This window comes from Triplophysa dalaica, chromosome 6 (assembly GCF_015846415.1).
Source record: "Triplophysa dalaica isolate WHDGS20190420 chromosome 6, ASM1584641v1, whole genome shotgun sequence".
NCBI lineage: Eukaryota > Metazoa > Chordata > Actinopteri > Cypriniformes > Nemacheilidae > Triplophysa > Triplophysa dalaica.
This window is the reverse complement of record NC_079547.1, coordinates 14,623,466-14,733,648: the sequence shown is the minus strand read 5'-3', so window position 1 is coordinate 14,733,648 and position 110,183 is coordinate 14,623,466. Positions and strand designations below refer to the sequence as shown.

Below are 110,183 nucleotides of genomic sequence, written 5' to 3'. Positions count from 1 at the left end.
AAAACGTCTCTCAATTAGGATTTCAAACGATTAATCGCAATTAATCCAGAATTCAAATGTGTGTACCTGTTATTGTTTAGTGTACATTATCTGTATGTGTTTATAAATATAAAATAAATATATATGGTACACAGACATATTTTCTGTAAACTAATTTGTATATGGAACGCGATTAATTGCGATTAATCTTTTGACAGCCCTACTCTCAAGCTAAATGAGGATGAGTCGGTTATGACATCATATTCACTTTTAGCTGAATTATCCCTTTAGGTGTGCAGTGATACCCGCTGAAGCTATAGATGCTAACAAACATATTGCCATTTCAGAAGATGGGGAAACACTTGCCGGATGCTAGTTAGAATAATAAATGTGATCTCTGGAAAAGACGCTGAGGGGCTTGTGGAACTGTAAAATGTGTCGGTTTTAATACTTGGTCTAAGCCATGTAGGCTTAAATAGTAAATATAATTCAGATTTGGGCCGGACTGAGAATATTACAACCCATTCTATGCATGCAACTAATGCTAAGAGATTTAAGCTGTTTAAAACAAATAGTATAATTCATTTATATATTCAATTATTAAACAAAAATAATTTGATTTACAAAATATGAATATAATTTTTTATAGATCCATTTGATATTTAATTTACTGTTATGTTTTGTGTGGAAAAATTATGCTATAAAATCTAGAAATATAGGCAAACCTTTGCAATCTACGTACTAATTTATATTCCAAAAGGATCTATTCTCATTCATTTAAGTATTGTGCTGATTCAGGGTAGAGCTTAATTCTATCATGGAACATGCAGTGACAATGGATTTCGAAATGTCGAATGCATTAAGATAACGTGTGACTGTGTTTACAACCAAAGTTCAAGTAAACTCAAATAAAACCATCAGCGGTCAGTCAACACCAGATACTGCTCCTGCCATCATGTGTTAGATTTCTCTGCCTGATGGCTTCTCCTCCAGCGGAAGGCACTATAGATGGCTCTGAAAGCTTTGCTTACATAAAAGCTGTCTGGTTTTGACTGACGGCTAGATGACAGATTTCCGCTCATGTGAACGTTCGACCAGGATCGTATGAGACACCAAAAGTCAGAGGGTCACATGCTTCGCATGGCATTTCGTTCACACGTCGTCTTGGCCTAAGGATTTTTTGCACCTTGACTTCTAACAGCTGCTTTCTCACCCATAAAAAGATGAGATCGTGTGTGAGGAACACGGTGAAACATTTATCCTTGTACCTGAAGAACAAAAGGCAAATATTCCTGCCAGAAAAATGCAACCAGATAGAGAGCCTGTGGTGATTTACTTCCTGACAATGTAGAAAAAGTCTGGCTTTAAGGGATACACCTGTTGTAGCTTTCGGCTGTAGCGTGGTCTCATTTTTCGTGACAAACTAGAGAAGTCCTCTTACCACAGCTCTGCTCTGGTAACAAATGTCCGTTCTTTTTTAAAGTACCTCGAAGAAGGTTCAGTCTCCTCGGACAAAGTTAAGGTCTTTGCGTTGTGAGTTGTGTAGGGTCGCTAAAGATACAAGTAGCCTACCCAGTAGACGATATTGAACAATATGAAAGAGGTGGGAAAGAAGACGCGTGAGTATGCATCGAGTTCCAAAATGTCTAGATGCAGACGGCCCTTTCTCCATCCTCCGTCTTTGCACTCTTCGTAGCAACAGAAAAAACTCTGGCAGTCTTTTCCGTCCAAGCACTCGTACACGCAGGCGTCATCAAACTCCTGCCAGTACATGGAGTTGTTGAGGGTTATCACGGTGGGAGGGGGACACACATCCAGCACCGAGTAGTTCTGTTGGGCATAAACAACACCCCGTTACAAATTGAAGGGCTCTTGTTTGCGATGCGCGTCCCGCAAACACATCCTGAATAAATGTAAATAGAGTCATTCATTCGGATGGGGCTGTAGAACAACAGTTCAAGAGAACAACTAAATTGAGATGAAGTGTAGGCTCATCCAATCTATGCTGTGAGCAAAACAAATTCTTCAGAGTGGGTTGTCAATCAAACCATAAGATCATGGTGGCTTTCTGGAGATTCCCACCCACTTGAACTAACAGTGTTTTATCCATTGGGCAAATCAAGTGAAGCATCAATCTCACTGAGGCAGGTAAAATGCCCTCTAATACCAGCGTGGTTGTCCATCCTTACAGCCCTTCCTCTGAATCCTTTCAGAGCCCACAATGCAAAACTCTCCGACAGTATTCTCTCTTTATTACCAGTTACTCATCTCATTATTGAGACATAACTAGAAAAGCATGGTAATTACAGCACTGAAAGATAATCTATGCGAGATCACCTATAGGGTAATATTTGTTTTGTGTAAAATTGCTATGCTAATTATCTTCGCTTCTCAGCAGAGATACGATCTAATCAAAATGAGTTATCGGGAAAGGGAGCGAGAAAATTTAACCTGCCGCTTGAGAAGCACATGGAATAAAATGAGAGATGTGCTTGCTCGACCGTAATCTAGTGTCATATAACCCAAACAGAGAAAGACTAACAACACAAACCTAATGAAATCTTAGTTTCATACTGTACTATCCTGTGTGGTCCACCTCTATCAAATACATAGGGGAGAGGAGCCTGGGAAAGCTCTTTCAACGTTCCCTGGGGTGGTAATGATACACATCACTATACTGTTATGAAACTAATAAAGAGTTGAGCAGAGTTACAATTGGGTACAATTAGCAAAATTATTCGTTTCTGAGTGGTGGGATAGTGGCAGGTTTCGTTGGTTTTGAAATGTTATTTTTTCAGGTGCCTTTGACATGCTACGCTGTCATATTTTCCACAACATTCAAGCAATCCAATTTTATTTTAATAAGTTAAATTAGAAACGGAGACATTTCATACGGATCTTTTCATTGAATTTGTCAAACAGTACAGAAAGAGTGAATACTTAATTACATTCAATTGAAACCAAACCTGCCAAAAAGTCCTGTGGTTTGCCAACCAGGAAGAAAGTCCTAATTAAACTTTGACTTTCTTTAACTAAATTAACACCTTCACCTGATTTTTTGAAAAGGGATATCTAACATTAATAATGAAAGAAAGCACTTTAAATGCCACAAAGGACCATTCTTTACTGTAGCCATGGTCCCATGGTATATAAATGGAGTAATTATTTATCCAGGTTACAGCCTACAAAGCACCATGATCTTACAGTCTTATACTTTATATTTATGATACCAATACACTAGGCTACTTTTAAAAGGCAATTTGAATTAATTAGGTTATACATTAAAATCCAATCCAACACAAGATAGTGTTATGCTTATTTCAAGTTCAAATGTGTTATGTTTTAGTTCTTTAAATGAACATTTTGATTGGATTTCAATGTTTTATAGTTCATCAGCTGAAAAAATTCCTGTGATTCCAACAATATCATTCCTCTCTATCGTTATGGTTATAGTTGTGATATGAACTCTTCTATTATTTAAGGATCTTATTTGAATTAAGTATACATTTTTTATAGTTATAGCTATTGTCCTTGGTGTGATTAGTCTTGTATAAATACTTTTTATACGTATTTATAACTTAACTTTTATCATTCAATAATAATATTAATGAAAAAATACAATAATAATTATAATAATAACAGCAAATTTCTTAAAGGGGAAGATGTTTGATTATTATAATGATTATGATAAACAGCTGATTATAATAATCATTCTTAATATTATTATTAATAATAATGCTAAAATTAATTCTAATAAAATAATGCAAATAAAAAAGAAACAACAATAATAATAGCACATTTCTTAATATGCACAATTATTATGATTATGATAAATAGCTGCTTATAATAATGAAACTTATTATTGTTTTTTTAACAATAATAATAATACAAATAATGCACAATAAATAATTAATATTCTATGACTACGACTACTACTACGAATACTACTAATACATTACTTAAGAGAGAAAACGACTGACCATGCTGAAATTTCTAGCATAATATCAGAATCAGAATATGATGATCACCTGTCTTTTCGTCTTGTTGCAGGTTGGTTTTCTAGAGCTGTAGGAGTAATAATTGAGAGTGGCATACTCCATGAGTGCCGCGAAAACAAACAGGAAACAGACGGTGACAAAAAGGTCCATCGCCGTGACGTACGAGACCCTGGGTAGTGATGTCCTTGCCACTGTGCTGAGTGTTGTCATGGTTAAAACCGTTGTTATTCCTGCACAACAAAAAGAGAATATTAGATGCTGGTACCACAGGAAATGTCCTCTAATGGAAAATATTAGCTAAATCATCGGAAGTGTATGTCCATGTTGTAAGTGTGTGTAAAATACAGTTTGATATCTGTGCTGAATATAAAACACCTTTGTTCATCTCGGAGCAAATTATGCGCTGTTATTCCATACGCAAACTTGATTTAAGGCATGTCCAAAAAAAACCCTTCCGATATTTTTTTTTTTTGACACTTCCTTACATTTTGACACCTGTCCAGTTGATGTCATTCTGTTGCATTCGACAAGAACAGACAAACCTGGGAGGTAAAAAAATCCACCCACACAAACACCGCATCGTAACATGCAGACAATCTTAGCTGTACTCTTGCATGGATATTTAGAGTTGCTTCAGAGAACCAGTGACAGTGCCCCTGTTTTGCAAGGGTTTCTATGGAAACAAGAAAGCTTCATCTATTTTCAACACATATTTTGCACTTCATTCCTTTTTGCTTCATTCTTTATGGGCACAGTGATTACCCCTACATGTAAGATTGACTTCTTTTGATACAGTACCACTTAGATGAACGACTGCCTGTCAGATTTCGAAAAAAAACTTTAAATGAAATACATCTATTAAATATGCACTTTCATTAAACTGCATTGCTTTCTTTTTAACCTCGTGAGTTCAATCATCTGTTTTAAAATGGGAATGTATGGCATAAAAACTGAATGGATGTTTGCTCTCTTGGATGAGTATGTTTCTCCCATAATCCCATCTCCAGTACTCTCAGAAGTAAAAATTCCTTATTCGGGGTTTGACTATTGACAACATAGACATAAATACCTAGACACACCATAGGCCGCTCTTCTCCGCTGCGATATGTCAACAGCGCCGCCATATTGGGTAGAGCAAAAGCCCACTTAACTCATAGAAGTGAACGGGAGAGCTGAGCTTTTCGGCATTAAAAGCCCAATCATGTTTACATTTCTTAACACATTTCAGTGGTTTACTATAACGCAAATGTATCATGTTCCTAGGGACTTAATATCTCTATAGATATACATAAAAAATCTTTATAAATAATAAATTATTGGAATTAGTTGAGACATGAAGCCGTTAATGTGTTTATATGCAGAAAACCACAGCACCACCATTCACTTGTGTTTATAGTCTGCTTTTGCCCTGACCAATATGGCAGCGGCGTTGACGTACAATCCAGCAGACAGTGGCGCGTTTAGGTATTATATATGTCTACGAGTCCACTGGTTCTTTTTTAAGGAACTCCACCCTTTTTCTAATGATTCAAGTGGTCTTTAAAGACTGAATGGCCCCTAAACTTGACCTCTATCTATTCTTCTGAGATCTCTCTTGGTCATGTCATTCTCTAACTTGACATTTCCGCAGCTGTGAGCGCAAGGTCTTTCCTTCTCTCATGTTTTATCTTGTCTGCCTTTCTCTCTGGACTCCATCGATCAACTGGACACATGTAAAGCAAATCTCGACTTTTTCTTCTGCTTCCTTTCTTTCTGCTAAAGCTATAATGACTTCTTTTGTCAGACAGATTAATTGCATTCATCCTTCTTTTCCTTCTGAGAGTATGTTGCCAGTTTATTTCTTCCAAACAAAGACTTGAAAACATTTCTTCCTGCCTCTCATTTTTCTTAGCATCTAGCAGCAGGATGTTTGTGGATAACCAACTGATGTCAATCTGTGATTCTGCTTTTCCGATCCTCTGTGATCAGGCTTGTTAAATAGGGAATACTCAGTTGGAACAATATCTCTGCCACATGGATGTGTGGTCTTCTCAGAGGTAATGGAACACAACAGTGTAAGAGTATGTAAATAATAAAGGCATAGTTAACAGTCTGTCTGCATTTGCTTTGATTATTTTGTAGTTTAAAGTTTTATAATGCAAGTAAAAGACGAGTCCCAAAATGCGTTTTTTCTTAGAATCTTTTCTTGAATAACATGAAGCAAGTTAAAGAAAATTAAAATCATGAAATCTAAACAAACACCCTCTTTTAGAAAATAGACACAAGAAAGCAATAAAAACAGAAATATTGATGGAAAAAAGAACAATTACCTTGACAAACGGACAAACCAGGACAGGACATGGATGTAATCAAACCAGTAAACTAAAAAGAAATGTGTAAAGCAAACAAAAATAATGAAGGCCTTTCATGAAATGAGAATAAATGTGTTTGTTTAAAAAGCGCTTAAAAATCAAACCACAAACATAAAAAGCATGTGTATACAAATAATCATACTGAATAGACGCTGTCTATCTCTGCTGTATTTCTTGGGATTTAGGAGAAATTGTAGTTCTATAAAGTATAAGTGGATTTATAAATAATAACTTACAGAGATGAATTGTCATAATCTGAAAGGCTACGTACACACTGTAGTTGAATATAATTTTACTCTCCTGCATTTTTTCAACAGCTGATTTTAGTCCCGACAAGTATCACAACTTCAAGAGTGACTCATGTATTCAGTACACACTCCTGCATTTAATATGACTGTCAGTCACAAAACTTTGCAGTGTGTACAAAGCCAAAATAGCTTCAAACTTACCGTATATCAAAGTGACAAGGACTTTATTACTGTTGGTTAAGAAAAACAAAACAAAACAAAAAACACAAAAACATCAAGTCACACATGGATGAATCGCACACGGTTCAGGTGTCTGTATTCACTGTATGTACCTAGGGCTGTTCTGGCTGGAGTTGCATCTTTTTTGATCCAAAAGGAGACCCAGGACAAGACCACGGTAAGGATGCAGGGGATGTAAGTTTGAATTGTGAAGTATCCCATTCTTCTCTTCAGGTCAAAATTTACAGTCATAACAACGTAATCACCTGGAAAAAATGATGGTAACACTTAACAAAAAGGTTGTACAAGGAGTATTACAGTTTTTCTGCATTTATTTTTCTTTGATATCGAAGGTCAATACAAGTGTTCATGTTAGTCCATTGTGGATTAAATATGTTACAATGCTTTATCTAAAAAAATGTGTTAACAAATACTTAAATGAACATGAATAAAGATGAATAAATGCTGTAAAAGTATTGTTTATTGTTAGTTCATGTTAGCTAATGCATTAACTAATGTTAACAAGTGTAACCAAAATGACAAATTTGAGGCACATAAATGGACCATTACAAACACTGATTGTTGTATAGCTGAACATATAACAAATGTTATGCTCATGCTATAGCTTAATGTCAACCAAACCTTTAAAAATACTTTATTAATTTACAGTCAACATCTATTTGTTGGAACATATGAAGGCCTTTTCTGTGTTCAGATAGTCTGAGAGCATGAAAAGACCTTAGTGAAGTAATTCCAGCACAGTACATGCTTTTTCTGGTTTTGGAACTCATGACCTTGGTGTTGATAGCACTGTTCTCGATACCAGCTGAGCTACAGGAAAGCAAACAAACAATCTTTACAGCTGATAGTGAGCTTGTTGTGTTCACAAACAAACAGGCAGATGCACATCCTTACAAGGATGAGATTTGCTTTTTAGGAGCTAAACAATCTACCAAAATTCTGAACAATAGACAGCAAATGGATCTGTTTTATAATACATAATTATAAATAACATATATATTTACATTTATGCATTTGGCAGACGATTTTATCCAAAGCAACTTACATTGCAATGTCCTTTGCATTTATACATAGGTGTGTGCTATCCCCTGGGATCGAACACACAACCTTGCGATGTTGACACAATGCTCTTACCACTGAGCTACAGGAAACCTATATATATATATACATATCTAGTTACTCTGTAAATCTGTCTTAGAAGTTCAATGTGATGCTAGACCAGTCTTATGAGTATATGCTTCGAAATTCAGATTTATTCATAACAAAATATCTAAGTATTGAGAAAAGTGCTGTTGCTAAGAAGAAACAGGTTTGTTTTGATGCTCTCTATTGGCTAACCGCTGTAATGATATTGTGGAGAGTAGATGAACCTGAAAGCAGAAATTCTAAGCTTTACATAGATACCAAGCTTGAGGGGGTAATTCCCAAATAGCAGGCAGCAGCGAGTGAAGTATGCAATTTTCCTGCATCTACTGACAAAAATAAAGTTTTGATATATTTACAGTAGTTAATGTACTAAATATCTACTTGTAACATAATCTTTGCTTAATATCCTAATGTTTTTGGCATAAAAGAAAAATCGATAGTTTTGACCCATACAATGTTTTGTTGGCTATTGCTACATATATTCGCCTGCTACTTAGGGCGATTTTTTTGGTCCAGGGTCAAAAATAATTCCAATGTTAAGATTGTATTTGGCTGCTTTGAAATGTGTTCAATTATTTGAAATCATGTTTTTGATTCATCTAGTTTTGACACTGTGAACTTTGGTCTTTCACTCATCATTACCGATTTGTCTAGAGACCTAAACAAAGCCTTATCACTTGACCCTTAAAAACATATGTGTCAAGTTGTATTATTCATACAGTGCTAAAGGTTCACAGGCTGAGAATAAACAGTATTTGAAATGATCAAGTAATAAACACTATGTAATTCAACTCAGCAGCCTTTTTTCAAACCATTTAGAAAATCTCACTTTCTACTACACCTTTCTTTTTACTTTACTACTAAATTGAAGGCATGAATTGTGCATTGGAAACTCTGTGAGGACATCATGTGCATTAAGTATGGCATGTTACAACAGCTTTCACAAAGGATCTGCTGTAGGTCACATCATCATTGGAATGCCATTCTAATGGATTTACTGTAAATATGGAATTGTTTTAAATGTATTTTTTAGATTATTTACTAAAGAGCAGGGCTGCCAAACAAATAATCACGACTAATCGTATGCAAAATAATTTCTGATTTATTTATATGTATATGTGTATATAATAATTATGGATAAATAAATACACACACACACACACACACACACACACACATACTTGTATATATTTAGGAAATATTAACATGTGTAGACACATTTTTATATTTATATAATTTATAAATATTCAATATACTTATATAATTCTTCTTATATATTTACACTTATGTGTATATATATATATATATATATATATACAGTACATAATTATTATACAATACGCATATATTGTGTAAACAAAAACTTTTATTTTGCATACTATTAGTATACTATGCATACTATCATTTGACAGCCCTACTAAAGAGTTCATGGAGCTTTAAAACATGTTTTTAACTAGTCATAATTGATAACAGTGCTAAAGTTCTTCCAATAATACAGGAGAGGCTTAAATTGAAGTGCCATTCCTGCTACTTATACTAATATATTGAGTAAATACGCATTGTGATAAAAAAGAAAAATAATGAAAGAAGACATATTCTGAAAAAATTCCCTTTAAAAAGGTTTTTGAACACTAATATGAGTCTGTAGTGTGTTTAAAAACCAGCATATGATAGTAAAAATCCACTCGCTTGGTTTTTATAATCCACATAAACCAGAAGTCTCTTCCAACGAGCGGTTTCTGATTATTCCCTACCATGACGTCAAAACTCTGCCCAAAACAGGCAACGACCTGCCCTATTAGAAAAGACATACCCCAAAGTTAGAAGCACAGGTTCCGTCATTGCTGTATCCTCGCTGTACAATGTCTGTGCCAAAGAGGCATTACAAATGTATTTGGTAAATGTATCATGTACAAATGAGCATAAAAGTCTTCATAGATTTCCAACATTTGACAAAACCAAGAGCAGCAATACAACAAACAAAAATTATAGAATTAAGAATGATCAGGAAAAGCTCATGTAAACAAATATGTTTTAAAACGTGTTTTAAAAGTGGTGAACAGTCACTTTCTTGTACAGATTGAGGAATAGACTTCAGAACCCCATTGTGATATATGTTCTTATAGAGCCTGCCAGACTCTTCAAACGTGGTAACTCACAAGTTTCTACGATATCCTTACTTTGAGTAATGAGCCGTCAAAGTTTGTCCAAATGTTAAGTCTATGGGAAATTTGGTGGTTTTGAGAGTCTGGTTTTCAAAAACCCGAACCAGGATCAGTTTTAAAAGATGTAACAACTCAAATCAGACCAGTTTGAAGGTTTGTGGAAAGTTTGGTGGATGTAACTTGAAAGCTTTAGGAGGAGTAGCAGTCAGAAAGTTTGGGGACGACAAGAATAATAATAAGCTTAGAACAAAGAACAGTAAGTTGGCTTTGTCAGGCCAACATAATAATAATAATAATAATAATAATAATAAAAAGCTTAGAACAAAGAACAGCATGTTGGCTTTGTCAGGCCAACATAATAATAATAATAATAATAATAAGCTTAGAACAAAGAACAGCATGTTGGCTTTGTCAAGCCAACATAATAATAATAATAATAATAAGCTTAGAACCAAGAAAAGTAAGTTGTCTTTGTCAGGCCAACAAAATAATAATAATAAGCTTAGAACAAAGAACAGTATGATGGCTTTGTCAGGCCAACATAATAATAATAATAATAAGCTTAGAACAAAGAACAGTATGTTGGCTTTGTCAAGCCAACATAATAATAATAATAATAATAATAATAAGCTTAGAACAAAGAACAGCATGTTGGCTTTGTCAAGCCAACATAATAATAATAATAATAATAATAAGCTTAGAACAAAGAACAGCATGTTGGCTTTGTCAAGCCAACATAATAATAATAATAATAATAATAATAAGCTTAGAACAAAGAACAGCATGTTGGCTTTGTCAAGCCAACATAATAATAATAATAATAATAATAAGCTTAGAACAAAGAACAGCATGTTGGCTTTGTCAAGCCAACATAATAATAATAATAATAATAATAATAAGCTTAGAACAAAGAACAGCATGTTGGCTTTGTCAAGCCAACATAATAATAATAATAATAATAATAATAATAAGCTTAGAACAAAGAACAGCATGTTGGCTTTGTCAAGCCAACATAATAATAATAATAATAATAAGCTTAGAACCAAGAAAAGTAAGTTGTCTTTGTCAGGCCAACAAAATAATAATAATAAGCTTAGAACAAAGAACAGTATGATGGCTTTGTCAGGCCAACATAATAATAATAATAATAATAATAATAATAATAATAAGCTTAGAACAAAGAACAGCATGTTGGCTTTGTCAAGCCAACATAATAATAATAATAATAATAAGCTTAGAACCAAGAAAAGTAAGTTGTCTTTGTCAGGCCAACAAAATAATAATAATAAGCTTAGAACAAAGAACAGTATGATGGCTTTGTCAGGCCAACATAATAATAATAATAATAAGCTTAGAACAAAGAACAGTATGTTGGCTTTGTCAAGCCAACATAATAATAATAATAATAATAATAATAAGCTTAGAACAAAGAACAGCATGTTGGCTTTGTCAAGCCAACATAATAATAATAATAATAATAATAAGCTTAGAACAAAGAACAGCATGTTGGCTTTGTCAAGCCAACATAATAATAATAATAATAATAATAAGCTTAGAACAAAGAACAGCATGTTGGCTTTGTCAAGCCAACATAATAATAATAATAATAATAATAAGCTTAGAACAAAGAACAGCATGTTGGCTTTGTCAAGCCAACATAATAATAATAATAATAATAATAAGCTTAGAACAAAGAACAGCATGTTGGCTTTGTCAAGCCAACATAATAATAATAATAATAATAAGCTTAGAGCAAAGAACAGCATGTTGGCTTTGTCAAGCCAACATAATAATAATAATAATAATAAGCTTAGAACAAAGAACAGCATGTTGGCTTTGTCAAGCCAACATAATAATAATAATAATAATAATAATAAGCTTAGAACAAAGAACAGTATATTGGCTCTGTTAAGCCAACATAATTACCTGCTGTTGTCGTAACAATTTCTGTGGTGTTCCTCAGGCCCATGAAGTCGAACTGATACAGTCTCCATGACTTCTGATCGGAGGCCTGCACCGAGTTCCTTCTCCACTTGTAAATCATTTCATCTTGCGGGTATCCATCTGTAATTACACAGAGCATAAGCCAGTAACCCCTAGCTCCCCCTTCACATGTGATGGATGCCTGAGTTCAGTTTGGTATCATTCATTGAACTGCGGCATTTGTCTCTCTAGCCCAGAGCATGCTAATAAAACGCGGATCACTAGTACAAAGAAAGACAGAGGCAGAAAGGGAATACAAGTAAATGAGAAGTTAGAGTTGGATTATAGACAGCATCTATCTTGGTATCAACACCCAACCTTGCAATATCTTTGAAAAAGAAGTTTCCTGAGGTTAGTGAATACCAATCTTAAATCTGATCTCTGTTTCTGCTCTAACACTGATTATTTAGATTTTATATAAATAATTATTATACTACATATGTATACGATATGATTCACTTTTTTGTTTTAAACTGCAGTTAAACAGTGTTGTTCATGAAACCCCCAAAATAATATATTCTGTACTTATTTGTTCACCCTCCTTGCATTCCAGACCTCTCTATACATAGTTTTTCTATAGAACACAACAGTCGTTTTTTTTGGACACATGCAATGACAGTTCATAGTGACCATGAATGTTAAGCACCGAAAAGAACACAATGCATAATGGCTACATGTAAATGCAGGAATAGAGTGACACATTTTATCAGGGATTTTTTGTTTCTATAATAAAGTGCATTTTTACAGGCCTAGGTTGCTGTCACAAGTATTTTCCCCATTTACTTAGTGTAGACATTCAGAAATTTCTACAATAATGATTTCAAGACTTTAAACCAAACCAACGGCAAGATCCAAAAATGCAGTTTAAAGTACAAACAGAAAGTTACAGTACAAGACTGTATGCTTATGAGTGAATAAATAAACTAAGATGAAATTAAGATCCAATCACACTGAATTACAGCTTTTACACAAGCACATTGAGAACCTCAGAGCTCCAGCTGTTGCAATTTATTCATCACAATGGAGTTGTCACAGGAAATAAATGTGGATTTCCATGCAGATTCAAAGAAAATGAAATTATGGTCACACTACAATACATCCTGTATTATAAAAACAATCTGCTCGTCCTCTATTGTGCCTCTGTCTAAGATCTTGCTGCAGCATTTTATTTATAATGTATGCGCTTGTGTTCACCACACCCTTGCCTCTGCCAAAACTCATGTTTACATACTGTTTAAAATAAAGTTAATTGGGTTCCTTTACTACACATAAAGTAAATGTACATACAAAAATTATTTAACACATTTCAGTTCGTCCATTGGAGAAAAACAAGATTCCCTTTAAACTCCTTATTTTAAAGGGTTTCCATTATTTGGCACATTCGTTGATAACGGAGTGGAAATTCAAATGATCCACTTTACCCAGACCTTGATTAATAAAACAGAATGATTAGGTTTCTAACAAATACATATTCATTCTTTAAATGGTGATTTTGTCTAATGGCCATCTGCAGTAATTGTCATTCTCTTAACAGAAGTGCACTAAATGCAAAAGAGGCAACTCCTTTTAATTGCTAATTATTTGTTATTTGAACAAAATTCTATTATAATTCTTCTTGGACTATGATAAGAGACACTCAAGTCGCACTGAAACTGGTCATGAGCACATGTGGACAGATTTGTGAAATTGAATTAATATAAGAGTAATATAATGACCATTGCATATGGCTGACTTGGCACAGTAAGGGCCCTATTTTAACAATCCAAGCACATGAACTTAAGTGCTCATGCACTAAGGGCGTGTCCAAATCCACTTTTGTATAAGAACGGGCAAAATGGTCGGCATGCCAGGTGCATGGTCAAAAAGGTCATGTCCCTATTCTCTTAAGGAGTCATGGGTTGCGCTCGCGACATGGCGGACTCGCTATTTACACGGCGGAATTTGCAAGAGTAAAGACTACTTTTCCAGAGAGGAAAGCATCTGCTCGTGCGTGAGGTTAATCATTTATAGGACAAGCTGGATTTTTTTATTTATTAAAATCAAAAATTAGTTAGATAATTTTTTACATTAATATCTAAACAAATGTGCTCTATAACCTGACCGAGTTAAATTTACTGATTTATGTTTAAATAAACATATTTTGCAGAAGGCATGACTTTTTGGTGCGTGATAAGAATACTAGACAAATAGCCGTTTGATCACGCATTGCTAGTGTTGACAGGTAGGCCTTTGTTTGTTGTTGTTTATCCCTGATTTCAAATAGGAATCCTCCAATGGCTTTTTAGTGCAAGCTATTTGCCCAACTTTCACAAATTAACTACTTGAGTTGAAATCATTCGTGGACAGCTTGGTCCCCCTAGTTAAAAAATGGGCCAACTGTGAACATTCATGTTTCTTAGTCAGTCAAGAAAGAATGTTTTTCGAATTTTAAGGAAAAAAAGGGGCAGCATTGTTATCATACAGAATAGATCTAGATTAATTTACTGTGTATGCAGAGTTGATTGAGTCAGATCACAATTAGAACCACAAAATGAACCAAATCTACATTTGCAAACATTGTCTTTAATTTCTTATTTATTTATTGTATCTATGTGCTATTTATTTTGCTTTCAACAAGCTCAGAGCTGGCTTCATTGTTTGCTTAAATACAACTGTGTATTTGGAGGAAATACCAAGGGCTAATTTAGCCCCAGCTGGTGTGTGTCACAATAAACATCTGTTGGACATCCATTAAATTCAAAATCACATTTAATGGAACGAGTAAGAATATCGGGGGGCTGTAACCATGTGATCTGCAGGGGTAAGATTAAATTAAAAAAGTAATCGGCACAATTAATAATCTGAGAAATCCTCTTTTTCACTCAGGGTGAATCCCCTAAGGATAGTTACATAGGCATCATCGTAATAGTTTTAGTTAAAAAGCTATAGGATGGTAGACTTTATACACTCAAAGGGAAAGTTCACCCAAAAATGAAAATTCTGTCTTTATTAACTCACCCTCAAATTATTTCAAATCTGTATAAGCTTCTTTGTTCTGATGAACATAGAAAAAGATTTTTGGAAGAACGTTAGCAATTTTTAATTCTTGGACATCATTGACTACCATAGTAGGAAAAATTACTATGGTAGTCAAAAGTGCCATAGAATTGTGTGCTTTCCTAAATTCTTCAAAATATTACATTTTTTGTTCAACATTACAAAAAAAATACGATATTTATTTTCTACTATGGTAGTGAATAATGTCCCAGAACTGAAATTGCTAAAATGATTCCACATGTCTTTCTCTGTGTTCAATAGAAAAAATACATTTATACAGATTTGGAACAACTCGAGGGTGAGTAAATGATGACAGAATTTTCACCCATGGTTGGGTTAAAAATGGACGAAACAAAAAACCCAAAATTTAACCCAACAGTTAGGTTCGTTTGGTTTTAACCTAACCATTTTTAGAGTATAGCCATAGATAACCAAACCATTTGTGTACAGTACAGGTTTAAGCAGCGTTTTAGTTCTACTGTGTACATGCTGATAGATCCCTAAAACAATGTTCTTTAAACATTAAATATGATCCAACGTCCAGCTGACCGGCATCGCTGTCTGACTTGCATCGCAATCACTTCATTAGGTCCATGTGGAAATGAGATCTCTTTTTGATCCTTTTGATAATTGTCCACGGTCGATGTTAAAGATACGTTCCGCTTCATTTCGTCACAACACCTGCCCTCCCTGCCCATGTTACTGTCTCCCACATTTGCATTGTCCTCGGCTCATTATTGTATAGCCCTCAGGTCATGATGGGCTAAAAGATACAAGCAAATTCTACTTAATCGGAGGAGAAAATAGCCATCGCCATGGGAACCCGAACACCATGCAATGGCTTCGGTGGGTAAAGAAATGGGCACTGATGAATCACACCGTGCGACTGCTTCCTGCGATGGCAAGAACATCAAGTGGCAGGAGGAAGAGTATGTGACTTAAACCAAATAGGCTGCGTGGAGAATGCAACACACAACTTTGTAATTTTGTCATTTATCAACAAAAAAGGCAATTATGGATTTGTGGAGGAGCCACACATTTAATTTACACATCCTGCCGATGTCCTGTTGGCCTTTGAATGTCACGGGCAGGTGTGGAGAAAATATGTATGGGTCATCTTTCAATAGGCTTAAACACCATGAGATAACAGAAAATTGCACAAATTGATCTCAGGTAAAATTTTCAATTCTATGAAAAAGGACCTTCTGACCCCTTTCAACACACAAGGAGCCATTGATCAGGTTTGATCAGCGCAAGACAAGACTACTAATATTCTCAAACCAGAGCAGATATGGATGCAGCCAGAATGTACATTGTTAGAGCCAGGGGAGGTTCTAGGGTTTTGGTCCTAGGGGGCTCAGCCCATTACCTGAGCGGAAACAGATGCTCCACAGAGGAAAAGTTTCACCTCAAGTGTGAGATCATCAGGTCAAATCTTACACGACTGACACCTGAAAAAGACTGAAAAAGTTAAAATAATTGACTCTTTAAGTGCTGTTCAGTTTTAATATGACAGAATATTTCCATTTTATTTCTCAACAATAGTTTACTGTATATAAACAGTAAATTAAGTTATTATGTTTCATTGCTATTATCTTTGCTCATATTTGAGGTAGATATTAATCATTTTGACACAAAAAAATGGTGCTTTATCAGACTCGGCTCCAATTACAAACTAAAAGTATTTTAGTGTGAGCGACATCTCTTGTTTTCTGATGAGTAAATCGCAAAAAGGAAACGAATTGAAGCAAAGAATAAGTGACACCACTGATAGAGAGATGTGGGAAATGGTGTAGCAGAATGGAGCTTTATATCTTGCAGACAAAAGCAGAGCGGGTAAATTCTTTAGTCACACATTTTTACACAAGATTGCGAAATCACCTCCTCCACACTAAATAATCAGGACAGCTAGCACACAGCATTAGCATGAATATGCACAGAGACAAACTCATAGGTTTAGTCAGGGTTAGTGTGACAGATTTGGCTTTAACAACTAAGGAAGAAAAGGAATATGATGCAAATTGAGCCAGAATGATGGAATGCTTTAGGCCTGGACAGTATTCGAGCCAGTTTCAGTCTTTGGGCCATGTAGAGTATGCTACGATAAGAATGAGGCACCAGAAGTCATTGGTTGTTGTTTTGTTTGCCTGTTTTCATAAAATGTGAAAAAGAAACCGTCTGCAAGATTCGATTCAATTCGGTATGTCAGCACATGCATTCTTTTTTTCATTCAAAGGGTTGTATGCACTCAACAAACTACACCAGTTCAAACTACTCAGATTTGATCTTCACAGCTGGCTCTCCACGTTGTAATTTAAGTATTCTTGGAGATTTATTGAACCCAGGTGAAAAATCAGATCCACTGATAAACCCAGGGGGTCCAAAAAGCAGCCGAGTTCCATGATCCAGTTCCCATTGTCTATGCAAAATTAAATGCTTCCATCCCTTTTTGATTCTAGACCACTGAATTGTGCAATTCCTTTTTGGTGGATTCAATAATTCTTAGAAGCATCGTCACATTAAAAATACCACTTTAAGCACTAGGGACATCCCTGTGATTTTAACTAAAAGCAAAGAACAGTTCTCCACTAGCAGACTTTGGGACATTTCAACACTCTGACAGCAAAAATGTTACTATTTTGCAATGTGGCTATTTTTGGCTAATTCGTAAGAACTCGTATGATCTCAATAATACGTTTGACTACGATTTGCTTTCGCACCAGTGACTTCATGTTTAGGGGTGGGACTTCAATGTAATTTTTTTTCTAGTTATCATACAGTTTTGTACGATTCACAATGTATGAATTCATACGACTTACCCACCTTGTAAAATAGTTACGAATTTATGCGAGATCAGGATGGATATCTTAACTTTATACAGGGCCGAAGTTGGGCTTATAAAACCAAGGTTATAAAACCAGCAAATTGTGCTGCATTATGATGTAGTGACGAACAGAACTGATGCATCTTACAAACATTGGAAAAACTTATATATTCCTACTATGCCATATTTTTTAAGGAAAGTCCACATATTCACCTTTACGAAACAAAAATACATTGGAATACACAGGAAATTATAAGGCAATATGTTACATAATATTAATATTTATGTTTAAATTGATATTAAATTTCCAAATATTGCCACCAAAGGTTTACATTTTTTGATATATGAAAAGGGGCAATTCCATATGTAGTTTCAACATTTTGCAATATTGTACAATATTAACAATGTACTGTTGTACACTGGATAAAAGCGTCTGCCAAATGCATAAATGTATAAATGTACATACTTATCTAATATATTTGCAGAAAATAGTAGAAAAATAATATTTCTTTTGCGCTTTTACTTATTTACATTACCAAGAGTTAACATGAATGTCGAGACATTTTTCAATCATTTTACGTTAAATTATATTCTATTTTAGGCATAACTAGTTATGGGTTTATATCTACTGTAGGGAACTGTAATTGAGATATTTGCATCACTGTCTCAAGAATCAGGTGTAGATAAAGAGCAAGATCAAGAAACAACAATAACACAGTTAAATCATCTCAAATATGGAAAATCTTAATATTCATTAAAATATTAATTATTAAATCCTATCTAATAAATAATAAAATAAAGTCAAATACTAAAGGTAATTACATTAAAGCTAACACTAACTTTGAACTAATGTAAACAAAGATGCGCACGTCCTTGTTAAGTTTATAAGGCTAAAGATTTAAAATAAGATTAATTATAAAGGAAATAATAATTAATAATTAAATAATTCATATTGTCATAATCAATAGACCAAAGCCATTGACATTTTTCAAATCAGGTAATTCGCCATTGTGCAATGTTCCAATGTATGATCTTAGACCTGCATGAGTCCGGAACTGTTCTTTTATTCCCATTATGAGCAATCCATTATCACAAATCCAAATTCTGTGCCATCAAAGTACAAAAAGGTCTCAGTGTGCTCATTTTGCGCTTTAAAGAAAAACAGAATGATCAAAGGTAATCATAGCTCTCCATGATTTTAACATTCCTACCTTATTTAATGAACTTTATCCAATTCAATCCATCCTAGATCAACATTATAATTAAGGTATGAAAATCGCCTTGCTCAAAACATTAACATCCTCCTATTGTTAGTCACAATATACTTTTTCATTAAACCTTACTTTTAGGGAAATCAAGGCAGGTTCGTTTCATTTTTAGTCACAAAGTATAAACCATTTCCAGCTTTCATCTACATACTGTAATCTTTTTATTTTATTTCTGTTTGCCTACCTTTGATGATGCTATAACAGGTACCTACCCACTGAGTTCACAGACGTTTTGAGTGTTGTACTATGCCAAAGATTTAAATCCTGTAAATTGCTTGAGAGAACATTAAAGAGAATGGGAAACTAGGCTTCGAAGTTCTGTAATAGAATCTTATTACAACATTTGAAACATTGCGATGATAGAGATGTAACCACAAGGGTGTTTCAATTCATAACAGATTGGAGGGGGCACAACACTAATTAACAGAGGAATGAAAACAAGCTTCCCCTTCTGACACCGAAGACTTGGAGATAAATAACTCTAAATCTTTAATTCTCTTGTTCAAACTATTAAGTCACTTTCTAATTCTTTTCCTTATTTTGCATCACCTATCATTGTTTTAGTCTTACACGCTGTAATAAAAAAATCTGTAAAAAAACGGATAAAGTACTGGCAGAAAAATGACCAGTGAATTTTCCTTTATTTTACGGACATTTCCATTAAGGCTAAAATGTATCTTAAATTAGTGCAAAATGTAAAATACAGCTAAAACAACTGTAAAAATGAATACGGAAAAAATCATTCATATTAATACTACTAACACTGATATTAATAATAATTGACATATTTTGACAGATTTTGTTAGAGTGCATTTACTAACTGTAATATTGCAAACTTTAGCAAGAGCAAAATAGTCCCAGGAAGCGTCTGCATGAACCACAGACGTTCCTACAGCTTTTTATAATGACCACTAGATAATCGGAGTGCCATCAGTGGATGAGAGTATTCAAGACCGCCTCTATGCAGAGTAAAAAGGCTTTGATTGAAATTATATTCTCGACCGCTGCAAGCAGATCTATGAAGAGAGGGTCAAAGCAATTTCGAGTTAATATCGCAGAGGTGATTCTATGCGGCAGGAAAGCAGTTCTCGTCAGTTAGTGCCACTACAGGTGGTTTCTGCAGGATTTGCAGGCACATCCAGCCCTTTTCCCCCCTTTTTTAAATGACTCTGAACTCTCCATCAATCTTCACGAGTATCCGCACAGCGTTTCGTGAGCAATGACTTATCCTCGGGTCTCCAAACACTATTTCGATTATATTGCCTGATGGATGTGAAGTGACAAAAAAGTTCACTTAATGATGCATGTTGTCACAACAGGGTATTACTTTATCTGAATAATGTGACTCTAAAGTGTCTATAACAGTGTGGAGTCAGTGTTTGTTCTGGAGGCTGATGTTTGTTTTCCGATGTGGGAAAACAGTAACTAAAGGTCAGAAATGCATAACAATGCGTATTGCACATCTTTTGAACATACAGGTTGGACAAAATAATATGCATTTAGTAGGAGCACTTGTAACTTAAACACCAGACTGTTTGGTGTTTCAAGATCAACAATCTCCACAATTAAAAGATGATTTAGAAACAGGTTCCCTGCTTCAACCTCTCTAGTCAACTGGAAGATGTTCTGATAGATATATGGTGCAACCTTCAGCTGGAGACTTTTCTGTTATGAGTTGTATGTGTTGTATGAATTTATTGTGTGAGGGTTTGATGCTGCATTAAAGGCACATGGTGTCTTTTTATTGATTCTTTTCTCCTTGCCAATGAGTTTGGGCCACATACTGTTGGCTTATCTAGTTACACCTGGAAATTCTTTGTTGATGAATGCAGGTAGAAAGTAGCAGCATTTTTGATCGGTGCAGAAGTAACTGGTGACTGGTGTCAGGTGTACTGTACACCACAATGCACCACATGTCCTTCAGGACAGATATCCACAAACACACACCAGCTTGGGAGCATTTCATATATCAATTTGTTTATGTTGTTGGTCAATGTAGCTCTTTATGTTTGAATCTGTTCAATATGCTTTGGTGGACAGACTGCTCTACTGGGCAGTGAGGTGTAAAATATTCAAATAATCTTTCTGCCAAATGTCTTCTATCGGGGTACATATGTGGGACCATTTTCTTTGTGAAGGATAAGTGGACATTGCTTCAGTCCAAGTTTGTACACTCCTATGTGACCACTAACATGAGAAAGGTCCGCGAGGTCTTGTCTAATGGGCACTAACCTTAATTTGCATATCAATTGGATTTAAAATGGAGGGCTTGGAACCCAGCGCTTGTTTTTCAAAAACAAACAGAGAAGACAGCCGGGAAATAGAAGACAGTAGCTTTGAGGTGAATAAAAGTAATAAGGGAAAAAAGCAAAAGCAAAAGCTTGAGGGATTATTTAATATGGCTCATCCCAACAATGATTTTGGACCTTTATTGCATTTTAAAGACAGTGCAGACATGGTCCTCAATTAACTTGGCCGTAAATACCCTGAATTGTGTTCTAGATAACACAGTGAGCAATTTCCAAAGGTAAGTAAACTCAATTGCAGAAGGTCAGATAGACAGGATGCTTGAGTTATCCAGCATCAATCTTTACTTAAAAGGTAAAACAAAGTACAAAATAATATGGAGAGCCGTGCTTCCAAAACTGAGTAAAATAAAGTAGACACGAGGATCTAAAACCAAAACATAAACAAGACTTAACTTAAGAACAACAGCTTGGATTACAGGAATATTGGCTCAAGACTGAATGGGAACAAACAGACTAATAAAGGGTGAGAGAGATGTGTGGACGATCGACATGGATTAGTGACAGCAGCGACTCCTGCAGTCTCGGAGCAACCAGAACTGTAATGAGGGTCCTTTGGTGACGCCTGACAGGAAGCTCCCGAAGGCACCCCCTGCTGGCCGGGGTGAGACAAAATCCTTATCAGGAGCAGGATCGTTATCATTTATTTTTAAGTATTTCTGCGATCAATTTTAAGGTACATAACGAACACTGTGTCTCAGACAATATTAAAAATATTTAGGATTAAATTTAGAGTTAATAATTTCCAACCCTAGAAAATAGCATTTTATTACAAAGCTCTATTAAAAACTTGATTCTAGCTGATCAATATATTTCTAAAATGACTGTATATTCTAAAACTACTGCTAGTTTTGTCTCTTGTAGCACTCTGGAGTTTCTTGTTTCTCCCAAAACAATATCATTTAAACTCAAATCAATATTTTATGTCCATTTACTTTTTTTAGTAAGGAGCCATGGAATAAATGGCAAAATGCTAAGTCAGTTAGGCATTTACACAAATTTAACCCCTGTGGAAACATTGAAGATGACTCTGTCGGGGTGTATCTTGCGAAAATGATAGACTGACAGTACATTACCCATTACTTATTTTCTCACCAAAGGCTGTTTTCATTTGAAATCAGTGAGAGTTAAATTGGGACACTGACTATACTGAACTATAAGATTATCCTGAAATAAATCATTGGACCCCCATCCTAGTGTGTGACACACACACTACATCACATGCAGATTTATTACATACAGAACAGTAGGCAGTTAAAGTAAGACTACAGAAGATTTTTTGTTTGCTTCATTAGAAAAGAGCAAAACACCATTATTGAGAGAGCATCCTAGATTAAAATGTTAAAAACTGTGTTCTTGGCCTGCGTTACTATGGTAACCCAGAAGACTTCACAGTCAATCATTGTTGTGTTTACATCATGTTCGTAAATGACGAAAAAAAAAAGAAGTAGTGATGCACAATTGGGAAATAAAAACAGTTCTTTGCAAGTAACTTGCAATGTGTTAACCAAAGGTGTCATTACAAAAATAAAGGAGCAAAACAGGTTGTTTGCAGCAAAATTTAGTTCCCTAAATAATTTTTCAGTGATTTTATCTTATCTGTAGATTTTTTTACTTCACTACAGCAAATCTGGTTCTGTGGATGTTAAAGTTTCTTAATGGAACCATACATCCAAACAAAGAACCCAATAGGAAACATTATGTAGAAAAACCTGGAATTCTATTTCCATAGTTTATCCTTTAACAGAACCAAATTTGACCTGGACTGGGTCAAGCTTTTTTTCTACACTTCAGGGATGCAACACTCAAACAAATATAAATCAATAAAATATGTGTAGTTCAGTGTAAAGATTCATAGCCATTACATATCAGGGAAATAAAACAACTGTTTAATATGCTCACTGCCTGAACAAGACTAAAGAGGACTAAACCTTCAGTCTGCTGTGGACTTGCATCCTAGGAAGGACAACAGTGTAAAGGTGTTGATTTCTGAAATAAAGACTTTCATATAGCTGGCTAAGCCAGATTCACATTTCGCGTGTATAACCGCATAGAAAATGTGTGCCACTATTTCTATCTCGATGCGGCATCGACGTGCCTAGAAAAATGTGTGCGCCACACTGTATGTCGCTCCCTATTTGCGCTCGGCTGCCATGTGTCTACATTCAAAATAACGAAATTGCGCGCGCAAAAGGCGCTAAATGTGAATTGCCACCTTTAAACTTAACACATATTACATTATGGTTCATTTTGAGCTTTTGTATGTTGCATATGGTTGAGCACTTGAGCACTGGAATGAACATGTGTTTTCAGAGATTTAATAATGGCTAATTTTGTTAATGAAAGAAGACGTCAATCTAATTAAAGGTTTATAAAAAAGTGAGTGGAGGGACTAAACGGTTCATGGTAGCCAGCGTGTGTGTTTTGTCCTTCTGGTTGAATATGTCAAATAAACTATAAAAAAGAGTAACAAAATGTTTTCTGTAAGGGCTGTTTCATTGTGACATCATGGATCCACACATAACTGTTTTGAGAAAGAGCAGAATGCCCTGATCTGTATATGAGAGGGTACAAACAGAAGGGTGTGAGAAACAAAAAAGGTGCAAAAACGTATTACAAAGAGAAAATTACTTTTCCAATTTATTTCTTGCTAAGACTCTTAACACCTCAGCTGCATCTCCTATTCCCCATCACCCTTGAGTAATGTCAGTCATGACAACCTACTAATGAAGGCGGCCTTCAAGAGTCCAGTGGACGAGTCAAGTAATTACAAAGTCTACAAGTGCCCTTGGATATACATGTAATGAAATCCACGGCCTAGTTTTCAGCATGTATATATTGTTTTCATACCGTTCAATATAATTCAAAACACTTTACTTGTCGGGTTTGAAATTTGCAGGTCACATTGAGAAATCATCTGAATTTAAAATGTGTCACAATTTGCGTTTGGTATCGTTTTAATTTCAGCGATTCCAGTTCCGATTGCGATTCTGCTTATCGAATCCGGTTCTTATAGATTCTCTGTTCCGATTCCAATATTTTTTGGGGGAGAGAAAGTTTTACCTTTTATTCTTGCCACATTTAGGTTATAACCAGTAGGCTGAAACTGTGACAATTCGTCAAATAATGAAATAAACAACACTTGCATTAAGGAATAATCAGAAGCAATTACAAACCCAAAATCTTTGAGTATAATACAAAAATACAACATCAAAAATTTAACATGCAGCTGCTTGATCGTCCATTAGATAAACAATTAATTGAGAATAAAAAACTGAATTGATTCATTTTTAGGTGATTGAATTAATAATTCAGATTAATTTAATTTAAAATAAACTACAACATGTTCTCCTGTAGCTTCCTGGATGTATTTAATTATGATCACTGAAAAAACTAAAGTAACAAACAAACTGATTGTCTTTTCATCTCTATCTGTATTTTGTAAATTATCTGGTGCGTTGTAGCAGGAGGACTCGAGGCTGAAAGACTTCAACTCGATGCATTTTTCTTTCAGATTAATGACGTGTAACATCATATACTGTAAGAGGTACTTCCTCCCTTTCACAAAATATCTTTACAACACGTATTGCATGTGGCAATGCTATCATCTTTTAATATGAAGTTTAACCAAACTTTTGAACGTTTGCTGCGTTCATAGTCCCGATATCCCATGGTAATGAACCGTGTGCGTAAGGAGATAAGATCGCAGGTCCTAGCAGATACAACGGTAAAATACTCACTGTTGTTCGCGAGTGATTAAAAAAGTCAGGAATCGATAAACAGAACCGAAATGCGCGCGCCCTATCGAATACCTGGTTCTTTGAAATTTAGAACTGGTTCTAAAATTGAACCGGTTCTTGATACCTAACCCTAGTCACAATCCAGTATATGCAAACAACATGATAACTGACCGTAAAACAGCTATGATATTTGCTATTACAATGTAATGACATCGTCAATAAATGTCACACATAAACTACACAGACATCAGCCCTGAAAATATCTGTGCATTGTCTGGCAATAAATTTGATTCCTGATTCTTGTAGTCATTATTATTTACTGTACTCTTATAATGTTACTAAAGTTTTACGTGCCAGTCATCATTGGACCATTTACAAAATTACAGTTAGTTAAGCAACACAGTATTTATGCTTTAAATTAAGCATATCATGGTGCACAATGATATTTCTGTACTTGAATGCTTAAGGTCGATATATCAATATGTCATTATATAAGACAAAACAAATAGTCACAACCCAGGAAGCAGAGAGAGAAAAAGACAAGAGGAGAATAAATTGAAGTACTTACAACTAGAGAAGACGAGTGGGCAGGAATGTTTATCCATAGGAAAGTAATGAAGTTGAAGCTGGCATTCTGCATTAATGGTCAATCTGGAATCAGAGGACAAAACATAGTTACATTGTAAACATAGACCACATTTTCATGGATATCAGTAATCAAATTATTTGCCTTATTCTGGGTAGGCTAATATTACGATTAAGGTGTTTATATACCTTTCATGTTCCCGTTTTACATGTAACACTACATAGTTCGATTAATGGCATACGTCATTACATCCCTGAGCGACGCCGTTCGACGTACCCTCCATAATTTAATGTATCAACAAACAGTTCTTCATTGCACCGCATACAGTTTTTGGTGTTTCATTTATTTTCTAGAATTGTTGGCATCTTTCTTGTTTCCCGTTCGGACCAAAAATTTGCTTTCTTGCTTGAAGCCATGTTGTTCGCTGTAAAATGAAACGACTGCCCACTGCCGTGCGTGTGTGTAACCTGTCTCAAAGTGCTGCGAAAGTTCCTACCCGCTGGTAATACTGCGATCAAGATCACTTATAACCGATAGTGCGACTAAAATAGGAGTACTCCACCCGTCTTGATTCGATTTGTGTTAACTACGATTATGAGTTTAGACGGATTAAGGTAATCATAAAGCTTTGTTGACATGGTCCATTCTTAATCAATGTATTTTATTAATCGTGTTATATCGTATTATTTTTCTTGATGTAAACGTGGTAATAGAGAAGGTCACAATTAAATATGATTAGTCTGAGGGATATGGTTTAAAAGAAATATCATTTTTTTACCAGTCTGATCTTATGGGTATTCGTGACAATTTTACAAGGTGGCTAATTTGTGTGAATTTGTACAAAATTAATTTAAAGCCCAACCCAAACGTAACACTGTATCTACACCGGACACGACACACCACTTGTTCTGATGGGATTGATGTGCAGCGCCGCATCCAGTATGGCCGGTGAAGACATGGTGTGAGCCACTGGTGCAAAAGAAGATCTGTGTACCATATAACTGAAATTATGTTATGAATTCATATAAATTTGCAACCTTTTTATATAGTAACAAATTGCCATGAGATGGGGGTGATTTTAACCTGTTCTATTTTAGAGAAAGAATAAAAATGGATTACATTTTGATCTGTTATATATCTGCTCTTTAACCCAGCTACCTCAAATACAGTCAACAAAATAATAAGTGCGATTCATCTTTAATATGATTTCAGAAATGCAACACTGTCTCATTTTATATCATACTCAACTTCACTTTTGATTTTCAAGATGAGAGAGAAGAAAGACAGATTTGTTTGACAGATGTTCACATGGAAACATGTTTAATTTTCAATTCTTCGACACAAAACAGTGACGCGCTGTGCTGATTATTCATACAATAGTTCAGGATTTCAAATAAATGTATTATTATTATCTTTATAATGAATAAAACCTGTGGGTACGGAGTGCTTATTAACCTGGGAGAATACTGTTAATATAACACTGAAATATTAATCCACTTTTGCCATCTCATTTGTAGATTTGTGTCAAAAAGTGGCTCTTCAAATACGAGTACATTGGTGTTATAAGGAACAGCAATATAATATATAAGATTCACTTAAAAATAAGAAAGTATGACCATTGAACTGTTAAAATCAAACTAATGAACATGAACATTAAAAAATCCAACACAAATGTCTTTTAAAACTTTTACCTCCTTGGAGCATTTGCCATCAGTTGTTGATCTAAAGGCTATCTTTTGGCCTTTAGTGAAATATGTATTCGAGTTGTTCCAAATCTTAATAAATTTCTTTGTTCTGATGCTCAAAGAGAAAGATATTTGGAATATTGTTTATAACCAAACAGTTATTGGTCCCCATTGACTACCATAGTAGGAAAAATTACTTTGTTGAACACAAAAGAAGATATTTTGAAGAATGTAGGAGAGCAAAAGTTCTGGGGCACAAGAACGGTTTTATTAAAAGCATTCATCCAAAAATCGTTCTCTTTGTTCAACCAAGCAAAGAAATGTATACAGGTTTGGAACAACGATCCCTTTAAACCCCCACAATGAAAATATCAAGAACAAAATATAAAGCTTATCTGCATAAGTATATAACAGGTGCTGTGTTATCGAGAAACAGGCAGCTTGTATGCTGTATGAAGCTGTAGGCACTGACAGTTACTGTCATAAACAGAAAAAAAAACACTTCAATATGCAGTAATAAATATTTATGACTGATATAAATTTTCTCATTTCTTTCATCATTAGAGTTTTGCCTGAACCTTATTCCACATGTTCTGAGTCTGTAAGCAGTAATCTGATAAATAAATGAAAAGTAGATTACAGGTAAATTCCATCTCCTGCATGAAAAATTGGCAGATTTCTACGAGAGTATTTGAATAGACAAGTAGATCAACAGTTCTCGGTCGGCTGCGTACACTCAATCCGTACCCCAGCGAGAAAAATAGTGCCATAAATGGCTTACTGTTCAAACATGGTATATACTGATGTGTCGTTACACTGTGACCAATAAAAATGACCCAATACCACATTTACCACAATTATGAAGACATGTTTCAAATCATTTTAAAGAGATAATTCACCCAAAAATGAAAATTCTATCTTCTATTGTATAGATACAAAAACCAATGCAAGTTGATGGGTACCGCCATTGTTTATTTAGCAATTATTACCAATTCTGCATGTTAATGCTCATACAACCCACATACTATACAGAAAATTCCAATACTGTTTACCTCAAAGCCCCTATGTGTACATTTAGAATAGAGAGTGACATTTTGTAGCCCCAGCTATATCCCTTTTTATGGTTTTTAAATACCACCAGCGTATCTCTGAGGCGTCACTGAATATCGATCATGAACAGAGCTCCATATGGGAGGACCCAGTTAGCCTTTGTTCCACGATGGCTCCATCCGCAGATTTCCCCCCTTAGCATCTGCACTGTTTCTCCCGTTGCCAAGGAAATATTCATGGAGTAATGGAGACGGCATGATGTTAGTCTCTCCACTGGCCTGTAAAATTTCCTCAGGTCTAAATAAATGCTCAGAACAGCTCGTCTGTTCAGAGAACTGAGAGAAACCTGAAGGCCGTTCACAAAGGTATGAGAGAGTTATATTATCCAAATACTAAAAATACTACTCTGAATCCCGCAGAATACCATTTGGTCTTGGCTTATCTGTTGTTGTGTTGTGTTTTAAACGTAATCTTCATTAGTGGATGTCTGAATCTAAAAGTATATTTGTCATTGGACTCGAGATTTGTTAACATGTAGGCAACTAATATGTAAAAAACAAAACATCAGAGCAGCATTCAGCAATAAGGAATGCCTAATAGCTACTGTAAAACGTTTTGGGAGGTTTCAGGCCAGTGGACAGAATTGTAACCACCCTATTGATCCAGAGCTACAGAGTCAGTTTGTATTTATCATGTGTTGAATGCAAATTAACTACTGTATCGAACATGTTGAATTATTGTGACGTAAGGAACACTGTCTATGTGTATTCTGCTGATAAAATGTCATCAATGTAATGTTATATTTTACTAACATAGATAAAAAATTGAATAGAATATAAAAAAGAAATGACTTGTGAATAGGGCTGTCAAACAATTAACTGTGATTTATCACATCCAAAAGTTTGTGTTAACATATTTAAAGGCTGTGCACTATTCATATTCATATTTTGTATTCATAAACACATACATGTACATATTTAAGAACAATATTAAAATGAATAACTGTTCACATACAATTGTGATTAATCACGATTATTTGTTTGACAGCCCTTATTGTAGTAGTCTTAAATGTATCTGTGGAAATGTATAAACATATTTATTTTGTTCAACATCTTACAGCAGAAGTGTGGTTAAGACACTACAGCATTAAAAGTAACCCACCGTTTAACTTTTATTGAATAAACTTCTGTCACTTAAAACTCATACTATTAAACCGCCCTGTAATGCTTTATTCTGATTGGTCATTTGTGACATTACGAGGCACAGTGCTTCATAAATTAACTGGACCACCTGTCATAATAAGAGAACAAACTAATATTTTATCCGGCAAATAACAAACTGCAAGAACTAAAGTGTCTTTGTTCACAAATGACAAAAAAATATTATTTTTTACGAACCTGATAACATCTTGCATTGTTATTGGCTACTGTGTGTACTTACACTGTCTTTTTTGGCATTGTCTGTAATTGATCGTCTGAATAATAAATAAATAAAGTGCTTTACTATTTGTTCTGCCTTTTTTTAAAACAGCAAAAGAAAATTTATGGATTAAAAACAATTATTCTATTTAAGCATTAGAAATACTTTAACTACTGAGTTCACACATAATGGTGGATTAGCCATTTTAGAAACATACAAAATACTATATGTTTAGGGCAGCTGTGTAAATAAAACCTTACATATAACAACACCCATAAAATCATCTTGATCTTACAAATAATTTACTTTAAAATAAATTAACTACAAAAAAGTCACGAAATCACATCCTAAGGCCATCATTTGCTTTGTTAGTTAATACCCACTTTTTAGCACATTTCTATGAACACATTGTCTTTGAGACATGATGCTATCAAACCAGACAAGGTCTTGAGCTTGCCTGCTCAAACCATTGTTCTCATTAAGGTGAGCCTTTCTGATGGGATAGTTCAAAAAGTACATGACAAGTTACTCGGCAGTGTGTGTTTGAATGCCCTGATTTGAATAACTAGGGCAGATTCAACTTCAGTGGACACCCACTCATCTAACTATATTTGGAAAACTGCAGCACAACATTCAGACTAATAAACATACTATAGTAGATAAGCATGAATTATAAACCCATATATTTCACATTTAGCTTGACAGTGCAATTAAAACAACAAAAACAAGTAAAACACGAGAGAAAGTTTTTTAGCAGCTTTGGACTCTATTGGTTAAGGACTATGACAAGATGTGATAATTTCCCTAGGGTCTAAGAGAGAAAGTGGGCACCCATGGCTGAGGAGAATGTGGAAACCAATTGCTTGCATCCTCAATTATGTTAGTTTTCTATGAGCGGACGAATCTTTCCAAGGTGAACTCCAGTCTACTTTAATGATACATAATGTATTATGACGAGAACGGCCAGAAGCGTGTACTGTAATTCATATTACATCTGCTGTTACTCGTAATGTCAACAGTGGTGTTTCTCGCAGTAAAACTTAAAAATATGTTTCCCTGGCACATGTATTTCGTTTTCTTTTGACAAGTGTTGGAGTTTGTTCTTAAATCAGGTCCAAAGTATTTTCTTTTATCAAAAGTCAAGACATCGCAAGTAAAAGAGCTAGTTCTGTAGTTTGTTCACAGTGGTTTACCCCATAAAATATTAACAAGAGCACTGTGTTTAGGAAGCTGTGTTTACGGACCCATTTGCAGAATACTGATAAATAATATAAGACATCACATCCATTTCTACAGCTTCCTGGCCTAAATTTGACCGAACCTAGCCTAGATTCTTATTGAATAAATCTGTCACGAACACCGAGCACTGGACCAAACGGGGCCAGTTGGATATGATCGGGCGTCATCACCTCTCAGCATCACAGACACTGGAGTCACACCACACCAGATACTCTGTCTCGAAGCAGAGCTCAAACTCGAATGGGGCTCATGACAATGGAAGAGTTAGATTAAATAAAACTTTAGTAATACCCAGTAGGAGCTAGCTAGGTTGGGAACAAAAGTTGGTTTGTAGTCACTTGTGAACTTATTTAATTCATAAATTAGAGAAACTTTGATAATCCCTTACAATAAAATCATATTTTTAACAATGACAAACCATTCAATACCTCTGCTTCATAATATCTCAGTAACATATTTTTACTTTTACAATGCTTATGCACAATGAACTGACACTGAACAAATACATAATGTGAACTAACATGTAAACTTGTTGCATACACGGGACATAGAATATTTAATGTTTAAAATAAGCAACTCTTCTGATTTTTTCCTTAACACATACCTAAATTCAGAAAAATTGAAAAAGATTAAAAGAGTGGTGTGTTCATTTTCCGCAGCTGCATAATAGAAAACATTTCTCAAAACCTTATTTGTTCTTTATGCTTTAAAAGAAATTGAATCTGAATCTGAGTTGACTATTTTTGGCTTCTTACCCCAACTAAGTACTTTTTAATTTGTCTGACTGTGGATGCGATATCATGTCAGAAGATTTCTTCTCACAAAGGGTTTTAGAACTTCTTTGATCTCAAAAGGAACAAAAAACATGAAATGAGATCATTAACATTTGAGTAGACTACCCCTATTATGAACACAGTCCTGTATAATAATTATGTATCACTGTACAGTATTTTTGCACCTTTTTTACAGTCCAGCTATCGCCTTGTCAAACCTGGTGTGTTTTAGAGATGTTCTTCTGTTTTTTTGGCCTTATCAGGGTGAATGAAATATAAATATAGGGATATAATGAATAAAATACATTTTTAAGTTCAACAGAATGGCCAAAGTCGACTGGTTATGCAAACAGGAAGTTATAGTTCTAACCACAGGTGGTGCAAACCACACAACTTTAACTATGATTTCAGAAAACAACAGAACTTGCAACACCTGGTTAGTTTAGAGGACACAAAAAACACTTAATCATATCCATACATAATATTTTGTTCATATTCTCTTTCAGCTTCTTCAGGCTGTTTTGCTTTGATATATAATGACTTGGACAGGCTTACCTTAGAGTGTAAAGTATTTTTCCATCATTCCATATTCTAAGTAGCTGATTGGGTGTAGTAATCCAATGTGAATCAGCGCTCTTGGAATTTCTGAAGATTGTATCAGGTAGCCAAATGAGTCCAACCATATTACTGTTCAAAGTCAATATTTTCATGGTGCTGTTGTATCTGAGGCGGCTATCTGTCCACGTCTGGGCAAAAATTATATCAATCTGGTACTCCTGTGGAAAAACAAAGAAAAATAAAACATGAGAAAATTTCAGCTCAACTTCTGTTTATTTCACCTTTGAAAAGAAAGTATTTCATTAACACATTTTACTTTAATAAAAATGACATTTGTATATACATTTTCTTCTAATATATCTATACTGTAAAAAAATATTTTAAAGTTATTTTTTTACAGTTTTTCCATGTATAATGTAAAAGATGTTTTTTTTTAAAAAAGATTTCGCATGTATACTTTAAAATGCAGTCAAGAAACTTAAAATAACAGGAAAGACCACAAATTCTGGTGCCCCAGCTGCCATAAGCTTTACCATCCCCTTTTTCCTAACAGCAATTCTATTAGGTACGATTTACATAAGCTCTAATTTGTGCCACTCACACATCGCCATACAATACAGCTTATAACATTCACATTCGTAGCCTTTTATTATTGTGAGCAGTATTCAGTATTCAAGTAATCCCATAACCATGGCCTACAAATAATAAAAACCTATTTTTATAGCCTGGCGTTTTCATTTTATTTTATTCTATTTTACTCTTATCCTACTTACAACTCTTTAATCATTCGTCTTTTTGATTTAGTTATATTGTATTGCTTATACTTGGACAGCACTTTGGCAGACACAATTGTTCTGAAAAGTGCTTTATAAATAAAGCTTGACTTGAGTTCAGCCAACTTTAATGTGGCTTAGATGGAGGTCAAAGTCAGCTTAAAGTTACTTTAAACAGAATTATGAGCTTCTGTCACTGTAGAGACTGGCATGAGGAACATTGAACATGGTGAGAGAAACACACTCATGGCCTATAAACAATAAGTACTAGTGTATAATTCAGGGATTTCTTTGGCTTTATTCCATAAACCATCTTTACAGTTTTACAGATGTCCTGTTCCTGTGGACATGGCTGAACATTGCAACTGGCCCATACAGCCTATAATGCATAATCACATTTAGATTTCGTCTGGTTAAACCACAAAGGGAATATCTGATGTTTACATTATATTCTGTAGCTTTTATATGAATGTCAGAGGTCTTTTGTTATTACAGGAGAGATCTTTAGAGATTGGATAATTTAAACTAAGCTAAAAGGGTTAAGGCAACAATAATTAAGCAAAAACAGGCAAGGCCAGGGTTTATTGAAAGCCCAACAACTGTTTTGTGACTGTTCGTCATCATTACAGTAGGAATTAGTCTCCAAAAAGGGGTAATTTTGAAATCCGATTATCCCATTAATACATTAATTATGGTACAATGAGTCTTATGCATGGAAGACCGTTCCCAGGAGGTACATTTTTATTTTCAGTGACAGAGTGAATGCTACAAAATAAATGAGTGTTCCCTTTCTGTCGGTCTCTCGACGTTGTGTCGAGAACGACAGATGGGGTTCGCCCTTGAGAACCAATCAACTCTGACTACTATAGAAAAGGCCAATGAAATTTGGCGAATGCAATTTGCATGCCGGGCTCCGCCCCCGGAAATCCGGTATAAAAGGAGGCCGGCGTGCAGCATTCACTTACCTTTTGTTCTTCAGAGCCATCGCTCATGAGTACAACTCAGGATTCAATCCTCTACAACTACACGCTGGTGATACGACGTGTTACAGCGGATCGTCCCTTCCTGCAGCGACCTTCCCCTGGGCGTCTCGGCGGTTCCGGAGGTGTTAGAGATTTTTTCTAAAAGTCCTTTTCAGGACTGACTGAGCATTCTCCAGCGCGGCATGTCCCGCTGTTCTCTTGGGTGCGGCACCCTCATCGAGGAGGGGGATGGACACGATCGCTGCATTAGGTGTCTGGGCGTCCAGCACACTGAAGCAGCGTTCGTTGACACATCTGCCTGCACTGCGGGCAGATTGTCATTCAGAAGTTGCGGTCACGGGTGGCTGTCTTCCTACGGGAACCAGCCACCATTTCGTCTGCTACCCGGGCTGTGACATCTGTGGCTACGGCCCCGATGACCACCCACGTTAGCAGCGTTAGTGATACGGGGAACTCTGCGAACGTAAACCCGCCAGCCAAGTGCTCACGGGCCGATCGCACCCCGATTCGCTCTTCTGAACGTTCCCCAACCGGCGGTGGCATACCGTCCGGATCCTCACGCACACACTCGGAAACGATGTGTGACGTAGATGAGATGTCGCTCGCAGCATCGGAGGGAGACTGGCATCCGACTCTGCCGAATCCAAACTCCACCCCCAGCGGTCGAGTTCAGGAGGAAGCAGAAGTGATGTCATCCGTGCTAACCCGGGGATACGTGGTTCCCGAGGTCGGTGCGCGGTGCAAACCGCGCCCACCCCGGGTGCCATGTTTTTCCCGGAGGTGCATGAGGAGCTGTGTAAAACTTGGAACGCTCCACTCACGGACCGTTCCAGTGAAACCAGCTCCGGCTCCCTTACTTCCCTCGATGGTGAGGCAGCCAAGGACTGCGTCGAGATCCCCCGGGTGGATCGTCCGCCTGCGGTGCACCTGTGCCGCGGACGGCTACCACCTGGGGGGGGATCGACCACTCCTACCGTCCAAAGCACGTAAGACTTCGGCATCACTGGTGTCGAAAGCTTGCGATGTTGCGGGCCAGGCTGCCTCCTCTCTCTATGCCTTGGCCATCCTGCAGGTCCGCCAGGCCAGGGCGTTGAGAGGGCTCCACGAGGGTAAGGCCGACCCGGGTATAATGCAGGATCTCCGTGCCACCGCTGACAGCGCTCTACGGGCGACTAAGGCGGCGGCACGGGCCCTGGGTCGGACGATGTCCACGGTAGTGGTCCAGGAGAGACACCCCCGGCTATACCTTGTGCAGAAGAGTGACAGCAAGGAAGTCCGCTTTCTTGATGCACTCATCTCGCAGGGTGGGTTGTTGGTAACACTGTCGAGGACTGCGCTCAGCAGTTTTTTGACGGCGAAGCAGACAGTGGCAATTAACCACATTTTTTTCACGCCGCGACTCGGCCGCCTACAGGCCTCCGAGATCTCACGTGACGTCTGCTTCCCTGCAACCCAGGACCCTTTCGACATCGGCTCCGGTTCCTGTGCCCCCACAGGCGGCACCCCGGAAGCAGAGGTCGAGGGGGAAACCTCCACCCCGTCAGCAACCTCCTCGCGAGAAGGGACACTGACGGGAAGACCCCAGGGAGAACAACATCGGGCCCGAACCTTCACAGCCACGGCTCTGATCGGTCGGTACGGGACGACTCCTGCCTCGTCACCAAAGCCGGGCCCTTGTTAGGGCTTGGCGCCCACTTACTCACTGAGTTTTCTGTTCTCCCCGGGTTTACTTGCAGCCGATCGCACACTCCACTGGACTGTGCTCGGCGAACCGACCTCACACCCTGGCGAGGCGTGAGGTCGTACACATACGACAGCCGTCACCACTCTCAAACCGACAGTGCGTGCCGTTGTCCCGCCAGGCAGGTAAGCAGGCGGAGCAAAAACCTTCCCTCCGGGGACTCCCCGCGACATGGTTAGCTCCGCCAGCCGACGAACCACCCCCCGTGGGAATGATGAAGCAGACCGTCCCCTTGGTCACCCTGTCACAGTCCCTGGGAGCTCGAGAGCTGCCCACACTGTCTCGCTGGCTAATGAGGGCGGTCCGTCTTGGTTACTCGATCCAGTTCGCCAGAGACTCACCCAAGTTTCGGGGCATCATCTCTCCCTCTGTCAGAGGCAGGGACGCCTCCATACTTCGGGTAGAGGTCACCACCCTTCTGGCAAAACAGGCATCGAGTTCGTCCCTCAAAACCAAGATGTTCAGTGGGTCACCACCCGCACTTCATCGTTCCCAAGAAAGACGGCGGGTTGCCCCCAAAGGCTGCGTACCCTGAACAGAGCACCTTCACAAGCTGCCATTCAGGGTGCTCACACAGAGGCGCGTCCTGACATCTATGAGGTGTCAGGATTGGTTCGTGGCAATCGACCTGAAGGACGCTTACTTTCATGTCTCGATCCTCCTCGACACCGGCCGTTCCCACGGTTCGCGTGCGAGAGGCGGGCATATCAGTACAGAGTCCTCCCTTTCGGTCTGTCCCTGACCGCCCTTTCTCCCTGAGAGGAGGAAGGCGAGCGGGTACTAAACTATCTCAGCGACTGGCCTATCTTGGCACACTCGCGAGATCTGTTATGTACACAAAGGGACCTGGTGCTCCGGCACCTAGGTCGATTGGGACTCCAGGTCAACCAAGAGAGGGGCAAGCTCTCCCCAGTGCAGAGCATCCTCTTTCTCGGTATGGAACTCAACTCTGTCACCATGTCGGCACACCTGTCCGCAGTTGTGCCCAACCAGTGTTGAACTGTCTGAAATGAACATTTTAGGCAGACAGCGGTCCCCCTGAAACAATTCAGAGGCTCCTGGGACACATGGCGTCCTCGCGGGCTAATACCCCTCGAGTTGATGCACATGACACCGCTCCAACACTGGTTTCAGAGTCGAGTTCCGAGGAGAGCGTGGCACACCGGCAGCAGGCGCATGGTGATGCCGCCCTGCTGCCGACGCACCATAACCCCTAGTCTTTGTGACTTTTTCGACGGACTCAGGTCCCTCTGAGCAGGTTATGAGGCAGGTCGTGGTGACGACTGAAGTCTCCCTGCAGGGGTGCGGTGTAGTGTGCAACGGGCACGCAGGTGGGGTGTTGGACGAACCCCCGCCTGCGCTGGCATATCAATTGCCAAGAGTTGTGGGCTATGCTACTTGCACTGAGCAGGCTACGGCCTCTCGTGCGAGACATACACGTGCTGTTCCGAGGACAGCACTATAGCTGTAGCGAATACAGATCGTCAGGGTGGCGTTCGCACACAGCAGCTAAACACAACTTGCTCGACGCCTCCTCCGGTGGAGTCAACAGGTGACTCGTTCCCTGCAGGCCACACACCCCGGGCAAACTGAACTAGACAGCCGACGTGCTTTCTCGCCAGTTTATGCCTCGTGGAGAGTGGCGACTCCACCCCCGTGCAGTCCAGCTCATTTGGAGGCTGTTCGGGTAGGCCCAGGTAAAACCTGTTCACCTCCCGTAACACCACCATTTGCCCGCTTGATAGTCCCTGCCCTCGGCACGGATATCCTTGCGCACAGCTGGCCGCGGGATGGGCGGAAGCACACCTTCCCCCCCCCAGGAGCCTTCTTGTACAGACTCTGTGCAAGGTCAGGGAGCAGGAGCACCAAGTGTTATTGGTTACACCACACCGGTCTAACCACACTTGGCCTCAGAGCCGATGCTCTGGACAGCGACTCCCCCTGAACCATTCCCCTGACAGAGGACCTGCTCTCTCAGGGGAAGGACACGTTCTGGCATCCCAGATCAGACCTCTGGAACACCCATGTCTGGTCTCTAGACGGGACGAGAAGATCCTAAGATGGCTACTCCCCCTATACGGCTGAGACCATCACCCAGGCTAGGGCCCCATCTACTAGGCGGTTACACGCCTCTAGACGGTGCCTCTTCTCGTCCTGGTGTCTTTCTCAACGAGAAAGACCCACTGAGGTGCTTGATCAGGATTGTGTTCCCCTCCTCACGAGACTGGAGACTAACATCTCCCATCCACACTGAAAGTGTATGTAGTCGCTATTGCCACTCATCACGACTCAGTCGGTGGAAAGTTTCTAGGGCAACACGACCTGGTCACCAGGTTCCTAAGCAGCGAGAGGGCGGAATCCGCCTCATCTCCGCTCCATACCCTCTTGGGACCCTAAGTGGTCCTGGGGAGCCTCAGGGCCCCCCAAAGAGCCCCTCGGAGGTTCCGATCTTCCTCATAGAGTAAGACGGCCCTCCTGACGGCGCTCACTTCCTTCAAGAGGGTAGGGGACCACCGAGCATCCTCCGTGTCCCTGGATTGCCTTAAACTCGGCCCTGGAAACTCTCACGTTATCTTGAGACCCAGGCCCGGATGCGTGCCCAAGAAGTTCCCACTACTCCCTCCGGGGCCAAGTGGTGAACTTGCAGGCGCTCCCCATAGGGGAGGAAGACCCAACCCGATTAGTGTTGTGTCCAGTACGTACTGGACCGCACGCAGAGCTCTGAAGCTCTGACCAGCTCCGTGTCTGTTGGAGGACAGCAGAAGGGGAAGGCTGTCTCCAAACAGAGGCTGGCGCACTGGGTCGTGGACGCCGTTACGACGGCATTCCGATCTCAGAAACTCCCATGCCCATTGGCAGTGAGGGCTCACTCCACACGGAGTTTAGCCACCTCCTGGACACTGGCAGAAGCGCCTCTCTAGCAGACATCTGTAGAGCTGCGGGTTGGGCTATGCCCAAACACCTTCGCAAGGGTTAACAACCTTCGCGTAAACCCGGTGTCAGCCCACGTCCTGCGTGGCGACATGTAGGACTGGCATCCGGGGGGGCGTATGCCTGCGAAAGCACCTTTCCACCCTCTAACAGGTTGGGTCAGTGTGCTATTTACCTTTTCTTCTTACCCGAACACATCGCTAAGAAACTGGTACCTCACCAGCCTCCCTTCTTACCCAGACACTGGTTAAGAATAGGCATTCCATCTATCACCAAACAAGCACCCCCTGGGGGCTGGCTGGGCAGAGCAGCCTTCCCCCTTAGGCCGGGATACCATGTGAGCTATCACAGATAGCTCTAACCGGACCTAGTGCTACCGGACGTCTGTAACACCCCCTCCGTGGGCTGTTCCGTCTGATGTATCCTCATGAGAATGGTTCCCACTCCTGGTAACCCATGAGCTTCCCCAGGTGGGCCTCCACCTCGCGGTTAACTACTCAGTCCGCACATTCCATGCGTTCTCCTCCAAGGACGAGACCATACCTATATCCACCATATTCCTCCCCACGGGTAGGAGGTGGCCTCTGTAGCGCTTCTCTGATTAAGAGTCACGCTTACCCGGTGTAAACTGATCTGGACGGCCTCTCGCCTATAGAGAGCTAAGGCCCCGTCCGTGAAAGTTACCGGTCAGGGCTGTACCCATCTTTCTCCAAGAAAGCTCTGGAACCCCCCGACCACCACACTGGAAGGTTACAGTCTCACGAAAGCTTCGAGATGACACGCCCAGGCTTGTTACCGTCGCTTCGCTAGAGATTGTGACGCGATACAGCGTTGTGGCGTTTTCCATAGGCAACCCCATCTGTCGTTCTCGACACAACGTCGAGAGACCGACAGAAAGGGAACGTCTTGGTTACGTATGTAACCTCGGTTCCCTGATGGAGGGAACGAGACGTTGTGTCCCTTATGCCACGAACACGTATCGTATTCTGCTGCAGTTTGAGAGGTCTCAGGCTCTTCAGAACAAAGGTAAGTGAATGCTGCACGCCGGCCTCCTTTTATACCGGATTTCCGGGGGCGGAGCCCGGCATGCAAATTGCATTCGCCAAATTTCATTGGCCTTTTCTATAGAAGTCAGAGTTGATTGGTTCTCAAGGGCGAACCCCATCTGTCGTTCTCGACACAACGTCTCGTTCCCTCCATCAGGGAACCGAGGTTACATACGTAACCAAGACGGTTTCACGAGAGACATTATGGAGAAAATGTTTTGACAATATTATTGTGTAACAATATACCAGTATTGGCATGAATTATAATATTGGTAATCGTGATTATTGTTATAATACACATAAAATCACATTGGTAAAAATTTTACTTAAAGGGATACATCACCTCAAAATAAAACAAAATGTATTTTTATTCACGCTCATCAAAACCAGTATGACTCTTTCATCTATTGAACACAAAGATTTTTGGGGGAAATGTCTCACTGGTTTTGTGTCCAAAGACAATGAGGACCCAATTATTTTCCCTTTTTGGGTTAACTATCCCTTTCATTTACAAACTCTCTCTCCCTCCCACACTACATATATCATATTATGAGTGTGATTTACGCATTTGCACAAAAAGAAAGAAAAAACGTTAAAGAAACATTTGTAAGCATTAATTAATACATTTTTATTTTGATTCCAATAGATATTGTTATAATACCACAACCGTGAATTATTTTGGCCACATACAATGTTCTACATTAGACTTACAGCAAAAATATGTAGATGTTATCCATGATGTTCTGTCATTATAGACAGAATGTCCAAACAAGAAATAGAAAAAAGATATACATTTGTGTATAGACCTGATTGAAAATCAATAATATACAGTCCTTGACAACTGTGTCAACTTTTCCAACAGTTCGTCTCAGTCTATAAATGCCATAATAAAACAAACACATAACTGAGACTAAAATGACGGTAAGTTTAAAAAGTCAGAACTGAATGCAGATGATGTCTTTTTGAAAGGGTGTCCTTGCAGAAAGACTCGGTATATCTGAAATGGTGCATAAATAGCACCGAATCAATTTCCATTTCAAACATTTGCCATGATTAGAACCATTCTGTGAGAGCGGTCCAATCAAAACATGTGCGTGTGTGGGTGTGTGAAAGTGTATTCGAGAAAGACCTAGAGTGATCTGAGGTAGAAAGACTAATGGTCTCATTATCTATTTCAGCTTTGATGTTTGAATACAGCCCAACAAAAGTCCAGCTAATTTACTCTAGCCATTTCAACCGGACCGTGTTTAAGAGCACTGACCCCAACTGGATCATTGTGACCCCCGGTAACTCTGTAAATGGTTCATTCACGAGACTAGTGGCATCTGTGCGCCACGTGATGCACTATTTGAAAAAATGTCACCGTGGTTCTGTACAGTACAGAGTCACTTTGAAGCCCAGTGACTTCATATTCAAAAAGAGCTCATAGTTCCTCAGCGGCCCTTTTTTCTTTACCATATAACCTTAAACTCACATTGTCCCGTTTCATAATTAATGGTGTTCACCTATCAACACCGTCACCAACATACCACCTGACAGCCGTTTGACCTTTTGCTATCTTTCCCAAAGGTGGGGATCTTCCTTATAATACCAGTCTCATTTATCACCAGTCAGCGGACAGGAGAACATCACACCATAATTGTGACCTTTTGTTCTAGATGCTAAAGAGAGTTCAGAGGGAACCACAACAGAGTACTTCAACTCTCATCACCATCCATGTCAAAATATGTGGAGTGTTAGATTAAACAGAACTAATGTGAGATGATTTCATTACGTTGAGATGAAACCAAAAGACAGATGGAGTGGGAACATAACATTTGACCAAAAGATGCCTCAAGCAAAGCTAAGTCTTTGCCACTTTGGAGCTACAAAGTAAAATTAACAACTATTGTTTCTTTGGAGAAAAAGATTATGAATGATCCCATATATCAGGCTGAGTGTATATTTGTTGTCGTTGTTGTTAGTGTTGCTGCTTGAGAATCCCAGATTGTCACAGTCTGTGGACTGGTTAGACAATCTGTTATATTAATTAGATTTCAGAGCGCTGCTTCACTTCAGTGCTGTGGACCAGTTTCAGCTTAAAGAAAAACTCTCAATGAGCATGAAAGAATCTTTTCTTGTCTTGATAAACAAGGATTTTCATTACTAAAACAATTACACACATAATAAACACATCAAAGATATTTGCTTGGAATATTAAGTGTGTTCTATGTGGTTCCTCCAAACAGTGTTGGGTAAGTTACTCTGAAAAAGTAATTAATTACTAGTTACTCATTACATATTCAATAGTGTAATTAGATTACTGTCCAAATTACTCTGTCCAAAAAGTATTTAGTTACTCATTACAAATTACTTTCTATATCCTACATCAACCTTGATTAGTTAAGTGATTCAAGGATAGACATGAACCTATTTAATACATTCAAATAAATCATATTACTAACTGACCAAAGTATTACAAATGTGAGAATTATACATTAAAGCACAGATTTTAAAGTGAGACTTTGAATTTTGATGTCACTTACACCATTGCACACGCATATATTTCATAAAGTATTTAGTTTAATTACATCAAAAGTAACTGTAATTAAATTACAGAAAACATAAGAGTATTCCTTTACTTTACTTTTTCAAGGGGAAAGTAATTAAATTACAGTAACTAATTACTTAGTAACTAGTTACACCCAACACTGCCTCCAAACCTTGTCAGTGAAAGGGACCTAATATTTCTCCCATTACATTTATGGTCTAAAGAACCTAAAAATAATATGTTATTGGAAACTTGTGTTGATGTTATGGGCTCTTTATGGGAAAACACAGCCTGATAAATAGCCATTTAAGAACCTTATTTTAGGTGTGTATTACTGTGTCTTTGTGCAAAATTCCAAGGGACTAGTAAATAAATGTTGAGATGCAGCCGCGGGTTTGTCTGTGTAACAATGGTAGTCCTTAACTTAAAGCAAGCCCTCACATACTTTGCAACAAGATTTGCATATTTACTCGCCAGGTTCGGGAGTCTGAAATAAATATTTTTTTATTAAAGGCTGCTACGGTTTGATTCCACCAGACTTGTTTTTGTCTGGGGAATCCTCTGGGATGTCGATGGGAAAGATGTGTAGATAATGTGAATGCATAGAGAATCAAGCTTCCTGTTATGTTGCAGCACTGAGACCTGTTTAATGAATTCGGAGCAAAACAACTCATTTCTCCTGACTGTCACATTTATGTCAGTGGTTTTGTGCTGTACCATTCATTAGATGCTGCTTTAACATACATTTTGATTCCTACACATGGATGAAATACAGTACCCACATCCTTGGCGAAGTGTGTATAGGGAAAAACACATCTGTTGTCCACAGGCACGATGTGTGTAGACTATACTTAAATTCAGTCAGTAAGTTCAGTCATATTAGATCTGCTTATACTGGTGCTGCTGTTGCCGATGACTTAAGATGAAAATAAATTTTTAAATAATACAAACGTTCTAAGATTTCAAGTTCACATCAACATAGCGGCGATAGAGTTCAAGCTGTTCAATAGTTTCAAATGATGTTTCTGCATTAGCTAGTGACGGTGACAGTTATTATTATTCCAGTTGGCTGTTGTAAACAAAACAAATAACAAAAGCAGGTGTATAGTGGCTTTTGAATCATTTATATCATTATCAATATGATGTAAGCACTGGAATAGGATTGTCTGTGTAAACAACCACAACAACAAATAATTCAACTAGAGTGTTCTGTGTTTTGAGTGTCAGTGACTGTTCATAGTGTTCAGATGTCAAACACCAAAAAGATGAGTACATCATTTATGTGAGAATTTTGTTAGCCTTTAATTTCAGTCCTGTTTATGTGCATAATACTTTAATGTCATCTTAACTGCTTCCAAAAAAACATAACCATCCTAATACTGGATTTTTAGCTCTCTTTTCACAAATTGGACCTATTCATATACTAGGCAAATTGTGATAACCTCTCCAGAATACGGCTGTTGTTTGGCACCTGCGTCCCAACCTTGGAAATAAAACTTAAACTCAATAATATTCTCTGAATGCATTAAACAGTATTTTAGAGTAGAAATATTTTCATATGTACTTTTTAAAAAACGTAATTACAGTAAATCGTCTGGCTCAGACTCTTGTGAATATCAAGAGAACAAGAATTATTTTCTGCTCAGGTTCCTGTCGTGTCCACAAATGACCTGCCTGTGTCCCGGTGTCTCACATAGCTGTTTAGATGAGAATGAGTGAGTTAATTCCTCCGCACCTGACAGACACATCACAACATTTGCGGTAATGACATCTCCTTTCTATGCTGCCCCATCGCGCATGAACACTTTCACCTTTGATTTGTGTGTGAGAGCCACACAGTATCAGATTCATCAGACCTCCATCTTCTCCCATAGCTCTAATTAAATTCCTTGTGCCATTTATCACCCGAGAAGAGAATATATAAATAAAGACCTGCCGAATGAATGATAAAACAGGCAAAGGCAGAGTTATGCAACCTCTGGAACATTCATGTCCATGGGGCTTCACATGAGCCGCATTAAATGAATGTGGCATTTGGCTATGCCATTGTCAGGAGAAGAACCCAGATCTACAGAGTACCTGTTGTTTGCCAAACCACAAATTGATAGAGAATTGTTAGTCATTTCTATTTAGTACTGTGATTTACAGAGGTATGTGTTGTATTGTTCCTTAAAGCAAGCAAATGATGAGACCCATGCAACTTTGAATTGACTTAGTGGTGTGATACAATCCGGTCAAACATTGGATACATAAAGTTGAATTAATGGATAAATTAATTTATTGGAGACCAAGACAGGACACAATTAGCACTTTCATTCTGTAATAATGGGCTTAGGTTTTTATGTGCTAAACTGCATCTTTTCAAGATCAGCTAGTTGGTGGGTTGCCATGACAACAGTGGCTGATTAATTTGTCTACAGGAAGCCCTGTATAATTAAGCTGGATAATAGTTAAGGGTTCACCTGACCCCAATTCAAAATGTTTCTTGTGGGCCTTTTCACAGAACATGTCCTTGCATTTAAAACATTATGCACATTATGCCGGGGTCTCATGATGCAAATTGGACAAGTAAAAAAAATACATATTGTGGCATAAGATGTCTGAAGATGTCCGTTTAAAGGTGTATGATTGTAGGGCAGAGCCTTGAAAATTGAAATTTTATGGACTCTAAATAGACTGCAAGTTTTAACAATTTACTTTATTTGTCAGTGTTTTCATTTACTCTGATAATCACAGAAAAAAATGGATCTATATGCCAGGTAGTAACCAAATTCATGCTTGTACTAGTGAAGCAGTCAAACTTGAAAGGGCCAGTGGAATATCTATTGAAAGAAATTCAATATGATATAAATAATCATGTTTTCGAAGGGGGAAAAGACCTCACATAATGAAGCGTTATATTTTCAGTATCTTAGAATGAGCTTCTTCTATCTACACACACCACGGGTCCCCTTGCCTAGGATTCACCATGTTGTTTCAACAGAACACCGAAACGGACAAACTTCGAAACGGTGTGCGTTTGAAAAAAAAAAGGCTATATGTGGCCCTAATGCTTAAGGTCTAGCAATTCCCCCTACTTTATGCCTATAACAGGATCTGTAAAAGACTGAAGCTTTTAGAGAATCATGTAAATTTGAGCGAACAGCATAAAGACCTAACATGACTGATATAATAGTTACTGCATGTTAAGAAGGATATATTCAAAGCAAAAACATTGAAAGGAACTGTACTGTTCTTTGCACTTTAGTTCCCCATGTAATTACAAATTCATTTTATTCACCCAATTACACAAAAGTGCATTATTGTGATTGTGCACAGCTTCAATGATTTTATTCCATTTTCTTAAAAAATTCTGCTGGGCAAGATGCAGAGTCCTCATTTTAATCCATATCTTTAATAACATGTAGAATGTAATTTCATGTTCAATAAAACCATGATAAGATATTTACATTCATGTATTTAACAATATGTTATTTCTGTACCCGGAAAAAAATGAGAAATAACACTGTGTTCTCAGAAGCCTTGAGTAAACTCTTTAGATTAGTCAGTGAAAAAGTTGTTTCCAACTGAGCTGCAGATCTGTGCTGTGTCCACCGAGGACAACATGGCCTCTTAGGAGCAATTTTAATCCACGAAGAAAGAAGCCAAAGTATCCAATGTTAATATAATTGGGAATATTTGCTCCCAATGTTGACAGCATCAGCAAGATTTGTAAGGATTACAGTATGAGGATATTTTTGCTTGCTAAGGTTTTAGCTTTTCTAGTTAGTGTGGCTAAAGATGGTTTACTAATAATTCACTTGGATTAGACTCCATTTATAAAAAACCTGAAAAAACTACTTAAATCATGCAGAGGGAGTCCCTAAAAGATGTTCCTCTGCAAGAAAAGCAGACATGTTTCATTCTCTTGAGATGATGCTAATGAATGTTTAGCAGCCTGGTGGCCTAATATTGGAACTTGCTGTGCTAATCCTCATTAATACTTGGAGAATTTACCTCCTGGTAAAAAACTGTAGATAAAGAGATGTCTGTAAAGTGCTCTACATTCAATCTTTACCCAATTAATATAACAATAATAAAGACCTTCTGAACATTTAGGAATTTAGTAAAAGGTTAATAAAGTCGGTTGGGTGTGGTTTGATTGAGTTTTGATTACATTGATTATTAAATTATACAACAATAATTTTATTTATTTGATGCTTATTTCAGATATAGAATCTCTTAAAGCAACACTTTTTAATTTTGGATCCAACCACACTATGCAAATTATGTGTTTAATCTATGGTGTCCTGTGGCTACATGAACTAACTACAATAATTTAAAAAGAAATCAGCAACATGAAAGCAGTTACATTATATTTTTCAGTGCAAACAATTACACAAATGATCATTAAAAATGACATGAAAACATTTGCATTGAGGGCAAAGAGATACATGAATACATTGATCATTTATCAGAACACAAGATCATTTTGATCTTGCAGCCATCACAGAATCAGTCTAAAAAAATCTGTCAAAACTTCACCAGAAGAAGATTTATCACAAAGGTCAAAAATGGGCATGTCACAAAATGTAAATTTATATAACAAAATAAATACATTCCTTGCGGCTAAATGGATAAATTCATGGCCAAAATCCTCTAATGCGCACCAAACCGGCACTCAGGTCTGAATCCTCCTAGACACTAAGCAGTTGTGAATAGCTTTGCAACCTCCATGAAAGAAGTTTGTTTTAGGAATTCTCTCTTGAAGAAATTCCTTTCACACAGTCTTGTGAAGTAAAAAAGTGCTTACGCTGCTCTTACTTCATGTCATTCCTCTCACCTTCTGCCATCCTCTAACCCGTACCCTCCTCTTTTCCCCGTCTTTTCTCGCTACCCCTCAATTTCTCCCCACTTGTATACACACTCATTTAAATTCTCTGACTCACTTTCTCCTTTATCCAATCCTGTCTCAAGCTTCACCTTTCAACTTGGTGTCATCTTTTTTCCTCTCGCTCTCTTTTTTCCCTCCCTCTCTTCTTTCCATCATTCTGTTCCTCTTGGAATACAATCTCACCATCTCAGTCAAGTTCTTACCCTGCACTTCAAATCTGAACCCCACTATTTGTCATCCTCTTAAAAGACAGAGAGAGACAGTGAGGATCTCGGGCTCCTCAAAGGCTCGGTTTTAAAATGGCAGTTTTCGCAGGTCATCTTACTCCACCCAGACCAAGTGACAGTTAAGTGGATGGCTGACGCATCCGCGTTTAAAAAGTTAGCTTGACACATGACTGTTCTGCAGAACTCCGCAGGGTCAACTTGAAACTCAACCGCTTATGTTTGCTGGCAGTCCTACAGGCATTCGCCTCATTATGGACACTCCAGGGTTGCTTTATCGATGGAAGCTACAGTGTTTTCGAGGCTCGATGAAACCGCTAAATAGGTTACGGTTTCAAGCTGGAGGCAAAGCCATGAACTCAATCTAAACATTTGCTGCTGCTTATCTTTTGGATGGCATATAATCAAACAGTAGTGTGCACACACAAACTGTATCATACCTCTGTGCTGTGCAGTTAATGTCACAACTCCCCTGAAGCCACATATGAATGAGTTAACACTTTTGCTCTGGCATCACAATCCTCCTCTGTATTATGCATTCTGACAAGCTAACATCGTCTCTATGAATCTAGCCTATATGCTCAGTGTTCTCTTTTTTACGCAGATATTTATGGAAAATGATAATGTATTATTTGTGCTTGCTATGGAAAGCGTCACTATTGTTATTGCTCTCGGGTTTGTTCAAATTCCAAACCTTGAGCTTTAAAATCTAGTACATAACTGCAGAGTTTGTATCAGGGAATTGCCAGCAAATGTCAACCTTTAGGTAACAAAATCAGCTTTTTACAGTAATGATGTCAATATGCATTTTGTTCAGGTTGGTGAATTATCACATCCATAGTGGAATTGTCACATCCACTAGTATCCATATTCCTCATAAATGGGCACATGAAAATTAATATTAAAACAATTTGGGGTCTATAAAGAGGCATCTCTTCCCTATTTGTTTGTCTATTATCACTTCTGGTTTGTGGATTTTGGTTCACATAAGTCCTACAAAGTATGTAGTCTCAAAAAAAGCGTGGCCAAAAAAGCTAATGTAAGGAGGGCAATTCCAGCGTTATGGATGCGACATTTTGCGTTATGGATCTGACATGTAAACAGTCAGAAAATGTATTTGTTAAAATGCACTATCCCATTTGTATAATTTACAAAACCCTGGTTGATAGTCTAAACATCAAAAAAATCTCAATCTATTCACAAGTTTTTTATTTTATAAAAGGGACGTTTTGGATGTGACAAAAACGGAAACAACACCCAGCAAATGTGCAAGAGATGGCTTGGTATAGAATAGAACATAAATAGTTACTTTATAAAAATTGAATGTGTCCATTCATGAGGAATATGTACCAATCCAACACTTACCAAACTATTGAAAATCATGCACTATAATGACCTCACATGAGTATTTGAACCACCAAATGTTGACATTTGTGCAACCAGAATAGTGAAAACCTTTGGGGAAAGCTTTCTTTTTCAATGGTTAGGTTGACATTTGCATGAAATGCTCAGAATTGGAATATCATAGAAGTGGGGTTGGGTTGTTTTGGATTCAGCGAGTACAGTTAGTCACAATATAGTAATAACCTACCAACTACTGAAATCTCCATAGCTTCTCGGTAGGAAGCACCCCTAACGTTTTGTGCAGAACATTTAATAATCGCTTTCACATTCTTGAACCAAGAAGTGTCTTTTAAAAATGCCTCTCATAATGGCGTGAGACAAGAAGAAAGGTCATCCGTAACTAAGTGAGACAGTCATGTTTTAATTATAAAGATCATATCATAAAGGACACCCAAATACCACGAAATGCGCACACCACACATTCACTTATGAGACTGTTGGTCAAGTGATGGCTGGACACAAAGGCAACATGTTTGTTTGGACAATACATTTATCTGGCTTTACATTATATTATAAATAAACAAAACAAATCCTAATGCTGTTACAGCCTGGCCTGAATACCTTGTTAGCGGTCCATCTGTGCTAAACAAGAATAATTAAAATTAGTAATTAACTTTTCTCATTTCTGGAACGCAATAACCAAGCGCAGAAGGACTGTTCTAGTCCTGCTTCTTACCTTCCCATCATGCTCTCTGCTCTTTGATCGTTTTTTGGTAATAAACTGATTTACTAGGGAAGCAGATTACGTCCGAAAGGCACTCGTTCCCTGCCGAACCGCATTGTTCGGGAGGAAATTAAATAGAAGAATGGCACTGACCACCAAAATTGAGCGTGTTTAATCTGAAATGAAATTGGGGGCATGTAAGGTTAACCAGACGACAGCACATGCACAGACTTTGCTGTCGTAAAAACCGGCCTCCCGTGACCGGGAGCCACACTGGGGGTTCATTATAAAGTCTTAAAATATTCCTGCAACTTGTGTTTGTTTCCGACTTTTGCTTGAGGAAAATAGCTTTTAAGATTCAAAGTTTCAAGCCATGCATGCTTGCTATTACATTTAAGTTAGTTTCGGTCTCTGCTGTACAAAGGGGAAGCAGAGTGGATTTGTGTGACTTTGCATAGATGGGGAGGAAGTATTTTGAAAGCTTAAGCGACAGTTTTTTAGTTCCAAGAAGCAATGCTAGTAGCCAACATTGACTCAGAGTGGAGACGGCACACTGAAATGTACTTAATTGAAACAAGTTAATGAAACAATTTTTTTAATGCATTTCATTATTAAGTATTGTTTATGTGTTTAATGTTCATTATCTTTGAGATTAAGAAGAGTTTCTTTTATTTTTGAGTTATGTTATTGCTATTGTTAAGAAGGGTAGTGCCTTTGCTTAGGTAGTGGGAAGTTACATTTTAAAACTTGAATTAAACTTGAAGCTCTGTTAACTTGCAGAGGGTAAATGGACATTTTATGTCACATTAATAAAAAAATATTTGAGCCGGGAATTTTAAATTAGGAAAAGAAACATGTTTGTTTAATGAACATTAATTGGTCAACAAAGATAAATGATGCCGAGTAAACATAACTTTAATACCTGCAACCAATGTACATACTGTAATGTTAATTTAACAGATTGTTTCAAGTGCAGAAAGCAGGAAATACAAAAAAGCTGGAACAGATCATCAGATAACGGAATGCTTTGGAGATTGCTGTTCCACTTTGTTCATAACTTGGTGAAATGCAAAGCTGGATGCTTTGCGTGGTTTAAATACTGTTTACATAGCCTAAAAGATACTACTAGTCAAATTTGAATTGTAATGTGAAGTACTCAACATCTTGTTTACAGAACAGTCAGCAATATCACATTAGTGCTGTAACAGATATGCTCTTGTTTGTGTGATATTGCTTAATATATCACATATACTGTATAAGAAGGAATATTAAGAAAAGAAAGTATTTCAAAGATATAACAACAACACATTTTGCAAGATGTGTATTTTCTGTCGGTGACCAATTTGCAAGTCTTTTGGATTTGAACAACTCCCATTCATAGGCAAAATATTGTGTAAATGTTTCTTGCAAGAATATTGAATTCAATGTCACATATTCAAGCTGGATCTCCTTATCAAATGGTGGGTGATCATGCACCACATTCTATGTCATGAAGTACTACTGCAACGGAGACTTCAGAAATAACAGAAATGAAACCTCTGCCTGTAAAATTCCCGTTTTGTTGAACAGTTACAGTAGAGTGGAGCTTTAACAGTCTCAGAAGTGAAATAAAGTTCAAGTCTTTACATTGTTTGTAAGAAGACGAGATTCGGGACCTGCCAACAGCTCTGGGATGTTTTCTTTCTATCTGATCATGTACGCTACCGTCTTTCTGTTGTTTGAGTGCCTCTGATACTAAATATCTAGTTTTCTCAGCTTCTTGTCGCTCTGCAGGCTGAATCACAGACATTGCTAACTTTGCTTAGAGAAAGTTTCTGGGACAAAAATGCTGAATCAGACATCTCCATCCTAGCCTTCTGGGAAGATCCACATGGGAGACTCCTCGTGACCTTCACACTAGAAATGTACTGAAATAGCCAGATATGAAAATTATTCAATGTATGCATTTTTTTCTTCTGCATAATAGAGTGGTGTATATATAAATCCCTTGCTCGAGATAAAATGTGCGCCGGAGTCCGGAGAGAGATGCTTCTATTTCATATCATCCACGTTTTGCATATACGAGTCTACATTAATGACCCCCTTTCTGCAGCAAACTTGAGTGATTTTCCTCCCAAACTCACCTTGCTTGTTTAGGTATTTTCAGGGCACTACTTAAAAAGCAGTTTTGATGATTTATGAAGCATATGGGCCCTCCCTATTAGCAAACTAAGCGGCTGCTTAGGGCCCCGCCACCACTAGGGGTCCTCAAGGAGCACATGAATTTACAGCTTTTGGGGATATATTCACAACACACATCCATTTTCTCACGCAGGGCCGTACCCACTATTTTGCTATGGTGTGTGTTCAAATTTGTGAAATTACTGACTAAACGCAACATTGCAATATCAAAATAAGTGAGGTGGCAATGCATGTATTCTACACACCTGCATATACCTAGAACATATTTAAATGCACTTTGCACATCGTTTTGAAGCTCAAGAATTGCATCTCTGTTGCCTTTGGATCGGTATGCATGTGGGAGTTAAAAGGGGCCGGTGATAGATAATAGACCGTTTGATTTGTAAGGAAAAATGTCTTGTGCGATCACTGAGCCAATTTGTCAGGCGAAAAAGCGCAGAAAGACCACAGAGTGATGAAATGCTCCCATAGTGATCAATACACTGTGATAAGAGGGGTATCTGTATAGAGACCAGCTTCAGCTCTTCTAGTCATACATCAGTGAAGATACAGGTTGGTTTTGTCAATCGGTGAATCTGTGTAAACCAACGGATGTGTAGGCGTACAGTAAATAAACCTGTCTGATAGGCTACAACAGAAAACGCTGTGGCGCACATAATTAATAAAAGTAATTATTCACTGACCTTGGAAAGCAATAATCATTGGATGATTTAGGGTGTAATGAAGTGAACTGAATTGTGATGAGCTTTGAAGGTTTGTTGAGTACTGAAACATCCCTGTGCTCTAGAAAGATAATATGCCGTTTTGTTAAGTACTCTTCATGTTCAGAGTTATTGTTTGGCTGTGATTTCCATCCCACGTTTGTATTATTATTTAAAAAAAAGAAAAGAGTCAATGCGTTTCCAGAGGGGATCTAGAAGTAGATTATTTTTTCCAGACTACTGGGCCATATTGGTATTAACTGCAAAATAAGTCAGTACTGTTAGTGTTTAAGTAAGAAACTTTCATCCAATGATTTAATCTTTTTTACAAATAAGGTTTCAAAAAGGCTGTAAATACGTGAGAAAGTGTTTGGCCCTGTTTTGGGCAACTTCAGTGCAGAAATGTGAAGAGATACACAGCGCAGAGTGTGTCATCTGCGTTAGGGTGTTGTGATTGGCCCATCACAAAGACTCTACGTGTAAAATAAATGTATTGTTTCAAGTGATGGAGTCACACTACATTTTTTAAAATAATTTTGTTGCTTGAAAATGTAAAAGGAAAATTAGTTTTTGTTACTTTAATGTTAAGATCTCAAATGAGCGAACACTAATGTAGAGCCACATAAGGGTCAAAGACATTAAGATGTCTCCATCAAAACTTTATGTTTTAAGTTTTTGGAGAATGAAATATAAAAATTTGGTTTAAAATAATGTTACATTGTCATTCAGTGTAACACAGAATTTATGTACAAATTCAAACAACATCCTTAACTGACAAAACAGCTGTTTCCGTGGTTACCTAGCAACATAAAAAAAGCTGTCCGCTGCTCTTTTTTGGAGTCCAACCAAAATAGCAATGTGGCGTGCCTCACGTTTTCAGACATGAAAAGTGTGTTCAGGGAGCATTTTACATTTTATTGTGTTTTAAATTAGAAAACAATTCTTATTGAAAAAAAAATCTAGGATGGTGGCATAGAAAAAAAAACGTGAAAGTACCTAGACTTTTAATGTGTAAAAATAGATTTTTGTTGTAAATATGCCTAACAAGCTTGATACACTGAATAACATTACTGAATGAGTATCTTCTGTAAATCAGGTAAAAATGTATGATATTAATTTTTTGCTCTGAAAATTTTAAACAAAAATTCAATTAAATTTAACAAAAACTATGGTTTAAAGCTGTATTAGACTTATTGTTTTTAGGCTTAAACCCTTTTTGTCTTTGATCCATAAATATTTAATTTAGGAATTGATTTTGTGACTCCGTCGTCAAGTCTCAGCATTTCTTGAATATTAAAGAGCAGTTATTTGACAATAGATTTCAATGAGATAATTATATTCCACAATGTTTGTTTTAAATTGACAGTAAACCATGTAAAAACACACGATGAATAGATATACTAAATGTTTGAAATATTTCTAAATTATATAGACCAGTTGATGAAAATATAAAAACAATTGCATGACCCCATTAAGTAAATGTAATGCAGAGTTCATGAACACATTAATAGCTGTGAATTAAAGAAAATATTCCTATTGAAAATTTTTCGTCTGACTCATCGATTCTCATGTAGGCTGAAGCTTCATTAAAGTTCTTTACAGGCAATTTCTGTGCAGTGGAACACCCATAAATGCATATGAAAACCAAAAAAAACTATAAAAAAATGATCATTAAGAATATTAAACAATCTGGCCGTGTGAAGAACAAACAAATATTTGTTTCATTTATCTTCCTTTTTTGACAGATCTTGATGGCAGACTAATGAACTCTGGGTACAAGAAATTCATTTGAACTATTTTTGACAATCCCGTTCAGTGTGTTTTTGTATTTCACACCTCAAACTAAGATTAAGTATATTCTCCTTTAATCCAGTGATTTTTAAGCTTTTCAGATCAAGTACCATCTTTAATAAAATTAGTTGTTCCAAGTATCACCTTATGACTGCATAGAAAATCATATGAATAAACACTCCAATTAATAGTAGAGCAGTGAATCTTTATCTTTACACCTCATCCTCCAATTCTTATGTATTAATAATATTACAAACAATTTTTTACCAGCTGTTTTCAAACTAAATAAAAAATCAAGTTAGCTCATTATGAATAGTGCACACAAAACACTTTTCTGTAGTAAACTATAAACAGGACTCTGTAAATGATAAGGGGGATTTATTAATCAATTTCACTTCTGTGCAGGAGAGAGAGAGAAAGAGAGAGAGAGCATACGTTCGCGAAGTTCAGGTGTTTGTTTGTTCACTGAATTTGAGTGATGAATGTTATATAAACGGTGGATATAACGCTGGATTTGGAGATCGTAGGAAACTGATATATGGAGCCTTCCCGAAACTAAAAGATGCCGGATATGAACCGCACGTGGTGAGTGAAACTGAGAGAACAGCTGTATATAATAAACAGAGACTTGCACTTTACTGCAGTGGCTCTTGTCAAAACGGCGCGTCAAAACTTAATCGTAATGCATGCTTCATTGATTTAACCCCGAGCAGATGAATTTTGAATTAGTGCTTAAAAGCATTAACAACAACTACTTTTAACAGCGGTTCAAGTTTTGAAATACATAAGAAGCTTAATTTACACAAAACTCATCGGATGAGAGAGTGAGAGTCGCACAAGCGTATGTCTGAGCTGCCATTCATGTGCCTAGGTTACATCGACCAAAGATAAATAAACAATATTACATACAACTATATTAAAATTGCACAGAGGCTGAGATGTATTATCTATCATGTATTAAACATTTGAAATTGTTTTTAAAACACCAAATGTAAATTAAACATAGTTTAGAATTTTCTGTCGTGTCACGTACCATTAGTGGTACGCTTACCACAGTTTGAGAACCACTGCTTTAGTCCATTTCTGTAAACATCAGTCACACCTAATCATCTCTTAATGTACTTTAAGAGATCAGTCAATAAAATCACTGTTATACTCATGCAGAAGGTAAAAGTAAGAAAGACACATAAGATTCTGACATGCTGTATTATTTAAAGGGGTCACATGACACGGCTAAAATGGATATGTTTTAGATGTACTGCAATGTGTATACACGATTTAAGATAAAAAAATGCAGTATTTTCCACATACCATGCATGTTTAATCTCAATTTTGCCCCGCTTCTCTGAAACGCGCAGATTTTTTTTACAAAGCTCATCGATCTGAAAAGGTGTGCTATGTCCAGTTAATCAGTGCGTAGTGATTTGTCGAATACTGTAAGCGTGTGACGGAAATATAACGCCTCTTACCATATTTGGAACATCAGGTTCCAAAGCAATTGTACTGACAGGTATGCCCACCTTACTTGCGTATACATTTGGGCGGTCTTATTCAAATCATACCACGAACTGAAGTAGATTTGAGGGGGTGAGGTTACACGAGACGTTTCAGGCAGGTTTGGGTGAGCATTCGCTTTTAGATAAAATGCATCTTTTGATCCGACACATTTTTTTGCGATTTTAAGTGTCTAATACATGCATGGGCAACTTATAACACACCAAAGACACAGGAAACACGTACTTGCGCCAAATGACCCCTTTAATGTCAATGATATCCAAAATGGAGATCCATTCATCTGTTTTTTGAGTTGGATTGGATGAAAGCGTCTGCATAGTGAATACATGTAAATGTGAATGCTACATTCAACTTTTCCAATGCCAGGGCTCTACAAAAGCACAAAAAGAAGCGCAAAAACAGTTAAACAAATATCTGTTAATATATATCGACCCTGTTTTTAGGAACAAAAACACTGACAAAAAAAGGGCTAAGAGAACATTAGTGAGACTTTACCTTTTAAATAAAACCGTCCCCATTTCATATATTTCGAGGAGTAAATCCTGTAAAGATCAATTTTTTGTTGGTCGGCCAGCTTGAGGCAGCCTCCCATAATAGATCACAAAGCTATCACTCTTGAATCAGGTTGGCTGACTGTTCAACCGAATTAAAGTGAGAACTAAATAAAATTTTCGGCTGATGCAATAGGATTCCATCACTTCTGTGAGCTGAAGATGAAGTAGTTCAACCCCTCCCCACGGCCTAAACGCTGCGGAGGGTGTAGGTGTTGCTCCTGTGCAGGAAACGGATCTGATCCGGCCCCCCCGGTAAGCTTCGAGAAAGATCAAAATCGCTCTTGGTTAACTCGTTTAGAATGGTGTGTACTCCATCCTTCATGTTATGACAGGCCTTCCTCATCCTTTTCTCCTCCTCCTCTTAGCATAGAAAGAGGCAGTTTGGGAGCAATGTGCTTTCCTCAGCGATTCCTGCAGCAAGTTTGTTGTGCGGCATGTTCGGGGAGCAACTTTCTCAGCGTTAATTAGCTTATTATCACAGTTAATAATTTAAAATGTGATGACATTTTGACACAAAGGGTGCATTTCTATTAAGCCTTTATTTGCTTTGAGTTATTGAGTTCACCTCAGTGTTGTATTGTTTCAGTAAAGCATATTCTTTAAAGCGGCACTACGTAGTATTGGCCTCATTGTTGACATCTCACTTTGTAATTGTCTCTGCAGGTGATGTGCGGAGGTTCTCTTTATGTTGGTCTCTCGATGTTGTATCGAGAACGACCACCTTCCCCTGGGCATCTTGGCGTTTCTGGAGGTGTTAGAGATTTTTTCTAAAAGGTCCTTTTTAAGACTGAGCATTCTCCAGCGCGGCATGTCCCGCTGTTCTCTTGGGTCCCGCTGTTCTCTTCTCATCGAGGAGGGGATGGACACGATCGCTGCGTTAGATGTCTTTGCGTCCAGCACGCTGAAGCAGCGTTCGTTGACACATCTTGCCCGCACTGCGGGCAGATTGTCATTCAGAAGTTGCAATCATGGGTGGCTGTCTTCCTACGGGAACCAGCCACCATTTTGTCGGTGGCTACGGTCCCGAAGTCTGCCTGTATTAGCAGCGTTAGTGATGTCGGGAACCTCTGCAAACGTAAACCCGCCAGCCAAGTGCTCACGGGCCGATCGCACCCCGATTCTCTGCTCGGAACATTCCCCAACCGGCGGTGGCATACCGTCCGGATCCTCAGGCAGGCACTCGGAAACGATGCGTGACGTAGATGAGATGCCGCTCGCAGCATCGGATGGAGACTGGCATCCGATTCTGACGAATCTTGGCTCTCCCCCCGGGGGGTGGAGCTCAGGAGGAAGCAGAAGTGATGTCAGCCATGCTTACCCGGGGATACGTGGTTCCTGAGGTCGAACCGCGATGCAAACCGTGCCCACCCCGGGTGCCATTTTTTTCCCGGAGGTGCAGGAGGAGCTGTGTAAAACTTGGAGCGCTCCACTCCCGGCCTGCTCCAGTCAAACCAGATCCGGCTTCCTCACTTCCCTCGCTGGTGGGTCAGCCAAAGGCTATGTCGAGATCCCCCAGGTGGAACATGCGGCTGCAGTGCACCTGTGCCGCAGAAGGCTGCCACCTGGGGGAATCGGCCACGCCTACCGTCCAAAGCGTGTAGGACTTCGGCATCAGTGGTTCATCAAGGCTGCCTTTTCTCTCTACGCCATGGACATCCTGCAGGTCCACCAGGCCAAGGCGTTGAGTGAGCTCCATGAGGGTACTGCCGACCCGGGTATAATGCATTTACATTTACACTTATTTACGCTTTTATCCAAAGCGACTTACATTGCTTTATACTATACATTTTACATAGGTATTTGCAATCCCCTGGAATCGAACCCACAACCATGCGTTGTTAACGCAATGCTCTTACCACTGAGCTACCGGAAAGATGCAGGATCTCCGTGCCGCCACTACGCTAATGGTTCCAAGGATTCGATTCACTGGGCACCGGTTCTAAAGATGAACCGTTTCTCGGTTCCCATCCCTAGACTGGAGACTAACATCTCCTCTCCACATTGAATGTGTATGTAGTCGCTATCGCCACTCATCACGACTCAGTTGATGGAAAGTTTCTAGGGCAGCACGACCTGGTCACCAGGTTCCTACGGGGCGTGAGAGGGCAGAATCCGCCTCATCTCCGCTCCATACCCTCTTGGGACCCTAGCGTCGGTCCTGAGGGGGCCTCTCTGGGCCCCCGTAGAGTCCCCTCGTAGGTTCCGATCTTCCTTATCTGACGAGTAAGACGGCCCTCCTGATGGCGCTCGCTTCCTTCAAGAGGGTAGGGGACCTCCAAGCATTCTATGTGTCCCCAGATTGCCTTAAATTCGGCCCTGGCAACTCTCACGTTATCTTGAGATCCAGGCCCGGATACGTGCCCAAAGTTCCCACTTCTCCCTTCCAGGACCAAGTGGTGGACTTGCAGGCGCTCCCCATCGAGGAGGAAGACCCAACCCCATCCGTGTTGTGTCCTGGACCGCACGCAGAGCTTGAGTAGCTCTGACCAGCTCCTTGTCTGTGTTGGAGGACAGCAGAAGGGGAAGGCTGTCTCCAAGCAGAGGCTGGCGCACTGGGTCGTGAATGCCGTTACGACGGCATACTGATCTCAGAATCTCCCATGCCCATTGGCAGTGAGGGCTTACTCCACACGGGGTGTAGCCACCTCCTGGGCACTAGCCAGAAGCGCCTCTAAAAGACATTTGTTGAGCTGCGGGTTGGGCTACGCCTTCGCGTAAACCTGGTGTCAGCCCATGTCCTGCGTGGCAACATGTAGGACTGGCATCCTGGGACTGGGCGTTTGCCTGCGAAAGCACTTTTCCGGCCTCCAGTAGGTTGGGTCAGTGTGCTATCTATCCCTCTTTTCTTACCCAAACATATGGCTAAGAACAGGTATCTCACCAACCTTCCTTCTTACCCAAACACTGGTTAAGAACAGGCATTCCATCCATCACTAAGCAAGCACCGCCTGGGGGTTGGCTGCACAGAGCAGCCTTCCCTCTTAGGCCGGGATACCATATGAACTATCACAGATAGCTCTAACGGGACCTAGTGCTACCGGTCGCCTGAAACACCCCCTCCGTGGGCTGTTCCGTCTGATGTATCCTCATGAGAATGGTTTCCACTCCTGGTAACCCATGAGCTTCCCCAGGTGGACCTCCACCTCACGGTTAACTACTTAGTCCGCACGTTCCATGCGTTCTCCTCCAAGGACGAGACCATACCTACGTCCACCATATTCCTCCCCAAGGGTAGGAGGTGGCCTCTGCAATTCGTTTTGTTCGTAGTCATGAACGAAGACTCTGATAGACAAAAGGTAAATGAATGCTGCACGCCGCATCCCTAATTAAGGAAGTTGCGCTTACCCGGTGTAAACCCGAGCCGGACGGCCTCTCGCCAGTAGAGAGCTGGTTATGTCTGTAACCTTAGTTCTCTGATGGTGGGAACGAGACGTATTCTGCTGCAGTCGTGATAGGCTCTCAGGTTCTTCAGAACAAGAGGTAAATGAATGCTGCACACCAGCTTCCTTTTATACCGGACATCCGGGGGCGGAGACCGGCACGCAAATTTCATTCGCCAAATTTCATTGGCCTTTTCTATAGTAGTCAGAGTTGATTGGTGCTCAAGGGCGAACCCCATCTGTCATTCTCGACACAACATCTCGTTCCCTCCATCAGGGAACTTAGGTTACAGACGTAACCAAGACGTATTTTCTTTACCAGAGTTGTGATTCGGCACTGCTCAACTGCGCGGATGAGTCTGATATTTTGAATCATGGCCTGTGACAGTTCACCGGTGAGAATCTTCACAGTACATCATTAGCGCATAAAAAACGCAGATAACATGGCAGATGATAAAACACAAAACAAATAAAACTTAAATAGAGCCAAATAGCGCAAATGGAGTCTGTGTTGAAGTGTTTTGATATTATTTCGGGAGCTGGGTTATTTCCGAACATGATGTTATGGCCGGGAGTTTCAAGTTTTTTTATCTCTCATGGAAACTCCCGTAATACGGACCAGACAGAAGATCCCTAAACGCGGGTCTTAAATGCTGACAAGAACGGTCATAAATCATTTTACATCATACAACTATATGCAAAGCCTTGCCATCATATCTATAAGTCCGTAAGTTTGAGTAAAATCATAGGCTTCACTTATCCGTGCTAATTTGCGCCACATGAAATACAGATGAGGGGAGGTAATTTCTAAATAACACGAGGTCCCCAGATATGACTAATCCCGTGCGAATGGGGGCTTAAATTACATTTATCATAATGAACAAAGAGAGAAAGAACAACCCGATAAAATTGTTCCCGTCTGTATTAACATATCAAGGGAGCTACGGTTTTAAATCCTCACACCACCTTTGAAATGCAAAGCCAATATTGATTCTTTTTTACACGAGTTCAATAACATTCACTTTTTCTTTGTTAACTGTCATCAGTTCGTATTTGCTTGTTTTTCAACGCTGCTTGCCGTTTAAAAGTAAAAGTACTAAACCCCGCCATTAATAATACTAAAAGTTGTATAAAATCCTACCAAACAGTTGTGAGGACACGCTACAAATCTCCTGTCACTGACAGCTTCCACGCGCTGGCTAGAACCCAGATCCTCTTCGCTCTGTGTACGAATGTGACGAAATGATGCATAGGTGAAAGCCACCAAATAAGGATCTCGAGGAAAGACGCCCCGACAGGGCAATTACAAACCATTATTACAAGCTTTCAGTGTTGAATCCAAGGGTAGTGACACAGTTTTAAACACCGTTCTTTCACGTTGTTGCTTAAGAATTGGTTTTAGCTAATTTTTACTCGAAATAACTTACAAACTGCCACTTTAGAGTGCGGTTCCATATGAGTGAAGCACTTTTCAACGCTAATTCTATGGTCAATTACTGATTAATGTTTAATGAAGAGATGTTATCGGTAATGCGTTACTGATAAGCGCTTAATTTGGTATATCATGTTCAAAATCATTAATGCATCCAAAATAAACCTGACTTCTGTTTGTCCTCCAGGACTTGAATGATTGGTCTCTGTTATTCGAAAGCACATTTATACGTAGCGCTTGGATATATGGAATGTACAGTAATACTACAAAACGGCCAAATGACTGGGAAAGTCATCTAGCTCCTCTGGGCTAGATCTCGGGTATAATAGTGTAACAAATCTCAATAAAATGGAAGGAAGGAGGCGGGAACCGGCAAACATTTAAACATTTAATAAAGTAATATAACAGCCGGCGGCCCCTCACGGACGACCGCCGGCGAACAAAACATGATATAAATACAAACATAACATAAGTTCGGGCCCGGTCCTCTCTCTTCGACGGTCCGGTCGCTCGTTCCTTTTATATTCTCCCATCTCCTACGTGATTCGAGGCCGGTGTGCGCACAGCTGGCGCTAATTCACAATTACTCACCGGACTCGAACCACGGTCTCGCCCCGCCTACTCTACTACAAATAGCAATGCAAATTCTGCAACTGCCAAAACCAAAAGATGGTTTCTGGGTATTAGCTGCAATCTACCATCTTTGGTTGTGATCATTCCAAAAAACAACATCAAGGATTCCAAAGTTGAAACCAATGGAGGATAAAGTTCAAGAGCTGAACACTGGACAACGCCAGGATATTCTTTATATTATGTTGGTTGCCCTGTTGAAACAATAGTAGGTCCCTACTCAAAACACAATAGATGCAGATGGGAATCAATAGAACAACGATATATGCCCAAGACATTTTATAAAAATACTGTAAAATAAAAATGTGTCGTTAATAATGGTATTTTAATGGAAACCACTAGAATTTATGTAATACAGTTTCTATTAGCATGCAGTGTTTATGTAAAAATAGTATAAAAAAAAAAAAATGACTTTATAGCTGGGTTTTCATATGGATCATTCACAAATGTGCATTGAAAGTTGCCAGCTGATAAAAACCTGTGCTCTGGGGACTGAATGATGGGTGTGGTTGTGTTCTTGCGATGTCGTTCTGGGACGTGTGAGTGGGATGGGATCAGAGTCGAGGGACGGGGAGGACGCTGGCGTTTGTTGTTTGCCGCTTTTTCGTTCAAAACATGCTTCGCCGTTTATATATTTTTATGATTTTAACAGTTTTATAGTTAGTTGTCCATTTCACAGTCTGTTAGTAACCCCAAGGATGAGGACTTTCTGAACGTTTGTATGGATTATTGATATAGAAAGTAATTAGTAATGAGTAACTAAATACTTTTTGGACAGAGTAATTTGGACAGTAATCTAATTACACTATCGAATATGTAATGAGTAACTAATAATTCATTACTTTTTCAGAGTAATTTATCCAACACTGCAGAAAACGCATACTTTTTGTACATCTACACTCTTTTACTTTTTTACATCCTGGTTTGGGGATCTGAACTCCAGTTACCTGGCGAGCGCAAACATGAACACACTTAGTCCAGGAAAAAAATATGTCAATGAAATTAACACTAGTCTGCACAAAACTGCACATGGGGTCTATTTCATAACAATCGCTAGAGTGCGCTTAAACTTAAAATGTGAACTTTTGTCTTAATGTGTGCACAAATTACCTTTTGAGTAGATTTTATTTATAGGACAGGTTTGCTTTAGATGTCTTTAAGACAGATGAAAGATGTCACTTGTGAACTGAGGTGAAACAGGAGGTTTTAAAGAGTAAGTAGCATATGATTTTTAAGGTCCTACTTTGGTTTATGGAGTGTCCAACAACAAGTTTATGTACATAAGGGGTAAAAACACTATTATGTCATAATAATAATAATAGGTAATTATTCTTACCTTACTTCTTGACTGACTCTCAAATTATTCGTTCCGCGATTCATCCGTCTAATCCACTCCTATCCGCTACCCTAGTGTCATGTGATTTGTCAGATGGTGTAGTCTGCTGTGATTGGTCAAACGCAAGAGCCCTGAAGGGAATGACGCGAGTGATAATAATGAGTGTAAGATGTGTTGCACGGGTATCGCATCTCTTTGGAGGAGATCGGAAGCATAAAAGGATGAGCGACCAGAGTGTACGACGAGAGAGGACCAAGCCTTTTATTTTATGTTTTATTATGTTTGTGTGGCCGGCAGTCGACCGTGTGGGAGATGCATTGGCTAAACATAGACATAAGGTACACAAATATTTCTTGAAGTTCAGACAAAATAAATAGTCACACTTACAGGTTGGGATTCAGCGGAGCTAACAGGTCCAAATAAAGTTGGCATTGCCCCCTTTCAATATGTCTTTTAACATATCCTGCAGTGAACATGAAATGTAATTGTCATGATCTAATGCTACTTAGTCTTTAATGAAAACAGGTGAATCCAACAGAAGGTAAACTAGGTAACATCCACGTAAACAACAGGTCTGAACTAGACCTGGCAAACAATGGGACAAAACACACGGTTTAAATAGTGTCAAGGGTGATGGGAATCAGGTGCGGGTGTAATCCAGGGGTTAAATGGGTGCAAAGGAATATGGGGAATGTAGTCCATGGTGCTAAATGTCTGATGAATGGGAATGAGTGAACCACGTGGAAGGTGCTGATGTGGGGGCGTGGCTGGCAGCGGCAAAGAGCTCATTCCAAATCTGACATCATATGACATTGATCCAGCAATGTCAGTGTGGGATTATATATACACTCAGCACATTTCAACCTATTTTTAACTATTATTGAAAGATGGGGAGCTGCCATTTTGACCCCAAATGTAACTTATGTCATTCTAATATTCATTTCTAATGTTTGATATTTAGGGATGATGCTACAGCCTATGCATCACATGGATTTAAATAAACAACTAGGTGCACATTTATAAACCCTTCTTATTTGTAACTAGCTTTGTATAATAGCCACTGTTGTAAGCCTTAAACTAATGTGTCTGTTTGTTTGATTACTGAAGTATTTAGAAGCAACAGCTTGCTGACCTTGTTATCTTCATCTCACTGGTGGCATTCAGCTTTCAGTGAATGTCTGGTATTTCATTGTAAATTGTTGTCGCATTTACTCTTGGAAAGCATTTTTTTATTATTTTATTTATTTATAGATTTACAGAAATCAGTAGTTGTTGTACATATTATATTATGGAATCATAAACAATACAGTCTTCCATCACTACTAAGACAAATATATAAGGGCGGTGGCACCAAAATACACAGAAATCATAAAACAAAGACATTCAGTTTACATTCTCAAGAAAGTCCCACAAAGTAGAACAAATATGCCAGAAGTCATTAGATCTCAACGCAAATCAAAAGTCAGTTTTTCTAAAGGTAAAGAAAGTAGCAATTTTGTTTAACCACATATTGGCAGATAGAACATGAGGTGTGGACCCTTAGAGTATACATTTTCTTTCCAAATAAGTAGAAAGGTGTAGGACAGATTCTGCATCACAGTGCCAATATTGGAATTGCACTTAAAACACAATTGGGAAACATAAGGGAAAATCTTATGAAGACGAACTGGTGTAAGATAAGTGCTATAAATAGACTTCAGATTTGGTTCATGACTCGATATCGAAGCACCTCTAAAGAAGACGCTAGAGCAGACCGATATCCTTGGAAAGCATTTTGATGAAGGACAGTGCGAACCAGAATTGTTTTCATATGGTGTAGTATTATCAACACTGTTGTTTCAGTAGGATTTGTATGTGGCTTCTCTTAAGCTGGTACAGTGCTGACATCAAGCATCATGCAACTTAAATTGCCACCATAATCCATTATAAAGCATATGCGAATACTGTTTTGCATTATGGTATAGAGGTTGATACTTATTTTCTATGCAAATACTGGAATCGTAACAAAGTGAGGTACTGAGATACAAACATCGAAAGTAAAACCAGCGCCAAAATGATTCATGATTAAAGTATACTGACCCTTTGACATTCAGCTGGATTCTCATAAGGAAATCCAATTTTCTAGAGATAATGATTATGACAGCGTAAGCAGATGGCAGTTGCTGTATTTATATGCAATCATCTATATTTTTGGGAAAGGAAATTAAGATCATTGTCTTTGTCAGACAATGAGTAGGAGGATGGTATCATCTTTGAAAAACGCTGCTGTTTGAGGCTAAATCTGGTCTGAAGATAAGACTGCATTGTGCCTCATCACCGACACATAATTATCCTAACATTGAAAGAGATGAAAAAATATAAGAAACAGGCAAAATAAAAGAGCAAAACAAACACAGCGATTTAGAACTAAGTGATTTGTTTCCACACGTCACATGATCCTGACAAGAAAACAATCTTGTTAATAGGAGAATTCATGCTGGCATTCCATTTAACCATAAAATGACTCACAGGGGGAGATGACTTTATCCCGTTTTTCCTCCCTTTTTTTCAGAATAAGATACTGAAATGTTTAACAGAAATATTTCCAGTGTTGAAAAAGGAACTTAAAACCAACTTTAAGGCATTATTACGTTTTCAATATAATTCTAGTTATTAAAATACAAACAGTATTTTTTTTCTCTTGATAAACTCAGAGACAATTGTTATGGGTTGACATAGGATTTATGTTTGGAATATTTTTAAGTAAAATCAAAAGCTAAAAAGTTTGCAGTATTCAAGTATTCAATCCGTGTGCAGTGAAACCTTCCCATTTACACAAATGAATGAAATTGCCCTTACAAGGACACGTTTAGCTTATCATTGGCATCCACCTGTGAATTATTATTGTTTATATTTCAGTAATATGACAAAACTGTTGCAGAGTCTGATTACTTTGGCAAGGCACTGTATTTTTTCATAAATGCTTTGGTATCTTTTTTGTTTTTAATGTATATGTCTCTGTTATATTTGCAGTGCTGTCACTATAATTGAGATTTATTTATGTTTATTTATTAAAAACACTTTTTGTGCTAAACTGAATATATTATGTTCTCAGATACAATGTAATTTCTTTCAGTAGCATACATTAGTAAACTCGGCACAAGGGCTGCTTGGCAACTTCAAATTATGGTTAGCTTGTTCTGTAGCTTGGTAAGGTTCAATTTCAAAATGGCTCCTAAAAACTTTGCATAGTAGACAGACGTTTCATTTTCTCATGCAGCGTAAGCACAAACAACCCAATAATATACTATAAACTTGCAGTATATATTTCTCTGTCAGAACAGACTTTACAGAAATCTGAAAACCTTTTTTATTCTTAACAATTTCTTTGTTTAGAATAAAACAAAAGTAAACTAATTTAAATTGTAATATAACTGAAAGTTTTGTTGTACATCAATAACGATCAAAATTTAATAAATTTACCATAAAACTATAGTGTGAAGGATTCACCTATTCATTGCAATCTCTGTTTGTATTATATATTTGCAGTTATACAGTATGAGTTATTCTGTCAGGACCACTTTCATCAAATACTTAAGAATAGCACATAATTAAGAATAGCGTTGCAACACATGTCCCCCCCACCTGGGGAACCAGAACAGTTCATGATGCGTAACAAGCTTAAATGAAATGATTTTACTGGAACAGGCAGATATGGAGGAGATGGGGATTGAGGTGGGTTTTGAGTGCAGTACGATTAAGCAGCTGCTAAGGAGTAAAGAAATGCAACTTAAAAAGGAGGCAGTCTAGTTTGTGTTGTATCACTACTGGTTAACCTTGATGAGCTGCACCCGATGTGATCGGATGATGCAAGCTAGACTCACTTGACCTGCCAGAACTAACGCTACGCTTGATTTTTCTTTATGTGGGTTGGAATCTGATGTCTGTGATCACTGCATCAGAGCAAATTTGTCATTGTGTCTACACCAGACAAGTCATGACACGATACCTTATCTAATTTGATGCGACGTTGTGTCACGTCATTATGTCCGAAAATTGTCATTTGAACAAGTACTATGTCTGATGCTTTTGCTCTTACCTGATTATTTTATGTTGCTTTAAATATCATATTTATGTGACATACATGTAGCGTTTTTAGCTGCTTGTTAAATTACGGATGAGTTTACTCATCAAATAAGATTCTCCACCAGATCTATCAAGATCAAACATATATGAAATGAGTTGTTAAAACGTCAAATTCAGTCAAGGAATTAGTTTAGCTCAAAGGCAAATATGTATAATAATCGTCATTACACATACATATTTTACAATTCTGATTAGCAGTATAGTGATACAAATCCTATATGTATTCGTCCAGCAAATGCATCAATGATTTATACACTAACGTTATCTCATGACCATAAGTAACGTGACTTTACCAAACAAAATTTAAGAGCAGAGGTAGCATAGATCGAAACACAGTTTAAGTGACCAAGTTTGTGAGCGTGAACAAAGAGAACCCATCACAAATGCCTTTATGGGTTTTTATTAAACTCTACTCTACATGGTAAACAAAATGAAGACAAACAAATACATTAAACACAAATGCGCTAGGATGCGCAGAGAGAGAGAGAGAGAGAGTGAGAGGGCATGGCCGCGAGGCAGGTAAAACATGTCTGAAAACCATTAAAATCATCTTTAACAAAGAGGCACGATCTTAACGCAGCTAATCTATATTTAGAAACGGATACTTGCAATATTGTTGTTGGACCAATATCTGTATGCGCGTTGATGGAAATCTTGAATGGTTTCAGAATGCAGTCCTGTTGAAACGCTGAGTTTGGGTTCGGAGTCCAGAGTTCCATGGCCTAAACGGACTCCCCAGAGGGGAGTCCCTTGGAGTGTCTTCTCGTCCTCTTTCTTTTCCTTTGTGATTCCAAAAGTCCACTAAAAACATGGTTCGGTGATGCTGTTTTAAATGCATACCTGCCCTGCCCCCAGATGGTCTGCGGGCCAATGCCATGAAAGTGAAAAGGGGGCCTAAGAAAGATCCTTTGTTTCTCATGGCACCTCATTTGCATAGCTCTGACAGTTATGTCAGTTTGCGTTTAATACCTAAACTTAGTTATGGGCATAGTATGATGTGTGCTATGTTTTTTATAACATAGCTCATCATATAGGGAATTCAAAGATGTGTAGTTACATATGAAACATGCAAGGCATTGAACTGTGAACGTATGAATACGTCAAATGAACCCTGAATCAAAACTTGCATATCTAACAAATACAGAGTATATAAAATAGCACGAGCGACAACACACAACCTAGACATTTAGATACATTTACAGAGAAGAATAGTTTAAATCAAATAAGTTCCTATTTGTCAGAGAAGTTTCTCTGCTTGGTCTCATGTCTTAAGTAAGAGATGAGACAGAGACTTATCAACAATGCTTTGAAGCGAAGGAGTCGTAAATATCCAACAGAGGAACCAAATGGTTATAACACTCTCTGTGAGAGTTCAACCTAAAACCAGACCCCATGGAGCTAGGTTTCCTTTGGTCTTTGAAGATGTTATCTTAATACCTAGACAAAAGGGAGTGAGAGGTTGAATGGCTTGATCCAGACACTACATACATTTGTTTCCATGTCAGTTCTTTAAATTTCAGTACCTCACAATACTATATTTATCCTCCCCTTCTTGTTGTTGTCAGGGTTCTGTCCTTCCTGTTTCAGGCTTTCATGCCTTGTGGACGGGACCGTGACAGTACAATGTCTTGTATGTATGTTTTGTTTTTTGTGGAGACACGCGGCTGTATGTTTTGATAATTCGCCGCGTGTCCTCCTGTCCGTGTAGCTCCGCCCCTTGTTTCTCTGTTAGTCTGCCATTAGTGTTTTATCTCCGTCACCTGTCTCCCTTTAATGTTTAGCCTTGTTACGCCTCCTGTCTCATTATCCCTCGTTAGTTTTGCCTTCTTAAACCCTGTGTTTCCCGAGTCCGGGGTCGGTTCGTTGTATGCTGTTCGTAAGTTTTATGCTTGTATGTTTTAGGTTTGTTCTGGTTCATGCTGTGGTTTACCTGTGCGCACTGGATTATTTTTCCCCGCCTTTTCGTGTGGGAATGTTCGTGTAGTCTTCGTGTGGCATTGTCCCCTGTATGTTCTTGATTATTTTTTCCCAGCCTTTTCGTGTGGGATTGTTCGTGTGTTCTTCGTGTGATATTGTTTGTTTGATCCTGTTATTTTTACCCCCTCGTGGGTTTTGTTTTTACTATTTTTGTATATTAAATATTTTTTACTCGCTGTACTGCATCTGGGTCCTGTTTCCCTATCACACCCATTATTCGTGACAGTTGTTGTTTTTCTATTCTGGATTGACAGGATAATGACAGTCCCATGTTTTGTGTTTGGAAGCACTTGGCCATTGTTTGACACTTTGTGCTATGCGCTCTCCTGTCTTGCGTCTTAGCCATGCCCCCTTGTTAATATATTCATTATCCCATCATTAGTTCATGCCCTATACCTGTCTCCCTCGTTACCATGATGAAAAAAATATCACTACTTTCAACACTTAGTTTGTCTGCATTTAAGATGTACTTGTGTACAGTTATATACACAATTTTTCCATCTTTCCACAATGAGGACAATCATGAGACTCTTACATAACAATGACAAAACATACAAACGTTCAGGTCAAGAAGTTAAAAAAAAATGTAATTAGATTTTTAACATTTAAATATTTGACAAGTTGTATGTAAAGTTTTACCATGATATTACGCTGTGGACTCAAATAATACTAAATCTAGATAAAATTCAAAGCTGTGATTTTTAACAGGATAAAACAGGATAACAGGATTTTTTTAGTTATTAAAAATAACTAAAACCAAACTAAACAAACAGACAAATTACAAAACTTTTCTAAACACAATAACCCTGGTCGGGACATGGCCTGGGACATGCTCCTGTGAGGTCATTTAGTAAAAGTTGAGTCTTGCTTTTAATCTTGTCATGTTTTTGTTCTGTTTCCCCCCAAGGGATTTTCAGTTCTGTCCTGTTTTCATATTGTTTAAATAAAGAGTTTTTTGGTTAAGAGCTGTCTGTACCTGGGTTCTGTCTCTCGCAATTCCTTACAACTGCATGTCCTACCTAATAACGTTATTTAAAAAAACTAACATCTTTATTTAGACAGCTTTCATGTTCATAGTTCCGTTTCACTCTACAGCTAAAAGAAAAACCCTCTATAACACAGCACAAGCTTGAAAACAAGTCTATCATGATCCTTTGAGCTGTGGTCTTGAAACCGGTCTCTGAAGTCTAAAGTCTCCTCTAAGTCCATCTTTCGAGCAGCATTACAAAAAAGAGACAAGTTAAGTGGTTTGTTGTCGGCTCCGCTTGTCTTCTCTCCACTAATCTGGGCAACGCTCCTGATCGCAAATGACCCTCCGACTTCAAGGTGACATTTTGCGACGGAGCGACTCTACGGCTTCTGCTCCAAGCTCAGTCAATGGTGTCCACTTCAATCTGCTTTGTCTCAGCCTGAAGAAGTGAGCAAACCCCTCTTCTATTAACTGAGTGAAGTGTTTCAGCCTCAGTTCCTTGTTTCCCCCGTTTCTCTCTATACACAGAATCTAGTGATTATCTCAGCATGACTGGAAACACTGTGGTGACAGTTTGGAGGTGACTCAGTCTAACAGCAAAACAATTATATACAAAATCACACAAAGATGAGCAAAAATGTTTCCCACAAAGAAAAAATACTTAAAAATACTATTGCTCAGGAGGCAATTGATATCTCAGCTATGTTTCATTTGAGTACCAACTGTGTCTCAGTTATTTCTATTTATTGGGAAAAACAATAGCAATTCTAAACACGGCAACACAAAGAGAGCTGTTTATTCACCTTGATGTCACATTATTACTTACACATTACTTACACATATAATGCAGCTTCTTGGTCCTCTTGTTTGGTGCCACGAATCAAATGACAGCGATGACACTTATTCAGAAGAACCACACTTTCCAACATAGTTTGTTTTCATCAAACCCAATATGCCAAGTGTGAACACACCCCAAGCGTGGTGAGTTCATTGTCGCCCTGGCAACCAAAATCAGTGGACCACTCCCAGAGGCAGAGTGAAATAACCTGGGGCACCTAAAACAAATCTTGCTCATCATCTCATTTAAGGTGCATTTGGCTGATGCGTTTATTTAAATTATAAGCTTATCAGTTTGTGTGGTCATTGGGACTCACAACCTTGGAGGAGTTAGCATCCTGCTTTACAACAAAATATCCAACCTAAGTTAATATTCAGGTCATAAAATGACTTTTTTCGACTAAATTATAGAACATATGAAGTTTTGCCATGTGTATTGTGTTGTAAACATAATTCACAGTATTTGAGCTGTGGGAAGAGTTTGCTGATCATCAATGGTTAACAGATTGTATATTATCTTCTATTTATTCGTATTGATCCGTTAAAATATCTGTAAAATATTCTTCAAGTTAGAATCTCAATATATTAATATTAATATTGAATCTATTTTAAAGAAGTTATTTAAAGATCTCTCTCCAGCCCACCAGTAATTTGCACACCACTGATGATGATCTTTTCCTCTCTAAATATCTTTGAAATCGTGGAAGTGATCAGAAACGTAATAGCTTGTGCAATGATCATTCAGCATTAGAAGTGCACTAATGTGGCCCTGTGCTGATAATGGCAGTGTCTTAAATGTTGATATGTTGTTTTTTCATTAAGGCTTTCATTAAAAGGAAAGCCACTCAAAAAACAGAATTGGATATTTACATGGATGCTTTACTCATTAACCGTTCTATTAAAAAGCTTTTAATGTGTTTGTATGTGTGATTTGGCTATAGGATCAAAACAAAACAGAGGAACCCGATGAGTCTCTCGCTTAAATGAGTAACTGCTGACAGATTTGTTGAAACATTTATGATGCACTGTCCAATATACACTTAAGTTTTAAAATATTAAAAGTTTATTCTGCACATCTGAACAACAAGGGAGCTAAAATGCATGCTGCAAATATTGTGTGTGCGGGGGTTCCGATTTGTGTTTTATTGGGTAGCACTGCTCATTATTGAATATCCCTTATCTCTGACTTCTAACCAATGTAACAACAATGTAGAATATCACTGTAAGATATTCTTGGCGAATTAAAATATATTGTTTTGTAGGTTGTTTCATGTCGTATTCTAATACATGGAACTACACAAGCTCCATCACATCTGCAACTTTTATAGGAAGGAAAGTTCCTCACATTCCTGCCTTTTATTACCTTCCATACAGTAGATGCCTTTACTAAAGAGATCCAACTGTACAAGAACGGTTTGTGTGGGTGAGACTTGCTTGCCTGCATGTTACTATCGACAGGTACCACAGTGAAGGATTTCCTTACCTACGCATGGTTGCCTAGGACACCGACTGACCTAGACATTTAAAAATAGCTACCCTGAGCGCCGCCACATTGATGCAGGCCTTTCCGAGTCTTTTTGTGTTAATGAGGTGAAACTCATTGTCTGTGATGGGCTCAGTCACAACATCATGTCAGACTCGTTGAGTTTATCAGTGACTGACGAAATACCAGAGTGAAAGTCCATGCAAAGTGGTCAATTTGAGAAAATGAGAGAACACCAGGCTGTCAGACGTCTAGAATGTACTGCCTTTTAAAATCTTGTGCTCAAGCTACTTAACCTTATGCTGGCTACATCAAAAGATGATCGGGCCGATTTCTCCCCTTCCGACAGTCCTAGGTAAATTCCTGATGATCTTAAACGGCTCTAAAGATTATCTTATCAGATTTCCCTGTGGTGTGTGTTAAGGGTGAATGAACCTGATTGGAAGAACATCGGAGCCCTCCCGAAAGCGAATATTAAATATTCAACATGTTGAATAATTACGATCAGAAATCCTGATCTGTGGGGGAAACCCCGAGGACAAACGCACAAGAACTCTGTTGAATGTCACGTGGAACAAAACAATACCCTATTAGAGAGCCAGCTGAGAGAAGAATAACAACCGTAGTTATCACCTCAACAAAGCCTTTTCTTTATTCTGTCAATTTTCTGTCAAAAGCATAACAAACACTATCATCGCAATTAAGAATAATTTCTATAAAAACCAGGCTATGTGCAAGTGACGGGAGTGGTTGGAATCCGAGTGTGTGGATGCTTTAAGAAGGAACAAACAAAATAGGTCCAGTGGAGCTAGTGGAGCCTCTTTTGGGTGAAAATGTCAGCAGCTATTTCTTTACAAAACTGTATTAACATTCATTTTTTATTACTGTGAAGACATAAATACAACAATATTTGAGTTGCAATAAAATCATATCTAGTTCGGTGCCACCTTGAATGCTTTAGACAACGCTGCTTGAGCAATTTCTCAACGATGATAATATGTTTAATATTCAATAAACTTTATATGTACACATTTGTTTAAAGTGAACACATATATAATAAACAAAGCTTACAGTGAAATAATAAATCACTTATTCTGAAATCTTGAGTGTGTTTGCGACATTTCCTGTGTTCACAGTCAGCACATCACACATATAGGAGCAAAATAATTAATTCTAGGATTTCTCTCCTCATGTTTGTGGTCTCTCACCATTTAAAACTCTTATAAGATTTAAAAAAATCTTTTGGTGTGGCCCCAGCATAAGCTGTCTCAATAAATAATTATTGGTTTCCAAAGTATAGGACACGGACAGGTCACAACAAACAAGGTGTACAGCAGAGCCTTGAAAATGAATAGAAGCAAAGATTATTTTCTTTCCATCTTGATCTGCTCTGTTACTGAGATTTCATGTTCACAAGAGCCCTATTTAGTGACATCAAAAGCATTATAAAGCAGAAAGAACAGCTATTTTTATTTGCCTGAGGATCAAGAGAATCCTAAATTCAGACAATGTTATATGCAAAGCCCTTGTGATTTAAATGCATCATTGGCAATGCTCGTCTGCTTTACCACAGATAGATTTTAGCTTCTTATCTAATGTCATTAAGTTCACCCCAAAAAAATGAAAAGGATGTCATCATCAACCATCACCAACCTGTATGACTTTCTTTCTTCCGCAGAACACACAAGAGATTTTGAAGACAGTTGGTAAACGAACAGAACATTTAAATGTAATTATTTTAAAACCTGTTTTTCTAATCAATGTTTAGATTAAACGGCACTAAACTGAAATAATATCAGACTTTTTAACAATTTATCTAAACTGTAAAAAAAAGACTTAAATTTTCTGGCAGCTGGGGCGAGACAGTTTGTTCCAGTAAGATTACATGTCTCTCTCTGTTTTCTTAGTTTGTGGTCTTTTTCTGTAATTTAGCGTTTTTGGACCATATTTAAAAAATCTGTACAAAACAGAAATGTTCTGCCAGCTGGGGCACCAGAAATGTACCGTACACATTTTTTTCCAGTAAAATGTTTATTCTTGTAAATTTGCAGCCTTTTTCTGTAATTTTATGGTATTTGACCGTGTCGCATACATATGTGAAAAATATGTTAATAAAACAAAATTATTTTTTTGGTACATCCCAGAGGAAAGGAAAATCAAACAAGAGACCTCCTTCTCTCATGTTTGTGTCCATTGAAATTCAAAAGAGATCGCATTGACATCTCACTCCGTGCTCAGACTTTTCTCCTTAGCTAAAGACTCTAACGTTGTCACATGTATCTCCTCTTAAAGGAGTCATGAATTAAAATCACAATTTTAACCCAAGCTTTTGTTATATAAGAGGAAATAGTATATGCACGCGAACATCATGTAAGTGTTAGAACTGCAAACACCCTTGTTACTGAGATTACATCTGTTACTGACACCAGGCCCAGCAAACGGCAGGTTCTGGAATGCACCTATCTATGACGACATTGATAGGTTGAACACCGCCTCCATTGAAAAATATCAATGACTACTTCTCTAGCCCCGCCCACTGGTTCGCACATGACAGTACTGAATCAACAAGTGGCGCTGAACCAGATAGAGCGAGCAAGCAATAAACAAACATGCCGTTAAAGATATCTAAATATTGTGACATCCCTGGTTGTGGAAGAATACAGTCGCTGCATAACCTTCCTTTGCATTACGATATTAGGAATGCGGGGTTAAAGTTTATTTTTAAAAACGTTCCAGCTCATGTGGGAAAAACATGGAGCATTTCTTTGTTTCTTTTCTCAGAGGATTCCTTCGTCAATTTTTCAAGGTTTTATCCACCATTTGCGAATAATGGAGGCTGTTTTGGTATTATTTTTGGTGCTGGGTGATATCCATAAGTTAACGGGAGTCTCCCATTTGTTTATTTAACATGGAAACTCTTGATCTTTTGTCCGGTTGGGGATCACTGGTCTAAAATGCTGACAGATACGGTCATATATCAGTAAACAGTATAGGCTATACAAACTATACGCAAAGCCTTGCCATCATATCCGAGAAATAAGTCAGTAAATTTGAGTAAATCTTGCGAATGCGTCACATGAAATACTAATGTGGGTTTCATTTATAAATCAGTGGAGGTCTCCAGATAATACTGATGCCGTGCGAAAACTGTGACTGTTGCTAACGTGAAACCTAACATTACTGACGTCTCTAACCAAATTCACAGAAGGCTCAAGCTACGCAAACTGTTATCCAATCAAAGCAGTAGGCGTTTAGTTATAAAGTCTTCAATGCGGCATGTCCATTAAAACCGAGCGTTTGTAGAACTGGCCTGAAAACTATTATAGAAAATCACCTATTACTTCATGATTTTTAAGTTTTTGAATGTAAAAATCACGCGAACGTCATAACTAGACCTCATACAACAGTATAAAACAATAAGCCAGGCCATTTCCGGACAACAAGGAGATCTCCGTAACATTTCATACTGTGCTCAGACGTTTCCCCTTAGCTAGAGATTCTAACATTCTCACATTTGTCTCCTATGAAGTTTCATAGGAGATCTTCATAACATCTCACACTATGCTCAGAATATTCCCCTTAGCTAGAGACTCTTAACATTCTTACATGTGTCTCTTCTTAAATTCATAAGAGATCTCCTTAACACTGTACTCCTTAGGTTTTCTCCTTAGCTAGAAATTCCAACATTCTCAGATTTGTAACTATGTAACTCATTTAATGCAGCTGGCACCGGAAGACAAAGCTGATAGATAAATGAGACAAGTAAGAGAATAATCAGCTCTTAGTATCCTGAACTAAGATAAGACCCTGTCAGAAACAAAACCTTGTGGGCAGCACATTAACATTGAAGCACAGCAGCACCTCAGACGGCATGAGTTCGAATCCCAGCTAAAGGTACTTTCCTCTTCCCTTCCTGTCTCTCATCCTACCGTCATATCCAAGGAATATGAAAAACAATATTATCAACGTCATAAAAAAAACACAACAGAAAAAGTTATCCAGTTTTTCTTCTTTTCATGACTTTCTAATGTCGCACTTGTGTCTACTTTTGTTTATCCTAAGGAGTTTTAGGAGAAACATCAAAAACACTGTTGATACAATGAAAGATAAATAATAATCTCAACCATCTCTAAGATGTTTCTCATGTCTCAGTTGCGTCTATTCTTATTTCTCCTAATGAAATTTAGGAGAAACATGGGAAGAAAAAGCTGATATCCAAATTAGACTAAAAAGACATTTTAGTGTCTCCCACCACAATCTTAGTTTTGACCCTCTTAGACATCTCTCATTTGCGTCTATTTTTGTTTCTACTAAGGTATTTTATCGGATAAACTGCTGACACTTAGACACCTTTCTCCTGAGTTTAGAAAAAGCAACAAATGAGCAAAACATTTTTCCTCTGGGATGTAAAAAATTATCATTATCATTATAATTATCAATTATATGTAAAAAATTGTCATTACAGGTGTGATTCAGTCATAGACACCAGTGACACAGATAAGTGTGATGCAAGAAAGAAAGAAGGTCAAATTTCATGATACAAAATATTAAAGATTTTTAGGTAACAGGTACTTAAACTAGTTGTACTAATTCTAGGAGCAGACATTAGAAATCAATCATTTGTCGTTCATGCTGTTAAACAGAAGAGCTAATAATAAAATGAATGTCCTTTCTCCATTTGGTCATGTCATCTTAAAAGACAAGTATTTTTTTAAGGGAGAAAAATGTCTCTCTTTGATATGCTACAAGACAGCTGTCATTTATCTGAGAGAGCATCCAACTGTATGACTCATAGACCACCGCCAGGGGAAACAAAAAGATGATGCTCAGATTGATGCTATCAATCACATTTCTGCTTGCAAACAGGATCATCGATTTTTATGCAGGGCTTGACATCCAAGCTAATGCGGAGACGTCTCAACATTTCGTTGCTGTTTTTTTACGCTGTGCAGTAAAGGTACAATGTACAGTAAGTACGATAATTCAATACAATGTAATCAGAATCCCAAAGCTTTATTCAATAAAATGATATTATCAGCTGATGTTTAAGATGAAGAGGGACATTTGGACCACAGATTAATGACTGATGATAATTTATCAGGCCTATTCAGCGTCTGGCTGCTAGCTGACTCGTGTTCTATAGAGCCATTAAAATCAAATTATATGGCACTTGAGACCCGTTTCGACAGTGAATACTATGAAGTTGGCTATTTCAGCTTTACACAATTAGACTGATGAGCAAAGATGATTTCTTATGTGGACAGAAATCAAGCGCACCTCAATGCAGCTTTGATAATCATGGTTAGTTATTACAAGTATTTATATTTTTGAAAAACTAAATCACGTTGTAATTGCAGTTATTTCCAATATCAACTTGTTTCAACAGAACTCACAATGTCGTTCTGCTATGTGCTAAAATAACCTAATCGGTCCTCTGAATAATTTGATCGTCTCAGACTGACCATTTCTAACCCTTCATACACAATGCGCCCCCTTGGGGGGTGGTGGTTAAGGACAGACTCGAATAGTTTGGTGAATGGAGTGCTTACTGACTTCAGACTGACAGGCAGATGTTAGCTGACAGCAGCTTTCCGTATTTGATACAGTACCTCCCTAGTAATTGTACATGCCAGCCTCAGGGAAGCACATTTTTCCATCCAAAACTGCCTTGCCTTTTTATTCTTTTATAGCACATGCATTGGCTTGTTCTGAGCACCACCATTGGGGTTGGTTGGTCAAGAGGGATCTGTGAATAGTACATAATTTAGGGACCGAACTTCCAACAGGGACCGCAAGAATAGAGTCCCAAAGACCTCACCAGCGACTATGAGCTAGTACATGAAATGCACAAGACAGGAAAATAATGTAAATCCCCCAAAAATGTCAATCTTACTGTTGTGAGAGTTTGTTAAAAATAGTCACAGATTAACAACAACCACAATGTAATGAAATATTTACGATTTCTGTGTCGCTTGCAAAGAAGGTTATTTCGTCAGAAACCATTGCTGCTTTTAAATTCCCATCGAGGGAGAAAGATTTCGATCCAGATGGTGTACTTCTGTGCTAACCAGCCAAACCTTGACCCCTTGTGAATAGCTCTGCTCCCTGTTATTTATTCCCTTTTCTACAGAAACGGTTTGGTCCTGGACTCTTGCAGTTCACACCAAAACAGGAGTGAAAAATTCCCTTTAGTAATTTAAGGTGTAATTGGAATTTAAATATGCATCATAAGAGGAAATGACAAGAGTAGGGTTTTATCATGAGTATACAATATGAGTATCAAAATAAGCAAGTCAAAAAACAACATCAGCATTGTGTGTGCATCGGTAATGACACAATATGTAGACTACTGACTACATACAGATTTAATACATATAAGCAATTTTAAATCAAAAGTCAGAATGACAGCAACTTTTTGTAATGGTAGTGAATTGGTTAACTGCAAGGACCAATAATGAGATTTCAGGATCTTTTCCCAAAGGTACCACAGAGAATTGATCCAGAGACATTTTAAAGAGAATGAGACAGTCCACTCATAGCCAAATAAATGGGAGAAATCACAACGTTCAATAAAGCTGCTATAGGATTGGTAGTCCCGTCTCTAAATAGAAAGGAACCAATTAGCTTTTTTATTCCAGTTGTATCCATGCTCAAGTTCCTCAAGAATAGCATTTTGGCATTGATTTGTTGTCGTCAATTTATTGCTTGGAGATTTTAGTCTTTCCCCATTTATACAGCAGATATGAGGTGTATTTGTATTGCTCATTACTTGAAAATAGCTGCCCTGGGGCTTTAATTGAACGGCAGCAAAGCAAAACTGAATTTCCGTACGTACACCAGATTCACAAAACATAACATTTTCATTTTGCACTTCATTAAAGCAACAATAAATCAACAGTAATAACTGTAATCTCTAACAAATGCTTGAGATATTAAGGATAAAAATTCAGTTTGGAGCACCATCTGCGGACATTAAATCCAACACACTGTTGCAAAAAAATACTGAGTGAGCCACTCTCCCTCTCCAGAGATTTCAATACCAAACTAACCAGCAAAGGAAGCGTAAGATGAGGATGAGAGGGTTTTGCAGTTGAAAGGGCCAAAATCTGAGGCTAATCAGGTATGGACAGGCTTAGCGTTAGCCATAAAAGAAGGAAAGCTTGGAGAACACGCTTATACCTTTTCACCTTTTCCGTAGGGACAAGGATTTAGAGCAAAGAGAGATAGAAACCGGCTCAACCTCTCCCTGCATCTTCAGGGTATTAACTGCATTTTGTGATGGTGATGGCCTGCCGCGGTGACTAATCCCTGCATTCTTTCATATAATTGTTACCCATAATCCTCAGGATTTTAAATGGCACATGAAGAATTAGGTGCAGCTAAAAGCGACCTGCTGTGTTGGAGGAAACGGACCCTGTCTATCCTGTCTAGCCCTTCAATTTATTTAGTAAATGTTGTGCCACTGTAGTGGTGGCAGGGCGGATGGGGTGGTAATGGTCTCGGTCTCAGGCGGCACACCTGCAGACAGCCCACATTGACCGCCTGATGCATACTGTGCACACACTTTCTCTCAGCTGTCAAACCCTAATCTGATTGGCTGGGGATGATGAAATATGAAAATATGGATTTACCAAAGCTTTCATTGTGGTTGGTTACATATCAATCAGAGGCCACTTCCTTTCCACGTGGGTGGTTCTTGGCTTGAAAAAGCTGCAAGACCAGACCAAGATAAAATTCTGAGAGAACTTTACCTGTGCCAGTTCTTTCCACAGACATCTGTGCTTCTGTCTTTTAAGGTACATTATATTTTTACCGTCAGAATCAGTTATAGACATTATAATAAAAATGAACCCAAATGAAGACCCCTTTTAAGACAACAATCAATGCCTGATTAAATTTTGTTATCTAGCATAATTATGAAGGTACTCAGAAGGAATCCTGGTGACACAAACAAAAAGAGATAAAGAGAGACTTTGCCCCTGTTTGACAATGCTTTGGCACATCCTGTGCATACCAATTATTAAGGTCTATTTTCCAATCTACCATCGCAGCGTGAACTTGAATAATGATGGCCATAATTAATTGCAGGTAAATTACACACTGCATTTCCTGTCCATTACAAGAGATGGAGATTTGGCAGCTGTTTGATCTTCTTGTATTTATATTGTATGCTGGTATTAGTTTACTAGTTTGGTGTTGGTCAAACCTGGTATGGTAGTTGAATCAACATAACCATGGGGTTCATCAGGGGTGTGTATCCCGAGCAACGGCGTGCAGTATCTCGCTGCTGAATGATCATAGTACAATGCATTGTTGAAGAAATTAAAGTAAAGAGCTTTGAGTGTACAGCAATACATATGAAAGCGCTATATACATGCCTCATTCATTCATTCATTCATTCAAATGAACTAGCTAGTCCCAAATGTTTCCCGAAAACAGTTTCTTTGTTGCACATCGGTCATTTGAACAAAGTTGGTTCAACAGTACAGTTGATGTCGTCACACAGGTGGTGTCAGAATACTGATGTAAAAAACATTGCATCTTATGACTTCTTTTGGCATCCTTTTTTTGTTCTCTGTTTTATTTGTTTGTTTGTTGTTGTTCTCTGTATGTTTCATTCATTAGCAAGTCTTCTCTTACGTCGAGGATGGAAATCCCCAGGGTACTATAGAGTGCTGCAGACTTTTCCAGAACATTGCTTTAATTCTTTGGACAAACTTTAAGACGTAATTTGAATATATTTAGTATGATGGACATAGAACAACAATTAATTTGTTCCAAGCTTGTCGCAAATGATGGGAGTCCTTCCTAAAACAAACATTCTATATCTTAATGTTATGAACAAACTTTCTGAATCCCAGCACAATGACCAAGTCAGTTCCACTCATCAGCACTACTGAAAGAAAACCTTGCATGCTCCGACACTCACAGCACACTTAAATCGCTGGTTTAGCTTTTGCTGCATAGATTTTGTTTATGCTTTCATACGATGTAATATAACATTAACCAAACACAGAAAAGCACAAAGAGTTGGAAAGTAGAATGATAGCAACACATGCATTAGGAATGATGTTGAGATCTCATTAAGATCTCCACTGGACCTACAATTTGAAAAACAGGCAAAAAAATTGGTTTAATGTATCAATTGACAAAATTGTATAATATATTCTTGTTGTGTACAACAATTTATTTGTTGAGTTGAGCAATTTAATTTACTTAGGTGGATAGTGTTAAGGCCATCTGAAGAAAAAATACAGTATATGAGATATTGAAAATTAAAAGAGACACTGTTTCACTGTGTTATTAGGAATCAAATCATTTTTAATATACCCACGTTCTGTAACCAACTCATAAAACCCAGTAAACAATAATACGATTGAGAGCCTGTGATAACTACAGATTATTATATACTGTATATAACCGGCTGATATGATGCAAATCATCTGTAATATTTCATGCTTGTAAAGTGACTTCCATTCATGCCATTCTGAATACTAAATTCCTCTGAGAAATTATTTTTGTTGCCTCTTTTGGCTAAATATGCAAATAATGCATGTGAATATGCATGCTCTGGCTTGTTTTGTAGAGGTCATGACCTCGGTTCCATTTAAATGCCAGTCTAAGAAAGACGTTCCGTCTAACAACCATGTTCCAAACTGTGAAGTGCAAAGGAAGACCTTGGAAACTTTTAACACTTTTGAATATTGTAGTCTCCTGTGAAACTCTTTTGAGATCCGTCTCCCTAAAGGCTTTTAAACAAGTCTAACAAAGTCAGTGTTATGTGACATATCAATCGATAGTTGCTGTTTCCTAAGGTCGTGGTTTGGAATCTAGTCATTATCCAACCCTTCTCTCCCTCTTTCTCTCTGAGACCTGGACGATAATAATTGGAAGTGAATACACACTTAGATTTTCAAGGATGAACATGATGTATTGAGCTTCAGAAGGATTTTATATCTATTTTAAAAGATCTTCTTTGTGTAAAAGATATCTATGGAATTGGGCTTGAATATGGAACAGATGGACTGCTTTATTTTTTATAACAGCAGATTCAGCCAATTTCCCAAACTATAATAATAAGTGCCAACTCTTGGATACTTTTGCCTCTTTCTATGTTCTGGTTCCATTTTCTCTCTTTGTCACTGTTTCCCCTGAAACTTTTCTAAGCCGTAGGGAAGCTGAAGAATTTTACTTGCATCTCAAAGGCACAGTTAGTAGCATTGGTTTCAAACCAAACCTACAGCCATGTGTCACCTTTGGGAACTGCGAGTGCGGAAAGTGTGTGTGTGCAAGCATGAGACTGAGAAAGCAAAAAAATAAAAACATTGTTTATAGTGATCAACAGGTTTATAGATGTGTACTCACCATATTTATTGATGACACAGGTCCAATGCTATTTACATAGATGTCGACATCAATGACTGTCGGTTTAACTGCAGAGAGAGACAAAAGAAATAGAAATGAGATGACTCCTTGCCTCAAAACAAAACATAATAACATTTTTTTTACCGTTTTACAATATAGTCATTGCAACTTTTCTGTGGCTCTTTGAAATGTGTGACTCCATTCAAATTTTATCGGTTATACCCAATCAAGATAACAAGCAAGTGTCTCACCAAAAATCTTTTACTATATTGTAATGAACAAAGCTGTCTTCCCTACAAGCATCCAACCTCAAAGTCTGCACACAGCACACTATTTTAGTGATACGTACAGTATGTGCTTTGTTACAGAATGTGTGTCACGTTCACTAGTGGCTCGAGATATGATACAGTATATGTGATCCATGTCTCATTACATTAAAATAGGGATGCACCGATACTCAGCTCATGTGCTCATGTGCTCATGTACTCGTTCTCATAAAAATGCAAAGACCGATACCTAATGTGCCATAACTGACTGAAATTTGCTGTGAACTTTGCTTTCAAAGTTTTCGAATATCAACCAAAAAACATAATGTGTTTAAGGAGTTGTTTGTAATTATGAAGCTATTCTATTTTTATTAGTCTCTCTGTGTTGTGAAAAGGTACAGGGATCGGAATTGGTGAGTACATGAAAAAAAATCAATACTCGCATCGATGCATCCCTACATTAAAATGTTAATTCCAAAGTAAGGATCAAGATTTATTGACTGTGTATGAGGACCTATCACTATCACTCAATACATTTGTTCGAATATTTGTAATGAACGAAGAGGTCAAAATCTTTTTAATGTTATAACACCCTGGATCAATTCAAAAGATTTTTAAAGACTTCCTCTTTGAGATGTTGATCACAATAATCTTAATTTTTTACTATTGGTTTGATTGGCACTAAAAGTGGCTTGAAAGCAGTCCACACTATTGAAAGACCCTGGAAAAATGCAAAGAAACTGAGAATTTCAATATGAGCGAAAGCGTTGTCTGACAACCCTCCATTAGAAAGACATTTTCAACAGACAAAGACTGAAGAAGTGGAGGAGGGGATCATTTTTCACAAAACAACTAAAAGACAGAAGTATAGGTAGATTTATTTCAATTTGAAAGAAGAGTAGTGTCAGCCAAAGTTGCACTTAAAAGACAATTGCTTTGCAGAATGTTTTCTGATTCTAAATATTGTATTAAATATATATTAAAAATGTATATGTTGGATGGTTTATTTGCATCAAATGTGCATCAAACACACAACACATGTACGGTACAAAGCTTACTGAATCACGGCCCAGTAGAATGGCTATAAAATGGCTATGCGAGAGGATATTAATAACAGATACAATTTTACTCAATGTAAGCACTTCTAGCTATCTCCTCTCTTTCCTTCTTCTGCTGTATTATTTCCTCAGACAACCTCTGGGCACTTCTGTTAGTCCTTCAACGTTCCAGTGGGCACGATCCCTCAGGTGTGCTCAATCTTAAATATGAGCGTGACATTTTCATCTCCCCATTCATTTTTTGTTGAGCATGTATCAAAATAGAAATTCTCATCTGTGTTGGAATTAACAAAATGGCACTTCTAAGACAGCATCATGTACAACTTTAATAGGGAGATATGATGTGCATCATTGATTTTACTTGTGTTTGACAGTAACATGCTATTGCTACCCTAATAGTACATAACATATTTGGCACAATATTATAATTTTGATTTCAAAAAATATTTTTATAAATACTTTTTAGTACTAAATGTAACAAATTGGCCTAAAATCACAACACTCTCTCCCCTTTTTTATTCACTGAACTCTTTATTCTCCATTTAACAAAATAAGGAAGCATAGTTGTCTGTAAGATATCTATGATGCCTTAAAATCGTGCTTCTGTAAACTGCTTGTTAGGTTATGGAACAGAGTAAAAGTTTAGACCGGACTAAACTGACCAACATTATAAAAGCAAATGATGCTGTTGGCTAAGCATATGCACTTTCACAAACATGAAGCACTTATTAGGTACTCAGTCAGAAGCGTTGCATGGTACCTCTTTTAAGCATTTACTCAACACGTTTGATAAATTATAAAGAAGTATAACACATTGCTGTCAACTTTGAATGTGATATGGGAAATAAGAGCTAAGTACCATGAATATTTCATTACTCATATTTCATAGTTCATCATCCAGTGTCCTATTTCATAGCCGGAAAATTACATTTACAGTTCGTAATTGCTTTCAATTTACAGCAATGATACAAATTATACAGATTTTGTTGCTGCGCTATATTTTTGTGCAATAACGTTAATGAGCTTAGTGTTTGGAGCTAAACACAGAATGTTTGGATTCTGTTTTGTATCTCTCAACTTCTGAATCACATTTTAAAGGAGGCATGAATTAAAAACACAATTTTAACCCAAGCTTTTGTTATATAAAAGGAAATAGTATATTCACGCGAACATCATGTAAGTGTCAGAACTGAAAACGCCCTTGTTACTGAGATTACATCTGTTATTGACACCAGGCCCAGCGAATGCCAGGTTCTGGAATGCACCTATCTATGACGACATTGATAGGTGGAACACCACCTCCACATAAACGACTCCACATATCAACGACTACATCTCTAGCCCCGCCCACTAGTTTGTGCATGAAAGCACTGAATTACCACAAGTGGCGGGGAACCAGATAGAGCGAGCAAGCAATAAACAAACATGCCGTTAAAGATATCTAAATATTGTGTCATCCCTGGTTGTGGAAGAATACAGTCCCTGCATAACATTCCTCCTGATTCCGATATTAGGAAAGTGGGGTTAAAGTTTATTTTTAAAGACGTTCCAGCTCATGGGAATAACATGGAGCATTTGTTTGTTCCTTTTCCCCGAGGATTCCTTTGTGAACAAGTTACAGGTCGACGCTGTATTTGTGGAGATTTTAATATTAAAAAGCACTGCTGTGCCTTCAATATTGGATCCGATAGGAATGGTGCAGCAATCTTATGTAAGTAAAACATCACAGATGTTTGATGTGCCCTAAGCACTATTCAATCGAGACTAGTGTTACCTGGGGATCTCTAGTCATTTGTATTAATTGCAGAGGTTGTCTGTGAACTTAAGCCTGTGCCAATTGGGATCTCTCAGATTTGGTGGGCTCATATATATTTTCAAGGTTTTATTCACTGTTTGCTAATAATGGAGGCTGTTTTGGTATTATTTCAGGTGCTGGGTGATATCCATAAGTTACCGGGAGTCTCCCGTTTGTTTATTTATCATGGAAACTCTCGTAACATTTGAGACCCGCGATCGCGGTGATCTTTCGTCCGGTTGGGGATCACTGGTCTCAAATGCTGACAGGTACGGTAATATATCATTAAACGCAATACAAGTATATGCTATACACACTATACGCAAAGCCTTACCATCAGTGTTTATTTTGTTGACGAAAACTAAGACGAAATGTATTCGTCAACGACATGATTTCACTGACGAAAATGAAAACTGTAATATTAATATACTGACATTTTCGTCAACTAATAAAAACGAGACAAATATATTCTTGTCCCACCTGGCGGACATCAGTTTGCGCGCACGTGCTGCTTATCTCATATAAGCTGTAGAGAGAAGTCTGTGGGTGAAGGGTAAGCACAGACATATATTATGTATCTCCACGCGGTTTACAAAGTGTCATGATCCCGTTCTTGTCTTGGTGTTGTCTGGCATGGGGGGTGTGTTATGTTTGTTTTGTCGAGCACGTGCGATCCGTTGTTTGGCAGCTAGTACGCGCTCGATGTCTACGTCGCCCTCGTGTTTCCCCAGTCAGAGCTTTTCCCCTCACCTGTGACTCATTTGTTATCATCACGCACACCTGCAGCTCATTCACCGTTATTACCCCTCACCTGCCATCTATCTCCTCTCATTAGATTTCCCTTTATTACCCCTCTATTTTCCCTCGTTCCGTGTCTGACCGTTGCGTGTTTTGCCAGCTCAGGCTGCCAAAGTTTCTAGCGTGTGCTAGCCTTAGCCTTAGCCTTAGCCTTAGCCTTAGCCTTAGCCTTAGCCTTAGCCTTAGCCTTAGCCTTAGCCTTAGCCTTAGCCTTAGCCTTAGCCTTAGCCTTAGCCTTAGCCTTAGTTTTAGTGTGACGCCATCATAGTTATCTGTTTTCTCTCTGTCCTACCTTGTCCCCTTCTCTGCTGCACCTACAACAGATCCCGTTGGCGTTCCAGACTGCGATCTCCTGCTTCACCAGGCACCTCCATTGCTGCTGGATTACATCCGCTACCAGGCACGACAGACTCTCTCGCCTAGGGAGTTCCGGGTTGAGCTTACTCCCCTCACCCAGTTCTCTACAGATTCTTCCCTGTGGCCCACAGGGGGTCTTCTGTGGTGCTTTATTACTGGACTTTTGTTGGAGTTGTTGCCCTCAATAAAACCCTGATTTACCCCGCACTTGAGTCTCTTATTGTCTGCCATGACAACAAAGCATCTTATTTTCCTTCATGATCGCCGGTAAAACACCGCAAACTTGAAGACCGAAATTTATAAAGCCTAAATATAATGTATATTTATTTGACTTAAGTGTTTTTCATATTTCGTCAACTAAAATGATGGAGTGAGACACCCTGAAACACATCACAAAGGCAAGCTCAAACATTTTTATATATCTTATCCGCTAACACGAGCTACTGCATAACGTGAAATTCATCAAAGTCAGCCAAAAGAAAACCAGCGCTGTCCTCTACTTATTGAACAGTTTGAGTCACTTCATCACTTCTGTATTCGAACCAAAATGTGTAACATGTTTGCATGACTAAAGAAATGTAATACAATTTGTGTCTTTTTTAAAGCTATTTCTCATTAACTACTGTCTAAAGCAAAGACAGTGCAGGCAGCCATTTTCTTCAAAGAGGCATGCCATGAGCCAAGATCGTTTGAGTGTGTGAGCGTTCAGAGTGTTTCATTGGTTGAATGAACTGAATGAATACGTACTACTTAACGAGTCATTTGAGTCAAATGGGATTGAATGAACTGGAACATGTCGTTCATGGTCTAATGTTCTGTGTTCCAACAAAGCATATCTATTTCTGAACTTTTCTGAAAATTAAATGGTAATGACCTGGTTTAATTTCATTCTAAGGTGAAGTAAATTATGTAAATAAAGTGGCATCTTTGTATGGAACTTTTAATTACACAAAGTAAATGATTGACATTTACGCATTTGGCATTACATTTACATTGCATTATCCTATACATTTGTTTATAAGTATCTGCCTATATATGACTAAAACTAAATCAAAATTTGCTGTCAAAATTAACACTGATTGCCATCACATCTGGAAAATAAGTCAGTAAATTTGAGTAAAATCAAACGGTGTGAATGTATCACATGAAATACTTAGGTGGGGATGTCATTTATAAATCACATGAGGTCTCCAGATAATACTAATGCCGTGTGAAAACTGTGAATGGTGCTAATGTGAAACCTAACGTTACGTCTCGAACCAAATTCCCAGAAGGCTCCAACTACACAAACTGCTATCCAATCAAAGCAGTAGGCGTTTACTTCCAAGCGTCTTCAATGCGGCATGCCCATAATAACCAAGCATTTGCCTAGCTGGCCTCAAAACCAGGGTAGAGAAAAGCCTATTACTTATTGATTTTGATGTTTTTGGATGAAAAAACAAAGCAAACGTCATAAGTAGACCTCATTTAACAGTATAGAACAATAAACAATTGTTCATCCAGTTCATCAGACCTTTAAGATATTTTGTTGCTTCCTGAATTTGCAAAGTCAAGGAAGAAGGATGGTTAATATAACTGCATGTAAACTTCAGTTTGGCGTCTGGTGTCCACTGGCAGCTGTCGGGTACAAGGGGTCAGGTGCCTGTCGCTGAGAGATGATGTCTGCTCATTAGTGTGAGGATGAGGACAAGCCCTGCATCCCATGTCATGGTAACTCATTAATCGGCTGACATACAGATGTGGCCACAAAGACCAGACATAAATAAATAAATAGAATAGAACAGACAGGAGAGGAGAGGAGAGGAGAGAGAGGAAAAAAGGACGAAAATAAAAGAGTTGTTATCTTGTAATGTACACTACAGATTAGTGCCGTGAAGCTACAAAATAGATTCCACCTACAATAATTAAACAATATGTCTGTAAAAGAAGCATCTAACATCTCATAACCAGCCTCAACGTTTATAAACTAAAAATCTGATGACAAGGGAATCTTGAGCGAAGAAATAAGACGAATTTATTCTTGTGAATGCATGAGTGAGTAAATTAATGAATTGATTGAGGAGAATACAAGTAAAAAACATGTTATGTGCAAAAATTTACATAATTCAAAATAATTAAAGAGGGGGTGAGTAAACCTATCGTAATTAGTTCAATTTCAAATTCGGTAAACACATTTTGCTGAAAAATGATAAACATACATATAAACTAAAAGACGCCTATTTACTCATTGTGCACCAACAAAGATAAAAAGCAAATATTTCAGACCCTAGAGACTATCTTCATGACTTTAAATACTGGAGGACAAAGCTCATTTTAAACAATGAGTAAACACACTACATCATAATCAAGTCCAACTAAATAGAATTAACCAGTCAGCCAATGAACAAGCACTACCCGCAATAAGAGAGAATGCAGAGAATGCTACTTAATGGTCTAAAATTCAAAAGAATAATCATTTTAATTTAATTCAATTAATAAAATTGCATGATCTGCGTAAATATAAAAAATGTTTCCTAAAACACTTTGGAATGAATAGCCAACCAAAGTCTAACCAAAGTCTAACCAAACAACACAGATTATTTGCTTTAAAGGGGTCATATGGCACGAATACGTGTTTTTTGATGTGTCATATAGTTGCCCATGCATGTATTAGTGTTGTCAAAAATATTGATATTTCGATACATTTACATTTTGTAATTTAGCAGACGCTTTTATCCAAAGCGACTTACAAAGAGTTTAGGGAGCAATATGCGGAATGTCATACAGGAGCAATAATACAGTAGGTGACAATACAAAGTGACTGTTTTCAACAAAAGCTAGACCACTAGCTCGGTACATATCGATACTGAAAAATAAACGTTAAACGTTGTTTTTGTTAGAAAGATGGCCAGTTCAGAGCCTCCACAACAGTTTTCATGTTTAATGCACAAGTTTCTGTCCTCATGTGTGCTGATGCTGATGAATGATTTCATCCACTCGTCTCATTCGCTCCGGTTAAGTTGATGTATGAAATGATGCTGGTGCGTTTAATGTCTCCGCAACAGTTCTCGTGTGTGATACACGTTTGCACTTCCGTGTTTGCCATAACGCTCGATGTCTGTGCGCTGACGAATGATTTCACCCCCTTGTCTCATTCAGTCCGGTTTAACGTTGTTAAAGTTAGAAAGATGGCCAGTGCCAGTCTCTGCAACAGTTCTTGCGTTCAAAGTTTGCGTTTCTGTCTATATGTATTCTGATCAATGATTATATGTGAATAAAAGCCAAATACATTTTTTAATCATATAAATGTAGGCTATTAACATTAATGAGCAATGAATGAGCCATACATTTACTCAAGTATTTATTAAATTCTTAAATATCTTTATTAATCTCTCAACAAAGCTCTTATCCATTAATGCTGACAAATACAACTTTAATTTAAAAAGTAAATATATTAGTAAAATGTACAGTAGGTTAACAATTATTAAATAATGCAAATATATCTTAACGTCTAGTTTTGTTCAATTTAACTTTAAATAAAAGTAAAAAATGTAGGGCCTTATTGTTTTGGCAGTTTCTTCCCGATGGTATTGAAAGTGGTATCGAATTTTAATATACTTTATAGTTATTGAATCGAAGTTATAAATTCCAGTATATTGACAAGACTAGCATGTATTAGACAAGTAAAATTGACGTAAAAAGATGCATTTTATCTAAAAGTGAATGCTCAACCAGACCTGCCTGAAATGCCTCGTGTAACCACACCCCTACAAATCTATGTCAGTTCGTGGTATGATTTGACAAAGACCGGCCAAATGTATACGCAAAAATACAGAAAAATACAGCGCTTCTTAACCTTAAATCGTTTATACACATTGCATTTCACCTAAAACAAACAAAAATATGTGTTTAGCTGTGTCATATGACTCCTTTAATCTACAAATCATTCAAAATCTGCAAATGGATAATAATGGAACACGACTTTCACAGTTTTATTACAACTGGATCTGCATTTCATTTCATTTCTATTTAAAAAGAAGATTTTTGTCACAGGAGACCATAAAAACATCAAGATAAAAAAAAGAGACTCACAGAAATAAATTCATTTGTGACATCTGAATGAAAAAGTTTTGACAAGCCTCTCATGTCTGTGTCTGAGTTTCATGTCATTGAATTAAGCCTTCTAATTGATATAAAACTTCTTGGCTCTTGGTTGGAATTAGGGATGAGCGAGTACAGCATTATCTGTATCTGTATCTGTTAACCATATGAATTATCTGTATCCGTATCTGTACTCGGACTGGACGGGGCCTAACCCGGAAGTGGGCGGGATTTAACCTGGAAGTGGGTCGGGTTGTCTTGAGATGGGCGGGGTTTTAACCGGTATGTTATTTTAAGAATGCAATTGATATGGGTTGATCAGAAATTGTTATATTTATTGCTGATTAGAAAACTATTTACATGACAGCATCAGCATTGAGCTTCAGATCAATGGTTTTGATCACGATAACACACAAACTTTATACAGAACAAGTTTTGCAACAATGAATACAACACATGCGGTTGCAATTATGAAGTAGAATGAAATGACGGTTTAAAAAAGTCGCATTCTACCAAGCACCACGTCTGAACAAACCCCACGTTTACCAAACTCTACTGGTTAATAAGTAAGTACTACAAACCGAAGTAACAATCCTGAAGCTAAAGAAATCTAAACGTTAACAGAAAAGACACGCGAACCTGAGTGACTGAGGGAGAGACAGAGAGAGGGAGCTGCGGACACAGTCAGCAACACAATACATCTGTATGTGTGTAGGGGAGGGGCGCTGTGACTATCACAGAACGCAGACAAAGTCAGCTACCCAATGAGGATTTTTATTCAATCCGAGCACAGATATTGACTCGTATTACTCGTATGATACTCATACTCGGCAAAAGTGCTTTATCCGTACCGGATACTCGTTTCAGCCGAGTATACGGCTCAACTCTAGTTGGAATATTAAGAATTAATAACATCAGCATTGCACACCCATGTACTTCACCGAAGGCTTGCTGGCTAAGAAATAAATAATTATAACCTTACAATCCAACTGTTTTCAAATACATATTTAAATATCATGACACTAATGTCATCCCAAAAATAGCATGCCCAATACACTGGATTTATGAGAAGCAGAGGTCCAGGGTGTACACATTTCCTGGATTTTTTTAATGATTAAAGTTTGATAAAATGTTTAATTTTCCCAATATTTTACATGATCTGTTTCATTTAATAACCCTATTGTAGCTGGTCTTGAGAATAAGAATTTATTCATATTATGGATTAACTGCTTGTGCCACTGAGGGATATCTTCCCTTCCCTAAGGTCTATATAAAATGAATATTGTGTAGTCATTGTAATAAAGTGCATGCGTTATGTGTAATTTGACAAATAGCCCTTTGAGACGCTAATGGCTTAAATCCTGCTGTTAGCATGGTGACATTGGCATTGACATATAGCAGAATGTATTCTCTGATAATTTTACAACAGTGTAATGTTATCCGGGGGAAGCTGACACCAAGGTAGGTGGCAGGTTGATAAGAAGCAATGGTACAGTCTGATTGGTTAGATTGAATTCATAATCTCTAGAAAATTCACTCTGAATTCACTCTGAATTCTCATCACAATTGAGAGTCGTCGATTGATTACTTGAAAGGGAACTTTGGGTGGATATTCTGAAGCGTGTCGCATGTTAAAAAGCATGTTTCTGTGCAAACAGTACAGCGTCCTTTAAAAGAAGGAAAAAAAAGTTTTGAATTCGAACTGTGGACAGAGGGTCAATTCTCTGTCAACACATCCATCATCATAGAGCAGAAACAAATTAGCAACAATCGACCCTGTGCAGCCACATTTAGCTCACGGTTCCTCACTGTGCCGTTCTGTGTGTGTCTGTCCATGAAAGCATTAATATGCAGGCTCTCTGTCCAGAATCACCATAGACATGCTAATTAAATCACCCGCAACAGAGCAAGACCGAGAAACAATAATGATGACATCTACCACCCCATAAACAGCCATTAAAAGTCTCTAAACACAGAACTATGACCCCGTTAATGATGCAACCATTAAGAGGTAAATAACATTTGATTAAATGGACAAAGTCTGCTTTTTAAAACCTAGTTGTCTACATGAACAGCATTCTAAGAAGAAATAATGCTCTGAAATTTGAGGAATGCTTCACAAACATCAATATAAAATAGATACATGAAACAACCATTTGTAGCGCCCACAAATATTGGTTGAAATTATAGATTTCTTATTAGGTTGTTCATTTTCTGACGATTTTATAGTGAAAGAAAATATTTTGTTATTGATTATCAGTTTTCTCATCTTCGCATCTCCACATCCATCTTTGATGTTGCAATGCATTATTATTCATGATCATTGTGTAGATGGTTGCACCAGATATAGCCAAAGTCTTCTATGTTAGGGGTTTATTATAATGGGTTTATAATTTGAGGTAGCTTTTAAATCGGAATGATTTGATGATCTTAAATGCTGTCTGTGTGGTGTTTTGAGGCACAGCTAAGGTGTATATTACTTAGAAATAGTTTTATTTTACATTCAAATACTGTATAAATTATATCAATGATACCATGTTTCTGTTTTATATGTATCTTCATAAGGCAGTTGTGTGGGAAATGATTTTTTATTCGCAATGGCTGTATTTCTGTGACCACTGTTGTATGTCATATTTAGTGAAATGTCATTTGAAGTTGTTTCTGCAAACATGCACTGAATGCATATTAAGTCACGACAGAATCAAAAGGTCAACCCGAGCTCACACTTTGTTATGGAGTGTATGACTGCATCATTAGCCTGCATGCTGGTTAACAGGGATTCTTAGAGGGATAGTTCATCTCCAAAAATAAAAAGTCATCATTTACTCACCCTCAAGTTGTTCCAAAACTGTATTAAAACCATTGTTCTGTTGAACACAAAAGAAAATATTTTGAAGGATGTGGGAAACTAAACAGTTCTGGGGCTCCATTAACTAACATAGAAGTTTTTGTCCTACTACGGAATAGTGCCCCAGATCTTCTAGGTTACAAACATTCTTCTAAAAATCTTTCTTTGTATTCGGTAGAACAACAAAATTTAAACAGGTTTGCAAAAATTTGAGGGTGAGTAAATGATGACAGAATTTTGTTTTTTTGGGTGAACTTTAAGCTTCAGAATTCTGGTGCTGTTATGATGTAACAACTTTATCGCCTTTGCATTCCATTTTGCACATTCCATTTTAAGAGATTTCCCCCCAAATTGACATTTATTTCCTAAATAGTGGTGTAATGGTTTCACCTAACGCCTCTCTTCTGTGAAGTCATAGAAAAGTATGCTTTTCATCTGAAGTTAAAATTACATGCAAACAACCTAAAAATCCATCCCCATTTTACAGACATACGCTAATGAAATATTGCTCAGACAAATTGAGATTTTAGAGTTCCAAAACTCCAATGCTGTCGCCTCAAAATCCAATCAGCTGCTTGCAAATATCCACCGCCTGCTGGAGCTTACATTAAGACTCCAGAATCCTGGTCGTGTTAAAAAGTGATATATGTTTTATTCTATTCAGAGGGATCTACGGCATGAGGGAGGAGCTGGAGGAGGATCAGACCGTCATAAGATATAAGAAGCAGGAGGCATTGCTTGTAATTTACACCGCTGTGAAGGTTCGAAGTTTTAGTGTGGGTAGTTCCATTAGTGAAGTGTGTGTACGCCCCCGGGAAAACGTCCCGTGCTCTTATTCATTAACCTCAACCATCTCGCGTAAGTGAAATAACAGCAGGGGGAGGGGGTGTAGTATAGCCAGTCAGTTCTGATACCTTGAGGGAAGATGAATGTCCTTCTCGAAAGCTATTCTGAAAAACACGCTCTGTCTTTTCATGAGTTGTTTTTTAAGCTCCATCTTGTGTTGCCTCACTGAACATAAAGATCAATCCGACGACAGATATTGCTCGAATGGTCTAAGAAAAAAACTCTGTTTTGGCTGCATTTGTGCAGAAGATTAGATTTTCGGACGACGTGGGTCATAACTACTTTTAGACAAGAGAAGGCAGTGACCCACCTGCCAAAACAACACTTCTCTCCATTATTGTGGTATGTTTTTTCATTGCTTTTAAGACTATAAACAGACCTGTGGAATCATCGTGGGCTGACTTCTATTGGAACGACTGTCAAAACCGTAATGTCCCAGTACGTTGATTGAAATAAAAGCACTGTTTGTTCCGAGGCATTTCAGGATTTAGTTTGTCTGTTTCTTATTGGAAATGCTCAAGGTGTTTATGATTCAACAACAAAGCATCATTGCTAGGACCTCATCTCGCCTGTTTAGTAGTGTAGGTGTGTTCATAATGTTCTCATAGTATGCAATCGAACTTTCAACAATGTTCTGAAGCAAACACCTTGTGTTTATTCTCCATTTATGTACAAGCTCTCTTTGGTTTCCAGTTAACCAACAGCACCTCCAGGCTTCTAGTGATCATAGTATTATTGGACCAAAGCACTGAACAATTTGATACCCGACTAATATCACAATTGTATTTTCAATCTTACACCATGTTGTCTGGGAGGTGTTACACTGGCAATGAAGAAAACTGCATTATTCTTCTAGACTCTTATGGATGGAGTTTTTAAAGCATCTATTGCCAAGCGGATGACTTATGCTGGGTTCACACCAAACTCGAACAATTGTGTTACACACTCTATTACTTGCGGGAAAAGTTTGTGATTTTAGAGAGTGACGCGATCTGATTAATATTTGCAACCTTCGCGGAATATGAGATTGTAGTGCGTTCGCAGCAATCTGGCCGGCCGACTCGGGTCATTCGGACTGCCTGCTGCGAGTTTGCATCTCTACACGTCTTTGCATTGACTTTGTATGTAATTTACTCATGAAAAACGCTTAATTCAAGTTTGGTTTGAACCCAATTTTAGGCCCAATCCCATTTCTACACCTTACACATACACTTTTATGGTTTATGATAAATTTAATGTTGTGTTCTGTTTGTTGTCTTGAATACTTGAACCCTTTATAAAAAATTGCAAAAAGTCTAAAATAGAATTGGGATTGGGCCATACTGTAACCTGCATTCTTTTTAAAATCAGGACAGAAGGTGAAAAGTTACTTCTAAAGTAATACTTCTAAATACATCACATTATAAAATCTGAAAATAGACTAGATGTTCAGAATTTTAGAAACCCTGACATAAAATACACTATGCACAAAAGTTTTGGGACGGCCACTTCTGATAAACAGGTTAGACTACTTTAGTCATTTCTGTGAGCACAAATCTTCATGCTACACCATTTAATGATATTTTAGAGAACTGTGTGCTTTTCATTTTATAGAAACAGTTTGCACAGGGCCCTTTTCTATTCCAACATGACAATGACCTCATGCATAAAGGAAGGTTAAAAAAGAAACGATTGATTCAGACTAGTGTGTAAAAACTTGACTGGTCTGCATAAAACCCAGACCTGAACCCAGCTGAACACCTTTGGTATAACCAAACACTTATACACAGGGGCACAATCATTTTAAATTGGAAAAAGACTTCCAAAACTGTTCCAACAATGATGGAAACAAAATTCTTTATTATGGTATTTTGATGTGGTATAACATTAATATTAGTTTTTTATTGAAATGACTGTAATTGATAAGCTCATTTAATAAAGGGGGTGTCCCAATACTTCTGTCTATATATGTGTATTTAATACAAATACATAAAATATAATTTGTAATATATTAAATGTGATATTAATTAATTGAGATAAATACTATTTCTTGGTCAGAATTCAAAGGAGCTAATTTGTGACATTTACCATGTTAACTCATTTACCATGTAACTCGGTACTAAAGGTCAGATTTCCTTAAATGCACATAAGATGCTCTTTGGAACATTCTCGGATCATGCTGGAATAACATGGATCATCACGTTTTGCACAAACTTGCCAGCACGAGTTAATGTTATTAGTAAAGCAAAAGGAAGATGTGGCAAATACCGCTGCTTTACTTCTGAAATCGCTATATTAAATAAAAAAAAATTAGTCAAAAAATAGTCACCATTTATATTAGTCACTGGGTTTGTTTATTTCTAAACAATAAAAAGTATTAAAAGTGCTTGTCAACTTTGACAACACAGTATTTAATCATTTATAAAGTACAGGGTTTTTCCATTTTCCAAAAGAGCTCATATTGACATCCAAAGTTTCCGAGCCAATTCATGGTATTTTTTTATGCAATACTTCATGATGATATCATTATTTGTGGTAGATCATAAACATTTTTGTTTGTGCACTCAAGATTCCAAACACTAAATTAGATATATAGTTAGAAGATAACTTGTTATTTTTATGGTTTTGTTTCCTTTGTTCTGAATTGCATTTGTTTGGTTTTGATTCTTTTCCTGTTATTCTTTGTAATTTGCTTGTACATAACCGACCACGTTTACATGGACGTCAGTAATCAAATTATTTGCCTTATTCTGAATAAGTGTAACAAATTGATAATCCAAGCAGAGAAGCGGATCCATGCGCAGTATATTGTAACATAAAACAAAACAAAAAAACAAAGAAACAAGGAGCAAAAGTAATCCAAAACCTGACTAAACCCAAAGCACAGAAACAAAAACTGACCAAACCTCTAACAACAACAGAGACCAGACAAAGGAAACACAAGGGCTTAAATACACAGGGTAACGAGAGGGCTAACAAGACACAGCTGAAACAGATCATGACAAACCAATGAACAAAAGAACTACAACAAACTACAACACTAGACAGGAAACAGGAACTAAGGCATACAAAGTTACATAGTAACGATTAATGCCATACGTCATTACGTCCCTAAGCAACGCCATTCGACATTCCCTCCATAATTTCATGTATCAACAAACAGTTCTTCTTCGCCATGGTACCACATACAGCTTTAGGTATTTCATTTTTTTCTAGAATTTTCTGGCATCTTTCTCGTTTCCCGTTCGGACCAAAAATGTGCTTTCTTGCTTGAACCCATGTTGTTTTCCGTGTCACGGAAGTTCCTACGAGCCAGTGATAGTGCGATTTAAGTGTTTACATGTCTATATCACACTTCGATAATGCGACTAAAATAGGAGTTCTCCACCCGTCTTAATTTGATTTGTGTTAACTACTATTATGAGTTTAGACGGATTAACTTCGTCAAAAAGCTCTGTTTACAAGGTCCATTCTTAATCAAAGTATTGTATTAATCGTGTTAATATCAGATTATTGTTGTCTATGTAAACATGGTTTTATAAAATGTGCTTTAGAAATAAACAAAAAAATAAATAAACAAACTTTGGCAACCCAGGGATAGGGGGCATCTTTAGAAGAAGCCCCTGGTGACTTTTTTAAATAAAACATCTACAAAGCAAGGCTATTGCCCACCATCTGTCCAGCACGTCTGCAACTATCGAGTAAATGGTGGGTGTTGGTGAATAAGAAGAAATTGCGGGGAAAGAGAAGCAACAGATCTTAATCGTCACACTCACCACCATAACCTCAGTGAGGGAGCCGGTGCCTGGCGAGAGAGGGTGTGTAAACATCCCCTGGAGGAGTGTGTGTAGCTGATCTTCAGCAGGGTAATGACCAGTCAGAGGAGGAGCTGATGTCACAATAGAGTTGAACCATATCAATGTCAAACATTCAGACTCATCGGAGACACCAGGGAGGGCATGATAAACAAAGCCGATATCACTGGCGGATGACTGATCTCTCTATCATATCTTGTCTCTTCCCTCTCATCATTTCTCATACCTCCGGTCGACTTTTTATAGGAATTTCTGTCAACAACTTCTGGGGCATAAATTGTTGATGTTCAGATAAGAAATTGCTTTGTGGCCTCTCTGGTACAGTTAGCCATATGTCAACTATCTCAAAGTCTTTTCTTAAACATAATGTTTTTTGTGGTAAATGTGTAAGAGATTTATAATGATAAATAATGATAGTGCTTATTGTTTCGCAAATGTTCAAGGAAACGGGAAGGAAACAGTGGAGCAGCATACTGTTGCTATGGTTACCACCACAAGCGTATACCGAAACATTTTGATAATCCTGTTCTTACATAGAGTGTAGTTTATATTCTTTGGTTCAGGTCTGACCCACAATTCCTTCATTTCTCTCCTTACCTTTCGTATCATCCCTTATTTATGACACACTTTCTTATATATGGATACACTGGCCCAGCATAAAATACATTTCCTCACCTTTACAGTGTAGTTTTGCATCTCATCTCGTTAAAACAGAAACCTTTCGGTACCATTAAACTCAGTTGTAACCTTGGTGAATAATTAACACTTTTTTTGTAATCCGGTTATCCTTAATCGAAAAAGGCCAGTGCCTATGCATCATCTTTTGTCAACAAGCCTGCACATCTTAAGCACTTAGACAACAGTCATTGTATCAATCACATACTCTAAGAACTGAGAATTTACGGTACATGTATTTAGTGTCATCAGAGTAGTTATCATACTACTCATTTACATTTCATTAATACCACAAGTGCAAAATTGTTTACATTGAGTCCATACGAATATTCCTGAATATTATTTGAATTTACAAGATTAGGCGGGACACCCTGTCTTTCTGATTTTGCATAGAAATGTGTAAATATTAATTATGCTCCAAATTACTAAGAAATATATTTTATCTTTAATAAATGAGGCCTTACAACTGTCCATCTTCCTAGAACATATTTGTACATTTTAAGTTCATATTTTTATATTTTCTATTTAATCTCAACCTTTTATTTTTCTATTACTATTACTATTACCTACTATTTGTTTGAGGCAGCTTTCTGAAATACCCCTTGTACAGTGGATGGGGAGGATGTTCTGTTGAGTGCAGGGTTGGCTATTTTAGTAAAAATAAATAGAAAATGTCTATTATAAGGTATGTTATAATAGCCTTCTCACATTTTTGAGGAGCTGGCTACATTTCCATATTCAATCCAGATTTTCTCTTTAGGTAATACATAAAATCTTGTTTCTAAAAGTCGTTCTGATTAATCATTTTTGTTTTTGAAAAATGTTTAGGAAAAAACATTTAAATTAAGCAAAATTAAGCAATAAGTCCCATTTGTTTTTAATAAATTATTATGTATCAGATTGTGTTAAGCCTCTAAATATTATATAACATACCTATGATTTGGTTAAATTAAAACTAAATATTAAGTGATAACACAGGCAGTAGTGACAAATTAGAGCTATTCAAAAATTATTAAAGCTCCAATCTAGTGGTGAGGTTGTGAATTGCAACTAACGGCTCACTGACACAGAACTAAGATGTTGTCACGTTTTCACTTCTTTGCCGAAGGAGATTACTGATTTACAAAACATGTACTGTAGAGCAGTTTGTCTGTTAAGGGCTACTGTAGAAACAACATGGCGAATTCCATGCAAGGGGACCCGCAGTACTAAACAGTACTTACAGTACTGTGGTATCATGAATTTTAAAAAGGTGTTGGTTGCTTGTTGATAAGAGTTTGCCATGTCTTGTATGGCTTTAACCTACTAACTGTATAATGTAAATAACATGAATATAACTTAAATTTGACTTAAAGAAGTGACTTTTGGCATTTCATGCCTCCTCAAAGTCAGGGGTTTCACTCTTTGTTCAAATTATCTCTGTGACTTGTGCCTGAATCCTCCATAACTTGCGATAAGTAGTAGTGATCCTGCGTAGCAGGAAAGAAGTGTGTTCTTTAAGGCTTATATCCTTCATGAAAGGTGTTAAGCGTTTCTCCATGCTCACCTTTCTACCTAATCGGGTCCGTCAGACTTGTGCACACTCCCTGGATTATGAGGGATTTTGGAATCGCTACCCTAAATAAATGGGGTCTGGACCAGGTGAATGAGCCGCGACATGCCTGGGTGGCGGCTTCATCGCTTCAAGCAGAATAGAGTTTGGATTAATGAAGCTGAGTCTAGACTGTGCTTAGCAGCTGCCCTTCCTTCCGCAGCTGCGTACAGGCTCATTACAGGACAAAATGTCAAGGGGTTTTGAAATATTCAATGAGTGAGGACAGATATCCAAGTCAGGACCTGGAAGATGTCACAGACACTGAAAGAGACATCAGGAGCCAGGTGGCGTGGCAACTCTGGAAATTGGCAGGGATCTGTCGGCCTGCTAAGGGGCTGAAAAAAAAGGAAGAGACTGATCGACGGGCTTGCTGACCTTTTTAATAGGGCTTAATAAAGACTAGCAACTAGTCAGGTTTTAAACAGGAAGGTCTTGAATTATAAGTGTTAATGAGACGAATTTGTTTGGAACCTGAACCTTTGACCAGAATATGATTTATATAGTAGGCTATAACTGCTCTCCTGTTTTTGTCAAGTGGTAGATATCTTTAGGACAACATCATGGTGACCCTTGGACAACATTTAAATCAACCAATCAGATTTCAGAAATGATTTTACAGTTTATTTTAAGTGTAATCTTCCAACCAGGATTAGGTGTTTCTAGACTATTGTTTTTCACTTATCATTTCCCTCTGATTTTAGGGGTAAGTTATGGTTAGGGTTGGGGTTTGGTGTGGGTTTAGGTTTTATTTATAAAAAAATTGTCCCAAGGTTAATAAAATATGTTGTCCCGAGGACATCAACCACTTGGCAAAATCAGGTAGAGCTAGTATAACCCCCCCCCCCCAATTTCACTGTGAATGAAATACTTTACTGTCTAATTTCCTCAAGACTGTAAACCAGCTATTCAAATTCCATCAGATTTGTTTATTTTAAGCAAAAGGACAAAGCAAATCAGACCACTATGATGGGAAGTTAAATTATTGAAAGGTTGCTCGGCTGTCTGCCCTTGCCCGCAGCTACACATAAAGAAGCGGATGTTGTTCAGAAATGTCCAGAAGGAAGCTCCCATTTAACACATAAGAACATAAATGCCCTCAAGTGGGAGTTCAAGATGTCATAATTTTCCTTACTTTTTGATGTTACAGTAGTCTGCGACATTATTTATTTTACTGAAGAAACAAATCTCTCTTATTTACAAGAAATAGGAATATTTCTCAAATTTTCTCAACCGTAATTTTAGAAATATTTAACAGTTTTTTTCCCATTTGTCACTGATATACAAATGCTGCATATACTGTATAGTGTTTCCATAGACCCCTGATCTGTGTGTGCATATTGCATGTAGACAAATGACCAGAGCTCATTAAATAAACATATACTTTAAGGGGATGAAGTCAGAGCAAAAAAGGGAAGGAACATGGAATGAACCAAATTAATGGTGTGGCAATTAAAAAATAAAACTCAATTTATATTGTTGTGCTCTAAATCTTTACCTGACCGTAGCTGCCGAACTAGAAACCACCATAAAAAGTCTATATCAGTCTAGATCATATACTTAGTCATTTGCCATAAATAGCCATGGAAGAAAACAAATTCCAAATTTTAATTTCCAATTCACATCTCTTGATTTATTGTGGCCATTCCAGTTCAAATGGATGTTGAATTTAAAAAAAAACTCAGGAGTGACATATAGTCATGCAACAGCAAGACAGCATGACAAGAAACATGAAAACTATGATAAAAATTACTTCAAGGTTAATACAATTCCTAAATACATGTTGGCAAATATTACTGTTGTTTTGCTGAAAAGTGAATATGAACTTGTTTTCTTTGGAGTATCAGAGGTATGAAAAAATACCTGTTTCTCCAGTCTTCATTTTCTGCAAATAAATGCAAATAGAAAATATTTCTTATTATAAATTGTATTAGTGGTTCACAGAATGAAACAAAAATGATAATTTTACCCTAACACATACCTTTAAATAGTACATTGTAAAATAGGAAAACCATAAATGGTCTCTTAATTTCTTCCGCGGGTGTATATTTTTTATTATATTGAGTGCGAAAATAACATGTTGACCTACCTCCTAAAAGCAGGTGAATTTATTATGTTTCCTATGACTATTAACATTTTTGTAACCGCCATGCAACTTTGTTAATTTTGAAAAATAAATCCATGTTCAGACATGTGGCTTTTGTACCAGGAATGTGTGAAAAACTGGCTGCTGCTCATACCCATCATGACTTCAATGAGCATTTGAAAGTGAAAAAAAACAGAGAGAGAGAGAAAGAGAGAGAGAGAAAGAAAGAGAGAGGGAGGCCTAGAAGTGGAGCCATGAGCTTGACATAAACCAGCTTTCCCCATTGACAGTATGCATATGAATCTACAAAAAACACATATTTCTACAGGCTGGCACTCTTGCCTGAGGGTTTGTTTACTGTACTTCTCTTCACACTTCTCTGTTTTTCTCCCTCCCACATTCTATCGCTTTGTTTCTGGGCCATTACATCTTTCGCACCTCACACTGTCTCTTCGCTGTGAAGAAATCACAACATGGTAATGACCAGACGGCTTCCCCCCAACCTACCCCCACCATGCCCCCAGCTTTCTCAATCTCTCTGTTGGAGGGATGAATCAAGTATAACGCACACTAGCAGTTTATAATGAGTGTTCCTCCAGGGGGCTGGTCAAGGGACTTACCCAAAGTGAAATGATTCTTCTTCCTCAATTTATGCAGCAGACGAAACGAATCGTTTGAGCACATCTGCCACTTGCCATATAAGCATCTCGCCCTTAGAAGGTAACTCGCATGGATAGCCCAACAATCACTTCCTGCATTTCGAAAGCATGCGTGTCTCATGTATTTAATGTTCCTGATTCCTCATACCCAGTCATTCCTTCACCCCGGTTAATGATCCTGCCTGGCTATGCGAGGCTCAGTGCACATAAAGGGGGAGGTTGACCCACTTTGGAGGGTTTCCCCTACAGCTCAGCCAAAGGAAAGCTGACACAATTGGGCCACTGTGAGACCAGTTCTTCTGTGATAGCTGCTGTGTCAACACCAAAAGTGCGCAAATGCGTACCCCTGAAGATCGCCACACGGACATTTGATTTAATGGCATCATTTCATCTTCCAGGGTCGGAATTTAATGAAGGCTCGGGGGACGCATGCCAACCTGAGTGACAAAAATTCCCAAGATATTTAAAATGCTTCAACAGACACTTCCACTGTATTTATCAGTTTTTGAACATTTTACGTTTATTTCTGTTCTGTGTTCTATTCTAGGCCTATTTCTATATCATACCTGGATGTACTGTATTTTCCTAGTCCCAGAGAAGAGCAAAGTGGTGTAAAAACAGCTTTGTTCCAGCGGCCATAACTCAACTGAACAAAATCAAGTCTTAGCAAAGTTGTAAAGTCTCTACAATTATTTAACTATTTATTTTATAAAAAATATTTTTTGTCGATTATTAGAGATGCACCGATATATTAATACAGACTCAGAGAATTCATGACATCAAATGTAATCTATTGATACATGTTCATAGACACGAATTTCCCATTTCTTTCGTTTCACTCAGGATGAGTTAGCCACCCCCTTAAATATATACAACTTCATTTGATATCAGGTTATGAATGTACTGTATATACACACGTGGTCAGAAAACTAAGTGCTAAGTGACACGATTGCTAAGTGTGTGCTGACTGATATTGAAAAAGAGGGAAATTTGTCCATGAATACGAATCAATAAATTCTAAATTCTGTGCCTATGGCAACGAACTGCCTTATCAGGCAATTATTTGTTACTGTTTGATATTTTAAAAACAGCTGATATATCCTGTTAATCAAAATAGAACAGGAAAATGCAATGAATTTGTGTTCTGTATATAGAAAATGTTTGATGTTAAATACTTATAACAATTATACGAATTAACATCCTGATAGTAAAGAAATATTAATTTAATCTTCAGAATCGGTATCGGCATCAACAGATGTCAATCTGAATAAACAACTATCGTTATCGGTGGATAAATTTTGTATCGGTGTATCTCTATTATATATATTATTTATATATTTTTTAAATACTATTAAATTTGCTAATATCATTTTACAGTATTTGCTTTTTATTCCACATGGTTTAAGTGATGATTGGAAATGTTCACATATCTGTTTTGTTTGTAAAAAAGCACTGGACACGACAAAAGATATTAGAAACGCATTAAAAAAATGTATGTTGTCCTAACCAGATGCAGCGTGGCGCGATGTTACAAACCCACCAAGAATAACGCTGGTCGCGTCCGGTGTAGACACGGTGTTAGGTGTTTGAACAAAACAATGCGGACTAAATCTGGGTACACATAAAGTAACTTCAACCTGGTTTCATGTTATGATTTAGTCATCATGGCAACATTTAAATACACTGATTCAAATACCGTTGATTCAAACATTTGAAATAAATGGTTCTGTGTTTTACTGTATTCTACAAAACATTTCCTGTTAAAGAAAAGAAAAAAAACACTTTCTTACACTGTCAATCACTCTTCTGTATATAAGTAAAATGAATGCAGCAAAGAGAATCTTTTAATTCCAGACTGAATATGATACTCTATGTCAACAACCATCAACAATACTTTACCCATCCAATTTAGCAGATGCTCTTATACATCAAAAACTGTTTAAAATGCATCCATCTATTGTAAATCATCATCAAGATTAGCTGTCTTTTATTGTGAGGTACCTTTCTAAAAAACGGTAATGGCTCTATTCCATAATCGCATCCAAATATTAGCTTTATTCCACGAGACATTTTCCTGCTTTCAGAATGCCACAACTCAGTCATGTGACCCTTTTAAAAGACAACCTTGTAGTTCGCTGATTGAGCTCAGCACAGATGGATGCCTTGAACATTGGCCAACAAAAGGCGCAAAAACAACGAATGAAAGCTGAAGAGGGAAGAGTGCCATCTGATGCTAATGGCCAAAAGTCAGTGAAGATGAGTGAACCACTGGTCAATTCATTGGCAAAATGGACACTAATAAGAATTAAGCTCAAAGCAACAAGTTCTCTCCGCTCAGCCAACGCACACAATTTCCCTTTCAGCTAATTCACTTCTGCAGATGGACTGCCACCCATTTACAAGCTCCATAAAATACAGCAGTGTTTAACATTGACGTTAATGTACTATTAATCACGGGGTTGGGGATAATGCATCAGCAACATTATCAAATCAAATCATGTTGGGTTTTAGGACATCACAGAGCATAAGGAAGCTGTCAATAGGTTCAAAGAAGCATCTCTTATCATTACAGGTATGATAAGATTATGACAACAATGCTGTACACCTGTTTTAAAACATGTCAGTATGCTGATAAACAGATAAAGCCTATTCTGTTATGTAAGTCTTCTGATCCTTTCATATAATTGTTATTTGTCACATTTGACCAAATCTCAAGGCATACTATAGATGTCATTTGTCATTTTATAGAGGACAACAAAATTTACTTGAAGTTCTGTAAGTTTCTACAGTAAACTTGTCTGCGGTGCTATTGTGCTGTGAAGATACGATCAATATGTATCAAATCCTTGTTGAGCAGGTTTTATTGGATGTATGCTATATTGAGCCTGGTCTTAAATTTATTTACCAAGATCAGTTTGAGTCTACAAAGGAAATCATTTTTATGCTAATCCATCTGTATCCAAGGAAAATACTGAAAAGCCCCTACTATTTCACCAGATTCTACCATTAAAGTGATGATGCTAAATTGTGCTTCTCATCTCGGAGGGTTGTTTTACATTCCATTGTGAAAAATCTGTACTTGTGCATTGTGATAATGTACCCAGAACTGCAGATTTAATACACACAACTCCGCAGGAAGCTGGACATAATGCAAATAGCATAATACATTAGTTTAATACCCCGACACAATTAGAAAAATAATTATAGCTGAAATAGAATTGGGTTATTCGCTTGCTGTTCTCGTACTTTATGACAACCCTCATGAAAATCTGTAAGAGGTTTCTTTCTCTAATTTAGCTCTAAATTCCAAGAGGTAAAAATGTCATATCTTATAATACGGAGTCTGATAACGGAAAGAGAGAGAGACAAAGAGAGAGTGTGGGTGTGAGTGTGCTTGTGTGTGGGCTGAGACATAAGCGGGGAAGGAAACCATAGTCCAGCAGTGTGTTCAGAGCCCCTTTCAATGTTCCACTCTGCACCTGAGTTGACAAATCTGAGATGTGCTGATTAGGATATGTTCACTGGTTTTGTGAAATGTTTTGCGCATCTGTGATCCTCTTTTGTGTTAGTGTCTTTGTACACAACCATTCAAAGGTATTTTTGACTGTTTTACAACACTACAGTTCTCTACAGACAGACCACAGAGGAGAAAAACAAAAGCTATTTCACGCCAAGGTAGCTCTGAAGCAATATGCTTGACTCGTGTGGGTCGCTGTAGGTGTGTGTGTTTGTCTGAGAAAGCACATGAACATACATCTCTCTTACAAATCAGAATATAGAAATATAATTTGGATACAGTCATCCATCAAACATAGAGGTTGTTCCTCTCATTAAAAGTAAACAAAAAAGAATTCTACAAAAAATAGATTTCGCAGCAATGGGTTTTCTGGAATGCTTCAAATCCAATCATATTTTATTTATCACAACAATGCTTGAAAACCAATAACAGAGCTGACAGATCTGTCAAGAGCAGTTGAGATTCTCTGCTGTGACATCTCCGATCAAGCAGAGAATTGCCGATTTTGATCTTCTCTTATGACACTTCATTACATTGCATTTACTAGAAAATAGAATCAATCTCAGCCATGAATATGTTTTTAGTTTGAGGTGAAATGAAAATGGCATGTTACTCTGGCTGTACAGCATAAACTTCCCGCCAGATTCTAGGAATCCTACTTTTGGAGAGTATTTTTGTGAAGGTACTTTGTAAGCTAATGTTACTCTTGAAACACATGAAGACAACCAAATATGTCACATTAAATGCAAAAGTGCAGTCCAAGTGGTTATTACGAGTACTGCATGTTTGAAAAAAAAGAAAAAAAGATTAAAATCACTGCAAAATGTTCCACTGCTCCAGGAATTCAATTACTTAATGCTGACCCACAAACACGCAGTCTAGCTGTTGCTCAGAATCTGAAAATTGTTGCCTCCACTCCTCTGAGCTACTCTGAATAATTTGCAGGTCTGTTCTAAGCTTCACATACAGTATAATGCTAATGCAGTTCACAGCAACTAAAATAAACAGTCACAATAAATAAAACCATTTTAAAGTGCATGTAAATTCACTTTATGAGTGTAATACGACTGTTTGTAATGCATGGAAACAAAGCTGCAAGAGAAGTTTGAACACATTTCAGCACCATGGACAGCGTCGCAATCCTGCGGAGCGTTGTTCTCAATATAACATTAACACTGACCCACCTCCAATGTCCGGGCGAAGTTTTTTGTCATATTCCTTTAGTAAGTTGTTTAGTATTTGCGTTGCGTCTGTCTCGTGGGTTTTGGGGGCCAACATTTGATTCACAGTTACGTCGTCGTACTCGTCATCCTCAGAAGCGACCGTTTGAGAACTAAGAAAGAAAAGAAAATGTAATCCCCAGGTCACTGTGCGTTCATTTTTTCACTTTTGTAAAGACGTTGTCCAACAAGCAGAGAGCATGTGTTATGGGTTTATGTCATCTAGTTTGTTGTATTTAGACGATAATTCCAAAGCTTTTTTGTTATATCCATTAAATGTAAAGCCGTTCAAATTAATAAAGCTAATTAAAATAACTAATTATGCAAGTTAAACTCATTCAAAATAAACTACGTAGAATAAGAATGTGGAAGTTCTTCAGTCAAACCGTTATCTGAGGTAAATGCAACTATTTTGTAAAAGCGTGGAAGTCATTTACTGTCAGATTAATTCATTATGGAAATAGAAACCTTACAGTAGCTCTCAATAAGAAAATAACAAATCTAGACCATTCTCAAAAAATAAGACCAACAGAGATGCCGTTTGGAAAGATAAGTAGATAGATAGAACGATGCATCTATGTACATACTGAGAAAAAGATTCCAGAGTCTTTAACTTCTGGAATCGAATGTAATATTAGACGTAGGCTATTTTAAAAGTTTTGACTCAAAAGTGCTCAGTACGTATATCATCGTCAGATTTGTGATATTATCTGGCGTCGGACCAGACTATAGGCTAAGAATTATCAGTAAGATTTTTCTACGGTATAACAAAATCAGCTTTGTGCACAATTATGCTTTGTAAAACGATCAATGTTGAGACAAGAGAGTAGCGACGTCACTTACCATACACGAAACACTGACAGAAGTAAGAAGTAGAGGAACAATTTGGTGGACATGTTTTAGGTGAGATTGACTCCGTGTTGAATGTGGCACAGAGCGGGGGCTGCACGGAGACTCCGATGAGGAGAAAAAGGGACAGAGCCGCAGCCTTTTCTTCCAGACTCCAACTATTCAATTAAAAAAGCTGACGAATAGTCCTAGGTTATAGTCCACCGGGAACGTCGAGAGCTCTTCAGGTAGTGTCCGGTGCTTACAGTTCACTTACACTGGCAATTAATCAGATGAAATAATAAAACAGCCCCTCCTGCTCCTTGAAGTTGCGCTGCCTTCGATTGCACCAACAGATACACATACATACTGACGTTCACACAAAAGGCAGGGCGCAAACTTCCAAAGTGGACACCTTCAAGCCACAGATGCTTCAGCTCTCTTCAAATTACGTCATAAAGAGCAAAGTCTCCTTTTCCTGACAGTTAGGTGAAAGTTGAGATCCTGTTCGGGAACATCTTCGAGGAGAAGCGACGGTTGATGTTGGTAAATGATTATCGCGGACTGTATTCGAAATGGAAATTGGCGCGTAATTGCTGTAATTACTTTGCATGCGCATCGATGACGGTGCGATTAACCGACATGATTCGCGATAATAAACCAAGATTGAGGGCGAAGAAAATGTTGTCAAACTATTTGAAGATTAATTACCACGGAGATTGATG

The 110,183-nt window shown here is 37.8% G+C and overlaps 1 protein-coding gene across 1 annotated transcript; it reads right to left on the bottom strand.

Moving 5' to 3' along the window:
* Positions 1-672: 672 nt before the first annotated feature.
* Positions 673-109,967, bottom strand: LOC130424637 (gamma-aminobutyric acid receptor subunit gamma-3). Its single transcript, XM_056750458.1, has 9 exons — positions 109,474-109,967; positions 108,595-108,743; positions 83,041-83,108; positions 32,592-32,812; positions 25,853-25,935; positions 12,054-12,191; positions 6,909-7,061; positions 4,008-4,207; positions 673-1,809 (listed from the first exon to the last, which is right to left on the bottom strand). The coding sequence occupies exons 1-9, from the start codon at positions 109,524-109,526 to the stop codon at positions 1,531-1,533; spliced, it is 1,344 nt and encodes a 447-aa protein (XP_056606436.1). The 5' UTR covers positions 109,527-109,967; the 3' UTR covers positions 673-1,530.
* Positions 109,968-110,183: the final 216 nt, after the last annotated feature.

Bases quoted from the DNA above. Each gene is read 5' to 3' on its own strand.
- LOC130424637 (XM_056750458.1), bottom strand. From the start codon at position 109,526: ATGTCCACCAAATTGTTCCTCTACTTCTTACTTCTGTCAGTGTTTCGT. The intron at 32,813-83,040 runs GTGAGTACACAT...GTTTTTCCACAG, and splicing joins CTGTGTCATCAATAAATATG to GAGTACCAGATTGATATAAT. The intron at 7,062-12,053 runs GTAATTATGTTG...CATTTTTTCCAG, and splicing joins AATTGTTACGACAACAGCAG to GTGATTACGTTGTTATGACT.